The 144,179-nt window shown below is 41.3% G+C and overlaps 1 protein-coding gene across 2 annotated transcripts; it reads right to left on the bottom strand.

Moving 5' to 3' along the window:
• Nucleotides 1-39,640: 39,640 nt before the first annotated feature.
• Nucleotides 39,641-117,785, bottom strand: LOC126270162 (rRNA methyltransferase 3, mitochondrial). Of its 2 annotated transcripts, XM_049974049.1 has the most exons (4): nt 116,625-117,785; nt 84,233-84,474; nt 63,803-63,958; nt 39,641-40,360 (listed from the first exon to the last, which is right to left on the bottom strand). In XM_049974049.1, exons 1-4 carry the CDS (start codon nt 117,245-117,247, stop codon nt 39,981-39,983), a joined length of 1,401 nt encoding a protein of 466 aa, XP_049830006.1. In that variant the 5' UTR covers nt 117,248-117,785; the 3' UTR covers nt 39,641-39,980. The 2 variants fall into 2 exon arrangements, with proteins under 2 accessions (XP_049830006.1, XP_049830007.1); XM_049974050.1 differs by lacking the exon at nt 63,803-63,958 and having other exon boundaries at nt 116,625-117,540.
• Between the last annotated feature and the right edge of the window lie 26,394 nt (nt 117,786-144,179).

The raw sequence follows: 144,179 nt of genomic DNA on the forward strand, positions 1-144,179 counted from the left end.
TATCTACATCTACATTTATACTCCGCAAGCCACCCTACTGTGTGTGGCGGAGGGCACTTCACGTGCCACTATCATTACCTCCCTTTCCTGTTCCAGTCGCGTATGGTTCGCGGGAAGAACGACTGTCTGAAAGCCTCTGTGCGCGCTCGAATCTCTCTAATTTTACATTCGTGATCTCCTCGGGAGGTATAAGTAGGGGGAAGCAATATATTCGATACCTCATCCAGATACGCACCCTCTCGAAACCTGGCGAGCAAGCTACACCGCGATGCAGAGCGCCTCTCTTGCAGAGTCTGCCACTTGAGTTTGCTAAACATCTCCGTAACGCTATCACGGTTACCAAATAACCCTGTGACGAAACGCGCCGCTCTTCTTTGGACCTTCTCTATCTCTTCCGTCAACCCGATCTGGCACGGATCCCACACTGATGAGCAATACTCAAGTATAGGTCGAACGAGAGTTTTGCAAGCCACCTCCTTTGTTGATGGACTACAAAGGACTCTCCCAATGAATCTCAACCTGGTACCCGTCTTACCAACAATTAATTTTATATGATCATTCCACTTCAAATCGTTCCGCACGCATACTCCCAGATATTTTTCAGAAGTAACTGCTACCAATGTTTGTTCCGCTATCATATAATCATACAATAAAGGATCCTTCTTTCTATGTATTCGCATTACATTAGATTTGTCTATGTTAAGGGTCAGCTGCCACTCCCTGCACCAAGTGCCTATCCGCTGCAGATCTTCCTGCATTTCGCTACAATTTTCTAATGCTGCAACTTCTCTGTATACTACAGCATCATCCGCGAAAAGCTACATGGAACTTCCGACACTATCTACTAGGTCATTTATATATATTGTGAAAAGCAATGGTCCCATAACACTCCCCTGTGGCACGCCAGAGGTTACTTTAACGTCTGTAGACCTCTCTCGATTGATAACAACATGCTGTGTTCTGTTTGCTAAAAACTCTTCAATCCATCCACACAGCTGGTCTGATATTCCGTAGGCTCTTACTTTGTTTATCAGGCGACAGTGCGGAACATTATCGAACGCCTTCCGGAAGTCAAGGAAAATGGCATCTACCTGGGAGCCTGTATCTAATATTTTCTGGGTCTCATGAACAAATAAAGCGAGTTGGGTCTCACACGATCACTGTTGCCGGAATCCATGTTGATTCCTACAGAGTAGATTTTGGGTTTCCAAAAACAACATGATACGTGAGCAAAAAATATGTTCTAAAATTCTACAACAGATCGACGTCAGAGGTATAGGTCTATAGTTTTGCGCATCTGCTCGACGACCCTTCTTGAAGACTGGGACTACCTGTGCTCTTTTCCAATCATTTGGAACCTTCCGTTCCTCTAGAGACTTGCGGTACACGGCTGTTAGAAGGGGGGCAAGTTCTTTCGCGTACTCTGTGTAGAATTGAATTGGTATCTCGTCAGGTCCAGTGGACTTTCCTCTGTTGAGTGATTCCAGTTGCTTTTCTGTTCCTTGGACACTTATTTCGATGTCAGCCATTTTTTCGTTTGTTCGAGGATTTAGAGAAGGAACTGCAGTGCGGTCTTCCTCTGTGAAACAGCTTTGAAAAAAAAGGTGTTTAGTATTTCATCTTTACGCGTGTCATGCTCTGTTTCAATGCCATCATCATCCCGGAGTGTCTGGATATGGTGTCTCGAGTCACTTGCTGATTTAACGTAAGACCAGAACTTCCTAGGATTTTCTGTCAAGTCGGTACATAGAATTTTACTTTGGAATTCACTGAACGCTTCACGCATAGCCCTCCTTACGCTAACTTTGACATCGTTTAGCTTCTGTTTGTCTGAGAGGTTTTGGCTGCCTTTAAACTTGGAGTGAAGCTCTCTTTGCTAACGCGGTAGTTTCCTAACTTTGTTGTTGAACCACGGTGGGTTTTTCCCGTCCCTCACAGTTTTATTCGGCACGTACCTGTCTAAAACGTATTTTACAATTGCCTTGAACTTTTTCCATAAACACTCAACATGATCAGAGTCGGAACAGAAATTTTCGTTTTGATCTGTTAGGTAGTCTGAAATCTGCCTTCTATTACTCTTGCTAAACAGGTAAACCTTCCTCCCTTTTTTTATATTCCTATTAACTTCCATATTCAGGGATGCTGCAACGGTCTTATGATCACTGATTCCCTGTTCTGCACATACAGAGTCGAAAAGTTCGGGTCTGTTTGTTATCAGTAGGTCCAAGATGTTACCTCCACGGGTCGGTTCTCTGTTTAATTGCTCGAGGTAATTTCGGATAGTGCACTCAGTATAATGTCACTTGAGCTCTGACCCTACCACCCATCCTATACATCTGAGTGTCCCAGTCTATATCTGGTAAATTGAAATCTCCACCTAAGACTATAACATGCTGAGAAAATTTATGTGAAATGTATTCAAAATTTTCTCTCGGCTGTTCTGCCACTAATGCTGCCGAGTCGGGAGGTCAGTAAAATGAGCCAATTATTAACCTAGCTCGGTTGTTGAGTGTAACCTCCACCCATAATAATTCACAGGAACTATCCACTTCTACTTCACTACAGGATAAACTACTACTACTCGTAACAGCGACAAACACGCCACCACCGGTTGCATGCAATCTATCCTTTCTAAACACCGTCTGTGCCTTTGTAAAAATTTCGGCTGAATTTATCTCTGGTTTCAGCCAGATTTCTGTGCCTATAACGATTTCAGTTTCGGTGATTTCTATCTGCGCTTGAAGTTCCGGTACTTTACCAATGCAGCTTCGACAGTTTACAATTACAATACCGATTGCTGCTTGGTCCCCGCATGTCCTGACTTTGCCCCGCACCCTTTGAGGCTGCTGCCCTTTCTGTACTTGCCCGAGGCCATCTAACCTAAAATACCGCCCAGTCCACGCCACGCAACCCCTGCTACCCGTGTAGCCGCTTGCTGCGTGTAGTGGACTCCTGACCTATCCAGCGGAACCCGAAACCCCACCACCCTATGGCGCAAGTCGAGGAATCTGCAGCCCACACAGTCGCAGAACCGTCTCAGCCTCTGATTCAGACCCTCCACTCGGCTCTGTACCAAAGGTCCGCAGTCAGTCCTGTCGACGGTGCTGCAGATGGTGAGCTCTGCTTTCATCCCACTAGCGAGACTGGCAATCAGATAGCCGCCGGAAGCCAGAGAGGATTTCCTCCGATCCATAGCGATACACATCATTGGTGCCGACATGAGCGACCACCTGCAGATGGGTGCATCCTGAACCCTTCAAGGCATCCGGAAGGACCCTTTCCACATCTGGAATGACTCCCCCCGGTATGCACACGGAGTGCACATTGGTTTTCTTCCCCTCTCTTGCTGCCATATCCCTAAGGGGTCCCATTATGCGCCTGACGTTGGAGCTCCCAACTACCAGTAAGCCCACCCTCTGCGACCGCCCGGATCTTGCAGACTGAGGGGCAACCTCTGGAACAGGACAAGCAGCCATGTCTGGCCGAAGATCAGTATCAGCCTGAGACAGAGCCTGAAAACGGTTCGTCAGACAATCTGAAGAGGCCTTCCGTTCAGCCCTCCGGAATGTCTTTCGCCCCCTGCCACACCTCGAGACGACCTCCCACTCTACCACAGGTGAGGGGTCAGCCTCAATGTGGGCAGTATCAAGGGCAGCCACAGTCGTAGTCCGATCGGGGGATGCGTGGGACGAGCTGGCCGTCCCCGACAAACCCCCATCCGGACCCCCACAGTGATGCCCATTGGCAACAGCCTCAAGCTGTGTGACCGAAGCCAACACTGCCTGAAGCTGGGAGCGAAGGGATGCCAACTCAGCCTGCATCCGACCACAACAGTTACAGTCCCTACCCATGCTAAAAACTGTTGTGCCAAGAACGTCTGAACTAATCTACAGAGAGCACAAACAATTCGACACAAAATTTAAACGGGTATTAAAATACAAGATTGCCTAGTAAATGCAGTAATGCTGCTACCTGCACACTGCTGACACACTGCTTGGCGGCGGAAGGAGTCTACGCGATTTTACACTATTCAGGTACTAAAACGCGATGCTACAACTCTCAAATACTATAATACGCCCGAAATTTATGAATTAAACAAAGCATGTACCAAAAACACGCAAAGAAATTAAGAATTAAAGTATGTAACAAATAAGTGAGCTAGGAGTATACGACTTGCTGCTGCTGGCAGCTGCTATACTTGATTTCTGTTGACTAATTAAAACACTGTTTGCCTAGATAAAATTCAATGTCATTACCGTAATTCTCTCAGCATGCATAATCGTTTGATATACGTCACAATAGCATACTGTTTGGTATTTATTTTGGTACTGTGGTATCCACCACTGCCAAATCTCCGCACCGAGCAGCGGCCGTGAAACTCGTTGTTGGCCGCCTTTTAGCATGCGCGGCCCGCTACTAGCATCTCAGGCCGCCTTCACGGGCATGCGTACTTCATGTCACGGCGATTGGCCACCCAGAATATGCAACTACCCCAGCCGCCGGCTCCATTAACTATGGTGCATTCTTTAACGTCGCCTCCGTTATCGTGCTATATTCTTTTCCACAACTCGGAAGAGCTACGCTGCGGTGGACTGTTTCGTCGCTTGGACTGCTGTAGCTGCTGCTCCATGTTGAGTTGGCGGCGCTCTGGACTTACAATCAAGCTGCCATACTGGAACCTGGACTTCAACGTTCACTAGGCTTAGTCTGTCAACGGAATTGCGATTTACACCGGAATTTCACATTCCACTTGCACTTCCTCGACATTGATATAGCCATCTTAATTTTATATTATTTCCATAAAGGGTTCGCCTACCACTTGGCGCTTGGTGACAGAATTATTTGTATAAGTGTTGTGTTAATAAACCGTGTAGCTGTGATGTATTAATTGTGCTATTACTGGTTATAACGCAGTAAAATGGCGACGAGCCAGCAACTGTCTACATTGGAAACGCTACTCATGCAACTTATTCATCAGCTTGACGAGAACCAGAGGCTGCTACTGACCACGCTCCAACCACTTCTTCAAGGCCTACTGCAGGAGCAAGCAACGCAGCAAGTGTCGGCTTTCCTTTCTTTTGATGAGGCGTTGGAGAATAGGGAAGCCTAAAAATCGAGATTACTGGAGCATTTCCACACTTTCAAGATAACTGACGCCAGCCTCATAAAATCTTCGTTTTTGTCTCGGTCAAAACCTGAGTTTTACCGGCTTCTGTGCAAACTGCCCCCCTTGTCTAAGCCTTCGGAGCTCACCTTGCTAAGTACTACAAGTGGCATACCCATGTTATTCCATCCTGGGCAGCCTTTTACCAATGCAAGAAACAGCCAAAGATAGAGAATAGGCCGCGGAGCTACAAGGCTAGGATCGAAAATCTCATTTTATTACCCCTAAATGTAAGAAGTCTTATGCAAAAGAAATGATCAAGGTACGTGATCAGCCGGGGTACTCCAGCCAGATTTTCAGCACGAGACCCTTCAACTCTAAGACCCGTCATTAGACAAAGTTTTGGACTTAGCACAAACCTTCGAAGTGACCTGAGCAGCAGGCAAGAAACTAAAAGTCGTGGGTAGACGTAGCAGCCGTTAATGTAAACATATCAGAGCAAGCAACCAATGGCCACGCCAGTGGCGATCTGCACGTAGCAACAGTACAGGCGTGACGCTGTACCATTAACCAACAATTTCTGTTGGTCCACCATGGCCAGGGGATATCTGCTGGTAATGGCCAGGGGATATCTGCTGGTAAGTACTTTTCAACGTCAATAAACTTCACCAACGATGTCCTCCACCCCGATCCAGCCGATCAAACCGGTCTTGGGTACCGGAAAGATTGCCGTCATGTCTGGGCTGTTTTAAGAAACATCAGCGCTAAGACTGTACTTACAAATGGCCGTATTGCCAAAAATGTTCCTCCGACGGCCATTTAACTTCTGCGTGTCGCAAGTTCCGTCAGGCGAGACAGCCTCCTGCCCAACAGATGGATGCTACTCTGTTAGTCGCTATAGAACATCAAGAGACTTCCAATAAGCTTTTCATAGAAGAGCAAATTGCAGAGAAATCAGTTCGCTTAAAAGTAGACACCGGCGCAGCCATGAGCATCCTGAATTACGCTATTTGAGACTTTGAGCTCCTCCCTTGCAAGAAACAAAAAGACGACTAATACGTATAATAAAGATACGATTCCATTACGTGGTCAAGTCGAGCTGCCAAAGGCATATCAGAACGCCACACGCCACCTTACGTTCTACCGAGAACTTGTTTGGTCTTCACCTATTGCACAAATTTGGATTTTCGATAGACGATTTCGAGAACTTGGTATCCGAAGATGTTCCGTACTCGGCCCTAGGGACACTTTGCCTGGATTATGAGAACCTGTTCACCCCGGAACACGGCACCGCAAAGGACTTTGAGGCGCTTTTCTCGCTGAAACATAATGCAATGCCTCTGTGCTTTCCAGCCAACGTCGTTCTGTTAGCTCTCAGAGACCAATCGCGTAACTGCACTTGGAGCTATAGAACCTATTCCTTCTAGTCAACGGGCTACCCCATTAGTCATAGTGCAAAAGCCATCGAGGAAGAGCCTCCTGTGCGGCGATTTTAAAGTAACCCTCAACACCCAATCACAGACTGAGACATACCCTATTTCGAAACAGGAAGAATTACTGTCCAAATTAAAATTGGAAACTTTTTCTCTAAGATAGACGTAGCAAATACATACCATCAACTTCCCCTCGCTGCAGAATTTCAACAGTTTCTTACACTTAACACGCCGCACGCGTTGTATCATCTGAAACGCCTAATCTTTGGTATAACAAATGCCTCGCTATACTTTAACGGTATTTGGAACAGTTAGTACTCAAGAGCGGATCGATGCGTCAACTATTTAGACGACAGCGTAGTAAGAGTGTTTAGACGACATCAGTGTAGGAGGGAGGCTCACGGAGGAACACACTCGTAATCTAAAATCTTTATTCAGCATCTTAAGGGAGGCTAGTCTAAAATGCAGAAAAGAAATATCTTGCTTTTTAAAACCTGAGACTGAGTACCTCGGCCACATAATTTCCATCTCTGGCATTCGTCGACTAGATAAATATGTCGAAGTCATAAACAAACTCTGCAGATCAACAACGCTTTCGTTGCTTTCTCGGGAAGAAGTTCTTACCCGCAGCACCAACAGAAGCCGCTCCCTTGTTCCAGTTACGAAAGAAAGGGTTGTCTTTCCAGTGGACACCAGATTGCGAGCGCGCCTTCCACAGGTTGAAATCCCAGTTGTTAACGGCCCCGTGCTCGCACTGTTTGATCCAACAAGCAGAGAGTTATTGCAACAAACGCGTCTGATACAGGCGTCGGAGTGGTCCTGGAGCACAGGGAGGCGGAAAGCTCTGAGCATCCTGTGGCCTGCACATCAGAAACATTGACTGACACAGAGCGCTGGTACACCCAAACATAAAAATAAGCGCTGGCCACCATCTTCACATTAAAAAAATTCCAAGTTTTTGCGTATGGCACAAAGTATCACCTTGTCACGGATCATAAACAGCAGATCCCTTATCCAATCCGGCAGCAAAGATTTCAGACAGGACGGCTCACCGCCTCCAGCTCTGGGCCTTATTTTTGGCACACCTCCAGTACGATATTCACTTCCGCAACACGTCTGAGCATGTCAACGCTAATGCCCTCTCCCGCCTTCCACAGGGATCCGATCCGGAGTTCGACAAAGAAGAAATACTGTGTTTTCACGTCGACGAAGGACCACAAGCCGCCGTCAATTGTTCGCCCATTACCAGCTTTCAGACGCAGAGGCAACAGGCAACGACGAGATACTCAAACAAGTCTGAGGTCAAGTACTTCATGGTTGACCTCCAGGGCTTCCGTGGCATTCCGTCATTTCTTTAGTGCTCGACGTCAGCTCATGTTGATCGAAGGAGTGATTCTGCTTGCTCCCCACGAAGGACACCCACGTGTAGTCGTTCCTCATTCTTTACGGCGCATGTTCTACAACTATTGCACCAATGTCACTGGGGAATATCCAGAAACTTAACTCCTGGCTCGCAGGTTCACGTATGTTGGGCTTGAACCAGAGGATTGAATGACTCGCCCTAACACGTTCATACTGTTAAAGCCAGCAGGCAGCCTCATGACATCCATTTGCTTTTTGTCCACTATGTTCTCACCCTTAGGAAACGGTACACATGGATTTTGCGTGGACAGTGTTAACCGCCATGTTCTCGATGGTGGTTGATGCTTACTCCAGATTTCCGTACATTGTCCCAAGCAACGCCACATCAACCGCTAACACCGTCACAGCCTTAGAAAAAATATTTGCGATTGGAGGTCCCCCAGAAGTGCTTTTAACTGACAATGGTCCACAATTTCGTAGCGAGAAGTTTCATGCTTTCTGTGGCATTCGTCTCACATTTCAACGCGCTTTTCCTTCTGCTGTCTAATGGAGAAGCCGAGAGGATGGTCCACACTTTCAATACTCAGATGAAGAAATATCTCCTGGATCACTCCACCAATGAAGCACTAACTTCTTTTTGAGCAGGTACAGGTCCTCACTGATTGGAGACAAAAGTGCAGCGGAATGTTTCCACATACCGCAGACCCAGTACCATTTGAACTGGTCATGCCGACACTACAGCCAGCTCTACCTCTGCCTACTTCCAAGTTCCACCCTGGGTCCCTGGTGGGAGGAAGGATTTGGCCAGCAATCAGCCTGGATTCCGGGACCATCGTTCAGTACCAGCGCCAGAAAGTCTTCTGGGTGCAGCTTCCAGACGGGGAGGTTTGTGACGCGCCAATCAGCTTCCTTCCTAACTAGTTTCTAAACAGTCTTCCCCTCCTCCCTCTCTGCACTATCATCACGAACCCTACCCCAAACCACCCAGCCTCTGTAACACCAGACTTATACATGCCTTTTCCCCTGAGTCAACTTCCAACGCCACACTCCAGCAAGAGTGATTTGTCCCAGACACTGGCCAGCCAAAGAGCCTGACCACCCCAGACCACAAAATGTCATCTGGTCACCAACCACGAGATATTACGCATGGCGATGAGGACATGCCGCTGCCTCCTCCAGATCCGCCTACTCCGCTGCCAAGGCACACCAAACAACCTTCGCCCCAAGATGGGGCGTTTTCGTCCATATGCTCCTGTGCCCTGAGATACCAACAACGCTAAGGACACGGAGGAGGACCCCATGGGTGTGGCCCTCGTTCGCAGCAGGTACTTACCCGCTTCCCCAAAGGAGGAAGGGGTGTGGTATCCACCACTATTAAATCTCCTCACCTAGTAGCGGCGAGCTGCAGTAAGGCACCCTTCCCCTGCGTGGCCCGCTACTGGCATAACAGGCCGCCTTCACGCTTAGAGCTGCAGCGATTGGCCACCCACAACACACAGCGATAGGCCGCCCAGAATATACAGTGACCCCATCCGTCGGCTCAGTTAACTTTGGAGCCTTATTTAACGTAGCGACCGACGACTACCAGCCAATTCTCATCGTGCTATCTTCTATTCCACAACCTGGAAGTGCCACGCTGTGGTGCTGCTGCTCAATGTTGAGTTGGCTCCGCTCGTGACCTGGAATCGGGCTACCATACTAGAACCTAGACTTTAAAGTTCTCTGGGCTAAGTATGTCAACGGATTAGTGATTTCCAGCGGAATTCCACATTCCACTCGCACTTTCTGGACATTGGTATAACTAATCTTAATTTTATATTATTTTCATAAAGTGGCGTTTGGTTACAGAATTATTTGTATTAGTGTTGTGTTAATAAACTGCATAGCTGTTATACAGGGTGGTCCATTGATAGTGACTGGGCCAAATATCTCACGAAATAAGCATCAAACGAAAAAACTACAAAGAACGAAACTCGTCTAACTTGAAGGGGGAAACCAAATGGCGCTATGGTTGCCCCGCTAGATGGCGCTGCTATAGGTCAAACGGATATCAACTGCGTTTTTTAAAATAGGAACCCCCATTTTTTATCACATATTCGTGTAGTGCGTAAAGAAATATGAATGTTTTAGTTGGACCACTTTTATCGATTTGTGATAGATGGCGCTGTAATAGTCACAAACGCGTAAGTACGTGGTGTCACGTAACATTCCGCCAGTGCGGACGGTATTTGCTTCGTGATACATTACCCGTGTTAAAATGGACCGTTTACCAATTGCGAAAAAGGTCTATATCGTGTTGATGTATAGCTATTGTGATCAAAATGCCCAACGGGCGTGTGCTCTGTATGCTGCTCGGTATCCTGGACGACATCATCCAAGTGTCCGGACGGTTCGCCGGATAGTTACGTTATTTAAGGAAACAAGAAGTGTTCAGCAACATGTGAAACGTTAACCACGACCTGCAACAAATGATGATGCGCAAATAGGTATTTTAGCTGCTGTCGTGGCTAATCGGCACATCAGTAGCAGACAAACTGTGCGAGAATCGGGAATCTCAAAAACGCCCGTGTTGCGAATGCTACCCTAACATCGATTGCACCCGTACCATATTTCTATGCACCAGGAATTGCATGGCGACGACTTTGAACGTCGTGTGCAGTTCTGTCACTGGGCACAAGAGAAATTATGGGATGATGACAGACTTTTTGCACGCGTTCTATTTAGCGACGAAGCGTCATTTACCAACAGCGGTAACGTAAACCAGCATAATATGCACTATTGGGCAACGAAAAATCCACGATGGCTGCGACAAGTGGAACATCAGCGACCCTGGCGGGTTAATGTATGGTGTGTCATTATGGGAGGAAGGATAACTGGTCCCCATTTTATCGAAGGCAATCTAAATGGTGCAATGTATGCTGATTTCTTACGTAATGTTCTACCTATGTTACTAAAAGATGTTTTACTGCATGACAGAATGGCGATGTACTTCCAACATGATGGATGTCTGGCACATAGCTCGCGTGCGATTGAAGCGGTATTGAATAGCATATTTCATGACAGGTGAATTGGTCGTCGAAGCACCATACCATGACCCGCACGTTCACCGGATCTGACGTCCCCGGATTTCTTTCTGTGGGGAAAGTTGAAGGATATTTGCTATCGTGATCCACCGACCGCGCCTGACAACATGCGTCAGCGCATTGTCAATACATGTGTGAACATTACGGAAGGCGAATTACTCGCTGTTGAGAGGAGTGTCGTTACACGTATTGCCAAATGCATTGAGGTTGAGGGACATCATTTTGAGCATTTATTGCATCGATGTGGTATTTACAGGTAATCACGCTGTAATAGCATGCGTTCTCAGAAATGATAAGTTCACGAAGGTACATGTATCACATTGGAACAACCGAGATAAAATGTTCCCACGTGTCTACGTTCGGTATTTTAATTTAAAAAACCTACCTGTTACCAACTGTTCATCTAAGATTGTGAGCCGTATGTTTATGACTATTGCAGCGCAATCTATGACAAAGCGAAAAAAGTGGTCCAACTAAAACATTCATATTTCTTTACGCACTACACGAATATGTAATAAAAATGGGGGTTCCTATTTAAAAAACGCAGTTGATATCCGTTTGACCTATGGCAGCGCCATGTAGTGTGCCAACCATAGCGCCATCTGGTTTCTCCCTTCAAGCTAGATGAGTTTCGTTCTTTGCAGTTTTTTCGTTTGACGCTTATTTCATGAGAAATTTGGCCCGGTCACGATCAGTTGACCACCCTGTATATTTATTGTGTTATTCCTGGCTATAATCGGTATTTTGTGATTTCCGTTTTAGCGTACTTTTAGCTTTTTTCAACACAGTTCAAACACTATATTTTACACACTATTTGCATGTGATCTGAGCTGGCAATTTGTTAGGGACCCAAGTATAATGGAATGCACAGAACTGTCTTTATAATGAGCCATCAACATAACGATACTTACTTTGATTTATAACACACGTCGTAATTTTGACGTGGAGCTTGTCTGAAGCCATGATAACGATCGTCACTAATCACTAGAATAAAAGCAGCATCCTCAGCTGAAGGGGTGGCAGCATCACTGGTGTGGGGGTGCTCTAGCGAATGAGACAGTGACTGAAATTGAGGGTAGTAGAGCAAAAGATGGAATACTTAGCTCCGTTTTCAAATAGTCTTTTACAAAGAAAAATCCAGGAGAGTTGCCCAAATTTAATCCTCGCGCCACTGAAAAGATGAAATAGGTGTTAGCGTCCGTGGTGTTCCGAAACAACAGAAATTATTAAAACTGACCAAAATTCTAGGGCCCAATGGAATCCTTATCAGATACTATACTGAATTTGTGGTTGAGTTAGCCCCTCTGTTAACTATAATCTATCGTATATCCCTCGAACAACAATCTGCGCCCAGTCGTTGGGAGAGAGCACAGGTCACACCCATTTACAAGAAGGTCAGTAGAAGTGAGCCACAAAACTACCGTCCCATGTCCTTGAGATCGATCTGTTGTAGAGTCTTACAACATATTCTGTGCTCAAACTTAATTAAGTGTATCGAAGAGAATGACCTCCTCCATGTCGACCAGAATGGAATCAGAAAACATCGATCATGTGAACCCAACTCGCACTTTTCTCACATGACATACTGAAAGCTTTGGATGAAGGTAGTCACGAACATGTAGTATTTCTTGATTTCTGAAAAGCATTTGACTCTGTACAGAATCTTCCCCTGTTATCAAAAGTACGCTCGTACTGGTGTATCAAGCGAAACTGGTGAGTGGATTGAGGCTTTTTTGGTAGGAAGGTTGCAGAAAATTATCTTGGATGGAGAGTCGTCAGCAGATGTAGAAGTAACTTTGGGGGTGCTCCAAGGAAGTGTGTTGGGAATTTTGTTGTCATGTAGTATATTAATGACCTTGCAGACAATATTAATAGCAACCTCAGACTTTCTACAGATGATGTAGCTATCTATTATGAAGCACAGTGTGAAAGAAGTTGCGTAAATATCCAGTCAGATCTTGATACATCTTGGCACTTAAAAAAGAACGGATCAAAACCTAGTATCCTATGGCTACAATAACAGTGAGTCACAGTTGGAATCAATTAACTCATACAAATATGTGTGTGTAACACTTCTTAGGGATAAGAAATGGAATGAGCACAGAGGCTCAGTCGTAGGTAAAGCAAGTGGCAGACTTCGGTTTATTGGTAGAATACTGAGGAATTTCAGTGAGTCTACAAAGGATATTGCTTACAACCCATCCTAGACTACAGCTCAAGTGTGTGGGACCCATACCAAATGTGACTAGCAGGGGATATTGAACGTGTAAAAAGATGGTCAGCACGAATGGTCATAGGTTTGTTTGATCCATGGGGGAGTGTCATACAGGTGCTCAAGAAACTAAACTGGCAAACTCTTGAAGAAAGACGCAAACCATTCCGAGAAAGCCTACTTACCAAGTTTCAAAAACCGGCTTTAAACGACGATTCTAGAAATATACAGAGTGACCCAAAAGTTCATCAACATTTGAAAACGCATTAATTCGCCGAATAATGTCGGCAGAGATGTAAACTTGACACACGTGCCTGAAATGACATGAGTTTTTATTGAAACCAGAAACGATTGCCGAACTCGGCCAACAGGTGACGTTGGACACTAAGACGTCAGTGGCGCCGCGTGAGAACTGCCAGCGCGACGGGTGTGAGGTACCCCGATAAGTTACAGAGTAGCATACTCCATAGCCAGACCGGTAAGCACCTGCTGAAAGGTATGACTTTTATGCAGGATGTCGCTCCACCCCATGTTTCTACACGTGTGAAAGATTTCTCATACACATCATTTGGTGAGAATCGCCTGCTGAGCCGTCACTGCCGACATGATTGGTCCTCGAGGTCCCCAGACTACAGTCCGTGTGATTATTAGTTGAGGGGTAACCTGAAGTTGTAAGGCTACCGCGCTCGTCCGACTTCGTTAGATATGCTAAAAGACAACATCCGACGGCAGTTTCTCACCATAACTTTTGATATGCTGTACATTGCTGTTCAAAACATTGTCCCTCGACTGCAGGCACTGTTAAATGATGGTCGACATGTTGAGCATGTCTCGCTAAAAATCAGTTGGTATGCAAATTATTTCTTTTGTGCCATATGAAGCGCTATCTGTTAGTCAAATTGCGCACTTTTTTGTTTCAATAAAACCCATTGTCATTTCTAACATGTGTGTCAATTTTTACCTCTCAACCTACATTACGCCAATGGCCTTGCCGCAGTAGTAACACCGGTTCCCGTCAGATCAACGAAGTTAAGCGCTGTCAGGCTGGGCTAGCACTTAGAAGGGTAACCATCCAGTCTGCCCAGCACTGTTGGCAAGCGGGGTGAGGCAAACTGAGGAGCTACTTGATTGAGAAGTAACGGCTCCGGTCTTGGAAGCTGGCATATGGCTGGCAGAGCAGTGTGCTGACCACATGCCCCTCAATATCCGCATCCAGTGTTGCCTGTGGGCTGAGGATGACACGGCTGCCGGTTGGTACCATTCTTCATGGCCTGTTCGGGAGGAGTTACCTTCATTACACGGCAGAGTATTAAATTTTCAAATATTGAGGACTTCTGGTCATCCTATGCCACAAACCTACATATCACTAGTAGTAGACCAAAGAGAAAGCTGGTCCATTTTGTTAGTGCAGGTTGCCTACATCAGGTGCAGGTACGCACTCAGAGGCAAACCTATTGTTCTACTTTGATTGACAGGTACTTAACCTATTGTTCTCCTTTGACTGACATGTTCTTAATTTGTGTTCTGCTAAAAGGATAATTCCTTTTGACTGACAGGCACTTAACTCACTATTCCCCTGCCCCCTCACCCTTCCCCTCACCCCTCAGAAACCTCTCCCCTCGCTACTACAGGTACACTTTCAGGTCTGAGTTATTGCAATAGCCCCTGTCACTCTTATCGATTTGATTGACTACTAAATTAAATTGATTAATTAATTAATCTCTCCCCCTCTGGCAACCCCCTCCCCACCCACCCTCCCTTCCAGAAACTGACAGGAAAAAGACTCAGTTGGTCGATCATTTGAAGGGAAATTGGTTGTAGTGTGTGTAATATTGTTTAAAACTTTAGACAATGTATAGAATATTATTTAATTATTTATGGCAGTGTATGGAATATAGTTTCTTTATTTCGTAACAGAATTTGTCCAGAAACAACTGCTGTATATGAAATATTGTTTAAACAATTTAGGGGATTCGTGGCAGTGTTTGGAATATATGGAAATTGGTAGCACTTTGGTGCAGAGAAAGGATCTTATATCAAGAAATTCAAGGGTATACTGTTTATTTATAAAAAAAATCTGTTTGTGGGGGTTGTATTTCTCTTGCTCATTATTCTCTGCTAATTGGATACACGTAGGTCTTGTAAGAAGTTATTACATCGGGCAAAAATGTTGCATAACCTAATGTACAGAACTGTACTCTGCGGTCCTCAACCTAATGTTTGGCCCTTTGTTGGCACTTAACCTATTGTCTGTTAAGTAGTTTTGCATGTCATCCCCATTTCCTTCAACTATTGCACCGCCTTTGACACCAAATTAAGAAAGTAGTTATATCCTCCCACCATTTCTGGTACTCCATTTCTGGCGCATTCTTCTTTGTCACCCAGTCCCTTAAACTATTAGACTACATGTTACATAAAAATTATGCAAATTAACCTAGTGTTCTGCATTTAACCTGCTGTTCTGCTCCATGTCATCCACTCATGCACACTCTCCCCTTAACTATTTTAGAACTATCACCATGTTGACATAAAAAATTATGCAAATTAATTAATTCGATATTCTTTACATGTATGGGGTAGCTTGTTTTAATTTGCAGCGTCGTATTGTCGGTGAAATCGATGGAACATAGTTTAAACAAAAGACCGCTAGTAAAAAATAACACCATACGATGTCCAGTGCCGAGGAGTCCACACATGCCCTCAGGACTTGGGATGCACCGGCAGTCCCTGCGAAGTAATGACATGGCCGACAGCTGCCAAGCCACATGCAGATGTCAGTTCGGGTCCTGCAAGGATGAGCTGGTGGCATCTCTTTCATACATGACATCCGAGAAATACCTGTCAAAACACTTGTTCACCTAGGCACCATTACTGGTGTGATGACGCATAGCTGCAATGCAGGTTCAGCGCCGAGCGAGATGTTCTAATGCTTCCCAGAATAACACAGGGGCCAGTATTCCTAGCAATCCTAATGGGACATGCAAGACGTGTCGACTGCACACATGTGTTTACCTGCCCAGCGACGTTGACACATCGCAATGAGATATGCGTATAGCATGGCTAGATTTTCGGTGTCTTACAGCTACTGGTCTGGAGATGTCCAAATACTACAATGTTGGATGAGGTACAGCATCATGCCAGAGATGTATCGTTTGCTTCAACTTGTCTTTGAACACATGAACAAAGAATGCATCACCTTACACTTAGAACATTCCGTAGATAAACACTGCAAAAATCATCAAATACGCTAGTGGCCATTAAAGTTGCTACACCAAGAAAAAATGCAGATGATAAACGGGTATTCATTGGACAGATAAATTACACTAGAACTGACATGTGATTACATTTTCACGCAATTTAGGTGCATAGATCCTGAGAACTCAGTACCCAGAACAACCACCTCTGGCCGTAATAACGGGCTTGATACGCCTGGGCATTGAGTCAAACAGAGCTTGGATGGCGTGTACAGGTACAACTGCCTATACAGCTTCAAAACGATACCACAGTTCATCGAGAGCAGTGACTGGCGTATTGTCACGAGCCATTTGCTCGGCCACCATTGCCAGACGTTTTCAATTGATGAGAGATTTGGAGAAATATGCTGGCCAGGGCAGCAGTCGAAGATTTTCTCTATCCAGAAAGGCCCGTACAGGACCTGCAACAAGCGGCCGTGCATTATCCTGCTGAAATGTAGGGTTTCGCAGGGATCAAATGAAGGGTAGAGCCACGGGTCGTAACACATCTGAAATGTAACGTCCACTGTTCAAAGTGCCATCAAGGCGAACAAGAGGTGACCAAACCATGTAACCAATGGCACCCCATACCATCACGCCGGGTGATACGCCAGTATGGCGATTACGTATACACGCTTCCAATGTGCGTTCACCGCGATGTCGCCAAACACGGATGCGACCATCATGATGCTGTAAACAGAACCTGGATTCATCCGAAAAAATGACGTTTTGCTATTCGTGCACCCAGGTTCGTCGTTGCGTACACCATCGCAGGCGCTCCTGCCTGTGATGCAGCGTCAAGGGTAACTGTAGCCATGGTCTCTGAGCTGATAGTCCGTGCTGCTGCAAACATCGTCGAACTGTTCATGCAGATGGTTGTTGTCTTGCAAAAGGTTCCCATCTGTTGACTCAGGGATCGAGATGTGGCTGCACGATCCATTATAGACATCTGGATAAGATGCCTGTCATCTCGACTGCTAGTGATACGAGGCCATTGGGATCCAGCAAGGTGTACCGTATTACCCTCCTGAACCCACCGATTCCATGTTCTGCTAACAGCCATTGGATCTCGACCAACGTGAGCAGCAATGTCACGATACGCCCGCAATCGCGATAGGCTACAATCCGACCTTTATCAAAGTCTGAAACGTGATGGTACGCATTTCTCCTCCTTACACGAGGCATCACAACAACGTTTCACCAGGCAACCCTGGTCAACTGCTGTTTGTGTATGAGAAATCGGTTGGAGACTTTTAGCATGTTGTAGGTGTCGCCACCGGTGTCAACCTTGTGTGAATGCTCTGAAAAGCTAATCTTTTGCATATCACAGCATTTTCTTCCTGTCGGTTAAATTTCGCGTCTGTAGCACGTTATCTCCGTGGTGTAGCCATTTTAATGGCCAGTAGTATGCATACAAGACTCACAAAAATGTTGGGAACCAGGAACGTATTTACCAGTATAACTACAATTAAATATTACTATTGCTGCCGCAGTCTGACACCTATCTTGAGTACTGTGGTTCTGGAAAGAATCGCAGTATCTATAGCAAATGTAATTTCCGACATAAAAATCTCTCTCATACGCTCAGGGTTATCGAATCGCTGTATCTATACAACCCTCACGATAGGGCGCACTCACTTTCTCTGGTCATGCCACAACATACACCACAGTAACATTACACTGCAATATATATACACATTTTACAAAATTGGAAATTTGTGGTAAGGTCTTAGGGCACCAAATTGCTAAGGTCATCGGTCCCTGAGCTTATGCACTACTAAATCTAACTTAGACGAACTTACGGTAAGGACAACACACACACCCATGCCAGAGTGAGGGCTCGAACTTCCAACAGGGGGGGGGGGGGGGGGGGGGGGAGGGGGGGGTACGATCGGACAATGACAAGAAGCGTCAGACTGCATGGCTTCCCACGGGGCACACATTTTACACAAATTGTGAGTTTAACCTTTATATCTGTGCAGTGACCCAAAAATTAAGGTATGCCTGCACTCACAACGGCTATATGTCTCGATTCTCCTCAGTCCTAGGAAATTAACTGACAAAGTCTTTGAATCAGCCCTTCTGGAAGTTGCTGCATTCTGCCAAGATTCTCTCAAACAAGTGGTATGAAGGACAGGCGTCCGGCAATATGTTACAATGAATACCGCACCCGCAAACGTAATGCTTGGAAAGACATCGCTGACATGGGTTGGTGTACTGTAAGCAACATCACTATCGATAGAACAACAAGGAAAATGCGAGGGTACGTTTAGGGGGGCCTGTCCTGTCTGTACACTATAGCAGGTCCAGTTGAACACTTGCAATGCTTTATTGTGCAGCTGTTTACGAAATGAATCTATCACCACTTACATTCGAATATACTCCTCAGTGCGCTGAAATCACAATTCACCATGTCCAATCTATCCTTCCATTACGACTAGACACATGTATTTTTTGTTTTTATGTGAATAGTAGTTTGATGATTTACCACAAACATATGTCGTAACATCAGCCACAGTATACATTCAAGCAGCATCAAAACATTTCTGACTATCAATTATAGGTGTATAAAAAAAATGATATGTCCACACTTGCATCAGCTGGGTGTCATTTTCGAATTGTAAAAGAGCCTTCCGCCATTACATATTTGTTGAGGAATAAAGGAAGTAATCACAATTTAAAAAAGCCCTAGAGTCTTTTCGGTTTTATATATATATATATTAGACCACCAAGTCGGGGTTTGTGTCAGTGCATTTAATGTTTCCACCACCCAGAAAACAAAATTTTTCCCTGACAAGGAAATAATTGTGAGCCATTGAGCAACTAGAAACTTATCCCGTCTGCGAAGACCTATCAGTGAGAACTCGAAAAAACAAATAGAGGAAACTGATATTTCCACTCGCGAATAGCAAGGTCGGTGATATAACAGATTCCAAATCATCCCTATAATTTACAAAGCCACTAAGGTGTTTCTCATGTCTAGAGAACCAGCAAACATATCTTCCACCTGTCTTTCACCTGCTAGATGCACACACCACAATCGATGTTCCCTCAACTAAATAAAGGCGCGAAATGTGCAGAAGCAGTCAACCGAACAATTTGCGTGGGAGGAATAATGGTCCAGCGCAAACACACGTCCATACTGAATCTTCTCACATTTCCACGTGATGACGAATGCTGTCTAACACATACTAAATATTAGTTCGCTATTCGGTCGTCTACAGGACGACACGTTTAAGTTACGGCATTCATACACACCAACAGGCCTCTCCATTCGGACAGTTCCTCCGTTAGCCGGAAACTTGAATCATTCCCGCCACAGATCATTGGCACTGCACACCAAGCGCACATATACAGCATCAGACTAGGAAAAAATCGGCCACGTATATATTTTATCCCTGTACTTACAATTAAGTATTATGATCGAGCTCTCAATTGGACGACATTCGACGATGAGTGAAGTATCGGAAATACACCCTGCTGACAGCTGTGGCTCTGGAAATAAAAATATCTGTACCATTCTTATGACTTCACATGCTCTTCCCTTTGCTATACAGTATTCCACGTAAAATTCATACGTTCCTTACACTGGACAAAGCCACTTCCTTTGCACATGTCGGAGCACACACAAACTTTACAAGCATGATGCTCATGCCAAATCTATCACGCACCCCCTACTACTAAGTATAAAACTTGGCCAATAACTGATTACCGGCGATACGAAATAGTACTGACCGAAAATCAGCGATGGGTGGACATGTCTCATAAGTTTTCTTGTGAGTGGTACCACTGTATCTTAGAAAGAGAGATGTAATCGTCTTACAGACCGCCAGATGTTAAAAATCGCGGCCGTATTACTATAACAAACGATCTTGGTTCTATAGTTGCACACAAGTATCCATGTTAAAAGCTATACAGGCTTTATAAATCGAGGTATGGCATTACCTCCGAATGAATGGTTTTTCCAGACAAATACCGTGACACTGAATATAGACAGTGACCGCTGGAGTGTATATTATCAGACCAGCAGTGCGGTTACACGTCACCGACGGTGTACCCTCGTGATAAAATTACCGAACTTAGAAAGTGATTTGGCTAAGGAACATGGTATGAAGCTGGTATTTGCAACTCCTACGTATATCTCGCGAAGAGACCACGAGGATAAAATCAGAGAGATTAGAGCCCACACAGAAGCATACCGACAATCCTTCTTTCCACGAACTATACGAGACTGGAATAGAAGGGAGAACCGATAGAGGTACTCAGGGTACCCTCTGCCACACACCGTCAGGTAGCTTGCGGAGTATGGATGTAGATGTAGATGTAGATCCCACAGACTACACTGTAAGTTGCAAGAGAAGCCCCCTGTGATCCTGTGTCTGTGTTTGAAACTTTGCTTTTTCGTTTCTACTGTAACACGCTGTTTACACTGCCAAACATTTTGTTTTTCTGTCAAGACTTCGAGGTCTGTGTCAAGTTCTAAACTGACATTAACCCGTTTTGATTCATTGCCTCTCGCAGAAAACTAGACGTCCCATGGTGTAAATCATGTTGTTACTGCTGCTACTATAACACACCCCACGTACTGGATGATTTTAAATAAAAGACAGTTACAACATAAGGAAACTGGAAGAGTTCTGTTGTGTTGTGGAGCGTTTCCAAACTGCTGTCTGAAGGTGACTGACAACTTCTACATTTAAACTCATCTCTCACAGTGATGGATAACTGATGGCCCTGTGTTCCGTTTCGACTGATTCCTCATATTGCAATCATGTACACGATCACTGTTTCAGTTCTAGCTGTCCCCAGAAGGTGTTGCCTCTCCACCAAAACTATTTCTCCATCTCAGATGAGCATAGTTTCAAACACCAACACAGAAGCACAGGGAGCATCTCTTGCAACTTACAGTATAGTCTGTGTGATACTGTCATCCTCCTACAGTACAGGTGATGAAACTTTAAACTGGTCTGTGATGTTGAGCAATACCTGTATATTTAACAGGATCAGCACATGTGCTCGGTACCAGCATGCGTACGGTGCTTTTTTCGATATATGGGAGGAGAGAGATGCAGTTAAACTCTTATCGAGTTCTGTATTGGATGAAGTTAGTGGAGCTTTCATAACTCGTAATTTTATCTGTTGGATTGTGCAGAAAAACGATGATAGAATGTTGGGATCATAGACATGAATGGGCCCTAAGGGACACAAATCTGCTTCAGAGTGCAATACCTCTACACAGTTTGGAGACGAACCACAGCGCAGCAGCAAAATCCTTGTCTTTCTACCGACTCCCGTACTGTCTTTCATACTACCTCGTGTTGCAGGACCCGGCTTCGTTTGGCGTTAACCTAAACACGTCATCCACAGTTGCCTGGACTACTAAAACATGTTCCCGTTTCCACCGAATAGTCAAAACACAGTCCTGTTGCACTAACTCAGCTTAGCCTATTCCTACACGAGTTGCAGAAGGTGGTAGATATAGGTTTTTTCTACTTCTACTCAGTTCCGATCTATATTGGAATGAAAGGTGCTGGAATGGTAGTGCGGTGTCTGAGGGGTGGTTGCAAGATGCATAGGGACTATTTAAAATTTTACTTTAGCAGATAGGTTCGAAATAGGTGACTCGTTTCGAGATAAGTGAGTGCCAGAAATATGATTCACTAGTAGCTGTAATCATTAAAGAATTTCTCCATCGGATACAATGCAGGTATGTGATTGAATGGAAAGACTTGATTCCAAATCAGACACCATTTCTACCGAAAGCGTTGCACTAGAGATCTGAAACCTCAATCAGTACACCATTTACTACCGTTTGCGATCATTCTCAATAACCGCCCCATATAACCCAGTCAGTATATCACTGAACGTACGATGTGGCATCGAGACAGAATACGTTACAAATACTGGAGAAATATCTAGTGGCAGCATGAAGGAGTTGCAAATACCAGCTTCATACCATGTTCCTTAGCCAAATCACTTTCTAAGTTCGGTAATTTTATCACGAGGGTACACCGTCGGTGACGTGTAACCGCACTGCTGGTCTGATAATATACACTCCGGGGATGACTGTCTAAATTCAGTGTCACAGTATCTGTCTGGAAAAACTTCATTTGGACGTAATGCCATACCTCGATTTATAAAACCTGTATAGCTTTTAACATGGATACTTGTGTGCAACTATAGAACCAAGATCGTTTGTTATAGTAATACGGTCGCGATTTTTAACATCTAGCGGTCTGTAAGACGATTACATCTCTCTTTCTAAGATACAATGGTACCACTCACAAGAAAAACTTATGAGACATGTCCACCCATCGCTGATTTTCGGTCAGTATTATTTCGTAACGCGAACAATCAGATATTGGCGAAGTTTTATACTTAGTAGTAGGGGGGTGCACGATAGGTGTGGCATGAGCATCAGTCGTGTAAGGTTTGCGTGTGTGCTCCGACATGTGCAAAGGAAGTGGCTATGGCCAATCGTAAGGAAGGTATGACTTTGATGTGGAATACTGTGATAGCAAAGGGACGATATGTCAAGTCATAAGAATGGTTCAGATATTTCTATTCCAGAACCACAGCCGTCAGCAGGGTGTATTTCCGATACTTCACTCATCTTCGAATGTCGTCCAATTGAGACCTCGATCATAGTGTTTAATCGTAAGTACAGGGATAAAATATGTATGTGGCCAGTTTTTATCCTAGGCTGATTCTGTATATGTGCGCTTGGTGTGCAGTGCCAGTGATCTGTGGCGGGAATCATTCAAGTTTCGGGCTAACAGAAGGAGCTGTCTGAATGGAGAGGCTTGTTGAGGTGTATGAATGCCTAACTTAACCGTGTCGTCCTGTAGATGACCGAATAGCGAACTAATACATAGTATGTGTTAGACAGAATTCATGCTAGCGTGGAAATTTGAGAAGGTTCAATATGGATGTGTGTTTGTGCTGGACCGCTATTCGGTTGACTGCTTCTGCACATTTCGCGCCTTTATTTAGTTGAGTGGAAATATCAATTCCCTCTATTTTTTTCGAGTTCTCGCGTAAAGGTCTTCGCAGAAGGGATAAATTTCTAGTTACTCAATGTCTCACAATACCATGAAGTAGCTGTAATCATTAAAGAATTTCTCCATCGGATACAATGCAGGTATGTGATTGAATGGAAAGACTTGATTCCAAATCACAGACACCATTTCTAGCGAAAGCGTTGCACTAGAGATCTGAAACATCAATAAGCACACCATCTACTAAAATCTACAGAAATCGATAAACCGAAGAGACTCTAGGGCTTTTTAAAATTGTAATTACTTTCTTTATTCATCAACAAACATATAAGGGCGAGAGGTTTTTTTGCAGTGCGAAATGACACCCAGCTGTTCCTGTTATTCTGCTGCTTGAACTTAAAGGTACCGTGGCTTACGTTCCAACAAAAATTTGTGGGAAGTCCCCAAACTACCGTTCACTATAAAAAAAAAAATTACATGTGTCTTGGAAGGATAGACTTGAATGGTGAATTGTGATTTCAGCGCACTGAGGGTTATATCCGAATGTAAGTGACGATAGATTCATTTCGTAAACAGCTCCACAATAAAGCAATGCAAGTGTTCAACTGGACCTGCTTTAATGTACAGACATGATGGGCAATAGGGCTGTAACAATACGTCCCCTCATCGGCACCCCTAAGCCTACCCTCGCATTTTCCTTGTTGTTCTGTCGATAGTGATGTTGATTACAGTACACCATTCCACGTCAGTGATGTCTTTCCAAGCATTACATCCGTGGGTGCGGTATTCATTATCACATAGTGCCAGACGGCTGACCTTTATAACAATTATTTGAGAGAAACCTGGCAGGATGCAGCACCTTGCAGAAGCGCTGATTCGAAGACTTTGTCAGATAATTTCCTAGGACTGAGGAGAATAAAGACATATAGCCAGTGTGAGTGCAGGCACACCATAATTTTTTCAGGCGCTGTACAGATGTAAAAGATAACTGAACTGTTTGCGTAAAGTGTGTATATATTGCAGTGTAAGGTTACTGTGGCTTATGTTGTGGCATGACCAGAGAAAGTGAATGTGTGTTCTATCATGAGGGACGTATAGATTCAGTGCTTCTATAACCGTGAGGGTACGGGAGATTTTTATATGGAAAATTATTTGCGCTATAGATACTGAGATTTATTCCAGAACCACAGCCATCAAGAGGAGACATTACCTGTACATCGATCAGTGTTGGACTGCAGCAGCAATTCTACTACTTAATTGTAGTTGCACTGGTAAATGTGTTCCTGGTTCCCAATATTTTTGTGAGTCTTGTATGTGTTTGACGATTTGTAGACAACTTCTTTTGAGTTTATCTGTGGAAAGTTCTTAGTGGAAAGTTATGTATTCATTGTTCATGTGTTCAAAAACAAGTTGAAGCAGACGATCCATCTCTGATGTGATGCTGTCCCTTATTTGACATTGTGGTATTAGGACATCTCCAGACCAGTAGCTGTAGGACACCAAAAATTCCAGCCATGCTACGTACACATCTTGTGGTGATGCGCCAGCCTCAGTGGGCAGGTAAACACATGTGCAAGGCCGATGCGTCTCGCGTGTCCAGTTAGGATCGCTAGAAACAATGCTCCCGGCGCTGGACCTGCACCTCAGCTGTAGCCATCGCGCCAGCATGTGTCTAGGTGAACATGTGTTTCGACAGGTATTTCTTGGGTGTCATGTATGAAAGGGATGCCCTTGAGGGGTCCCAAACTGACACCAGTGAGTGGCTCAGCAGCTGACGGCTGTGTCGTCACTTTGTGAGGACCACCGGTGCATCTCAACTCCTGGAGGCATGTGTGGAGTCTTCGGCATCGGCGTTGGGTGTCGAGTGGTGGGATGTGTTTTTTATTAGCAGTCTTGTGTTTAAACTATATTTCATCTATTACACCAGTGAATAGGATGCTGTGAATTAAATAATCTAGCCCATACATGAGAAGAATATCGAATTAATTAATTTGCATAATTTTTATATTAATGTGGTGTTAGTGGTATAATAGTTAAGGGGAGGGTGTGCATGAGTGGGTTACATGGAGCAGAACAACAGGTTAAGTGCAGAACACTAGGCTAATTCGCATAATTTTTGTGTAAAACGCAGTACAATAGTTTAAGGGGAGTGGGTAACAAAGAAGAATGCAGCAGAAATGGCGTTCAAAAGCATGTAAAGTTCGAAAAGTGTAGCAGAAAATGGTGGGAGGACATAACTAATTACTTAATTTGGTATCAAAGGTGGTGCAATAGTTTAAGGAAATGGGGATGACATGAAATACCACTTAACAGAACAATAGGTTAAGTGCTGACAAAGGGCCAAACATTAGGTTAAGACACTCATAGTACATTTCTGAACATTAGGATATGCAATATCTTTGCGCCAAGTAATTACTTCTCACATTACCTACAGGTTTCCAAGCAGCAGAAAATGATTAGCAAGAGAAATCCAACCCCCACAAACTGAGTGTTCTATAAATAAACAATATACCCTTGAATTTCCTGTTATAAGATCCTTCCTCTCCACCAAAGAGCCACCAATTTCTATATATTCCACACCCTGCTTTGATCCCCTGAATTGTTTAAACAATATTCCGTATACAGCAGTTAATTTCCAGACGAATTCTGTAACTAAGTAAATAAACTACATTCCATACACTGCCATAAATAATTAAATAATATGCTATACATTGTCTAAAGTGTATAAACAATATTCCACACATTACAACCGAATTCCCTCCAAATGAACGATCAATAGAGTCTTTTTCCTGTCAATTTCTGGGAGGGGAGGGGGTTTACCAGAGGAGAGGTTAATTAATTGACCACTTTAATTAATTAGTCAATCAAATTGATAAGAGTGAGAGGGGCTATTCCAATAACTCAGACCTGAAAGTGTACCTGTAGTAGCGAGGGGGAAGTTTTCGTGAGGGTTGGGGGAAGGGGGAGGGGTGAGGGGATCAATAGGTTGAGTGCCTATCAATCAAAAGGAATTATCTTTTTAGCAGAAGAATTGGTTAAGGACCTGTAAATCAAAGGAGAACAATATGTTTGCCCATAAGTGCATACCTCTCCCTGATGTAGGCAAATTGCACTAACAAAATGGGCTAATTTTCTCTTTGATCTACTACTATCGCTTCCCATGCTCCATACATGAATGGAACGGGAAAAAACTCTAATAATTGGTACAATGGGACATATCCTCTGCCATGTACTTCACAGTGGTTTTTAGAGTATAGATGTAGATGTAGACATAAACTATAAGTAGATTTAACTATATTATTTCCCTTGTAAGATTGTTCACCATCGGCGGCTCCGTCGTTTCCTTGTCTTTTTCAAAGACAGCATCAACATGAGGAAGACTGATGCAGTAGCTGGAGGTATGGCAGAGCACGCAGACATTATTGTCTCGCCCAGACTGAATGCTCAGCCTTTCCGTGTCTGTATAGCGCAAACGTTTCGCTCTTTGAAAATGAAAGGGCGAGACAGCCGTCTTGAAGAATCCCTTAGCACAAGTGTTTCATGAGGCATGTTCGCGTAGTATTAACGCATCTTAACGGCATCTTTTAATCATCGTGATTGTCGATAGCATTTCCGGACGCCAAAGGCATCATCGACTACACATCGCAAATGATCCATCTTCGATAAAATAGCTCTATCAGCTGTTATACCTACTATCAGAAAATGGACGGCATAAAACCAGGATGTACAAGTTTGCATTACATCACACAACTTGTATTCCGTGGATCCCAGGAAGAGCGGTCACTGGGATGTAGAAAGAGGTCAAACATCCATATTTTATGTAATTTGAGCGCAATATAGTTATTACAGTGCTAATTCTAATTGCAAAACAGACTATAGCATTAAATTTAAGAATTTTTGTTAAGATAGTCTTCAGTGGAGTAGGAGAAGTTGTCCAACTGAAAAGTATTTAATTCAATCGTAAATTTGACCGCATTGCCTACGTGACATTTAATGTGCTGTAGCAAGCTCCTGAATATATGCATACCCATGTATCTAACTCTTTTTTGTACTAATGTCAAAACCTTGACGTCTCTGTAGAGATTGTGTATGGCCGTAGTGTCATATTCACGCTTTTTACAAATTTTCGAAAAAAGAGAAGTATTGGCACTGAATACTATATTGTAAAGGAGTTATCAAAACAAGTTTGTTTGAAGAGGTCTTCGCAGGATGTTCCGGAATTAAAACCAGGTCCAGTTCCTGTAATACCTTCCTGTATTCTTAAAACACTGACACTGAAAAATAAATATCAAGACGATCAGTTTTCTCAGCTGGATGAAAGAAATTGTATCAATTCTCTCACTTTTCTCAGTAGTCAAATAACACTGAAACGAATGGTTGAAATTGGGAAGAAAATTATAACAGTTCGTCTTTAGAAATACATGAAAAATTAATGGATTACTTCATTATATGAAATTATCATTTTATTGATCATGAAGTCCCGTGAGTGTTCTGAGAATCGACCTTTTTTCCTATATATGTCCCCTTGTATCAATATCGACTTGGGCTTACATCTATCTACTATCTGACAAATTACTTTACTTATTCTCAACTCTGTGGCCGGATGCCCTCCGAGTCGCTACAATCGTCAGTTTAGCAGGGGTCTCGCACGCATCTAAAGTGGCGCCACAGCTTGTGGTATATAGCAGTAACACTGTGAGCTGCCGTTCACATAGGACATCAGAAATTCTACCCAGTCCTGAATATGGCATCAGCTGAAATGATTCGGGCAGATATTAATGCTATAGTGCAGGTTATGGCATAAGACCTGAGGCAAGAGTTACACACAAAGAAAATTGAACCCAAATTCTTGATCTAAAAGTATATTTCGCGTAAGGATAAAATAGGGGCAATGAATATTCACAAAAGATAAACACTTGAAGATGAAAACTGATTTCTAATACTTTCTCAGTTGTGTATCAGATTCCATTCCAATATCGGAGACTGGTTTTAGGGATGTAGTCCCAATTCGTGTAAAGCTGTACGTGACACGTAGTTACTTGGCAACTGGTGAGTCACTATGTTACACAAAACTATCCTACGGTGGAATGTAAAAATCGCCTGCAGACGTTCCATTCTTCCAGCATTTTGGAATTTTATGTTATTTCTTAATGCAGGCATTCGAATATTTCAAATTTTTGCTTCCCTGACTGTCACATCATGCTCGGAGGAGCTATTTCCTGTTTTCCAGCAATGTTTAGTCTCACAAACCATGGTCTTTATGCAACTCGCTTTTTTGGTTCCACAAGCAAGATCGCTATTGGTATATTTTCTAAAAACAGCTAAATTGTCCCTATCGACAACTTTGCTTTTTTCGGTACAAAAAAGAAAAATATCCTGAAATCGAACGCAGCGTCGGAGAAATTGTTCTGAAAAAGCTGGGGCAGAAGCTGGTGTTTCGAAACACAACATCCAGGGAGCTGTCAATGATGAGGGAAGGCTACAATTGTCGGTAAGTACAAACGACTTTAACTTTTAGTGGCCTGGCAGAAAGTGGCACCTTCCCAGTGACACCACCAACAATTGCAACTACGGTGCAACGTCAGCATATCGGGAGCTGTGGTGTCTCTTTAGTTGCGTCTGTGAGCGGCCCTTTACCCTAAGAGAATAAAGTCGTGTGTTCCATTTCTGTGTGAAGCGTGTAAACTTTGTTCTTTGTATATTTGTAGTTTAACAGATTGTTTGTAGGCATAGGTGGAGAATTAGACCAGCCTACACAAATGATGAAACCCACGTAAAATCATAGCCTGTCGGTGCATCTGGTAATCGAGCAAGTCATTTATTATTCTCAGAATACCGGGAGAACGTCTAACGTCTTTACAAATTTCCTCTCCTCGTTTGTAGAACTCTTTAAAGAGTCACTAAAATTAAGGAGGAGGAATATAATAAATGGCTCATCCTTGAAAGACACGGCGAGGGGCTGCAAAGCGCGGTGCCACAACGAAGCTTTAGCTTTATTTTCAGATGAGACACGCGAAACTCAAATGCAAGTTCACAATACGTTTGGAAACAGGTAACTCACTAGTTACTATTTTCCTTTTCTATGTGTATGGGGAATACAGACAGCTCGATCTGTGATCCAGAAATATTTGGCTGTTTGCCACAGTGGCTGATAAAGTAGCCTAAGAAATGAGAAATATTGAAGTCACCGGGCGGCATTTTGAAAGCGCCTTGTAAACCCTACAGAGATTTGTACGCTATATGAGTACCTTGCGGAGAAAGTTTTTTAATTTACCTGTTCAGTGAACGGGGTACAATTGTTTACAACACAAACAACACAGAAATGTAATGTTTCATGGCAACACAACCGGAAATTTAGTCTAAACGAATTTCGCGTGCGCTGAATTTCCTACCTTTGTGTGGAAGCAGAGCGAATGCAAACAACATGCCAAACATTGTAAATAAAGCAGGAGCGGCTGGTGTAGCTTTGCGTGCTGTCGCACACTGCGATGGTAGTTAATCCCTCTCCGCAGCCGACTCTGCATCCACTTTACAGTTTTTGGAAAAAGACCTCATCCTCACTCCTAGCAGAGAAATAACTCGCCTTGCTGATCGCAAATAAAAATCAATGTTATACACATTAATGCTTATGAAGCAACCGTCACCCGCGTTACCACGACTTCTGGTAACTGATTTGTGGCGAAATAACGATTGAATAAACTTTTAGGAACGTTCGCTCGCTGTGTTTTTCTAGATTTTTCTGTGCTTTGAAGTCGTTTAGTAAATTTATGCCTTAGTTTTCAGCCGACATTTCTTGTTGTTTCTAGTGAAATATTTCACTAAAATTTTCATTCCCTGTTTTAACTTCGTTGAGTGTTCCAACGGCCGCTTGAATTTTTGGTTTTAGCAAATTATTTTGTGAAGTTTTGGTGGTATTGGTATTAGCTATGGTGTAGTAGTATTAATACAAGTACTTACTTGCTTAGTAGGAATTTCGAGACCGCTATTGTTACTACAAATAGTACTACTGGTGTAAATGAAGTTAGGTAAAGTACACGTATAGTTTTTTTTTCAGTAACAGTAAAATTTTACCCTGAGTGAGAAGTGTGGTTCTGTCGTAGGTTTGTGAGTAGTGGGTTACGGTGTGAGGCTCTTCAGAGTATTTTCATTTGGGGGAATGTAGCGGGAAAGCCAGTAGGCATTCTAGCGAGATCCTCTCCTATGAATGCAGAATCCTGCCGTGTGCGCATCTACTGACCATGGTATTCTACATGCACTGGACATGCGCTTTCCAGAACGCGTGCAAATTGAACGATGGGCAGAGAGTGATCCTCACCGTTGTGCCATGCAGGTGCTAGTGATTCTCACTACTGGCCATTCTGTTCTAGCGTGTTACAAACATGAGTCAGAAAATAGTTTGGCAGCTTATACTTTAAAGGCTTTTCCGTCACACAGACCGCTGCTACTCTGGTTGCTGTCTCCACTGTGGTGCTTGGGGACCACAGAGGTTTGCCAAGTTGAGATTTTTTTTTCGAACATGACACTTTCAAAATGAATAAAATCGGATTTTTTTATGTGGGTCTTTAATGCAAGCCCTGCCCCCACATCAGTGCCACTGTGCAGGATGAACAAGCCACAGCAGCTTCTGTGACCCAAAGTCGGAGATCAAACTTATTAAATAATGTTCACAATTGAAACTGAAACTGTCATATTTATTGATATTTTTAATAAAGATCATAACTGAAACAATTATGTATTCTCATCATGAAGAATGGAAAGAGAGAGAAGTACAGCTCACAGTAACAAAGCAGTTATATACCTTACACATCACTGTCAACTGAAGCCTATCATCTTCTATTGATTGAGGATGTTTTTTTCCTAAATTGGCATTTGGTCGTGATCACCAGCCAATGAAGTATTGAGTTCCTGAATGGCTGTTGAGTGCGAGTCTTTTACGACTAAGAACCCTATTTTTAAGTTTTTACAAGAGTGCCTCTTAGCTTGTATAATGAACAGACTATATCATATGAAATATATTATCCATTCCGATGTCATCAGGATTTTTATGTACTCCAAGAAGGGTTTTCAGCAGAAAAATTGGGACAATCCTGCTCAAATCAGGGTACCTGGCAGCCCTGCATTCAGTGCCACCATGTCTGCTGCTGGCTCTTTGGTCATACCCCTGCTTCATTTTGCAACTGAAAAGGTGATCTCATTTGTGCCTGGGTGTAGTGCATGAACCAACAGAAGTCGGTTTCTTGTGTAAATGGGATGAGTCAAAACATCCAGCTGCTACACCTCAGTATTGTTTTAAAAGAAAAATTAAATTATGAGAATTCACCACAAACTTGTTATACCCTGCTTAACTAAACAGCAGTATTTCATGCCATTTCCCTGGGCCACAATGCATCAATTTGTAATGTATTACAAATTCCCACATGTGATTCAATTTAATTTGACTTAGCATTTTTATGCTAATTAGAATAAGAGAGGACTAATAAGGGTCTGTGGCTGAGTGATGACACAGACTTATCTTCTGATGCTGCTCATTCGAAGTCCAGTCACACATACTTGACTTGTTAATATTAACCTTACATGACTTAACCTGTTTTGCAGTTATCCTTACATTATGCTCCCCATATGTGAAATCTGCTTATACTTTACTTCAAGACAACAATATTGTTGGACAGGTTGCTACACCATCAAAGAAAGAATAAACTAATCTGGTAAAATCGTAATATACGAGGGTCGGTCAAAAAGTAATGCCTCCCATTTTTTTTCTACTTAAAAAAATTAAGTTAAGCGAAAAATTTGAATTTGGTGCCATTCCTCAAACCTTCTTCTGCAATCCACTGCAGTAGTAACTTTCTGTGTCAACAGGTGGCAGCACAGCAGAAGTTTGTAAGATGGCCGACATCGATGTTCGTTTGAGACAGCGTTGTGTGATTGAATTCTTGAATGCAGAAGGTGAAACGCCCATACGCATTCATGAAAGACTGAAGAAGGTGTATGGTGTTGTGATAGTGGATGTCAGCACTGTTAGACGATGGGTTCGTCATTGTAAGGAAGCTGAAGGGCAAACACCGTTGACTGACGAAAAGCGGAGCGGCAGGCCGGTGAGTGCAGTGACTCCACACAACATTCAGCAAGTTGATGACATCATTCGTGGTGACCGTCGGGTGACTGCAGATGAAGTGTGTCGCATTATTTCTCTTAGTAAAGGCAGTGTGATCACGATTATTAAACAATTGGGGTACTCAAAAGTTTGTGCACGGTGGGTTCCAAGAATGTTAACCGATCAGAATAAAGAGGCAAGGAAAACAATAGCCTCCCAACACTTGCAGCGCTTCCGTTCGGAGGGAGATGAGTTTCTGAAAAAAATTGTGACCGGGGACGAAACATGGGTGCATTTTTATGAACCCGAATCAAAGAGGCAGTCAATGGAGTGGAGTCACACAAGCTCGCCGAGGAAGAAAAAATTCAAAACTGTGCGATCGGCAGGGAAAGTTATGGCAACAGTTTTCTGGGATACAGAGGGTGTGATTCTGGTTGATTTTTTGGAGCAGGGATGCACAATAAATTCTGTTCAATACGTCACAACCCTCAAAAAACTTAAAGCACGTCTTCAGCGAGTTCGCCCAACAAAATCAATGGCAGATGTTCTTCTTTTGCATGACAATGCAAGACCACACACCAGTCGTCACACCTCTGACGAGATTGTCAAAATTGGATGGGAAGTTTTGCCTCATCCCCCATACAGCCCTGACCTGGCACCATCAGACTTCCATCTGTGTGGGCCACTAAAAGAAGCTCATCGTGGGATTCATTTTGAAGACGAGGAGGCCGTCAAAACATCTGTGCGTCAATGGCTTAGGAAGCAGAGCTGTGATTTTTACCGTGCTGGGATACATGCCCTTGTTCAAAGATGGACCAAAACTGTAGAGATGGGCGGAGATTACATTGAAAAATGACAAAATGATCCTCAATGTTGTGGTTTTCAACCTATGTAATTGCATTTAAATTTCCTGACAATTAAACGTAGAAAAAAAATAGGAGGCATTACTTTTTGACTGACCCTCGTATTGTTGAGAACCTGGATCCCACAATATGGTTGGTGTATGTGCCTTACAAAAATAATGCAAACTTACATGTGTGCTTATCAGAACTCAGAGCTTACATGACAGAAAATCACAAGCTATTGCACAGGCTCTTCCGCGTCAAATGGAATAGTTGCAAATGTAGGTATAAAACATTGTCTGCCACACCATTTATGCTCTCTGTCACACAGGACTTAGAAATGAAACATCAGTACAGTTTGAATCTGCTGGCAATAAGTCACATGACATTCTCCACTATACAAAAAAAATCTGAAGCCACGTATGTGACCAGAAGGCCATCAGTGACAATCTATCAACAAAACTGAAATAGTATAGAACTAGATAATCAACATTGTCCAACTTACCAAATAGTTATAGTTCTTTCAGTGATGGCACATTACACGACATAGGCTTTGTACAGTATACTACTTTCAGCTACATCTACAAAGTACTTTATCAGCACCAATTAAAAGCACTTCCTACATTAAAGCACTTAATCAGATATTGTCAACTTAATATGAACAGAGATGATGGTAGGTGGAACTGGCACTTGACACACATCCTACCTCAGCCGGATGCATTCTCCCAAACAATGGTCTATCATTCACAGTTTTTATTTACTTTTTTGCAAGTGATGTTAGCCAATCCATTTTACTAATATTTTCCCTTTGTGTAAAAACATTTACATAGCCATACATCGCTTCCTCCCATGGAGACACTTGCATAACAATACTTGAAACAGTTTTCTATTCATTTTAACTTTTCCACAACATAATTTTCTGATGAGCTATTTTTCCTTCCTTGAGTTGCACATCCTGGTACAGGTCCACCTACTTGTCATGAAGCAGTGTCTGCCCCTGCAAACTACATCACACCTTTATCTCTTCCTTTTGTATTCTCACACCAGACTTTCAATGAAATACTCTAAATCCTCATCACAATAATTTGACATTTTCATGCATTCCATCACCCCACCAAGTGACAATGGCTGCTTGAGGCCATAGCTTGCTTTTATCAGTTCTAATTTTAGTACTCTATCAAAATTCAAATATCTCGTGATCCTAAGCTCAGATCAGATACAGTGTGCCCCACTCTCTCTTAAATAAAAATCTGCACCCAAACAGTATATATTTCCACCTGTATTCTTATCTTAAATAACTGTTGTAATTCCAGATCTTTGAAATGAGTGAGGACAACGAGAGGACGTATCCCTGCCATGTCTTAACATCACAGTCAGGTCTGATTTGAAATAGATATTCACACACATCACACACACACACACACACACACACACACACACACACACACACACAATTGGCACACACAGGGAACATTCTACAATAGCAAGTGGGTCTCAGTGTTTGTGGAATGCAACAATATTTGATAAAAAGTTTCCTTAAATGGAAAGCGCAATTTCATAAGAAGAAAGAATGCATTTGAGATAATATTCATAAGTGGAATTTCAAAAAAAATTACACTTATTTCTAGAGTCATTCAAACTGGGGAGCATGAAACTGAATCAGATAGTCCAGGATGGATGGTAGTGATACACACTAGTCCAAGGGGGTGAGGCATATCCTAGACCCTCTTACCAACAAGTGATACTCAAAACAAAAGTAATTCTTTTTGTAAGAAAATAAAGACACAGAATAATATGTCTAATGGAAAAGGGCAGATACTATGCATTGATTACATTCTTATTGTGAATGTAATGAGCTATATCGAAAGACAGCATAGATCTTCAGCACAGGACGGCAGTCGTAGTGACTTAGTGATGTGAAATAAAAGCTCAGACACATCAAGTATTTCATGGGTCGCCACTCCACCCTGGAGATGCGATGACTTTCAAAGAACTATTTTATCACCGATAGAAAAATGGTGCAATGGAAGAGTGATGAATACTTGAGATTGTTTATGGTGACTGAACATGTCAAATTATATAAATAATTTCAATATAACATTCAACCAGTCACTTTTTTTATAAATTTTTGATTTAATTTACTTGTTGTAACATTAACTAATTTTCAAGCCACAGCAGGCTTACAATCAGTGGAAGTGTGTTATACCCGAATAAATCACCATCACCATCCACAACCGATATAGTGAATTGCTGATGTATTTAGAAGAAAATATACCACATCTTCAATTGTAAATGGTGTGGAAAGTTCATGTCTAAAATCTGGTGTAAATACGACAACATTTTTTTGGATTTATAGTCAATTTATTATTATTATTATTGTACAAATATAGCAACCACTTCACATCTGAAGAAACAGTTACACTGCATTTGTGGTTCCCCAGTGCACTCTTTCAGTGACAAAATATAAGATAAATGTAAACAGGAGAAAAAAATATTTGCTATTAATTAATATATAATGGAGTGCAAAACTTGACCATGAAAGTAATTTTCCCACGATATGTCACTGCTAAGTAACACAGCTCAATGAAACTTGGACCACACATAGAAAGACCTGCTACAGCATATTACAAACAGTAACTGAAACATATATGCAACAAGACGAACAGAAATGACACGTGTTCAGAGACAATAATTACACTGAAGTCACTGTGATTTATGATGGTCCCTTGGACATCACAAAATGGGAGACATCGTTCTTAATAGGGTGTGTGTGCTCTGCAATGTGCTTCCAAGCTGGTCACAAGGCTGGTAACAAGTCATGCTAGGGCATTTCATTTCTCCACTAGGGCAGTTGACAACTGTTTGGTTGTAAATAGACTTCACGGGTCACAACTGTTTGATTGTCATTGGTACATGTGAACCTGCTGTAATCCATCTCCTCAATACTCCTCACAGGTGCTCAATTGGATTCAAGTTGGAGGAGGGGGACAGAATGAGCAAGCCAGTCCATTCACCAAATATCCTCTCGCTCCAACAATTCATCCACCTACACAGTTTAAAGCGGTTGTGCAGTTGTCAGCCATAAAAATGAAATCCGAGGCAAATAAACCCCTGACAAGATGCACTCTGAGAAGAAGTAAACAGAATAATGCTGAATTGTGAGTGCAACATGTTCAAAGATTTGGAGGCCAGTACGCCCATGCCACATTATGCCTCCCCACACCATAACACATTGACCACCGAAGTTTGACTACATGGAATAAAGCTATCTACAAATGGGATGCTGTGATGTGGAAAATCCTAATTTTACTTATAATGTATTTCTACATTGTTTTCTATTTATCTGTCATAGTAGTCATATGTACAACCCTGCCATCGTACAAATATGTATTAACTTCTTGCCATTCTCTCTTCAATTGTAATATGTTTAGTGCTTTTTCATCATGCTCCTGATAACTGTCAATTTCTGTGATTCTATGAGCTTCCATAGTTTGCCATTCCACTTGCAGCTCATTTACTAAAATTATTAAAATAATGTTTCCCATTACATATGTTTCAGGACAATACAGTTATCATCATGATTTAATTATCTATTATACATGGTACATTACAATGTTTGTTACTGAACAAGACAAATTACTCATGTAATTCTTTAATGGTAGAATAATTGTTGAACACAAACCTCTAATATGAAATACATGTTTGCAAGTAGGTTTCTCACAAACCAATTGTTCGGCTTGGTGGATTATGGCGACCTCCCTTAAACATTCCAAAAAGTACGTGACATGATCAAGCCATCAAATTGCCAGTAGACATTTTTATGAAATTTGTAATAATTATTAGAAAGAACAAATTCCAGGAAATAATTTAATTCTCTAGTTTCTGTGGAGAACATGTTTTTTATCTTTGCCCAGATGATCATTCATTATTACTGTGACCAACAGCTGCTCTTGCATATCAGTAGTTTTGTTGTGATGAGTGCTGGTGACTATGTAAGCTACTGTACATGCAACAACATCACCCAACCCTCATGTGTCCGCCTGTTCAGATGAGCATAGCTCATGACGTGCATACTGCTCTCCCCCTTCCAAACCATCCCAACACAAGATGCACAGCATTGCTGCCGAGCATTGTATACAGAGGGGAAGCTTGCATCTATGCATCATGCTACTGAAGTATCAATACATTATACAAAGTGTACATTACACAACAAATAGTGTGGAAGTATGGAATAAACGCATTGAAGATTGTATGCGCATTGTATTCATTGTTTTGGATCACATCACATGGCATGTATCAACTAATATAAGCATTTTCACAGATACGATAAAGATCAAAAATCAGAGCAAACAGCTTTTTCAAACAGTACATATTTTCCCCTAATTCACATAATATTCTTCAAGTCAGTATCTTGTACTACACACTCTTTAAAGCAGCCTCTATTCTTCCTCAGCGTTCAAGCTATCGCCATACCAAATTTCATCGAATCGGTTCAGCAGGTTAGTGATGAAAATGTAACAGACAGAGCTACTTTCACATTTATAATATTAGTATTGACAAAATTTTCAATTATGATATCTTTTCTTCCATGATTTGATTTTGATGAAATAAAGCCTACTATGGTGTCCCAAGCTATGCTCTAGTTACCTGCAAAAACCCCCGTGAAAATTCATCAAGAAGTTTTGGAGAAAGCATATTCAAACAGGCACAACAGTTTTACAGGTTTATTATTAGTATAGATTTGTAGTGATTGGTTCACAGAATTATTAGTGTAAAGATTTAAAAAGTCAAAACTCATACAGAGTTGCCTACTTCCATTAAAGTATGAAATTGTCAATGGTTGTAATGGCGTTCTTGATAATCTGACTCCTCTCCAGGCACAAAAGACCTGCAGAACTGTCTGAAGCAGTGTTGTTTACAATTGGTCTTATCTGTGGACTTTGCATCATAAACTGTTACATGGTGCTTGAAGATTTGTGTTAACTATGTTTCCCACACTGTGAAAGGTTAGCAGCTGCCAACCCCCCCCCCCCCCCCCCCAAAAAAAAAATAAATATATATATATATATATCTTACCTGTACCCTTTGGTACAGTGGTAAAACACTAAACTTGCATTCATGAGGAATGGAGTTTAAATCCTTACTGTGCCCATCCCAGTTAGATTTTCTGAAAATTCCCTATTCCCTAAATCTTAAAACTGCTCAGATGGCTGTTTTGAAACTAAAGTGGCTGAATTCCTCCCCATCCCCTTTTTTTCAAAATCCTTTCTCAGTCCCAGCTTAGGCTCCACCTCTAATGACTATCTTATTGAAGTTATTTTCAACTCTAATCTTCCTTCTTTGGACCAGATCTTTCAGAAAGAAATTATCAATAATGTGGAGGGGGCTAGTAGTTTTTTAAGGGCATAGTGACACACCTATTTTATGTAGTTTGGATGTGCAGAAGAATATGACTTTAGAGGGGTGGGATGAATGGTAGGGAGGATATTTTTAATTTCAGTGAATCAGAAGAGTTAGTCAATACCATGGCCGAGAACATAAAATAGTTACCCAGTCCTGGCTGATACTTTGAAACACTCACATTCAAAGATTCACTATTATAACCATACCTTCATCTTGAAGGTTCGCAGAAGAGCTTCTATAAAGTTTGGAAGGTAGGAGACGGATACTGGCAGAAGTAAAGCTGTGAGTACCGGGCGTGAGTCGCCAGGAAGTTTCATACCTTCATCTTATCTGCACTACAAAGGCATACCACTTACCCACATTTTAATTATTTTATATCCACACAGACCACTCAAGTACTTCCAATATTATTGCTTTGTAACAAGTAATCCTAAATGGTCAACTTTTTCAATCACATGCAAAGACATGTCGAGATCAGTTTGTTCCTTTTTTTATGAGACACCTTGACACACTCATTGCTTCAAACTGCTAGTGTGTCATGAAACAATCAGCAATATTTCCATGAAAGTCCACAATGAATTGCCCACTGAAGCAGAGCTGAATAGTAATTATGACTTCAGTTTTAACCAAAGTTTTGGGAGAGAGATTAAATACTCCACGAAAGCAAACAGAAACACAAAGAAGTCCCTTTACCCTATCTTGTTCAACAATATCACCCAAACGTATTGGCAATTTTATTTACAGTGGTACACATATACCACACTTTTTCGAAAACATTCCAAACAGCACAAATAAAGGTTGTTCTACTCTCAAATTTATTTCAGTGTTTGGAAGTCATTTCAGGTAAGAGAAAACATTCACTGAATAATTCCGATATTTTCGTGATGAAACAGGATCAATGTTGTTTATTTTCTCTGAGTTACATCAGTAGTTACAACTACACTTTCCTGCAGCACAAAGACAAGAAATAACACAAAAAAGCTTGCACAAAAACATCACACAACTCTGCTACCCAGATCTGATAACTTCATGCTACTATTTTTAATTGCATTGACACAATTAATAGCTAATCCAAAGTAAATGAAATAAAAAATGGAGTGTGACAAAAACATGATTCTAAAAACTATCTACAGCTGTTTAACAACTCAAAATCAGTAACTACCATATCACCTCTCTTCCTCAATTCATTATGTAACTCAAATAGTGTCCACAATATCTAAGTACCAGCAGTCAAATGCCGTCTTGCTTCAAACACAATAATAGCAAATGCAACAGCCGTGTTGAGACTATCAACGCCAGCACTTATTGGAACATGAAGACGAGCAGAAGCCAGTGCCAGGGCAGATGAGCTGAGCCCATGGGTCTCACCACCCACTATCAGAGCTATGTGTGAAGCCAAGTGAAAGTCAGCCTTGTTGTAATAGAGCAATGGTGTCACATGACTTTGAAGTTGAGAACTGTCTGCCGCAAATGTAACACAACCATCCGGTAGGTGCTCAGGAACAACTTCCCATGAAAGATCTTCTATTAACTGCAAGCGACCATGTGCACCTGCTGCAGTGCGTAACACTTTGCTGTCCCACAGATCTACACAACCTGTAACATTCTGGATGTTAACTGCATTGTACAAACATGTGGCACATTGGATAGAGAAAAGATATTACACAAAAATTAAATGATGTGAAGGTGACAAACCACTTTACTAAAGTTAAAAATATCTAATTAACAACACATAAAACACTATTTTTAAAATTCTTAATACCGAAGAACCTACTGCTAGTGATACAGGTTTTCTTTGAAATACACATCAGGCACAGAAATATTACATTTCATTAATACCACTGTAGGCCAAATGTAATTTATACAAAATGAACTTTTCTAAATACACGCAAGATTTCTATGCCACAGTTCCACTATTATAAAGAAACCTTCTGTACAAAGTATATGGCCGCCCATCACAGTTAAGTCATGGAAAGACATACATATGGTATAGGACATGATAATTCATTTTACAATGGCTTTCAAATATTTTCTACTGCTGTTTTCCTGAAATTTTTTCTGATCTATATTTTGTAATCATCAGTTTCAAGACAGATTCATTGTAGCTCTGCACTTTAGTCTACCTTGTGCAAATCTTCTCAGAGCTGCATAAATACTGCAGTCTGTTTTCATTTGAACCTGCTTACCGTTATGAAGCCTTTGTCTCCCTCTACAATTTTTAACCCTCCATTACAGAATCAAATATCCTTGATGCCTCAGGCTGTACCCTTTCAACCTATCTTTTTTTTTCCCTAGCCATATGGTGACACAAAGTACTTTTCTCCCCAAACTGATTCATTACCTCTGTGTTAGTTACTCAGTACACCCATTCAATATTCAGCATCCTCTGTAACACCACCTATTAAGAGCCTCTACTCTCTTTGCTATATACTGTGTATAATCCATGTTTCACTTCCATAAAAGGCACACTACACACAAATACTTAGTAAAAGCTTCCTAACACATAAATATATATTCAACTAATGACCCATCTCCTATTCCCACAGGTAGCACTAAGTATCTACGGCCAGATGACTTGTCTGGTGTAGCAATAATTTTGTTTAAGGGGCACTACATAGAGTTATCATTAAAAATCGGAGAACAATTGTAGGTAACCAAATATCACCACTTTCATATAAATTAAATGATTTAAGCACAGGTGCCACTTGCTGGTATACTGCAGCACTTGACAGTGTGAGTAGACAGCCCGACTGCTTCCCACGATTGCAGATTATCTGTACACTCACAACAGCATGTGCTACCAATATATTCTGAAACACCATGCATAAAAATGGGATTCTTCCAAAGCACACACCTCAGTTTCTATTGATGATAGAAAAGAAGGGTCAAGTGTTTTGGATAGCCCTTGAGCTAGGGACCATCTGTATACCATACAAAAGGATCATTTTACTACAACTATCCTACAGTATATGGTTAAGTTTTGAATATTACACACCTCCTCCAGATCAGGCAAATAGAGCAAACTGATTGGTTCTTTTTAGCATTAGATGTGGCCTACCATATGCCTTAAGTCACCATTTCCTTCATGGGCAGTTCCTGAGAAAAACTGAAATAAGCATTTCCACCATTTCTTCTCCATAAGAAGCATATATCTAAATAACTAACTGCAGCAAACTGCTCAAATTTAAATGATATATTCTCTAGGATTTCTCTGGAAGTGCCATCTTCTAATTTTCAAAAAGCCTTATTGGCTATCGAGAAACAGCCCTAAAACATGGTTTCTGGGTAACAAAACCAAGCCGCGCCCTCCAAGACGGCTTTGCACAGAAAATTGCTGTAATTTTCACAATATATTCCTAAGATGCTGATCTCGATCAATCTTGAAAATTTTTTCATTATCCAGTTTCGAAATACAGATGTTCAAAGTTACTCTGCTTGTACATGTAAAATCTGATGTCAGGCAAACACAATGCAAATTTTTTTTGCACATAAAATCTGGATTGAGGTGTACAATTATTTTTGCACTATTTCATTTTCACATAAGTATACTATCAAAATTTTACCGAACCATTAATTTCTATTCATATGAGTGACATGCTCTGCTGTAGCAGTAGGAAGAAGGCAACCAGTGGGAAAATGGTCCTATCGGAGCCCAAAGAAGGTGAATATGCTCCTACTTAAAAGACTCAGACTGAAAAGTGGAACCCAGCTGCCTCATTCTACCCTCCTCAGCGCCTTTAAAAATTTACCCAAAGTTTTCGTATGCAAAAATATTCACAGTTTTTTATGCTGAGAGAGAACGAGGCAGTAGCAATGACAAAGGAGGTGAAAAGTAATAATACTACAAGGGGATATATGATGGTTGTGTTATAGAAAGTGTGCAGGGTACAATGGCAGAGTGAGAGAAAGAGAGGGACACAGCACCAGGGTGAAGAAGTGGAAGAGCCAGTGATAATAAGAGACAGTCTTATGACAATGAGGAAGAGAGAGAAAGCCATAGTGAGGAGAGACAGCAGCATTGTGAAGGAATAAATGAGATAGCAGAAGTAAGAGAGAGGAAGGCAGGGACAGTGATAGTGAGAGGGGATAGTAGTGGCAGGATGGAACAAAGGAGACTGTGGCTGTGAGACGGGAGAAAGTGACAGAGAGAAACAAAAAGATAACGACAATGGGTTAGGCTGAATGAGTGAGTGAGAGTGGGCAAGTGGGGATGGATGAGTATGAGCAACTTGCACCAATAGACTAGTGGGTGAGAGCGAGTTACAGTTAGGGGAGATTGTGGGAATGAGAGGTGAGTTGCATGATAAAAAGAGCCAACTTTTTGGGAAAGTTTTAAAGGTGCTGAAGAAGGTAGAATGGGACAGCTGCTGCACCACTTTTCAATTTGAGTATTTTACACATGAGCACCACTTTCTTTTCCACTCCAATAGGGGCATTTTCAGCTGGTTTAATTCATTTAAGGCCCAATATATATTATACACAGGTCACATTGCGAAATTTGATGTACTATGTTGTGCCCACAAAAAAGTAAGGGGAATGAATCAAAAGAATGGGAAGCAGTGCATGAGCAATGGTATAACATATTCCAATCCTGAACAGGTGCAACGTATAAGGAACAAAGCATATGTCTGACCTAATTACCAATTTTGTTCTTTGTTATGGTGTTACCCTAATTTTTAACATTTACAAACAACCAAATTTACAGTGCATTCCATATTTTCACATCACATCGCATGCTTTCCAAACGTTAAATAGCTTAACGAACATGCAAGCAGGTATGCAACAGTTCTGGGCAAATTATAAGTTCATCACAGGCTTTGCAATCAAAAGTAATACAGACCTACAAGTATCTGTTTCAAGTGACATATTCCATACCTTCAATGACAAGTAATATAAAGTAGACTATTTACATTATAACTGATAAACAGTGTTTATATTAAAGAGAGAATATAGATAAAATGTACTGTTCATGTCCATCTAAAAGAACATACTGAAGGAAGAATAAATGTTTCCGTGGAAAATAAAGAAGGCCGAGTGATTCCACACACACATGGGTTCGTCCCGTGCTATATACTGCAATATGTGAACCTGAACACCTTTTGGCCAAAAGCTTAAATGCTTAGCAGTCTTGACTGTACCTGTGCGCAACTCTGCCTCTTCTGTTTGAAAAGTAGCAATTTCTTGTTTCGTGATATTGTTGTTATTCCAGACTGGGCTTTCCACAGTTAAGATTCAAAAGCAAGGGAGACACATAACTCATGATATCAACCATATGTCCACTATTCAATCCATAAAACAAATATTACTTAAGTTTGTCTTCTGTTCTGCCACCCACTGCCTACACAGTATGTTTTATATATTCAAAAATGATGCATGCCTGACATTACATTAAAATTGTTAACAAGCATAACAGCATGCTTGCAATACTCTGGGGGTGATATACAGTTTCACAAAGACATATTTAATGATATTATAATATAAGGGATTATGTGTGTGCATTAATTTTCTTTGTAAAATAATTACAGGTTATCCTATGTCTACTTTTGATCTGCAGTACCACACAAAAACTTCCTCTGACACAAGTACTGAATAAGTGTCAGGTTTTCTCCAAGTTAAATCTTTTTAAATAAAGAAGTCATTTTCATAAGACAACCTAAAGAACCTTCCATCCAATGAAGTTTATAGATATAGGAATACATATTTGAAGGTACATGTACATCATCTCATAGTCTGCTTAAACATTTGATATGTATCCTGAGGCTCCAATATTATGCTAAATGACAGTCATCATCATTTTGAACAAAAAATTCACATGGCAATGGCATTTGAAAGTTATGTATACAACAATGTACTGGCTACTTATAACTGTTCTGCTCAGTGGTGTGCAGAAGAATCTACGTACGGGAATAATGCAGATGACCACTTATTTATGTCTGATAATCTGTATAGAAGACAGTGTAATGATGCAATACTCCTGTTATATGACTCTTATATTTGCCTTTTGTAGCAGAAGAGGGGAGGTAATAATAATAATATGGCACTTAATCTCATTTGTGCTTGGTAACCCTTAGTCTAATTAAACAAATTAAAGACTGATTACATTTGATGAATGATACAGTGTAAATATCATGACTTATAATGGATTATGTCCACAAGTATTGAAGACTGTTGTGTGTGCAGTACATATGTATGACCCATATAACAAAATGCAGAGTAGAGAATTTCACTTGGCCTTAGCAGTGCTAATAGTGCTTTTCTGTACCGTAATGCTCTCTGAAGCCACTGTATTTCCTATTAAATTAAAGTTCCTTTTAAATAATGGTTTTTCCCTTATTTGGCTACTGCTACAAAACCTTTTAAAATCTTCTACTCACTTGCGTAATGGATAGTGTGCACCATGTGTACATTTTGCAACTGTAAACAAGCACATACACAGCACAGTGCTCCAACTCTTGACTCTATGGTATAGCACAGTGTACAAAGTTAACTGCATTTTGAAGGGGCCTTGCACAGTAACCGGTTAATAGCAAATTTACGTGGTGTCTCCCTAACTCAGAACCTGAAGAGGGTGCTTCTCTGAACAACACCTAAAGCAAGTATGTTTTACCCTAACCACAAGTTCTTAATCATCATTATGTACATTGTTGCTGCAGAGCCCAAAAGTGAGAAAAAACTGAAAATCAAACATAAATACAGACCCCTATCAACAGGAGTGATGGTTAACATGAAATGGTTTTTTAAGAGATAATTCTCTTGCACACCAGGCAGTATGTCGTCACCACTCAAAAGGTTGAAAGTGTTCTGGCATAAGAAGTGCAGCAGAAATTTAGGAAAACAATGGAAACTCCCACAGACAGTTGTATCAGTATGTTGTATCTCCATGTAGTGTTACATTCCTTCCCATATGAATGTGTGTATGAACTGATGTCTTAGTAGAAGAGCCCTGACATAAGATCAAGTTATCTAGGATCCCTTATAAGCTTACCAAAAGTTACTAAAAGACTTCTTGGTTTCCGAGATCTAAAACAGCAACAACTTTCACTAGCTAGGAATTGCAATGCACTTTAGTAAAAAGTATTAAGAGGGATTTTCTTATTCTCTGTTCTCAGTGTGCAGTAACAGCCTGGAACTTGTAGTAGTAGTAGTAGTAGTAGTAGTAGTAGTAGTAGTAGTAGTAAGAGAGGGGTTTTTGGGCACACGACAGCAAGGTCTTCAGTGCTCGTTCAGTAACATAGTGAGACGGGTGTCAAGAAAAATCCCAGAACAGGAATATAAAATGGATCATAAAACACCGGAAACAATCGTTGAAAAATATGTGCTCACCCACACCGATGTGTGGGATGAAGCAGGGTGTCAGCAGTAAAACATGGACAACACAGGAAGAAAATGAGAAAGGGAGCTAAAACAATGTAGCAGATGGAAGTGGCTGTCTGACAGCAAGGAAAAAAGGGGAGGAGTTAGCCACTCTGCAATACACTAAAACCTCCAGCCTAAAATTTTAGGCCAGAGTCCAGACACATCACAAAACTTAAAAACCCTAGTCACACATGTCTCATCATTAGCTAAAACCGAAGGCAGATCCCCATCAACTTGTGCTTCTACCCTGGCATCACGGTATAAAATGTAGTCTGTTAAAATGTGCCGGGCAGAGATGTGCACACCACAAGCATCACAAAACGGAGGATCCTCCCGCCGTAATAAAAAGCTATGTATGAGAGAACAGTGCCCGATCCGAAGACGTGTGAGGGACACCTCTTCCCACCTGAGCAACCGGCAGGACAAACACCACGGCCGAGTGGTTGACTTTACCAACCGCAGTTTATTGGCCGTCACCGCCAGCCATTCGTCGTCCCACAACTCCATGCACTTCCTGTGGAGTGCAGCGATGACTGACTGCAAGGGGATAGGACACTGGACCACATCCTGCTCTCTGCAGGCCTCCTTGGCAGCCCAATCGGCCTGTTCATTGCCCCATATGCCAACATGACAAGGCACCCAGCAAAAGGATACCTCTTTACCCTACCGTTGGAGCAAGTACAGTTGGTCATATATCAGCTGGACCATCTCCTCAGTAGGGTATAGGTTCTGCAGTGATTGTAAGGCACTAAGAGAATCGGAGCAGAGTAGAAATCGATCGCCCCGAACACGAAGCATCTTCTCCAGTGCCTTCAGGATCGCGTGGGGCTCCATGGTGAAAACTGTATATTCAGCAGGGAGTCGATCTGGGTAACATGATCAGGGAACACCACAGAACAGCCAAGGAAATTCTCCTGTTTTGAGCCATCAGTATAAACGACAGTGAAACCGTGATGCACATCTAAAATGTTAAAAAACAGAGATTGAATGTAAAATCTGATGTACCATCTTTCTTAAAATTAGTCAAATCTAAAATAAGTTTGGGTCTCCAGAGGAGCCAAGGTGGAGATCTGCTCCAACTGCGACGTAAAACACGAAGACCAGCCATAGACATCGCAGCGAGACAATCCTGTGCGTGAATCCCATAGGGCTGCGTCGCACATTGCCGGTTATGAAATAATCGTGCCAGAGGAGGCTGAGCAATGGTATGGTATGCAGGGGTGTATGGTGTGGACAAAGTTTTATATGCCTGGTGTACTGTAAGTAGCCGTCGCCACATATGAAGTGGCGGTTCACCAGCCTCTGCACAGAGGCTTGGTATGGGGCTAGTTCGGAATTCCCCAGTGGCCAACCGAAGCCCTTCATGGTGCACAACGTCCAACATCTTTAAGTAAGAAGCCCTCACAGACCCATACACCATGCACCCATAATCGAGCCGAGATCGCACAAACGCCCTATAAAACTGGAGCAGACAAGTCCTGTCAGCTCCCCATGTAGTGTGGCTAAGACATTTTAAAATACTTAAAGCCTTAAGTGAGCGTCATTTCAGGTCTTTAAGATGAGGTAACCATGTAAGCTGCGAGTCAAAAATGAGCCCCAGAAATCTCACCGTGTCTTTAAAAGTAAGAATAGTGTCCCTCATCTTCAACTCAGGAAAGGTTAAAATCGAACGAGAACAGTTAAAAAGAACACAAACAGACTTTTTGGTGGAAAACTTGAAATCACTCTTCTGCGCCCAGTCACCCAAACGTCGACGCGTTGTCGTTGCAAGGCTTGAAGATGAGCAAAACAAAGAGAAATCATCCACAAACAAGGAACACTGGACAGGACTTTTCACTATGGACGTAATGCTATTAATAGCGATGGCAAAGAGAGTCACACTTAAAACTCTACCCTGAGGGACACCGTTCTCCTGCTCAAAGCGATCAGACAGGACGTCACCAATTCGGTATCTAAAATATCGTAGCGAGAGGAAAGACTGAATAAAAAGAGGAAGACAACCACGACAACCCCATTCATGAAGCTGCTCCAGGATGAGACGCCTCCAAGTGGTATCGTAGGCCTTCTCGATGTCGAAAGATACACCTAGAACATGATGACGGTGTAAGAAAGCTTGTTGTATAGCCGCCTCCAGGAGGGCAAGGTTATTGAAGGTGGAATGAAACCTTCTGAAACCACACTGAAAGCAACTAAGGAGTTGTCGGGATTCCAACAACCAGACAAGGCGGCGGTTGACCATCCGCTCCAAGGTCTTCCCTATGCAACTAGTGAGGGCAACACTACGGTAGCTACTCGGGCTCCTGCGGACTTTCCCAGGTTTTAAAAAAGGAATTAATACACATCAGGAAAGTGACCCGACGCCCAAATGGCATTAAAAAGTGCAAGGAGGATTTCTTTGTTACGTAATGTGAGGTGCCATAGCATACTGCAATGGATCCTGTCGTGACCAGGGGATGTGTCACGAGCTCCAAACAATGCACAATCCAGTTCGCACATAGAAAATTGGCAGTTGTAAACTTCATGAGAGGTGGACTGAAAGTCCAGACTAAATCTCTCAGCAACGGCTCTATGGTGCTGGAAACCTGGATCCTGACTGGTTGTTGCAGTAACTGTCGCAAAATATGCTGCCATAGTCTGGGCAATGTCTCGCGGATGTGTGTGGAGAGTGCCGTTATTCATTACAGGAGCCATGGGGCACCTCCTCCTCTGCCAGAAATCCTCCTGATGGTCTCCCACACAATAGAACTTTTGGTGGAACGATTAATGGTGTTCAGGAACTGTTGCCATGAACTCTTCTTGCTCTCACGAATAATGCGGTGACATCTTGCCGTCGCCAACCGAAAGGCTGCAAGATTCTCAGCAGTCGGCGACACGAACCGGCGCACAGCTGCATGCCTGGTCCTGATTGCAGAGCGGCATTCGGCACTCCACCAAGGCACAGGTTGCCTCTTCCGGTGGCCTGTGGACTGTGGAATGGATGCTACAGCGGTGTGGTGGACCATTTTGGTAATATGATCCACCAATACCTCAACATTCGCACAGCGTTCGAATTGGGCCAACTGGCTATAAAGTGTCCAGTCAGCTCCACTGAGCACCCTTTGTGGTGGTCTCCTTTCGAGGCCCACGCCATCTGGCAGGTGAATCCAGATTGGGAAATTATCACTGCCGCGCAAGTCAGCAACCACTTCCCAGTGACCACTGGTGGCGAGAGATCAATGGCAGAGAATGACCCAGTCGCTGTGCAGAAATGAGTACTCTGTCCTCCATTGAGCAAGTAGGCACAGGATGACAGGAGAAGCCTCTCAATTGCTCTACCCCTGGAGCAGGTATGTGCAGAGCCCCAAAGCACATTGTGGGCATTAAAATTACCACAAATAATGAATGGCTGGGGGAGCTGTGTAAGAAGGTCAGTGAGGGCCACTTCATCAAGTGCGTCATGTGGGGGCAAGTAAAGTGAACAAACAGTCAATGGATGACGCACGTGCACGGACACAGCGACGGCCTGTAAAGCCATCGTAAGCAAGAGAGGCGAGGAGTGGTAGTCCGTCCTGACGAAAATACCTACGTCTCCTGTAGCTCTCTCTCCACGCAGATCGTCCTTTTTGTAGAAAGTATAGCCTCATAGCTCAGGGGAATATGAGGGATGGAAATAAGTTTCCTGGAGACAGACACAGTGGTCTACCCTGAGAGAGTAGACGAAGTTCCTCCACATGCGTCCTGAACCCTTGCAAGTTCCACTGAAGTATGGGAGCCATCTATGATGGGGATAGCACCTTCATCCTGTCTCTCCGACGGGGCGGGGAGACCGCAGCAGGTGGTGGGGCAGGCGTGGGGCGATATGATTTCCCCACACATATGTCGGATTCCATCAACTCTGGGGAAGAGTCAGATGAAGCCTCACGTAAAACAACATCCGTATGGTGAGACAGTTTACCATGGGATTTAGCCCACTGTTGCTGCTGTATGGGAGCTTTCTGCAGTTTGGTGGGCTTTGGGGGAGCCGATGTGGCAGTGGTAAAGGCCGTACTGAGCCTCGGAACCGCCTCAGCTGTTGGAGGCGTCAGAGACTGGCCCAAGTTCGCTACTGAACCCTTGTCAGCCGTTCGAGGAGGGGCCACCGGCTCTGAAACACTGGCTGCATTGCGAGTGCACTGACAGCTGCAGGTATTAGTACCAATACTCACCACCTCTGTCTGCATTGAAGCATCGGCTTTTGGAGAAGGCTTTCAAACCAGGGATGCAAAAGATGTAGCAAATGTGGGAGGTTGCATCGACTTATAAATCTTCTTGGCCTCACCATATGGGATACGCTGGGTTGCTTTTATTTCCTGGACTTTGCATTCCTCTAAAAATATTCGGCAGTCCCTACTCCAAACAGGGTGGTTTCCAGAGCAATTGATATATCTGGCTGGAGACGAGCAACCGACTCCTTCATAAGCAGCCTTACCACAGTTGCCACGAGTCGCTTCACCTGTACACCCTAAGGTGGTATGCCCAAAATGCTGGCATTTAAAACAGCGCATTGGGGATAGGAAATAAGGCCGCACACTAAGGCGAAGGAAGCCAGCTTTAATATGTTCTGGAAGTTATGTACTACTGAAGGTCAGAATAAAGGAGTTGGATTTCACAAGATTGCCATCAACCCTCTACATGATATGTTGGACATCAACGATACCTTCCGGAGCCCACTCACGTTGCACTTCGTCTTTGGGAATGTCGACTAGATCCCAGCATGTCACAACACTTTTGCTATAATTCAAGGTGCTGAGCAGTTCAGTATCTATGGCATACTCCCCAAGGCATTTAGCAGCTTGGAGGTTAGTTGCTTGCTGGGAAGTGGAAGTTTCCACAAGCAAGGTCCCATTATGCAAACACTTCACTGATTTTAATGAGCCACAGACGCTCTCCAAACTTTTTTGTATATAGAAGGGCGAAACATTCTCAAAACTATGCTCCTTCTGTTTTACAATGAGAAATAGATTCTGATTACCAAAATGCATTCTGTTACTAAAGACTTGACTGGTCAGAGATGTACTGCAGTCAGGGGGACTGACTGCACGAGCCCTCTTCAGAGACTGGGAGTTAGAACCTTCCAGCTGCCCACCCTTTCCACTGGGAGGAGGAAAAGAGGATTTCGAAGGATCCATCTCGGTCCCACGAGCAGCTAGGGAACTAGAAGTCCACTTAGACAGAGCCCCGCGTGCCTAGGTAAGCCTTATACAATTGGGGTGCGGCAGGTGCCCCAGAGGTCGCCCGCTTGCGACTGTTCCACCCCAACAGCCGTGCATCTTATAGGCGCACAGCACACCATAAGATTAAGGGGTTTTTATAGAGGTTTACCTCCCTCACAATCCAGCCAGCCAAGCCAAGATTACCATTTCCCACAGCACACAACATTCCACCGCCACACCATAAGGTGGTCGCTGAAGTGTGTCCAGGTGTTACGGTAACAGGAGACTGGCGGCAGTGACCAGTCCCCAGCTCAGGACCCCAAGCCCGTACTCAGCAAATGCATGCTGAGCCCCAGAGGGCAGCCTGGAACTGAATTTGGTCTTTGCTAGTGCATTGTTACAAGCCTTGTACCAAATTCACTTTCAGCACAGAGAATGTGAATTTGTAACTGTTGAAAAAGCAACCAGCATCCTCCACAGCTGAACAGTGCCAGTGAAATTTAACCTTTTGATGCAACAATCTAGGAAAAGACAGACTGATACTTATAATAAAGAAGACACATAAAGTCACAGCCATGCTCAATTAAAAAGACACTTGTATAAAGCTTTTTGCCACAGCCTTCATCAATAAAAAGAGAGACACACATCTTTGCACACACAAGCAAGAACACTTAATGTGCACACAACTGCCAACTCGATTGGAGTTTCCATTATTTGACTGATCTTTTGATGTTGTTAGTCAAAATTAATGTTCTACAATAATGTTCTTTCATGAGTAATGAATTAGACAACTTTTGATAAGATGGTGGTAGCAACACACAGAATACACTAAATACCAAAAGTATTAAGTGACCATACAGATCTATGATCACTTAACCACAAAGAACAATTCTCAACAACTGATCAAATTTAGCTCAAAGGAACCTGAAAATGTGCTCAATACCATTAAGATCAACTGAACAGGAAGGTAGGGACAGGTGCATACACATAAGCATCCTCATGTTCATGGACTGTTCTTCAAATCATTCTGTTAGTTCAGAAGTGTATAGAAGTGTATTCACTTAGTGAAAATACAAGCATTTAGGGGTGCTGCTTGTGAATAAATGGCTGCACAAGTTGGAGAGTAGGTTCCATTTCCACCACCTCATCAACAGTATTCAGTACATAAGTAATATGAATCCCCACATGTGGTATATGATAAACTTATGTGTGTATTAATGTGTACTGTGACTCATCAGTACAGATGACCTTTCTTCATACCTCCCACATGAAATGGTGGTGTTTATGCTCCATGTGCCATGTGATGTGTGATGAGCATAGCGACATAAGTTGGACAGTGGGCTCTGTATGCCATAGAAGATGGTACGGCTACTCCAGAAGGGAACAGGAGCAAATAGCATTAAGGGTAGATGACACATTAGTAACCGATGGACGTAGTGTGGCAAATCTATTTAACACGTACTTTATATCCGTTACTGATAAAATGGGATTGTCAGGATCAGTAAATAATACCCTTGAATATCTGAAAGTAGCCTTTACAAATAGCTTCAGGTACATGAATATGTCACTCACTTCACCACAAAAAATAACTTCCACAATTAAATCTTTGAAAACAAAGCTTTCTAGTGGTTACGATGAAATATCAACAAAGTTAATTAAGGCATGTTCTTGTGAGTTTAGTACAATTCTAAGTTACTTGTGTAACCAGTCAATTATAACTTGGACATTTCCTGACTGGCTAAAATATGCAGATGTTAAGCCTCTATTAAAGAAAGGGAATAAAGAGATACTACAGACCGATTTCACTTTTGACAGCATTCTCAAAAATTTTAGAAAAAGTAATGTACAGGCAGCTAATCAACCATCTGACCACAAATAACATATTATCAAGAACACGGTTTGGATTTCTGAAGGGTTCTGATATTGAGAAGGCTATTTACACCAACAGTGAAAATGTACTTAAATCATTAAATAACAAATTACAAGCATTTGATTGTGTGAACCACAACATCCTTTTAAATAAATTATAATCCTATGGTCACGCCGCACCCCCCCCCCCCCAACCCCCCATGAACCATGGACCTTGCCGTTGATGGGGAGGCTTGCATGCCTCAATGCCTCAGCGATACAGATGGCCGTACCGTAGGTGCAACCACAACGGAGGGGTATCTGTTGAGAGGCCACACAAACGTGTGGTTCCTGAAGAGGGGCAGCAGCCTTTCAGTTGTTGCAGGGGCAACAGTTTGGATGATTGACTGATCTGGCCTTGTAACATTAACCAAAACGACCTTGCTGTGCTGGTACTGCGAATGGCTGAAAGCAAGTGGAAACTACATCCGTAATTTTTCCCGAGGGCATGCAGCTTTACTGTATGATTAAATGATGATGGCGTCCTCTTGGGTAAAATATTCCGGAGGTAAAATAGTTCCCCATTCGGATCTCCGGATGGGGACTACACAAGAGGATGTCGTTATCAGGAGAAAGAAAACTGGCATTCTACGGATCGGAGCGTGGAATGTCAGATCCCTTAATCGGGCAGGTAGGTTAGAAAATTTAAAAAGGGAAATGGATAAGTTGAAGTTAGATATAGTGGGAATTAGTGAAGTTCGGTGGCAGTAGAAACAAGACTTTTGGTCAGGTGAATACAGGGTTATAAATACTAAATCAAATAGGGGTAATGTAGGAGTAGGTTTAATAATGAATAAAAAAATAAGAGTGCGGGTAAGCTACTACAAACAGCATAGTGAACGCATTATTGTGGCCAAGATAGATACGAAGCCCACGCCTACTACAGTAGTACAAGTTTATATGCCAACTAGCTCTGCAGATGATGAAGAAATTGAGGAAATGTATGATGAGATAAAAGAAATTATTCAGGTAGTGAAGGGAGACGAAAATTTAATAGTTATGGGTGACTGGAATTCGTCAGTAGGAAAAGGGAGAGAAGGAAACGTAGTAGATGAATATGGATTGGGGGGAAGAAATGAAAGAGGAAGCCGTCTGGTAGAATTTTGCACAGAGCATAACTTAATCATAGCTAATACTAGGTTCACGAATCATAAAAGAAGGTTGTATACATGGAAGAATGCTGGAGATACTAAAAGGTATCAGATAGAATATATATGGCAAGACAGAGATTTAGGAATCAGGTTTTAAATTGTAAGACATTTCAAGGGGCAGATGTGGACACTGACCACATTCTATTGGTTATGAACTGTAGATTAAAACTGAAGAAACTACAAAAAGGTGCTAATTTAAGGAGATGGGACCTGGATAAACGGACAGAACCAGAGGTTGTAGAGAGTTTCAGGGAGAGCATAAGGGAACAATTGACAAGAATGGAGGAAAGAAATACAGTAGAAGAAGAATGGGTAGCTCTGAGGGAAGTAGCGAAGGCAGCAGAAGATCAAGTAGGTAAAAAGACGAGGGCTAATAGAAATCCTTGGGTAACAGAAGAAATATTAAAATTAATTCATGAAAGGAGAAAATATAAAAATGCAGTAAATGAAGAAGGCAAATAGGAATACAAATGTCTCAAAAATGATATTGACAGGAAGTGCAAAATGGCTAAGCAGGGATGGCTAGAGGACAAATGTAAGGCTGTAGAAGCTTATCTCACTAGGGGTAAGATAGATACTGCCTACAGGAAAATTAAAGAGACCTTTGGAGAAAAGAGAGCCACTTGTATGAATATCAAGAGCTCAGATGGAAACCCAGTTCTAAGCAAAGAAGGGAAGGCGGAAAGGTGGAAGGAGTATATAGAGGGTTTACACAAGGGTGATGTACTTGAGGACAATATTATGGAAATGGAAGAGGATGTAGATAAAGACGAAATGGGAGATAAGATACTGCGTGAAGAGAACTGAAAAACCTGAGTCGAAACAAGGCCCCGGGAGTAGACAACATTCCATTAGAACTACTGACGGCCTTGGGAGATCCAGTCATGACAAAACTCTACCATCTGGTGAGCAAGATGTATGAGACAGGCAAAATACCCTCAGACTTCAAAAGAATATAATAATTCCAATCCCAAAGAAAGCAGGTGTTGACAGATGTGAAAATTACCGAACTATCAGTTTAATAAGTCACAGCTGCAAAATACTAACACAAATTCTTTACAGACGAATGGAAAAACTGGTAGAAGCAGACCTTGGGGAAGATCAGTTTGGATTCCGCAGGAATGTTGGAACATGTGAGGCAATACTAACCTTACGACTTATCTTAGAAGAAAGATTAAGAAAAGGCAAACCTACATTTCTAGCATTTATAGACTCAGAGAAAGCTTTTGACAATGTTAACTGGAATACTCTCTTTCAAATTCTGATGGTGGCAGGGGTAAAATACAGGGAGCGTAAGGCTATTTACAATTTGTACAGAAACCAGATGGCAGTTATAAGAGTCGAGGGGCATGAAAGGAAAGCAGTAGTTGGGAAGGGAGTGAGACAGGGTTGTAGCCTCTCCCCGATGTTATTCAATCTGTACATTGAGCAAGCATTAAAGGAAACAAAAGAAAAATTCGGAGTAGGTATTAAAATTCATGGAGAAAAAATAAAAACTTTGAGATTCGCTGATGACATTGTAATTCTGTCAGAGACAGCAAAGGAGTTGGAAGAGCAGTTGAACGGAATGGATAGTGTCTTGAAAGGAGGGTATAAGATGAACATCAACAAAAGCAAAACGAGGATAATGGAATGTAGTCAAATTAAATCAGGTGATGCTGAGGGAATTAGATTAAGAAATGAGACACTTAAAGTAGTAAAGGAGTTTTGCTATTTGGGGAGCAAAATAACTGATGATCGTCAAAGTAGAGAGGATACAAAATGTCGACTGGCAATGGCAAGGAAAGCGTTTCTGAAGAAGAGAAATTTGTTAACATCGAATATAGATTTAAGTGTCAGGAAGTCGTTTCTGAAAGTATTTGTATGGAGTGTAGCCATGTATGGAAGTGAAACATGGATGATAAATAGTTTAGACAAGAAGAGAATACAAGCTTTCGAAATGTGTTGCTACAGAAGAATGCTGAAGATTAGATGGGTAGATCACATAACTAATGAGGAGGTATTAATAGAATTGGGGAGAAGAGGAGTTTGTGGCACAACTTGACAAAAAGAAGGGAACAGTTGGTAGGACATGTTTTGAGGCACCAAGGGATCACAAATTTAGCATTGGAGGGCAGCGTGGAGGGTAAAAATCGTAGAGGGAGACCAAGAGATGAATACACTAAGCAGATTCAGAAGGATGTAGGTTGCAGTAAGTACTGGGAGATGAAGAAGCTTGCACAGGATAGAGTAGCATGGAGAGCTGCATCAAACCAGTCTCAGGACTGAAGACCACAACAACAACAATGGTGTCATGTGCAGTGCTGCAAAATGGTTCAAGTCATACCTCACTAACAGGAAACAAAAGGTGTCAGTGCAAGGGACTACTGAAATAAGTCATCAGTCATCATCAGAATGGGAAGAAATTACATGTGGTGTCCCACAAGGATCCATCTTAAGACCATTGCTTTTTCTTGTGTAGATTAATTATTTCTCATCAGTTACACTGCCAGAAGCAGAGTTCATTGTGTTTGCAGATGACCCAAGTATTGCAATAAATAGTACGCCGAGTGTAGTTCTAGAAAGATCTGCTAATGATATTTTCATGGATATTAATAAATGGTTTAAAGCCAACTCACTGACATTAAACTTTGAAAAGACTCACTATATGCAATTCAGAACCTGTAAGAGGTTTCCACCCAGCATATGCATAAAGTATGAAGAAGAGCAGACAGAAGAGGTTGACAGTCTTAAGTTCCTGGGATTACAACTTGATAATAAATTCAGTTGGGAGGAGCATACCACTGAACCGCAGAAACACCTTAACAAATCTGTATTTGCAATTCGAGTGTTAGCTGACATAAGTGTCATAAAAATGAAAAAGCTTGCATACTTTGCCTACTTTCATTCCATAATGTCATATGGTATAATATTTTGGGGTAACTCTTCAAGTCAAACAAAAGTTTTTGAGTCCAAAAGCGTGTAATACGCCTTATTTGTGGAGTAAATTCATGGGCGTCCTGTAGAAACCTGTTCAAAGAACTGGGCATACTAACTACTGCCTCTCAGTATATTTATTCCTTAATGAAATTTGTCCTAAATAATATATTTCTTTTTCCAACAAACAGCTCAGTTCATACATACAATACCAGGAACAAAAATTATCTGCACAAGGACTTAAAAGCACTTACTTTAGTTCAAAAAGAGGTCCACTACTCAGGAACACTCATCTTCAAATAATTTGCCAGCAAACAAAAAAAAATTAGTTACAAATAACGATCAGTTTAAAAGGAGCCTGAAAGACTTACTAGTGGCCAACTCCTCCTACTACATTGATGAATTTTTTAATAGAAACAAATGATGTATTGTGTATATTCATACTATTAGTATTCTTATTTCAGCTTTAAAAAAAAACTTGATATGTTCCACATCCACAAGGATGAGGCACGGATCTATGGAACGAAAAACTAATCTAATCTAATCTCACTGGTCATTGTTATCAATCAGCAGTCAATTGGCAGATGATTTGCTGCACTATCATCTATCCACTCCCCCGTCTACAGTAGTAGACAGTGAATTGTGATCAATATATTGGTGGCCATGGTAGTAGCCTGTGACAGCACTGACTGTCACTATCACTGTACATCAATGAAACAGTTGCATATGAAAAGCCTAGTACCACCAAAGGCTAGGAGTTTTGAGTGAGATGGGTACACACTACTTGCCCATGATCAAATACAATGATATTGTGAACATTACCCATCCTACACTCAACTGTCATACCAAACAGCAAGTTGATGATATTCCAGACCCATCATTAGTGGAACTATTACATTTGCTGTGGGAAGAGGAGCACTTCTACCAGCACAGCAACTAATATCTCTTATTCAATGGCTCAACGTGCATATTGTCACATACCTGAAATGAGCGTCCCCTGTTAAACAAAATATTTTTCCCATGAGCATGCACGAAGCCAAACTATGTACAAGAGACGCTGTCACCACCTGCCAAACAGAGGCAACCACCACCAAAATATTACCACTAGTAAACACTAACGCAATGAAGGAATGTGCTCATTCAGTTTTCTGTAGTTCAACAAGGAGAATAGTATCCCACACACAGTTTATGCAACACAACTCCACCCTGTTTATAATGTCACATGCTAACTTAATCTCAGTTGATTCCCTTAGAACATTGTCCTAATGGATAGAAGTGAAGGCTGAAATTTTCGTATTCAAGCACTCCGAGGGATGGCCAGTTTCAACGCAACATTCAGCAACAACTGATATGCATGGCTGTTCTATGCATGCCTGACACATATTCAATACTTTGGTCAGGACGATCTGACCAACACATGCGAAGCCACAACCACAGGGGACACAATAGACGTATGTCTTGTGTAGACATAACCACCTTGATGAAACATGGAAGAACTTTGATTTCAAAGAGAGACTAGAAAATATACTTCAGATTAGGTTTTTTTCAAAGTGAGATCACTTTTGTTTCAAATACTTCCTCCACATTCTACTGATGCAGGGTCCTTCTTCCAGTCTCATTGTCTTCCAAATATTATAGTGCAGAGTGAATCCAATCTGTTGCTCACTGTAAATGTTCTGCAAAGGATATACTTTATGTAAGATAATTTAGCTGGCTGACTTTCAGGATCCAAGACTGCATGGTCCCTGTGCACCAATGAACAAAGTGTATTTTTATGTTTGGGTAAATCACGAGACTTTCAGCACAGAGGTACAAAATTCTGCTGGTTGGATTGTGCAGAATAGAAAGTACAGTTTTCTTTAGTTTTTCTGCAAAAAAAAGGTTTTTTTGAGGAGGGCATTCTGATTTTCTATCCAACCTTTTGCCCAGATCAGTGGTGAGACTATAATAGAGAGTAGGAGAAACACAACACAGTCTTTATCAGAGGGCAACACAATTGTGTCAAGGTCCTCACAAAGAGAACCCAGAAACAATATCTCTGCCACAAAGATATTGTTTCAGACATATGCATCCTAGTCAGTATCCAGTATTTTCCTTCTAAGCTCCTCCACAATTTCCCAGAAAGATTTAAAAACTGTTGGCCTGACTAACACCTGGAAGCCAAAGCAAAATTTAGATCCTTCCAAATGCAGTATAGATGTGTTTCTTGGTAAGATTAGTTTCTTGTTTCTTAGTTTATCAGGTTCCAAAGCATTCAAATTTCACCGGTAGCCAAGCAGTAAAGCAATATTTCCAAAGAGACACGGTCCCAGAGGAACTATCTAGCCAATAGCAAGAAAATGCTGAGATATTTGAAGCAATCTGCAAATCATTGAAGAACAACTCTCTCAAGACAAACTTCTGGCAGTAAGTATCATGAATCCTACCCCAGATTGGGGTCTGGCTAACCCAACATTTAATGTGTTTGGTGGCAGAAGAATCAAACAAGCAGAATTCCTTTTCTGCATGCAGAGGTGTAGTAGTACAGGATTATCTGTTAGGTGCATCTATTAAAGTGATTTTGTATCAGTTGATGAGTCATCATCCAAGCAGAAACTCAGTTAGGGTGAGTGTGTGTTTTCATATACATTGTTTCATGTGTTCAGTTATTTTTGTTTCATCTCTTTTCTGTCAGGACAATGTTTATCTTTAGAGCCTCTTTTCACTGTGGAGAATACAGAAAAGCCACAGGCAGAAAAGCCACAGACAGAAAAGTCACAGACAGAAAAGACCATGAACTCTGTTTATTCTCCAACACTCCTAGACATCATGCTTTCTTAGGGGTAAGTAGTAGGAAAGAACAAGGCAGAGGGCCAAAATTTTAATTTAGCTTCATGTTGCTACATTCAAAAGCTAATGACAACATCTTGCACACAGACAGAAGGATCTTTGTTCATAATGTAGATGCATTTTTTTAAACAATGTTCAACCCTTGTCTCAACCTATGTTTAAGTGAGAACATGAATCAGTCACCAAAATCATTATTTATTCATATATGAAACAATAGCAAGTCCAGATTGGAATATCAACATATACGAGTGTGTATGCTTCATTCTTAAAATTTGTTGCAAATCAATGTATAAAGTTTATTATTCCAGTTTCACTGCTCACTATACGTGCCAAGACATCACAAAATTAGAATATTCCTTTCTTGCAGGCAGAAGGGACAGGAGTGATCAGTTTATCCGTTATGCGCCTCTATCACAGAGACTTTAAAAATTGCTGACCAAACAGGATCCATGCAGAAGGCTGGTTAGGTCAGACTACTTGCTATTGTAGATACTGATTTATGAGTTTGGCAATTTACCTTTCACCTATTCAGTGGTCTGAAATGTTTCTCTTTTCATTATGTGAACAAGCAAGTCACTGGGGTCACCTCCAGGGAGTACAGTGGGTTGCAAAACAAGTTTTATTTTAATTTTGGTCAAAAACATACCTGGCACTTAACCCTCGCAATAATAAGGGGGGGGGGGGGGGGGGGAGCAAGGGCATTACTTTATGCCAACCTTTAAAAATATATGAGTTCTTCTATCCAATTACACATTTTTTTTTTAAATTTTTAAGTTAAATTTAACTTTTTAAGTCTTAATAGTTGATGTCACTTTCCCAGTGAATGTGATATTCAGTAGTCAACAATGGATAATCAAGGATGGAATGTAACAATATTTTGAAAAGGCAGTATTTTCAGGTTCAGGACCGTACCCATTGCTATCTCTTTAAAAAGTATGTTGTGAGTAAAGTCAACAAAAAGTAACAAATTTTGTATTTATTTTACAGTGGGCAATAAAATGTCCCCCCTCCCCCCACACACAATCAGTGCAACACGATATTGCAAGTGCCATTGAAATCACTAAGGAGGCGATAAAAGATATTTTCAGGTTCTGGACCTTTCTTACACAACAGTATCTCTTTAAAACATATACTGTTACTACAACCCAACAACAATTAACAATTTATTTATTTATTTTTGGATTGGGTGTACAGTGCCCACATGCCATCACACCCCTTGGTAATAAGCATTATGGAAAATATGTTAATATGGCTATGGTTAATGCTACATGACCAGTAGTATTGTTGAGTTGAACGATCCATCATTTGACTCCACAGTGTAGGACAGCTGTTCCACATGCCTCTTACATTCATTTTAGCATTTGAAAGAAGTAGTGTTGGTTAACTGTGGTAGCTTAAATTAATGGTAGATAATTTCCTTAATGTCAGATTCCTCTCATTAGCAAATGGATGTTAGACCCTCTCCCTTTCTTCCAGCCAGCTAGCCATCCTTTCCCCATTCCTTCCATCAGGTAAAAAAAAAAAAAATAAACATAAAGATAAAAAAAGAAACAATGCATATACTCCTGTTTGTTTTCATCCATCCTGCTTTTTTTTCAGTAGTGTAATGATGTAGTCTTCATCTAATTAAGTTGCTCCTCGGGTTATGTCTCATACTTGTAACATCAGAAAAAAGTATCTGTAATTAGTTGTTCATATTGCCTTGACTTTTTCACAACAGCAAAATTCTCAAACACATAAAACAGTGTTTATAAAAACAAACACTTCAACCTAACTGACATTTCCACACCGATGATGGATGGTCAACAGATTTAAACAGTGTGTTCTAGAGGTAGCTAGCAGAAGAACCCATTTTTATGGCCACTCCACCCACAGGAAAGGAATACTGTTCTATCTTTTGGCTCCCCATTGTATGACTGGTGCAAGAATTGATAACATCTGTAATTTCATTGGCAGATATCCTATAAGAAACTCATCTTTCTGTCACATTTGCCTCAATACAAATTAGCACATCAAACTACTGTGAGTGAGAGTCTACAAAAACTCTCTGTGGTCTTTGCAAGCACCTCTCCTGGTTTAATCTAGTGTTAGACTAATAGTATATCATTTCAAGAAAGTGTGCACAAGATGCCTCAGCTCTGAATCTAAGGAGAACACCTAGGTCAACTAAGGTTTCTGTGCTTCATAGGACTGTGTGGATAGTACATATGCTATTTGTGAATCATTCATACTATGCAACAATATTATTTCTTGCTACTATCCAGAATCCAGAAAATTATTTAACGTCCTTTTCATGGCATAAAAGTACAATAGGATCAGATGATGATAACATTACACAGAAGACGTTTGACAGAAGAAGGAAGAGTCCCGCAAACAGTTGTTGTTGTTGTTGTTGTTGTTGTGGTCTTCAGTCCTGAGACTGGTTTGATGCAGCTCTCCATGCCTAATCTATCCTGTGCAAGCTCCTTCATCTCCCAGTACCTACTGCAACCTACATCCTTCTGAATCTGCTTAGTGTATTCATCTCTTGGTCTCCCTCTACGATTTTTACCCTCCACACTGCCCTCAAATGCGAAATTTGTGATCCCTTGATGCCTCAGAACATGTCCTACCAACCGGTCCCTTCTTCTTGTCAAGTTGTGCCACAAACTCCTCTTCTCCCCAATTCTATTCAATACCTCCTCATTAGCTATGTGATCTACCCATCTAATTTTCAGCATTCTTCTGTAGCACCACATTTCGCAAGCTTCTATTCTCTTCTTGTCCAAACTATTTATCGTCCATGTTTCACTTCAATACATGGCTACACTCCATACAAATACTTTCAGAAACGACTTCCTGACACTTAAATCTATACCCGATGCTAACAACTTTCTCTTCTTCAGAAACGCTTTCCTTGCCATTGCCAGTCTACAATTTGTATCCCCTCTACTTCGACCATCATCAGTTATTTTGCTCCCCAAATAGCTAAACTCCTTTATTACTTTAAGTGTCTCATTTCCGAATCTAATTCCCTCAGCATCGCCTGACATAATTCGACTACATTCCATTATTCTTGGTTTGCTTTATTAAAGTAAAAAGTTTTCAGATATACAGCCAGTGGCTATAAATGAGAACATATACTGTTACAAGTGTTGTTCTGCGTGACCGTCTCTTTTTTTTTTACTTCACTCACTCATCACAACTCAAGGACTTCTTACAAATAATCCAAAATTACTCACTTATTTTCACTGTCTTTATTTTCATATAAAATGTGTGGTAATAGTATCATACTAGAATCAATTACATTCCAATTATACAATTTCTTAAAGTTAAAGGACTAAGTACTGTCTCTGGAAGCAAAGACAAATATAGCAATGAGCTTAACTCTTTATCAACAGCAATAATAAGCAATGTTAATTTTGCACACAATACAGGGGTGTGAATTATAGTCAGTGAGTCACCAATAACTCAACTGAGTGTTTGTAAAATTATTGTTTCACAGTAAAATAACTATGAGAACTGAAAAATTGACAAATCAAAATAACAATCTTTGAATGAAATTCCTCCAGCTCACAGAGTTTCAATATTCTTACTAATCTATGAATACTGTAACAGTCACATTACATTGCCAGCAATATGTAAAATGGAAGTTAACTACCTGACTGCATATTTTATATACCGGTATATCTGACTCACACGTGAACATTATGTAAAAGAATACATACCTTTTGTTAAAATGACCTTCTCACAACCAGCAGCAGCAGCAATTCTCAGCACAGAGCCCATGTTTCCAGGATCTCTGACATTATCACAGATTATTGTAATTGGCAATGAGTTCTCTGCTGGGGTCTGCCTTAATATATTCGATATCTCGAATAATCCTAAGTGAAAAATAAATAAAATTGAACATAAAACATAACAACTTTGGGAGTAACTGACTGTAATTTTTTTTCAATCTGAATGATGCAATGGATGAATCTTCCTATGACTCAAATTTCAGTTCTACAAAACCCTTTAAACAACCTACCTAAAAACACTGAACTTCAGTGAAATATCATTTTCCACAAGAACTGACTCATTCATCTATCAGCCTGTCACAAGAAAATGAAAATAAAGGAAGAAGAAGACACACAATATGACACATAGGGATAGTGTGGACAGTTAAAGAGCGTTTAAAATCAGGGAAGCATGGCATATTAACAATGATGTCCTGGCACGTTATGCAGTGTAGATGTTGTTTGTTGATATTTTCCTTAATCTGTTTGCCATATTTACTCGAATCTAAGCCGCACTTTTTTTCCGTTTTTTGTAATCCAAAAAACCGCCTGCAGCTTAGAATTGAGTAAGCGAACGTTCTGAAAAATGTTGGTAGGTGCCGCCACAACTAACTTCTGCCGTCGAATATATGTAGCGCTACACATGCATGCTTTGCAGGCACAAAGATAAATACTGGCACCAAAACCTCTGAGTCAGTAAAAAAAATTAAAAAAGAAAGTTGAAGACGAGCTTTTTTCGACCACTGCATTTTCATACATTATCTAACGAAGTAAATACAAATTCCGAATGTAGCAGCATTTCAATGAACTACGAAAATCCAACTGGCAAGACTGTTTGGGATGTTCGTCACTATGGCCAACTCTACGTTCTGAATTTTTTCCTACCTATAAGAAGAGATGGTTGCTAATAGGAACTTTTATGAATTGTGAATCACACGCAGTATTCTCTTCACCATAAGAATAATACTAATATAAACATTTTGCCATGTATTCTTTCGTGTTTGCTGCTATCTCATTTAAATCCTGTCTGTCTAATAAACTACGAACTAGAGTGAGACAACAGCAAACGCAGAAGAATATACATAACATGTCATGTTTATATTCGTATTATTCTTATGCCTAATAGTGATACAGTCAGAATTGAAGCACGGCAATTGACTAGATTTTTAATTCTAAGATCACTCTAATTTCTGTGCAGAACATAATGCACTAAAGAGGCGTCTCCAAAATTTTCAAACAGGGAAAAATTTTCGCTAAACTCTCATTCAGAACGTCTTCTATCATACACAGCCTATTATTTGTTGATCATTATCAAAGAAAGCAGCAGTGTAAGTAACAACAAATAGCAGTCTCTTGCCATTGTTTTGCTAATGAGACAATTCCTCTCTTTTTTTAAAAAAGTGGCGGTAGCACGCACAAAAGCAAGCCAAAGCCATGCCGCGAGCGGCGACAGGCCGTAAACACTCATTACCAGAATGTGACAAACAATTCATGACATAGTGCAGTAATGCATTTTCAGCTTAGATTGACGTAAACACCTATAACAAAGAGAGCGGCACTTATCAGATCAAAGAAAAATAAGCAGTCAATTCAATCCAGTCAAAGCACGTGAAAAATGAAGAGTACCCATATAAATACGGATGGAGCGCCTGACACATAGCGATGGCTACCTGGTAACTGCTAACCTTACGACTCGAACCAAACTACTGCAGCTGTATCGTCACTTATTCGACCTAAATTGTGTGTCATATTACAATGGTCCAACTTTGTTTCGATTTGGAGGTGTGGCCTAAAACTTATCCGTCCGCTTGAATCACAAGTCTCAAATTTCAGGTGTGGCTTAGATTCAGGAAAATTTTTTCCTTGATTTCGAGTCTCATTTTTCAGGTGCGGCTTAGATTCAAGTGCGGCTTAGATTCGAGTAAATATGGTACCTAAAATCTGCAGTCACCCTACAATACACTGAGAATTAAAATTAAATCCACAAATATACAAAGAATATGTACAATACACATGCAAATTGTGCACACATTTTTTCTCCATTAATATAAATAATGTTGTTATCGCAAAGATCATTCAGGCAGAAAAGCTACTGCTAAGAAGCTCTGCATTGACAAATCAATAACTTTATCATACTCTCATATTTTTCAGGCAGTGTATCAAAAACAAGAAACACAAATACAATGAAAGACTATGAATTCTATGAAAACAAAGGTACGAGTCTCAGAATAAAATTCTATCGTATCATACAAAAAGAAACAGTACATGTGGGTCATGTGTCTGGTGTTTTTTTTTTTTCTTTTTTTTTACATCTGATGAACCCTCTTGAATGAAGGATATGTGAAAATATAGACCAGCTTTGTAATTCTGTAGCTCTGAAAAAACTGTGCCCACTCATATGACCTAGATGTAATGGAACATTATGTAACAAGAGAAACAGCAACCCAAAACTGAAACATGAAAATTTCTTTCTGGGAACCAGAATCATTAATTAGTATGAAATATTTATACAACAGCCTATTTCTACATCTACATCTACATCTACACCTACATTTATACTAAGCAAACCACTGTGAAATTCATGTCAAGAGGGTACATCTCATTGTATAAGGTTTCTTCCCATTCCATTCATGTATGGGGTGCAGGAAGAATGAATGTTTGAATGTATCCATGCTTGCTGTAATTATTCTAATGTTGTGCTCACAATTCCTATGTGTGTGATGCATAGAGGTTGTGGTATATTCCAAGAGTCATCATATAAAGCCAGTTCTTAAATCTTTGTCAGTAGACTTTCTCAGGATAATTTACATCTATCATCAGGAGTCTGCCAGCTCAGTTTCTTCAGCATGTGAGTGATGCTTTTCTTTGAAACAAACAAACCTGTGACTATTCATGCCACCCTTCTCTGTATACACTCAATATCCTTTGTTAGTCCTATTTGTCACAGGTCCCACACACTTGAGCAGTATTCTAGAATGGGTCAAACGAGTGATCGGTAAGCAATATCCTTTGCAGATTGATTGTACCTCTCCAGTATTCCACCACTAAACCAAAGTGTACCACCTGCTTTATCCATGACTGAGCCTATGTGATCATTCCATTTCATATCCCTCCAAAGTGCTACAGCCAGGTACTTGTACGAGTTGGCTGATTCCAGCTGTAACTAACTGATATTATAGTCATAGTTTTGGGTTTGCTCCCCCACCCCCACCCCCACCCTCACCCCCACCCCCACCCCTCAATTTTGGAAGTCCACAATTTTGGATTTCTGAACATTTAAACCAAATTGCCAATCTTTGCACCACTTTGAAATCTTGTCAAGATCTGACTGGATATTTATGCAGCTTCTTTCAGACAGTACTTCATTATATAACTGCATCATCTGTATGAGGTCTGAGGTTGCTATTAATATTGTCCACAAGATCATTAATATACAACATGAACAGCAAGGGAACACCTGAAGTTACTTCTACACATGACGCTGATTCTCCATCCGAGATAAAATGTTGCATCCTCCCTATCAAAAAGTCTTCAACCCAGTCACTTGATACCCCATATGATCATACTTTCAATAAACATTTGACATTTAGAGAAATCGGCTGTTCAGTTAACCAGTAAGTAGAGTGCACTACGCATAGCAGCAGGGAATATACAGGGTGTCCCAGGAGGAATGGTCAGCATTCAGGGATATGAAAGAAATGATCATTTGAGAAAAAAAAAAAAACTTGATACTGATATGTGCCCTCTCCCAAATAGTTTCCAATTTAGAACACATTCAATGTACACAGAGATGACAAATGCCATGGGATAGCGATATGCACATACTCAGATTATGGTAGTATCGTGTAGACAAGGTGTAAAAGGGCAGTCCATTGGAGGAGCTATCATTTGTACTCATGTGAAAAGAATTCCAATGTGATTGTGGCTGCATGATAGGAATTAACAGACTTTGAATGCTGAATGGTAGTTGGCCCAAGAGTGTGCCTCTCTCCATGGGCACAGTGCCCGACAGCCGTAACCTAACGATAAACAGCAGTGTCGTTTGTGTAGAGTTGTAAGTGCTAACAGAAAAGCAACACTGTGTGAAAACACCACAGAAATCAACGTGGGATTACAACAAACACATTCATTGTGACAGTGCAGTGAAATCTCATGTTAATGGGTACAACAGCAGATGACTAACACGAGTGCCTTTCCTAACAGCACATCATCACCTGCAGTACCTCTCTTGGGCTCAAGGCCATATCAGTTGGAACCTAGATCACTGGAAAACTGTGGCTGGTCATATGAGTCCCAATTTCAGTTTGTAAGAGCTGATGGTAGGGATCAATTGTGGTGCAGACCCCACAAAGCCATGGGCCCAAGTTGTCAACAAGGCACTGTGCAAGCTGGTGATGGCTCCATAATAGTATGGGCTATGTTTACATACACTCCTGGAAATTGAAATAAGAACACCGTGAATTCATTGTCCAAGGAAGGGGAAACTTTATTGACACATTCCTGGGGTCAGATACATCACATGTTCACACTGACAGAACCACAGGCACATAGACACAGGCAACAGAGCATGCACAATGTCGGCATTAGTACAGTGTATATCCACCTTTCGCAGCAATGCAGGCTGCTATTCTCCCATGGAGACGATCGTAGAGATGCTGGATGTAGTCCTGTGGAACGGCTTGCCATGCCATTTCCACCTGTCACCTCAGTTGGACCAGCGTTCATGCTGGACGTGCAGACCGCGTGAGACGACGCTTCATCCAGTCCCAAACATGCTCAATGGGGGACAGATCCGGAGATCTTGCTGGCCAGGGTAGTTGACTTACATCTTCTAGAGCACGTTGGGTGGCACGGGATACATGCGGACGTGCATTGTCCTGTTGGAACAGCAAGTTCCCTTGCCGGTCTAGGAATGGTAGAACGATGGGTTCGATGACGGTTTGGATGTACTGTGCACTATTCAGTGTCCCCTCGACGATCACCAGAGGTGTACGGCCAGTGTAGGAGATCGCTCCCCACACCATGATGCCGGGTGTTGGCCCTGTGTGCCTCGGTCGTATGCAGTCCTGATTGTGGCGCTCACCTGCATGGCGCCAAACACGCATACGACCATCATTGGCACCAAGGCAGAAGCGACTCTCATCGCTGAAGACGACACATCTCCACTCGTCCCTCCATTCACGCCTGTCACGACACCACTGGAGGCGGGCTGCACGATGTTGGGGCGTGAGCGGAAGACAGCCTAACGGTGTGCGGGACCGTAGCCCAGCTTCATGGAGACGGTTGCGAATGGTCCTCACCGATACCCCAGGAGCAACAGTGTCCCTAATTTGCTGGGAAGTGGCGGTGCGGTCCCCTACGGCACTGCGTAGGATCCTACGGTCTTGGCGTGCATCCGTGCGTCGCTGCGGTCCGGTCCCAGGTCAACAGGCACGTGCACCTTCCGCCGACCACTGGCGACAACATCGATGTACTGTGGAGACCTCACGCCCCACGTGTTGAGCAATTCGGCGGTACGTCCACCCGGCCTCCCGCATGCCCACTATACGCCCTCGCTCAAAGTCCGTCAACTGCACATACGGTTCACGTCCACGCTGTCGCGGCATGCTACCAGTGTTAAAGACTGCGATGGAGCTCCGTATGCCACGGCAAACTGGCTGACACTGACGGCGGCGATGCACAAATGCTGCACAGCTAGCACCATTCGACGGCCAACACCGTGGTTCCTGGTGTGTCCGCTGTGCCGTGCGTGTGATCATTGCTTGTACAGCCCTCTCGCAGTGTCCGGAGCAAGTATGGTGGGTCTGACACACCGGTGTTAATGTGTTCTTTTTTGCATTTCCAGGAGTGTAGAATGGACTGAGTACTCTGGTCCCACTGAAAAAATCATTGACAGGAAATGTTATGTTTAGCTACTTGGACACCACTTGTCACTGTTCATGGACTTCATGCTCCCAAGCAACCATGTGCCATGTCACCAGGGCACAATTGTTTTGAAGAACTTTCTGGACAATTCAAGCAAACGATTTGGCCACCGTGATCTCCCAACATGAATCCCCTTAAACATTTATGGGACATACGTGACAGCTCAGTTCATAGACAAAATCCTAAACTGGCAACACTTTCGCAACTACGGACAGCTATAGGGCCAGCATGAATCAATATTTCTGCAGGAAACCCCCAATGACTTGCTGAGTCCATGCCACATCGAATTGCTGCACTACGTCAGGCAAAAGGAGGTCGGACATGGTATTAGGCGGTATCCCATAACTTTTGTCACCTCAGTATATATTGTTATTTATTTTCTGCATTATTAAATACAGTGTTAGGCTTGCACACATACACATGACAACAATTAGTAAACATTACAACAGGTGTTTTACAAAGTATCAACTGAAAAATTGGCATTGTAATGCATTTACATCTAAGCATCATCATACACTTCACATTACAGCTGTTATACAGTTCACAATAAGTGTTTGAATATCCCAGGGTCAACTTCATCCATTTGTGCACTCTTGGAAGAACATGTTGTATTGCTTGTCTGAGCACCTCTGCACACTTCCTAATTAGGACAGCAGCATTGTGCTACTTCACTCACAACACACTATGGACAACTACAAGCTCAACAGGCTAATTTAATGACAGAAAGATGTCCCAAAAAAGGAGGTTGTAAGCAATGAGGTAGATTGGGCTAGTATAAAATGTCAAGGAGGTTGGATAGGTAAAATCATAACTGTATGTGTGCCAATAGCCCAAAAAAACTACATCAAATTTGTTCTATCTTGGAAACCATTCAGAACAGGGCATATGTCAGATTTTTTGCTTCAAACGAGCATTCCTGTTATAGCCATGAGTAGTGGCCATTCCTCCTAGGACACCCTGTAGAAATGGATTTGGTACTACGATTATTAAGTTGTAGAAATGCAATTTATCTTTGATGACAGTGATGCAGAATGACTTACTATATTATTATTTTTACTGTTCATAATATAGGAGGAATGCCGCACAACAATTTTGTGTATCTTAAAGATGATGATTTCAGTCAAAACTGGTAGCAAATAAAGGCTTGCTTTATCAACAGCTCTTGATGTTATATATAAAACCATTACTGTGTAATTGGTGCAACAGCTATTAACACAATTAATGACACTACCTGAGAAGGAAATTTTTGGAGAGCAGGAACAACATGCTGTCAAAGGCAACAGTTGAATAACATCAGAGTCAATCAGTTAATTATGACCTATAAGATGCTAAACGGTAGTGGAAATTGTTTGTTCTCGACTTCCTTCAATTTTATACTGCCCAGTAAAACAAACTGTGAATATCTTTATCTTTAAAAGCCACATTATGAAAAATGTGTTAAAAAGAATGGTTTTCTTGGGATAAATTTTCTACTGCACCACAACAACATTGGTATTGCTCAATGTCTCTTTCTATTAGGGTGTAGTAAAATAAGACATTACTGAACTGGACTATCATTTTGGACATCTCTAAATATGAGCGACCCCCCACAATTTCACACAACAATACCATCTCAACAGTGGCATGGCAGAAGGTGAAGATTTGTGCAGCGCGACAAATGACCCTCTTGACAATACCATTAGCCCGAATGCAGCAAACTCTTCTGCTGGAGCTTGGCTGCAAGCATGTTAACATGGCATAATCTATCAACTCCCATGCCAAATTAGTATTATATAGTGTTGTTAGAGTCTAGCAAAGGGCAATACCAATTTACCATAAGATGCTATCACACTGTAACCAAAAGCGAGTCCAAATCCGAATCTGATAGCACGATCATCAACGAAGAAAACAACTACCACCAAAAGGACACCTGGATGGAGAATGTTGGTGTTTACACAAACATTGAAATGATCAATACTAAACAACTGATCTTTACTGGTGATGCAACCCACAGCATGCCAGCCAGGGATTCCAACTGCTACTCCACACTGCATGCTGTGACCCACTGTTCCAGTAGTTCTCACCGGAGCCACCTACAGCATCCTCTATCTAGTGGTCCTCTATATGGTAGCACTGTAGGATCCTCACATTTGAACTGTGCTGTCACATCATCTTCACTAATGAGCATAAAAAGTAGCCCTTCCCATCAGATTCACCAACACTGAGCAGGCCTCCAGTCTGCTTAACAGAGAAGTCCCGTAGTCAACCTGTGCCTCAGGACTGTAGCAGGGCTTCATAAGGAGGACACAGACAATATCTCTGCATTCCTGTCTCTTTGATGAAGGGCCACAATCCTTCACTTCATATGTGACCAATGACAAATGGTATGATATGGTGCAGAGCATCATTTTAAGTTATTTTTCTGATACTCCCACTTTCTGCACAGGCATATAAATCCATACCAAGTTTCACAGGTTGTTTCTCAAAGGCCCATAATTGGTGTTAGAGCATTCTCAGTCATTTTTCTGGATGTCCAGGGACCATATATGAGGCAGCTATCTTGCTTCTTCTGTCTTGGTGAAGGCATATTTAACATAATCATCCTGTGTATCATCTGGCTGAAACGAGAACAGTGCATCCATTATCATTTTAGCCTCACGACCATGGTGCAGAAGAAACAGTATCTATCCTGTACTGTCTTGCCTCAATGCATTATGTGTAAATGTCATATCGGCCAATGTTTTGTTAAAATGATTAGTGAACTATGGTTGGTACGCAGTTGTAATCCCATGATGGTCGAAGTTCCCTATCACTTGGCAATCTCAAATGTATCATAGAAATTTATAAATAAAAGATCACAATAAACAAAACCCGCAGGTACTATATTAATGACTCTATGATAGTAGAAGTACTTTTGAGAATGTGATATATTTCTGCAAAATACTTAATGGTGTCGCTGGTCCAGCAATTAAATAGAAATAAGCTGAATAACAGGAAAACAATAGATTCCTACGGCACATAATTACATTACTGGCCATTAAAATTGCTACAGATGACAAACGGTATTCATTGGACAAATATATTATACTAGAACTGACATGTGATTACCTTTTCACGCAATTTGGGTGCACAGATCCTGAGAAATCAGTAGCCAGAACAACCACCTCTGGCTGTAATAACGGCCTTGATACGCCTGGGCATTCAGTCAAACAGAGCTTGGATGGCGTGTACAGGTACAGCTGCCCATGCAGCTTCAACACGATACCACAGTTCATCAAGAGTAGTGACTGACATATTGTGACGAGCCACTTGCTCGGCCACCATTGACCAGACGTTTTCAATTGGTGATAGATCTGGAGAATGTGCTCGCCAAGGCAGCAGTCGAACATCTTTTGTATCCAGAAAGTCCTGTACAGGACCTGCAACATGCGGCCGTGCATTATCCTGCTGAAATGTAGGTCTTTGCAGGGATCAAATGAAGGGTAGAGCCACGGGTCGTAAGACATCTGAAATGGAACGTCCACTGTTCAAAGAGCCGTCAATGCGAACAAGAGGTGACCGAGACATGCAACCAATGGCACCCCATACCAACACGATGGGTGATACGCCAGTATGGCGATGACGAATACACGTTTCCAATGTGCGTTCACGGATGCAGCCATCATAATGTTGTAAACAGAACCTGGATTCATCTGAAAAAATGACGTTTTGCCATTCGTGCACCCAGGTTCGTCGTTGAGCAATGGTCTCCGAGCTGATAGACCATGCTGCTGCAAAAGTCGTCGAACTGTTTGTGCAGATGGTTGTTGTCTTTCAAACGTCCCAATCTGTTGACTCAGGGATCGAGACATGGCTGCACGATCCGTTACAGCCATGCGGATAAGATGCCTGTCATCTCGACTGCTAGTGATACGAGGCCGTTGGGATCCAGCATGGCGTTCCGTATTAACCCTCCTGAACCCACCGATTCCATATTCTGCTAACAGTCATTGGATCTCGACCAATACGAGCAGCAATGTCACAAAAGGATAAACCGCAATGGCGATAGGCTACAATCCGACCTTTATCAAAGTCAGAAACGTGATGATACACATTTCTCCTCCTCACACGATGCATCACAACAACCTTTCACCAGGCAACGCTGGTCAACTGCTGTTTGTGTATGAGAAATCAGTTGGAAACTTTCTTCATGTCAGCACATTGTAGGTGTCGCAAACGGCACCAGCCTTGTGTGAATGCTCTGAAAAGCTATTCATTTGCACCTTCTTCCTGTCGGTTAAATTTCGCAACTGTAGCACGAAATCTCCGTGGTGTAGGAATTTTAATGGCCAGTAGTGTAGTTACGAACGACAACATAGCTTGCGAGATATTCAGTTCTAAATGCATACTATGTCTTCACTATAGAAACCTCGGAAATCTCACAAGTTCACAAGTCCACACTCCAAAGTATTTTATCTCTCACTACCATGCACAAACTGCTCCACACTCCAAATCTCTCTCTCATGACCATGTGTCCCTCATGCCGTACCATCCCAAACTCTCTGCCCATCCTGCCCAGAACTCTTCGCCTGCTTTCGTCCAGTCTCCCCATTCATGAACGCTTTGACTGGCTAGAGTGCTCGTGCCATGTCTTCAAGCCAACGCCCCCACACAAACATAATGAAACACATTTGAAATACTGGATTTACATTTAAATAACTTGAAATTAAATAAATATTCCTATGGTTGGACTATAAACATGCTGTAACACACATTATTAGATACATAAACAAATTAAATAAACATATATCAAAGGAACAGAACAAGAGGTAGGCCAGTAGCCTAATGTCTCGGTGCTTTCTAAAACACAGTAAATATTTAACCAATTTCTTCATGAATAGTATATATCAGATATAAGCAAAGACACAGACAAATAAATATACTTATAAGCATGCTGCTACTGTTTATCCATGTAACTGTGGAATACTTATGGCCTGTTGTGATCGATAGTAATCGGCCACTTTGACCTCCAATAACTCATGTACTATTCAAGTTACATGCCTGTAATGTATACCAATTTAAGTTTAGACAAATAGCTTTCTAAAGACATGGCGATCGACAAAATCCGATGAACTGTTTAGATCAGGCTCATCCAAGAACTGCACCCGGCGAGCGCGCCCGTGCCCCGCGGGGGCATGACCGTGTAGTTCAGCACCCCGTCCGCAACCGTGTGTCGCTAGTGTCGCCACAGGAAAGAGAGAGAGAGAGAGAGAGAGAGAGAGAGAGAGAGAGAGAGAGAGAGACCGCACAGCACTGTTCTACGCTGGACTGTCCCTCGGTCAGATCTAACGTAAACAAAATATTATATTTTAGAATTAATTTTATGTAAGGGACATAGAGTCGCATTCTTACTGTTAGTAGTTACAAGTAAGTATTTTTTGTTATAGTTCGTGCTACAATTTTTTGTATCCCTTTCCAGAGTTTAGAAACTGGATCCTTAGTTTGCTGTTTTGTACGTAATAATTTTAACTGACAAAGTTTGAAAACGTATTAAAACAGAATTAAGGTTATGAAACACTTTTATTCTTACAGTCAACATTGTTAAAGAAGACAATTAACATTTTACACGTTCCCAGAATGAGATTTTCACTCTGCAGCAGAGTCTGCGCTGATAGAAGTAAAGCTGTGAGGGCCGGGCGTGAGTCATGCTTCGGTAGCTCAGATGGTAGAGCACTTGCCTGCTAAAGGCAAAGGTCCCGAGTTCGAGTCTCGGTTGGGCACACAGTTTTAATCTGCCAGGAAGTTTCATTTTACATGTTTTTCTTTTTCTAGGAAACGATTTTGTCTAGGCTTGGTACATTACTTCATGAGACTGCTAACCTCAAACAATTGGTCAAATTTTTATCGCCAAGGAATGAACAGTTCTTTGTTTTAGGAAGTTACACATAAGAAAGCGGTCCTTCAGGCGGATATGGCACTGTAGGTCAATCAGCTCTAGTTGAAGCACTTGTGAGACATCCTCTGCCCGAAGGGAAAACGGCGAACAAATATATCTATCGGCTGGCGTTCGGGCGGTCCGCACGGCCAGCTAAGCAACACGGCTCGGCTACTGCAGCAACATACGAATTCGCCCAGCGCGCTGGCCGGGGGGGGGTTGCGGGCGCTGGTGCCCCAGGGGCACAGTTTGGACGAGCCTGGTTTAGATTTTGAAAATTCATTGCTGGGTGTTCCTTGTATAGTTCACAGTCAGATACTAAACTTTAAACTAATAAAGATATTGAAAATCTGATTGCACCATCAGAATCGTCATGCAAATAATGGTAATGTACATGTTTCTTTTTGAGGTATCATGGTTCATCTTGCTACTATTAATTTCTATACGAACTGTGAAATGTCTGCCATGATGGTTTCACAAAGTCCACAATCTTTGGCACTCTTGGCATACAAAAGTCTCTTTCATTGACACAGCACCACCATGGAATTTCCAGCCACTCGGCCTCTGAACCCCTGCTAACGTTCGGCACCACGTGGCTGCAGCCCGCTGAGTGGCACCACAGGTCACCCATTATCTCACACTGTCATCCTAAATAGAGAATTTTCATCTGTAGCAGCCTCACCTTCGTAGATAGTTGTCTCAAGTAGTTTTCAGGAATTTAACAGCTGGGTGAGCAGTTGGTACTTCTGTACAACAATGGGGTATGGCTACAGCATGTCAGGAAGTGACCTCATCCAGGCTGCAGCAATGAGCTTCATCACACACGTCAACTACAATCATCTGCAGTTCACTGGCATGAACAGGACTGTTCTATGGTTTATACCTTACAGCAAAGTAGTTGTGGAACACTCCTCCTCTTTCTCTGCAGTAGCATAAAATGCGTCTAGGGCATCCACAGCAGAAATGTAGCTGTGTTTGTCCTCTGTTCTCCAAATGTTCCTCTGCAAGGTGTTATACTTAGTGCAGGAGTTATTGTACCTGTGTTGGTCAGATGCTGGGTTGTCATTTGAAAGCTGTAGCTGTAACATATGTTCGTGTTTGACAGGTGGTGCAGACCTGATGTTAGAGATTGATACACCTCTTCTTCAACATTCTGTATTTCCTCCTGCCATACGAGGTTGACATTCATGGCTGCTACTTCTCGTGTACTCAGTCTAACATATCTGGCTGTAATAAACCCTAAAATCATTTCTCTTATTACCTGACATATCAGAGAGGTAAGGTCATGTTGGGCTTAAACAACTTACACAGGGACCACATTCAGGAGTTCATACTTCATTCACCCAACATTTTTCAGTTGCATTTCCCCAGTGCACTGACACCACTAGATGACCCTTTATTATATGATTACAAAATTGTTGAACAATCATTGGAAGCAGTCACTTCCACAAACTATCTAAGAGCATGCATACACAGCAATCTCAAGTGGAACGATCACATAAAATTAATCATGAGTAAAGCAGATGCCACAATGATATTCATTGGAAGAATCCTCAGGAAATGTAATTTATCAACAAAGGAGGTAATCCACAAAACTCTCGTTTGACCAGTACCTGTATAAGGCTCATCAGTAAGCAAATCTGCACCAGATAGCACTGATAGAGTAAATAGAGAGGATCCAAAGGTGAACAACACATTTTATTACAGGTTCATTTAATAAGTGCAAAAGTATCATGGAGATGCTCAGCAAACTACAGTGACAGACACAGCAAAGAGGCACTTTGCATCATGTTGTGGTCTACTGTTACAGTTCCACGGACGTACGTTCCTAAAGGAGTCAACCAATATATTGCTTCCTCCTACAGCTATCTCATGAAAAGACCTTGAAGATAAAATTATAGAGATTTGAGCCCACACAGAGACTTACCAGCAATTGTTATTCCCACAAATCCTACACAACCGCAACAGGAAAAAGAGAGAAGTGACAGTGGTGTACAAAGTACTCTCCACCACACACCCTACAGTGGCTTGTGGAGTATAAAAAGGAGGAGGATATTAGTGTTTAACGTCCCGTCGACAACGAGGTCATTAGAGACGGAGCACAAGCTCGAGTGAGGGAAGGATGGGGAAGGAAATTGGCCGTGCCCTTTCAAAGGAACCATCCCGGCATTTGCCTGAAGCGATTTAGGGAAATCACGGAAAACCTAAATCAAGATGGCCGAAGACGGGACTGCACCGTCGTCCTCCCGAATGCGAGTCCAGTGTGCTAACCACTGCGCCACCTCGCTCGGTTCGTTGTGGAGTATAAATGGAGATGTAGATTTCTTGGCTGTTGTGACATCCTTTACCAGAAAAGCTTGGTACATGTCTTTTACAATTCCTTTCATCATATGTGAGATTTTGTTGTCTTCTGATATTCAGAGTCACAATGTGGCCCAGAGCCAAAACATTCTTTGTGTGGACTGTCATTTCTCCACGACATTGAGTCCCACTCAATTGTTCTTCCACTAAGCTGACTTGTTGCTGATTGCTGCCAAATGTTTTCTTGAATTCAGAGGAGGAGGAGGAGGAGATCAGTGTTTAATGTCTCATGAACGACAAGGTCATTAGAGGGAACGCAAGTTCGAATTAGGGAAGAATGAGGAAGGAAATCAGCTGTGTCCTTTCAAAGGAACCATCCTGTAATTTGACTGAAGTGATTTAGGAAACTCACAGAAAACCAAAATCAGGATGGCTAGATGCAGGTCTGAACCATCTCCAGAATGCGAGTCCAGTGTGCTAACATCCGCACCATCTTGACCGGTTTTTCTTCAGTTCATCCTGGAATTTGTTCCAGCTATCCTGCTCCCCTCTGTTGTCCTTGAAACACTACTGGACTGTGCCATGCAAGTAAAAGTACACGTTTGCAAACACGTCATGTCATCTCATCCATTGTATTTGGTGACTCGGTCAAATTCTTTCAGCCATTTCATTAGGTCCTGACCAGTATCTCCAAAAAAACACTGATGGATGCCTGATGTGCACATGTCTCACTGTTTTTTTTTTTTTAAATTCGTTGGTCACCTAAATAAAGGGACCTCGGGATAATCAACTGGTTGCATTCCAGTCCCTGTCCATGCTGGCAACAATTTTTATGTTGCCTAATTGGAGCCATAGCTTGTATATGTTTTGAAGTACCCATAGTCTTCACCAAAACATGTCGTCATGTCATAACCACACTTAAGCCTAAGTCTGAAAGCGGAGTCATCAGTGAAATACAACTCTTAGCACTGAAAGTTCATTTACTACAGACGCCAATGTACAGACAGTACGGAACTCCTTAGTGGGTGAAGAATGCTACTACTTACACACACAGAAAATATTCCAAAATATGCAGGTAGGTTAGAAAATTTAAAAAGGGAAATGGATAGGTTAAAGTTAGATACAGTCGGAATTAGTGAAGTTCAGTGGCAGGAGGAACAAGACTTCTGATCAGGCGAATACAGGGTCATAAGTACAAAATCAAATAGGGGTCATGCAGGAGTAGCTTTAATAATGAACAGGAAAATAGGAATGTAGGTAAGCTACTACAAACAGCATAGTGAATGCCTTATTGTGGCCAAGATAGACACGAAGCCCACACCTACTACAGTAGTACAAGTTTACATGCCAACTAGCTCTGCAGATGACAAAGAAATTGATGAAATGTATGCTGAGATAAAAGAAATTATTCAGGTAGTGAAGGGAGATGAAAATTTAATAGTCATGGGTGACTGGAATTCGATAGTAGGAAAAGGAAGAGAAAGAAATGTAGTAGGTGAATATGGAATGGGATTAAGGAATGAAAGAGGAAACCGCCTGGTAAAATTTTGCACAGAGCATAACTTACTCATAGCTAACACTTGGTTCAAGAATCATAAAAGAAGGTTGTATACTTGGAATAATCCTGGAGATACTAAAAGGTGTCAGATAGATTATATAATGGTAAGACAAAGATTTAGGAACCAGGTTTTAAATTGTAAGACATTTCCAGGGGCAGATGTGGACTCTGACCACAATCTATTGATTATGAACTGTAGATTAAAACTGAAGAAAATGCAAAAAGGTGGCAATTTAAGGAGATGGGACCTGGATAAACTGAAAGAACCAGAGGTTGTACAGAGTTTCATGGAGAGCATAAGGGAACAATTGACAGGAATGGGGGAAAGAAATACAGTAGAAGAAGAATGGGTAGCTTTGAGAGATGAAATAGTGAAGGCAGCAGAGGATCAAGTAGGTAAAAAGACGAGGGCTAGTAGAAATCCTTGGGTAACAGAAGAGATACTGAATTTAATTGATGAAAGGAGAAAATACAAAAATGCAGTAAATGAAGCAGACAAAATGGAATACAAACGTTTAAAAAATGAGATCGACAGGAAGTGCAAAATGGCTAAACAGGGATGGCTAGAGGACAAATGTAAGGATGTAGAGGCGCATATCACTAGGGGTAAGACAGATACTGCTTACAGGAAAATTAAACAGACCTTTGGAGAAAAGAGAACCACTTGCATGAATACCAAGAGCTCAGATGGAAACCCAGTTCTAAGCAAAGAAGGGAAAGCACAAAGGTGGAAGAAGTATATAGAGGGTCTATACAAGGCTGGTTGGTTGCTTGGGGAAGGAGACCAGACAGCGTGGTCATCAGTCTCATCAGATAGGAAAGGATGGGGAAGGAAGTCGGCCGTGCCCTTTCAGAGGAACTATCCTGGCATTTGCCTGGAGTGAAACCTAAATCAGGATGGCCGGACGTGGGATTGAACCGTCGTCCTCCCGAATGCGAGTCCAGTGTCTAACCACTGCGCCACCTCGCTCGGTCTATACAAGGGCAATGTTCTTGATGACAACATTTTGGAAATGGAAGAGGATGTAGATGAAGATGAAATGAGTGATATGATACTGCGCAAAGAGCTTGACAGAGCAATGAAAGACCTAAGTCGAAACAAGGCCCTGGGTAGACAACACTCCATAAAACTACTGATACCCTTGTTAGACCCAGCTCTGACAAAACTTTACCATCTGGTAAGCAAGATGTATGAGACAGCCGAAATACCCTCAGACTTCAAGAAGAATATAATAATTTCAATCCCAAAGAAGTTGACAGATGTGAAAATTACTGAATTATCAGTTTAATAAGCCACAGCTGCAAACTACTAACATGAATTCTTTACAGATGAATGGAAAAACTGGTAGAAGCCGACCTTGGAGAATATCAGTTTGGATTCCGTAGAAATGTTGGAACATGTGAGGCAATATTGACCCTACAACTTATCTTAGAAAATAGATTATGGAAAGGCAGACCTACATTTCTAGCAATTGTAGACTTAGAGAAAGCTTTGGACAATGTTGACGGGAATACTCTCTTTCACATTCTAAATGTGGCAGGGGTAACATACAGGGAGCGAAAGGCTATTTACAATTTGTACAGAAACCAGATGACAGTTATAAGAGTCAAGGGGCATGAAAGGGAAGCAGTGGTTGGGAAGAGAGTGAGACAGGGCTGTAGCCTCTCCCTGATGTTATTCAATCTGTATATTGAGCAAAAAGTAAAGGAAACAAAAATTTGGAGTAAGAATTAAAATCCATGGAGAAGAACTAAAAACTTTGAGGTTTGCCGAAGACATTGTAATTCTGTCAGGATATAAGATGAACATCAACAAAAGGAAAACTAGGATAATGGAAAGTAGTAGAATTAAATCTGGTGATGCTGAGGGTATTAGATTAGGAATTGAGATGCTGAAAGTAGTAAAAGTGTTTTGCCGTTTGGAGAATAAAATAACTGATGATGGTCGAAGTAGAGAGGATATAAAATGTAGACTGGCAATGGCAAGGGAAGCGTTTCTGATGAAGAGAAATTTGTTAATGCTGAGTATAGATTTAAAAGTCAGGACGTCTTTTCTGAAAGTATTTGTATGGAATCTAGAAATGTATGGAAGTGAAACATGGATGATGAACAGTGTAGACAAGAAGAGAATAGAAGCTTTCGAAATGTGGTGCTACAGAAGAATGATGAAAATTAGATGGGTAGATCGCATAACTAATGAGGAGGTACAGAATAGAGTTGGGGAGAACAGAAATTTGTGTCGACTAGAAGAAGGGATTGATTGGTAGGACATATTCTGAGGCATGAAGGGATCACCAAATTAGTATTGTAGGGCAGTGCAGAGGGTAAAAATCGTAGAGGGAGACCAAGAGATGAATACACTAAACAGATTCAGAAGGATGTAGGGTGCAGTAGGTACTGGGAGATGAAGACGCTTGCACAGGATAGAGTTGCACGGAGAGCTGCATCAAACCAGTCTCTGGACTGAAGACCATAACAACAAGAAAAACAACAACAACAACAATGCAAATATTAAAAACATGAAAAAAATTTTAGATCCTTCTTGAAATGATAAATAGTTAATAATAATGTAAATAAAATAGAAAGAAACTTCCACATGGGATAAATATATTAAAAACAAAGATTCCAAGACTTACCAAGCAGGAAAACGCCGGTAGATAGGCACAATGAATAAAACACACAAACACGCACACAGAATTTTGAGCTTTCGCAACCGGTGGCTGCTTCGTCAGGAAAGAGGGAAGGAAAAGGAAAGATGAAAGGATGTGGGTTTTAAGGGAGAGGGTAAGGAGTCATTCCAATCCCGGGAGCGGAAAGACATACCTTAGGGGGAAAAAAGGATAGGTATACACTCGTGCACGCACACACACACACACACACACACACACACACACACACACACCCATCCATACATACATACACAGACTCAAGCAGACATATTTAAAGGCAAAGAGTAAGGGCAGAGATGTAAGTTGAGGCGGAAGTGTGGAGGCAAAGATGTTGTTGAAAGACAGGTGAGGTATGAGTGGCGGCAACTTGAAATTAGCGGAGATTGAGGCCTGGTGGATAACGAGAAGAGAGGATATATTGAAGGGCAAGTTCCCATCTCCGGAGTTCGGATAGGTTGGTGTTGGTAGGAAGTATCCAGATAACTCTGACGGTGTAACACTGTGCCAAGATGTGCTGGCCGTGCACCAAGGCATGTTTAGCCACAGGGTGATCCTCATTACCAACAAACACTGTCTGCCTGTGACCATTCATGCGAATGGTCAGTTTGTTGCTGGTCATTCCCACATAGAAAGCGTCACTGTGTAGGCAGGTCAGTTGGTAAATCACGTGGGTGCTTTCACACGTGGCTCTGCCTTTGATCGTGTACACCTTCCGGGTTACAGGACTGGAGTAGGTGGTGGTGGGAGGGTGCATAGGACAGGTTTTACACCGGGGGGTGGTTGCAAGGATAGGAGCCAGAGGGTAGGGAAGGTGGTTTGGGGATTTCATAGATGGGAACTTGCCCTTCAATATATGCTCTCTTCTCATTATCCACCAGGCCTCAATCTCCGCTAATTTCAAGTTGCCGCCACTCATACCTCACCTGTCTTTCAACAACATCTTTGCCTCCACACTGCCACCTTGACTTACATCTCTGCCCTTACTCTTTGCCTTTACATATGTCTGCTTGTGTCTGTGTATGTATGGAAGGATATGTGTGTGTGTGTGTGTGTGTGTGTGTGTGTGTGTGTATGTGTGTGTGTGTGTGTGTGTGTGTGTGTGTGCGTGCGTGCGCGAGTGTATACCTATCCTTTTTTCCCCCTAAGGTAAGTCTTTCCGCTCCCGGGATTGGAATGACTCCTTACCCTCTCCCTTAAAACCCACATCCTTTCATCTTTCCTTTTCCTTCCCTCTTTCCTGACGAAGCAGCCGCCGGTTGCGAAAGCTCAAAATTCTGTGTGTGTGTTTGTGTGTTTTATTCATTGTGCCTATCTACCGGCGTTTTCTCGCTTGGTAAGTCTTGGAATCTTAGTTTTTAATATAAATAGTTAATAACAAATATTTGTTGGTGATTGGATCTCAACTAGCAAACAGCAGCATGCCAGCCTGGTTTGCTAAGCGCTAGTTCACTTTACATTCAGCTCAACTCGCGGCAATACGACCAGTTAATGACCACAACCTGTGACATCATCCTAAATGAATTCTTGCAGGAAGAGGTATGTACAGGTCTGTTACCATTATCATTGTGAACTGTCATGTACTTAATTTGTGGTATGAAGTTCTTCTCAGGCACATTAATCACTCTTGATTTTGCAATTTTCAATGTATGTTTGCGGTGTAATTCCTTATTTTCTGTATGTCCTGACAAAAGGATTCTTGCATATTTAAAAAAAGGGTAAAATGTATGTCTGTGTGTGTGTGTGTGTGTGTGTGTGTGTGTGTGTGTGTGTGTGTGTGTGTGTTTCTTTTTCTGATGAAGCCTGTAGTCAAAAGATAATACGCAAGAGTCTTGTAACTGTGTCTGTCTGCAACTTAATGTATCATTTATTGCAATGATTTGATGAAGATGATCTATATACAGCTGTCTGTGGATATTTATCCTAAGCTATCTAGTCTGATCAACACCAAGAAAGCTGTGTGCATGAAACTCTAACACACATACTATCAAATCTTAAATGTCTCAAAAGATTTTGTAAAGAGTAATAAAACTCACCTATAACGCCCTGAGAAGTTGCAACATCTGTCCACAGAGACAGTTGTTTATATGGAACCCTATGGAACTCAATATGGTTTTGAACTGTACAGATGCTCTTAATATCCTGCTGTCTGCTGAAGAAAATCATTTTTGGAGTTGCTCCAGCATCTATGAAATCTTGTATCAATCTTTTTCCTTCAACAGCAACAAGATTATGCTTCTCTCTCATTTTCTTTGATTTTGTTAGGAGCATTATCTTCCTGAAAGAATGTGTTCAATCAACATATTTGCAAACTGAAAAAAGGAATACATGTTGAACAAACAGGAAAATTCTCTTTTAAAAACTATAAAATTACAGAGACACAGATTAAATGACCAGGACTTGCATTCAGGAGATGAAGATCCAGTGCTGCTAATACACACATTTAGAAATGAAATAGCTACTCCTAGCTTTAGGAACCATTAGGACCTTCCAAAAGGAGAAAAGATGCATGGGTTGGGGAAGAACAGAAAGGAGGGACAGGTCATTCAGACCCCAGGATGAGGGACCCATCTGTTGTGAAGATGAGGAAAAACACTACATACTAAGAACTGCATCTTTGTGGGAATTAATAGAACTGATCAGACATTCATACTATACAACAGCTGCTAGTACCTAAATGACAACAAACATGAAAGGACAGCATTGTGGGAAACAAATATGGATGGGCTGCACACAAAACCACCCTGCTGTCAGCATGGTGAGTCTGTGTGTGAAACCATATGCATTATAATACTTCACAAGTCACACAACGGCTCACATCTGTTAAATGGATACACAGCCTCGAGACTTAGGGTTCTTCTTGCACACGATCAGAATGTCAACTGGTTATGTTGATCCCACGATCTGAGTCTTCCAGGTGATCAGGCTTGGCTGAAACTGTTACAAGCATAGCTTCGTTGAGAAGACTTACCACTGTTCACGTGCCTCATCAAACCCTTCAGACCCAGGCAAGCTAGAGTATCACAAGTACATTTTTTCAGTGGCCCTACTGCCACACGCATGTTATTGGAACACGGGTATTCCAGCCCGAGTGAAAAAGTACTGACAGTAGAGGACTGAGAGAACTGAGGCGACAGCTTTAGACCACAGGGTATGGCTAGTTAAGAGTTCAAACACAACATCCTACGTTTGACTAAATCAACAATGATATGGACCTTATAAGCAATGCTGTTTCTACTACTTTCTATTTAGTAACAACACATTGCAGAAGTTTATGGTCTAAAGACAGATTAACGGAATTTTAAGAAGAATTTAAAAACATCAAACTGGGTATAGCAGTATTATCAGAAGCAAAGTTTTAAAAAATGATGAGGAAGAATAGAATTAAAATCAGAACATTGGCTTCATTACAGTTAACAGTGCATTAAGGAAATTCAGGTGTAAGTTTTATGATAAACAAGAAAATTAAAAACAATATACTATATACTGGAGGAATCTCAGAGAGAAAAGTAAGGTGTATTTTTAAAATGTACAAAATAAAATGGCAGAAAAAAATTACAACTCCAAGAAGGAGTTGCGTGACATAAATGAAAGTTGGTAGGGGTGTTTCTACATCTCAAAGACAGTGTCTACTCAAATTTCATGCCAGTCACATAGGAGTGGCACTAATATTGCCACTATGAGAATGCAAATCAGGTTTCCTTTAAATACATGTTGTATAGTCATTAGAGACGAAGCAAGGTGGGATATTTTTACTTTCCCTCTTGTTTTTCTATCTGCCTCCTTAAAATTCATTCTTTCGTGTCTGACTAATTAGAATTAACATAATACGTGAGTATAATGTGCATTTTCGTAAAAGAGAATGGTTGGCCCTCAGTTTTAAAGAATGTAACACCAGATCTAATTTTGTGCTTAGTTTATGTATGCAATTGATTTTATAATTTAGTTTGACTATTCCTAGTTAGTATCTTTTGTTATAGGGTGAAATCAGTAATTGTTTCGTAACTTAAATTCTATTGTTGACTTGTAAACAAATATCAATTCTGTACTAATTATAAACATCTGGAAGACGAAATACTAGTAATCTTAAAGTATTTATTTGGCTCTCTTCGAAAACATGTTGATGATACATGTTAATTTCATGATTTAAACAAATATTTCGGCTAAACCCTTGTAGTAGAAGAAACTGTTAAAAAGAACCAATTTTTCAATATATTCAGTTAATTTAATGAGTTGAGTTTTAATTGTAATTTCTATAAATTTAACTTCGAACAATGTGTAGTTTCAGCCCCTATTATTGTGAGGATACATAAGGGCATGAGTTTTGGTCCTGAGACAGTCAGTCCACGGCTGAGTTTCATATGAGAAACCTGTGCTGGTTGGAACAAAAACAATGCTTCAACTTTACTGTGAAATAACTGTTACACAATTAGGCCGTGTGTTAAAACAACAACTAACTCTGTTCCACACGTACCTTTCTACTCTTCAAGAACTGTGAACTCTGTGGTTAGGTTTCTACTGCTCGTAGATGTTCAATAGTAAATTGTTGTAGCAGTATGTGGAAGTTCACCTGAAAACTATTAATGAGGTTTATCAAAAGTTAGAACAATAGTTCACTGGCCATATAAAACTGTGTATTGTTGAGGGTTGATAACAAAGAAAGTAAAGTACTGTGAAACGCAAATGTGCACCTGTCAGCTGCATAATTTAAAGTAGTCACTGTTGTACTAACAGCCAGTGTAGCAATGCAGTACATCATCACCGAGGACAACAAGCACAGAAACAAAGAAGGCAGACCGTCACATCGTAAGTGACAGTTACCTTTGAGATTGGACATGGTGTGTTGATGTTTGTCCAGAATGGCTTTAAAGCAACAAAGATGCCATTATCAACACCTCACAGTGTTTGAACAAGGTTGTGTAATAGGGCTTTGAGAACCTGGATGTTACTTATCAAAACTGTATGAAGACTTGGCAGGACTGTAGCCACTGTGTGTAATTACTGGCAGCCTCGGTCACAAGTATGCATAGTCGCAACAAGACTGGGCTTCAGATGGCCACATTGCCCTACCAAGAGGAAAGGTTGCACTAATCCGCGAATGGCTCTGGCGCATTGTACTGCATCTGAAGAACAGCTCTGAGCCAGACACCCTGTAGCATGCATTCCACTGACCCCTTACTATCGCCATTTGTGCCTTCAGTGTCTCGAGAAAGATCTCATTGGAAGGGAGAGTAGGGGTCTGTTGTGTTTTCTATGGAAAGCGGTTCTGCGTCTGTGCCAGTCATGGCCAAGTATTGGTTAGAAGAAGGCCAGTTATGGTCCTGCAACCAACCTGTCTGTGTGCTACACACACTGGACCTACACCTGGAGTTATGTCTGGGGTGTGATTTCATACAACAGGAGAACTCTCTTGGTTATCCCATGCTCCATGACCAAAAATTTGTACATGAATATGGTGACTCAACCTGCTGTGCTGCCATTCCTGAACAGTATTCCAGGGGGTGTTTTCCAACAGGATAATGCTCGCCCACATACTGCTGTTGGAACCCAATGTGCTCTACATGTCGACATGTCACTGTGGCCTGCTCGATCACCGGACTTCTGTCTCCAATTGAGCACATATGGCACATCATCAGACGACAACTCCAGCATCATCCACAAACAGTATTAACCATCCCTGTGCTGACCAACCAAGTGCAACAGGCATTGAACTCTATCCCACAAACTGACATCTAGTACCTGTACAACACAATGCATTCACGTTTACACACTTGCATTCAATATTCTGGCAGTTACACCAATTATTAATATACCAGCATTTCACAATTGCAACAGCCTATCTCATAACTAACTCTAACTAACTAACTTACTGGTCATACCGGACTCGAGGGTCCATTACTGCAGCAACGTATTTTCGCCATATGTCCCTATCTTGGGCTATTTCCTTCAATTCTCCTTCAATACCTAGGCTCCTCAAGTCAGCCTTCACATTGTCCTCCCATCTACGCCTCAGTCTCCCCACAGGACGTTTTCCCTCAAGTGCCCTACCAGTACTCTGCATGCTGCCCTGCCCTCATCCATTCGAGCTACGTGACCCACCCATCGCAGCCTACATGATTTAATAATACTGATTATGTCAGGGCTCGAATAAGAGTTCGTGAACCTCTTCGTTATGCAGTTTTTGCCACTCTCTGCTCATGTCATCCCTTTTTGCTCTGAAAATTTTTCTCAAATACTCGAAATGGCTTTTCATTTTACACAGTGAAAGACCAAGTCCCACACCCATACAGCATAACTGGTAGAATAATAGTTTTGTATATTCTAATCTTTAAATTCCTAGACAGTATCTGTGATGAAAGTAATCTATTCAGTAAGAAGTAGCATGCATTTCCCGCCTGTAATCTCTTCTTCAGTTTGGATTCAATCTCATTTCTCGTAGTGATGTCCACGCCTAGATACTTAAATGTGTTCACTTTTTCAAACTGCATGTCTCCAACTCTTAACATTTCCTGATCTACTGCTGTTGGCATTCTAGTAGTAACCAGATATTAAGTTTTGTCTTCACCAGCCTTGATTAACGCATTTATATTTGCTGGTTACAGATTCTTTCCTATCGCTAATGATGTTTAGATCATCTGCATGCCCTAATATCTTAACATTTACTTTTAATTCCACACCCTCTGAATTATCTGCTGCAATTCGTACAATATATTCTAGGACTAAATTAAAAAGTAGCGGAGACAGGACATCTCCCTGCTCAAGTCCGTTCGTTATTACAAATTCATCTGATGCCAATTCCCCCATGCATACTCTACCTTTTGTGTTTTTCAAACTCGCTTCAATAAGCCTAACATACTTTAACATACTTCTTTGGTATTCCAAGATCCAAAAGAATTTTGTACAATTTTGATTGCAATACTGAATCATATGCTTTTGTAAAATCTATGAAAAGATTATGAAATGGTTTATTGTATTTCCATTTCTTTTCCAAAATTTGATGCAGGGTGAATATTTGGTCTATAGTTGATCTGTTCCTCCGAAAGCCACCTTGGTAATCCCCCACAATTTCATCTGCATATGGTGTAAGCCTGCTTATCAGAATATTTGAGAAAATTTTGGAACATACTGGTAATAGCGATAGCCCTCTATAATTACTAAAATCCATTTTGCCGCCCTTCTTAAAAATTGGGATCAGAATCAACTCCTGCCACTCTTCAGGTATCATCTCTGAGTTCCATACTTTGGTTATCACTTTGTGAACTACTTCCACCAATTTCTGTCCCCCATTTTTAACTAATTCTGCAGTTATGCAATCTGATCCTGGTGCTTTAAGGTTTTTCAAATTGTCGATTGCATCTCTTACTTCCTTTAACATTGGCGTAGGTATCTGGGGATTCTGCTGTATGTATTTCGTATGCCTACTCATTTCCTGCTTCCTGGTATACATTTAATAGATGCTCAAAATACGCCCTCCATTTACTTAATATAGCACTGGGGTCTGTCAGTATTCCCCTGACATTCCCTCGAAGTGCATGTGTTCTAGCCTTGAACCCCTTCCTATACCCATTTATGTCTAGGTAAAGTTCCCTAATGTTTTTTTGTTTTACTGTTTGTTTCCATTTTTTTTAATTTGATTGTTCAAATAATCCCTCTTCTTTGCCCGTAGCCTATGACCAAATTCCCTTCTCATGTTCAAGAACTCCTCTCGTTTTCTGTCTCCCATTATATCCCAATCTAATCGCGCTTTTCTCCTTTCCTCTACCAATTTCTTGATTTCCTCATCAAACCACAGTTTCCTCCAGTTCTTCTTAATTGTACCTATTGTGACCTTCGCTGCTTCTTTGATGTTATTCCTCACAGTGATCCACTATTTACTTACATCCTCATCTTGATCTTCGTGTGCCCTGAGAGCATCAAACCTATTTGAAATTTCTATCATGTACCTTCTTCTAAAGTTTTCATCATTTAGCTTGTCAGTGTCGAACCTGCTGTAGATAGCCGTTGGTGAACTTTGGCAACTACAAGAAAATGATCAGATCTGCACCCCTGAAAGCCTAACCTTTTCTATATTAGTGTGGCATCTCCGATCTACAAGAACATGATCAATTTCGTTTCGGGTGTGTCCATTCGGAGAGACCCAAGTTGCTTTATGAATGTCCTTCCTTTTGAAATATGTGCTCTCAACAATCATGTCTTTTGAAACAGCAAAATTAACCACCCTTGTGCCATTATCATTTGAAATGTTATGCAAACTTTCTTTCCCAATTGTAGGCCAGAATGCTTCCTCCTTCCCTATCTTCGCATTAAAATCACCTACGATTAATTTCGTATCGTATGAGGAGAACTCATCCCACAGTTGTGTCTGTGTATGTATGGATGGAAATGTGTATATGTGTGTGTGTGTGTGTGTGTGTGTGTGTGTGTGTGTGTGTGTGTGCATGTGTGCGCGCGCGCGCGCGTATATACCTATCCTTTTTTCCCCCTAAGGTAAGTCTTTCCGCTCCCGGGATTGGAATGACTCCTTACCCTCTCCCTTAAAACCCACATCCTTTCATCTTTCCTTTTCCTTCCCTCTTTCCTGACGAAGCAGCCGCCAGTTGCGAAAGCTCAAAATTCTGTGTTTGTGTTTGTGTGTTTTATTTATTGTGCCTATCTACCGGCACTTTCCCGCTTGGTAAGTCTTGGAATCTTTGTTTTTTAATTACTACTAGTCTATTCCACCTGCCAGACAACACTGTAACTGATAGTCGGTCACTAATGAACCTTATATCTCTGATTGCATGAAGCACTTTTCTCTGTACTGTGAAACCTGTTCCGAAACTGTGAACTTCTGCACCGCCATAGAAAAATGTATAGTAACCCCTCTTTATGCTAACCTCCCCCTGCCACCAACTTTCTTGAACAGCTGTAATGTCTACATTGTATCTATCTAATTCGTCTTATAATATCTGGAGCATTCCTGGCCTGTTTAAACTTTTAACATTCCATGTTCCCAACCTGAAAGTTCCTTTCGGCCTGAATCTCTTCGAAGTAGGTTCCGCCCGGAGATCTGAATGGTAACCTAGTTTACCTCCGGAATAGTTTACTTCAAAGGGACCCATGCCTATTAATGTTGTTGATTCTTGATGAATAGATTTGATAGTAAGAGAAGAAGAAACAGGGATGGTTCACCACAACATTGCCTGCTCCCCACCGGCTGTCCGCGCCTGCTTATTTTTTGTATTCGCAACTACCCTTCATATCTGAAGGCCGTATCCCCTATCCGGAACCTGTGGACGCACTGTGCCATGGTGGTAGGGGCCCACGAGACAGAACAGCCTATCTCATGTTTACATTAATCTGTGATCTTGCAATGTCAATCACTGAAATATTACCTACACAAATGTATCACCGAAACTTCGCTGCTATACATTAATTATTTTTTGGTAGTGTGATTTTTTTTACCATAAGTGTACATTCCACAAAACTATAAAAAGTCCCTGCGCTAACAAGCCCACATTCTAACAAGAAGTTACAAGATTTCCGCAAAGAGTTACAGAAACTGATAAATAATACACATCTCACTACTCAGTGCAGACAACTAAGAAAAGATCAGTTCTGTGGTGGAAAACTATGGATGTGATAGAAATGACACAGGTTATAATTGGCAGAATTTCCTTTGCAGCCAGTAAATGATAACCTACTTGTGGAAAATGCACAAGATCACAATCATATATAATCACCACATTCTACTTAACATTAGTGTGTTAACTACTGAGGAAATCATGATATGAAGACCTAGTAATTAATTTTGTACTAAGAGGAAAATAAAATTTGAGAATTTAATGAACCCATTAAAAAAATTCTTACCGGAAAATGAGGATACATTCAAGGTAATGACAGTTTAGAGATTCGTGACTGAGGCAGTCTTGACAAAACTGATTCCACAAACTAAAACTGCAGCATCAAACCAAAATCCACCAAGACTGAGACACACCTTTCTGCTAACAAACACATTGGCTGGAAAGATGAGTAATACTGTGCACATATTTCCATCTAGCCTGACCAAGACTTCTTTTCAACTTGCTCCTCAGTCTAGCCTGACCAACACAATTTTTCAACTTGCCCCCCCATTAGCATCACAGAAATATAATACAAACAATACACAGAAGCAAGCCTGTCATCATTCAGTCACAAAACTCTCTACAGAAACTACAGAAATTAGGAACAATGATTGGCACTTACTCGTTGGCTCAGATTATGACACTTGCAGAAAAATCGAATTTGAAAGTAACTTAAAGAGCTGTTCTAGTACACTAACAAATCTCCTACAATCACAGATGGTCAACATTTTAAGGGCAAAAATGGTACAATGAGGAGACAAATCTTGCCAATCATTGTACACCATAGTCCAATAAAATATAAATGAGTTTATGACTCGTGCAAAGAAACTGAGCCCTTGAGCACAGATGATGTCAATCACTTTAAATAATATGACATTTCTGTACTAAGCCTTTGCAGGAGGGTGATCTCAGCAGGGAGAAATGGTAGTTTGAGTGGCCATATTTGCCAAAATGTTCCCTATACTTTCCCCCTAATGAATTTCTCTGAAAGACTTCCCTGTACAGCTCCCTCCTTTTTGGGGACTTTAATGACATAATATACTACAGCATTTTGTCATTGCCCCTCTCTAATGTCAAGTTTTTGAGTCAGCTCATCAGAAGGTCTATACCTTCTAAAAATAGCAAGAGCACTTGCATCATCACTGCTGCAGTATCATTCTGCATCTTCACTCTCTCAGTATGCTGTCTCACAATCAGAGATACTAATTTCCATCTGGTATACATCTCACAGATAGAACAATCCCCAAGAATGAATGGCGGTTAAAGCTTTCTGGACACAGTTGTTCACTCTTCTTATGACAATGAGGACTGAGTGGAACACATCACATCCACCATGTCCATGATGTGTCCATTCCAGTATAATGCAGCAATATATTACAAGTTGTCACCTTGCATTGAAAACATAGTTTGCTGTGAACCCAGGGGGAGAGGAGATTTCGGTTCTCATGCTCACATGGCTGACACTATCTATTGGGCCGGGCAAGTGGTATACCTGCCTAACGCTGCGTGCAATATGCTACACATACTCTCTATGAATCTGAAGAAGTACTATTAAATATTAATCGATCTTTTTCATACTGGGTATTCAACATTCTATGGATAACAGAACCACACTGCTAAAATTTCAAGTCAATAACTTCAATACTTCCGGAATAACTGTGCTGGCATTGTCAAATTGAGTTAGGGATTATAACGCATTCATCTATAGTATTAATTGAAACTACAACCAAGAGGACACATTAATATAAACTAATTTTCTACAATTTTCTTCAGTTTCATTGCCACATATTTCTGACATAATTACAGTACATTGGAGAAATATCATTTCATTGTGTTACTGTTGTGTGACTGTTTTGGGGAGAGTGAATAGAGGACAAACAAAGTGAGAATGTGATATTTTGTTTACGTAAATGTAAGCATGAGAAAGTTGTTTACTAAGGGAATTTGTGTATGTCCAAGTGAGCTTGACTTTGTAAAGGAAGCCAGAAGAGGTGTTGAGTATAAAATTTATTAGTAATTTATTTTGTGGAAAGGAATCATATTTTGTTTTCATTAAATTTTATCTACTTTCAGAATTAAGAGATTTCTAGTCTAAATTGTGTGTAGTAATATGACTGGCTGTCATTAGAAATACCATAAGCATAGAAGTGCTCTAGATAATCTGATTGACTACTTAACACATTAGCCAAAGGAATTCAGCATTTCCTATGCATCTGAGTAGGGCTTTGTGCCTCAGATCTATGAGTCGAGATAGTCACTTAGGAACCGTGTTCTGGTAAACACGTTTGTTAAATCACACTGATCAAATCTGTACCAAAAAGAAGATATCTGTGTGTTTGGTCAGTTCTCATGTAGTTGAAAAAACAACTACAGTGCTGAGTATTTTGAGAAAGTTCGAGCTTTGTGAGAGATTTATTTTAGGAGATTTTGCATGTGAACATTTCAAAGTGTGTTTCGTGCAAATTACGAGACATTATGGCGAGCACTTCTGTGCAAGAAGACTGCTGAATGACTGTGTTAACTCACAAGCAGTTGTGGGTCAGTGATGGTTTGGGACATTTAAAATGTCAGGTAAGACTAAACTTCTTCTGGCTGCTTTTGGGTTTGAACTTATTACAAAGACAGTCAGCAACATAGCATAATTAGTGTCAGGATATTAAATAAGGACTTAATAGCCATTTTCTGTGTTTGAAAGACAATAAACCGGCTGACAGGAAAATTTAGACACTTTTCAAATGAGTTCTGCAAGAGTCCCGAACGCCCAATGGTTTAGCTGCCCATGGCCTGGCGTTATGTGGCCTTAGCGTGGTAGGTATTTAGTCAAATTTTGTCAATGCTGTTTTTGTCATCTAAGCCAGTTTCTACCATCACAGTGTCAAGGGACAGACAACCTGAAACCTATACAGGTAGGTGGACGGATAGTTTAAAGAATAGTGAGTGACCGACCCACTACACCGCAGCAGGAACTTGACGTCTCTTACAGAGACAGCCTGTCCTATGGTGGTGTGAAGAGAGTTGCTCTGCAATCAGAACTACATTTGTGGCTGCTAGGCTTCAAATAGCAACTGATTATAAAAAACCTCACAATTATTTTAGGAAGGAGTGTAAAATATCACTGAGCTATTACAAAACACAAGAAATTGTGGCTTTGATTCTTAACAAGACTGGACACTATGTCATCCTGTCCCACCACATTTGGAGGATTTGAGATGCCCTGACTCCTGGAGGAATGCAGTCCTAACAATTGATCTGAAAGCACGGAAGGGCTGTACATATTGAAATGGTTATCATAGAGTTGATCATTAGAGTGACTCACGGACTCTCATGTTGTTTCGAGGCTCAAATCTATACAAATCCTTAGTCAATTTTGGCTTACATTCAGAGAGATAGTTACACTACTGTAAAGCTGACACTAGTCAATGTAGCTCTACAACAATCAACACATAGTGGACACCTCTTTTTAAGGTGTCTCCAACACTAGGGATTCCAGAGACATCTTACCAACTTTATTCAGTCATTCCTACCATACTGCTATTTCAGGTATCATGTTTGGGATAACAGCCACAAAAAGAAAACATAAAATTGTTTCTTACTCAAGAACGAGTGCTAAAATTTATGTTTCATCCATCTGTGTAACACTAACATCAACATCTACATACATACTCCATAAGGCACCATATTGTACCATTGCACCATATACGGTACCTTATACTACTACTAATCATTCCCTTTCTCCTTCCACTCACAAACAGAGTGACAGAAAAACATATATTTATATGTCTGCATTACACCCCTAATTTCTACCTTATCTTCATGGCCTTTACACAAAATGTATGTTGGCGGCAGTAGCATCATTCTGTAGTCAGCTTCAAATGCTGATTATCTAAATTTTCTCAGTAGTGTTCCTCAAAAAGAATTCGACTTTCTCTGTAAACTTGCACATTGGTCAACTGGTAATAAGACTAGCAGCCCTCATCTGCATTCCTTCAATGCCTTCCTTTAATCTGAACTGGTGAAGATTCCAAACACTTAAGCAGTACCCAAGAATGGATCTCCTTTACAGAAGAAACACACTTTCCTAAACACACTTCCCCGAAGTTGACCATTCGCTTCCTCTACTACAATCTTCACACATCCTTTCCATTTCATACATTTCATATAGCTTTACAATATTTTCACCAACATACTTAATTAGCCTGACTATGCCAAGAAGTACACTACTAATATTGTACATGAACATTACACAACAATGCTTCCTACTCATCTACATTAACTTACATTTTTCTACATTTAGAGCTACTTACCATTCATCATACCAACTAGAAATTTTGTGTAAGTCATCTTGTATCCTCCTAGTCATTCAACAATGAAACGTTCCCGTAAAAGACAGCATCATCAGCAAACAACCACAGATTGCTGCTCATCCTGTCCATCAGATTATTTAGGTGTATATAAAGGATAACAGTGGTCCTATCACACCTCCCTGGGATACTCCTGATGTTTCCCCTTGCCTCTGATGAACACTCACCATTAAGGACGATGTACTGGGTTCTATTATTTAAGAAGTCTTCTAGCCACTCAAGTACGATACTACCTTTGTTAACAGCCCTGCGTGAAATGCTTTTTGGAAATCTAGGAATACCAAATCTGCCTGTTCAAATGGCTCTGAGCACTATGGGACTTAACATCTGAGGTCATCAGTCCCCTAGAACTTAGAACTACTTAAACCTAACTGACCTGAGAACATTGCACACATCCATGCCCGAGGCAGGATTCAAACCTGTAACCGTAGCGGTCAATCTGCTGTTGCCCTTCATCAATGGTTCATAGGATATCATGTGAGAAAAGAGCAAGCTGAGTTCTACATAAGTGATGTTTTTTAAAACTGTGCTGATTTATGCAAGGAAGCTTTTCTGTCTCAAGGAAATTTATTATATTAGAACAAAGAGTACGTTCAAGAATTCTGCAGCAAACCAATGTTACGGCTACTGCTCTATAATTTCATGGGTCCGTTCTTTTGCCTTTCTTATACTCAGGAGCAGGAGCACCTGCACTTTTTCCAGCTACTTGGAACTTTAAGCTGTAGAAGAGATTCATGATCAATGAAAGCTAAGTAAGGAGCCTATTACATGGAGCACTCTTTGAAACACTGAATTTGGATTCCATCCGGGCATGGACCTGATGACTTATTTGTTTTCAATTCTTTCAACTGCTTCTCTATGGCAGGAATGTCTATTACTATGTCTTCCATGCGAGATGGTGATATGATGGTATGTTTGTATGATCCTCCACAGTAAACAATTTCTTAAATTTTGAAACTTAAAACTTTATCTTTTCTTTCGCTGTCTTCTACGGACATACCAGACTGGTTAATGAGTAACTTGACAGAAGCCTTCAACCCGCTTAGCGATTTTACATATGACCAGAATTTTGGTTCTCAGCAATATCTTTTGCTAGTGTATGATGCTGGCAGTTGGTGTAAGCTCCATGCATCCACCTTCATAAAGATGCATGAATCTCTACTATCTATTGTCTGTCACTGTGCATTCTCTTTCAAACCAAGAGTCCAACAGTCTTAGATTCCTCAGCATTATTTAAATTTATTAAACCACAGTGAGTCTTTTACACCCTTAATCCACTTAATCAGCACATACCTCTTCAGAGCATGATTCAGAATCTATTTAAACTTTGTACACAATTCCTTTGTGTCCATCATACTGGAACTAAATGATGTCCATTCATTGTCTAAGTGGGATGCTAACAATTGCTTACCAGTTCTTTCTAGCAAAAATTCTCTCCTAAACTTTTTGATTGGTATATTGTCACTATGATGACATCATTATCAATAATCCCTATCTCAACACTGAAACTGAGTTGGTTGGTTGGGTGTAGAAGGGACCAAACTAAATGGTCATCAGTCCCTCTGACCTCAGATTAACTAAAACCGATAAAATCCCACATTAAGAGAGGGAACTACAATGTCCATAAAATGATAAACTAATGGCAGGGAAGGAAGGACAATGGCGGAAGAAGAGGTGAGGGAAAGAAAGTGCTAATGACAGAGGTGGGAAGGAAGCAGCACAGGAGACAAGAGAGACGCTCAAGACATAACAGACCCCGTAAGGAAAGGAGTGGGAAGGCAGAGGGCCGGGCTGAACCACCAAGCCCAGTTGAAGCCAATCTAGTTGGGGCGAAGGGGGAGCAAGAGGGCCTGCCATCCCCTCCACTCACTGATAATGTGGAAGGTCCCTCCCATAAATAAAGCAATGAAAACCCCCATCAAGAATCAAATGTAAAACGAGACCTGCCGCTGAAGCATTGTCAGCCAACACCAGGAGTAGCAAGTCTGGAAAGCTAAAAGTCCATCGTAGGGTAGCTAAGTTGGGGCAGTCCAATAAGATGTGAGCCACAGTCAACATCGATCCACAATGACAGAGAGGGGGGGGGGGTTTCTCATGATGGAGGAAATAACCATGAGACAAAAAAAGTATGGCCGATGCGGAGCCGGTGTAAGACGACAGAGGTCTTACAAGAGGCCCATAAGGAGGACCACCATGGAGTTGTAGAATCTTTAATTGCCCCGAGCTTGTTCGGCAAAGAAAGAGTGATCCATTCTGCATCCCAAAGGCCCAAAACCTGATGACATAATGCCAGGTGAAGGTCTATTTCCGGAATGCCAATAGCAAGAGGTGGCCTAGAGTAGCTAATTTAGCCAGTCGATCAGCAGGTTCATTGCCAGGAATCCCAACATGGCCTGAGGTCCAAATGAAAACCACCGAGCATCCACATTGAGCGAGGAGAGAAACGGAGTCCTGGATAGCGATGACAAACGGGCGACAAGGGAAGCACTGGCTGATAGCGTGCAAACTGCTCAGTGAGTCACTATAGATAGTGAAGGACAGTCCTGAGCAGGGGCGGATATGGTCCAGTGCGCACAAGATGGCTACCAGTTCTGTAGTAAAAGCACTAAAGCCATCTGGCAAGGAACGAAGTTCTGCAAGTCACGAATAGGTGTAAGCAAAACCAGTGCAGCCGGCAACCATCAAGCCATCAGTATAGATCATTTCTGAATCCTGAAAAGAACTGAGGAGACAAGAGAACTGGTGGCGAAGAGCCATCGAAGGGACAGAATCCTTTGAATCGATTGAGAGATCAAGACAGAGCTGCGGACGAGAGACGCACCATGGAGGGGTACGTGCGTGAGCGGAGAAGAGAGGCGGTAAAGGCAATTGCTGAAGCTCAGAAAAGAGCGACTGAATGTGGACAGCCATAGTAAGTCCACATCATGGCCGCTGCTGCATCAGGTTGATCTCCATGTCTGGATAAAGGAGACCATAACTAGGGTGCTTTGGGGTGCAGCAAATGCAGAGCACATAGGATATCAGCTGTTGCTGGCGCAAAACTCGCAGTGGTGGAATCCCTACCTCTGCGAAAAGGCTAAGTACGGGGCTAGTCCGGAAGGCACGAGTCACACGTCGGACCCCACAGTGGTGGATGTGGTATGATACCTGCAATGTCGAAGGTGGCGCAGAACCATAGACAGGACTTCCATAGTCTAAATAAGACTGACCAATGCTTGATATAATTGCACGAGAAAAGAGCGGTCCACACCCCAGGAGGTATTGCAGATACACCTAAGAACATTGAGATGGGACCAGTACGTCCTCTTCAGCCAGCGAAGACGAGGGAGCCATGTCAACCGGGCATCGAAGACCAGACCCAAGAAGCGATGGGTGTCTACCACCTCAAGGGGCTGGCCATCAAGGAACAGTTCTGGATGGGGATGGACTGTATGGCGATGGCATAAATGCATGACACATGTCTTGGGCGCCGAAAACGGAGAGCCATGGGAGAGAGCCCATGAGTACACCCGACAGATTGCCCCCTGTAGACAGAGTTCTGCAGCACCCTTTACGGAAGAGGCGAGGTAGATACAAAAATCGTCAGTATACAAAGAGGGGGACACTGTCAACCCAACAGCTCTCACCAGACCATTAATGGCTATGAGAAAGAGAAGGACACTCGGCTCGGAACCCTGTGGAACCCCATTTTCTTGCTGATGGGGAGAGCTGTAGGAGTAGCCAACTTGGACCCAAAAAGAGCAACAAGAAAGGAAATTACAGATAAAAAAAGGCAGAGCACGATAAAGGCCCCATTCGTGAAGGGTGGTGAGGATGTGGTGGCACCAGGTGGTGTCATAGGCTTTATGAAGATCAAAGAGATTTCAAGGAGGTGTTGCCGATGGGCAAAAGCCGACTAGATAGCAGACTCCAGGTGGACCAAGTTATCCACCGTATAGCGGCCACACCAAAAACCACTTTGAATCGATGACAAAAGGTCCTGGGATTCAAGGAACCAATACAGCCGCCGATTCACCATGCGTTCAAGGAGCTTGCAGAGGGTGTTAGTAAGGCTAATTGGATGGTAGCTATCCAACTGAAGAGGCAGCTTCTCTGGCTTCAGCACCGGAACAACAATGCTTTCCTGCCACTGGGTAAAAAAGACTCCCTCACTCCACAGAGGGTCATTATACAATGGTGGCCAACCACCAATAAGTGCTGGAGCATTTGGTTATGTATCCGACCCTGTCCAGGAGTCGGGTCAGGAGAAAGGGAGAGGACACTGGCAAATTCCCACCTGCTGAATGGGGCATTATATGGCTCCGAGCAGCGAGAAACTAAAGACAAAGGCAGTAATTCTGAATGCTCCTTCAGGAGAAGGAATATGGGCAGATACTGAGCCAATGCCGAAGCCTGAGCAAAGTGACAAGCAAAATTTTCTGCTGCAAAGTCCGGATTGGTAAGGATAACACCATGTACAGAAATTCCTGCAATCCTGGTGGGAGGACAGTGGCTAAAAATTCGCCTGAGTTTCGCCCAGGCTTGTAAAGAGGGGGTGTGGGGGTCAATGGCAGCTACATATCATTCCCAGCACATCCGTTTCTGAAATTTGATTAGGTAGCGGGCCCGGGTGCAGAGTCATTTAAAGACCAGAAGGAGAGCAGTAGAAGGGTACTGCTTGAAGTGTTGACAAGCACGATGGTGGTCTTTTATGGCTGCAGCAAGTTCCAGAGTCCACCAAGGGACCATCTTCCAGCGGGGAGAACCTGAAGAGGAGATTGCTGAAACAGCTGCTGAAAGGATGGCGGCAGTCAAAGTCTGATTAGATTCATCAACACTGTCATGTAGCAATACAGGGGGGATGGGAGCAGAGGAGAGGGCATTCCAATCAGCCTTAAATATGGCATATCAGGGAGGGTGATGGAGTGAGAGACACTAAAGGAAGGTCAAAACAATGGGGTAATGGTCGCTGTCACATAAGTCACCGTGAACGCCCCACTGAATGGAGGGTAGAAGGCCGGGACTGCAGATGGAGAGGTCAGTGGTGGAGAAAGTGCCGTGCGCCACACTCAAGTGTGTGGGAGCACCTGTGTTTAGTATACAGCGGTCAAGCTCTGCCGGAACAGCTTCAACTGTCCTGCCCAGGGAAGTAGTCATACGACTACCCCAAAGAGGGTTGTGGGCATTTAAGTCCCCTAATAACAGGAAGGGAGAAGGGAGTTATTGAAGAAGGGTGGTGAGGGCATGGGATGTGGGCAGCCTGTCAGGTGGGAGGTAGAGATTGCAGATTGTGATTGGAGTGGCCAGATGGACCGTGACAGCAACGGCTTCCAGAGTGGTATGGGGGGGGAACCCACTTACTAACAATGCTCTTGCGGACCAAGATGCAAACACCACCAGTAGCCCGCAAGGGGCCAATTCGGTTCCGACAGAGTGTGGAACCCACGAAGGACGAGTGAGTAAGAACTGACTAAATGGGTCTCCTGGAGCGCAAGACAAGTGGCAGATTAGAAGGAAAGAAAGGGCTGCAAATATCCATTACAATGCCACTGGAGGATTCTCAATCCAGAGTCTAAAGTGGAAGCAAATGGACCTGAGTCGGTCACATCACTGAGTTGAAATCCGTCACCGATAAGAATGAGGTAATATCCATATAGATGGGGTCAGACTGTTGGTTCACTGACTGTAGGAGGGGAAGGCTGCACCTCAGGGGGTACCAGAGAGGCCTTGCCCTGTTCCTGCATTTCTGCTTCTTCTCTCAGGAAGGAAGAGAAGGGCACACTGCAGTGAGGGCAGGCACGGAATTACACCGGGCAATCTTGGCGCCCACTGCCCGCAGATCACGCTGCCAATGTGGAACAGTATATCCCCTTTCAGGGGGGTGCCGGGAAGAGGAGTCCTGGAAGGGAGCTCCAGTATCAGCGGCCGCCGAAGGAGAGAAGCCTTCTCTGGCGGAGGAGGGGGAGCAGCACCTGAAGGGGTGAGTAGGGGTACTGAGGGTGAAGGGGAGTGGGAGTGGGAGTGGGAGAGGGAGAGGGGGGAGGAGGAGGAGTCTGAAGGCATGGGGCGAAGGGGATGAGGCTGGGAAGAGGAGGTGGCAGGAGAGGGAATGGACATAATTGAAGCAAAAGTAGAAGTCATAGACATGGGATGGAGCAGGTCATATATTTGACAAGCCACAGTGTAGGTGAGCCGATCTAAGGTTTTGTATTTTGTTTCACAAACACCAGGCATGTAGACGAGCGTGGAGAATACTCTCCATTACAATTTACACACATTGGTGGGAGAACACAGGCACTCCCCTCATGAACGGGGCGCCCACAGTCACCACAGAGGGTGCAGCAGGAAGACATGTCCAAACCATAAGCATTTAAAGCACCTCATCCGTGGTGTAATGTAAGGTTTTACATCAAACCGATACACCATTACCTTCACCTTCTCTGGGAGGACATCCCCCTCTAAGGCCAGGATAAAGGCACCCATAGCGATGCAATTGTTTTGAGGGCCTCACTGCACACGGCAGATACAACGAACCCCTCGCCGCTCAAGGTTAGCACAGAGCTCCTCGTCAGTCCGTAGAAGAAGATCTTGGTGGAAAATAATGCCCTGTACTGAGTTCAAAGATTGGTGGGGTGTGATGGAGACTGGGACGTCACCAAGACAGTCACAAGCATGCAGGGTGTCAGATTGGGCAGCAGAAAATGTCTTTACGAGCAAAGCACCGGCCCACATTTTACTCATTGATTCAAATTTCCCAAACTTATCTTCAATCATCTCCATGAAAAACAAAGGATCAGTTGTGGCAATACTACTGCCACCCATCCTGGTACAAACCAGGTACCGAGGGAAAGGTTTCAACCCAAGCCGGCGAGCTTCACCCTCCTCCCATGGGATGGCCAGGGAGGGGAAGGCTGAAGGAGTGTCACGTCTGCTACCACTCTTAGAGGCAGCCACAGAATGGCCAGGATGGTGAAGCTTTTGTCACTTCATGTACAAGGCGTCCGCCCTAGTACCACACATTCCAATCAGGGGCTCGCCCCGTGGGTGCCACCCAACCACAGCAAGGCCCGTCTGGCACGGCGGCCACTGCTGAGAGTTCTGGTGCCCCAAAATGATGAGCATCGACTCCTGGGCATGCACGAGGCATTAACAGCCCAGGTACTAGTAGTGTGATCCTGTGGTGTCAGGGGGCTCAGCCAAGTGGGTACTTAACAGCCCCACCACACGGACTGGCTACCGTGCTAGTGACCTAGGAGGAGGGGGGCCAGGGAGCAAAGGGAAAGGGGAGGAGAGGGGGAGAGGAACCTGCACCATGGAAGCTGGGTAGGGAGTTCATCCCAAAATGGCTCACAATGAATGGAAAATTTTGGAAATGGAGGTCAAACCTGAAAAGGAGATGGAAACAGCAAACTAAACAATAGCACAGACCAAAACAAAGCCAGGAGGATAGCCAGGTCTACATAAAGAAGTCCACTAAGAGGGAAAAGAGTGGGCAGGGACAAAGAAGCAAGGATAAGGAGGGAGACAAACAGGGATGGTAATGCAGGCAAGAAAGGAAAGGAAAGGAAAGGAGATTGCAATAGCTCGGGGCCCCGTGCACGCCACACACGTACCCATAAAAGGACTGTGGGCTCCCTGGGGGGACTGACAATGAGGTCTGCCTCAAACTAATATTGCATGATCTGGGTATTCCCACACTGAATGACTCTAAAACTGTCATGATGGAATTGGATGGCCAGTAAAAAATTCCAACACGTACCTCATCTCACTCAGACCTGTTATACAGATCTAGAAGACTTCACAGTCACATTCAAATTCAATCTCAATAGAGAGAGTATATTTTTCAACTGTAATGAACACCCCCTCTCCTGTAGCATCTGATTTGTCCTTCTCATTTAAGTTCCATGACTCGCCAAGTATTTTAGAGCCTTCTAATTCAGGTTTTGCCCAGCTCTCAGTCCTGAGAATAATTTGAGTGCGACCAGTTTCTTGGAAGGCAGTAAATTTTGTAATTTTGCTATGAACACTTTGACAATTTACTGTTAAAATTTTGACAGTCGAAGTTTCTCTACTATGGATACCGTTTGATATCGCTATCTTCATGGCTGACTGGTTAGTGTTCATCAGAATACCTCAAATTATGGCCTAGCCTATAAAACTGCTATGTGGATTGCACAAGTATTCTGCTACCCAAAGGGCTGCTTCCTTTGTGTAGTACATTCCTGACCTATCAAGGGGAGTCTAACAATTCTCTACTTGATAATACAGGTCCACAAAATCTGCAGCCAAAACCGTCGCACAGTGAATGAAGCCCTTGGTTGAGACCGTCCACTCGGTTTCAAATCAAAGGATGCTCATCAAACCTGTACACAATACAACAAAATGCATGCTCTGGATGCACCTGACACACAAGCCATCAGTCTTCACCACTTTTGCCAGCCGCTTACTCGAACTGAGGATGGCCTCAGAACCTAAGTGATACGCATCATGCTGGTGACATGTGGCACACCTTGCAGATGACTGTACACACAATCGACAGCCACAGGCAAGGCTACCTCCAAATCTCAGAGAAGGCCCCCTGGCATAAATATCAAGGGCATATTGGCTTTCTTTCTGGATATGAATTCTCTCTCCCTAAGGGGCTCCATAACGCACCTAACACTAAAGTTCCTGATAACAAACAAACCCCTCCTCATGTGTGCCTGCTCGGACCCTGCTAAAGGAGTAGCTACCTGTCCTCTCAGAGGCTGAAGAGGTGAGGCCAGATGGCCAGCCTCCACACTGAATATGATTACACATTCCTGATTCACTAATGTGTACCATCTGCCACACTGGTAGGGAACAACAATTTTCTCCGTGTTTGTAAAATACTTTCAATATGCCAGTTTCTATTGTTTTAAGAATGAACTGTAGTCACAGTGATTCGAGCAGAACAAATAGCTTATGTGTTCTAAAATGTTCCATAATCACCACTGGTAAAAAAAAAAGGCATAGTAAGCACTATGATAATACTGCAAGTGATCAGACTGATGTTCCAGTTTAGGATTTTACATTTATGTCCAAATTTCACCAGTAATTTTTAATGTCATTCTTCTCACAATCAGAATTGTACAAATGAATATGGCATCTTCTCATAGATTCACTTCTGTATTTCCATTTATTGTAAGAGTAAGTACCACCAAGCACACACATGATAAAATCTGAAATACAATCAACTGAAAAACTGCTAAGCATAGTGATAATTTCTGCATAGCCCATTGCATTTACTCCATCAAATTCTTTTCAGTGACACCAGCTGAAAGACTAAAGGGAGTATACACGAGATGTTCGTCGTCTTTAAAAGTTGCTATGCATTTAGGCTTAAAAATTTCCTCGCTATGCATTTAGACTTAAAAATTTCAGTCAATTATGCCACAGCTTGGCACTGTATGACAATTCTGATCAACCAGAGGCAGATCCAAGGGGAGGTGGGAGGGATGAGTGCTCATGGACATTATGATGATTAGGGAGATGGAATGTGAATAAGTTCAAACTACACGAAGTTCTTGAGATTACAAAAATAATTATTACATATCTTTGCTACTTGTGACTCATCATTACTTCTCTGAATATTTTACAAGATGTGCCCCTGGGATGAATAATGGACAAAATGCTAAGATAAATGTAATCTGTTTCATGGTAAATGTATACCATTACTTAAAATAGCTTTCTGTGTGAGCTAGTCCAAAACGACATTATAAACAACCATGTAAAGAAAAAGAAAAGAACAAGAAAACCATGAGTTAACAGAGTATTTAAAGCATCTTGTGAAAGGAAAAGGGGCATGTATTTGCTGCAAGAACAAATAAAGAACCTGCAGTAGTTGCCTCCTACAAAACTACTATGAATACTAAGAAAGTTTATTAAAAAATCAAGGAACATGCATGTAACATCAGAAATCAGTAATTCTTACAACGGACTTAAGTCTATATGGTAAGCAGTGAAGCAAGAGACAGGGCACCCAGCCACAGAGCAGGATAATATCACAACTGAATTGAAGGGCTATTCAAAAAGAATGACTGAAACAATGAAAAGGAAAACATTAGAAAATGGATGGGTAACTGTGTGAGATGAAGGCAAAAATACAAGATTCAGAAGAAATACTTGCAATATCCACAAGATATTGAATTTAACAGGTCAAAGGAGAAAATATAAAAATGCAGCAGCCAAAAGGGAATACACCTGTCTAAAAAATAAGATTGACAGGACATGCAAACTGGCAAAGCAGGAAGACCTATGTGAGTAATGCAATGTTGTACAAGGCACGTCCGGAAACTAAGTACCACTGTGAAAAAAACTCAAAAACACATTTTTTTTTCCAAATCAAAATTTATTTTTGCAAGAAGGAGCATGTCTTAAATAATTTTTGTACATAGCTGCCACCACTGTTCAGAAATTTGCTATAGTGAACTTTCTTTTCTGTTCCCTCTTCATAGAAAGATGTCGCCAGTGCAGACAGCCACTGCTGAACACTTTGTTTGGGACGTCATAAGTGCTTTCAAAGCACTTTCCTCCAAAATCACACATCAAGTTCAAGAATGAGTAGTAGTCAGGAGGTATGAGAGTGGGACTGTACAGAGGGTGATCAAACTGCTTTCAACTGAACAGTTGAATAAGGTTTTGAGTGACACTAACAGAACAGGGAAACACATTGTCATGAAGCAACACAATGCCTTGACTGGGCATTCCACACTTTTTATTCTCAATTGCACACCAAAGTATTATCAGTATTTCACAGTATCATGCAACATTGACAGTTTCACCTCTGGGAAGGAACTCAACGAGCAGTATGTCCTGCCTGTCTCAGAACACAGTGCACATGATTTTTTGTGCTGAAAATGATGTTTTGAATTTTTGTTCTTTGGGCAATCGTGAGTGCCTCCACTGCATCAACTGTTGCTTCGACACGACAAATCCAAGTTTCATCACTGGTCACAATTCTGTTTCAGAGTTATCTCCCTCATCAATATATTGGGTACGAAATGTCCAAGCACTGCCAAGTTGCTTCCTTTTGTGGAAACCAGTAAATATTTTCAGAACCCAATGGGAACACAATATGCGAAAATTTAAGGAATTTGTGACACGCGCAATACAGTTCTTGAGATTTCTGGAAACTCACCACAAAGCATTCTTATTGTGAACCATCTGTTTTCATTCACTTTCTATGCTAAACCATTAACATTGGCTCGTCCATCATTAAAACGTCTCACGCACTTTCTCACCATTCCACCAGTCATTACATTTTCACCACAAATCTCTGCAAGTTGACAACAAATTTCAGCTGGTTTAACATACTTTGTGTTCAACAACTGTACTACAAAATGCACTTCAAAGTTCGGCAGGCTCAGAGATTGTCTTAAACAATTTGAATGATCACTAACAAATATAAACACAGCACAATCTGTCTGTAACGGAGTCAGTGGAAAGCCAATGAACCAGATAGACTGGTGTGAATGTGTGGAACTGCAACACTAGCAGAGCAGTGGCGGTAGAATGAAACATTAATGTGTATGGGAAAGTGAGATGCTGTGTATGCTTACAGAGACAAAAGAATCACCTGTTTGAATATTAAGAGCTCAGATGGCCAGCCCATACCAAGTAAAAAAGGGGGAGAGGAAAGCCAAAAAGGCAGACTGAATAAATAGATCTTTACAAGCGAGACAATATTACAGACAGAGAGGAGGACATAAATGAAGAAGAGATGGGAGACACAATAATGCCAGAAGAATTTGACACAGCTGAACTGAAGAAATTCCCCAGAAGTAGATAACATTCCCTTAGAATTACTGAGATCATTGGGAGAACCAGCAATGACAAAACTATTTCACCATGTATGCCAGATATATCAGGTGAGTAAAATACCCTCAGATTTCAAAAATAATGCAGTAATTCCTAGTCCAAAGACTGCAAGTGCCAACAAGTGTGAATGTACTAAGCCACCAGTTATGGCTGCAAGGAACTGACATGAATTACTTATAGAAAAATGGAAATATTGGTGGCGGCCAAGCTTGGGAATGATAATTTATAGTTCAAGAGAAATGTAGTAAGATGTGAGGCAATAACGGCACTATGACTTATCTTCGAAGACAAACTGAAGAAAGACAAACCTATATTTATAGAATTTGTAGAATTACAGAAAGAAAGCTTTTTAACAACATAAAATGGAAAACACTATTTGAAATAATGTAGATAGCAGTAATAAAACATATGTAGTTAAAGTTTATTTACAACTTGTACAGAAACAAGATTGCAGTTATAAGAGTTGAAGGACAAGAAAGGGAAGTAGTAGTCGAGAAGGGGGGTGAAACTAGCTGCAGCGTGTCCCTAATGTTATTCAATCTGTGCACTGAGCAAACAGCAGAGGAAATCAACAAGAAATTTGGAAAGGAAATAAATGTTCACAGGGAAGAAATAAAAATTTTGTAGTTCCAATCACATCGAAATTCTGTCAGAGACACAAAAGGAGTAGCAAGAACAGTTGAACAGAATAGATACTGTCCTGAAAAGAGGTGATAGGGTGAATAACCTTGCCGTTGGTGGGAAGGCTTGCATGCCTCAGCGAAACAGATAGCTGTACCATAGGTGCAACCACAATAGAGGGGTATCTGTGGAGAGACCTGACAAACATGTGGTTCCTGAAGAGGGGCAGCAGCCTTTGCAGTAGTTGCAGAGGCAACAGTCTGCATGATTGACTGAATTAGCATTGTAACACCAACCAAAACAGCATCGCTAAGCTGGTACTGTGAACAGCTGAAAGAAAGGGGAAACTACAGCTGTAATTTCTCCCGAGGGCATGCAGCTTTACTGTAAGGTCAAATGATGATGGCATTCTCTTGGAAAAAATAGAGATAAAATAGTTCCCCAGTCTGATCTCTGGGTGGGGGCTACTCATGAGGATGTCCTTATCAGAAGAAACAAAACTGGTGTTTTATGCATTGGCGTGTGGAATGTCAGATCACTTAATCAGGCAGGTAGGGTAGAAAATTTAAAAAAGGAAATGGATAGGTTAAAGTTAGATATTGTGGGAATTAGTGAAGTTTGGTGGCACAAGTAACAGGACTTCTGGTCAGGTGAATACAGGGTTATAAATACAAAATCAAATAGAGGTAATGTGGGAGAAAGTATAATAATGAATAAAAGATAGAAATGAGGGTAAGCTACTACAAACAGCATAATGAATGGATGATTGTAGCCAAGACAGGCATGAAGCCCACACCTACCACAGTAGTACAAGTTTGTATGCCAACCAGATCTGCACATGACGAAATGTATGATGAGGTAAAAGAAATTATTCAGATAGTGAAGGGAGACAAAAATTTAATAGTCACAGTGAACTGGAATTAGACAGTAGGAAAAGGAAGAGAAGGAAAAGCAATATGTGAATATGGACTGGGGGTAAGGAATGAAAGAGGTAACCGCTTGGTAGAATTTTGCTCAAAGCATAACTTAATCATTGCTAACACTTGGTTTAAGAATCATGACAGAAGATGATATACGTGGAAGAGACCTGTAGACACCAGAGGGTTTCAGATTGCTCATATAATGGTAAGACAGTGACTTAGGTACCAGGTTTTAAATTGTAAGACAATTCCAGGGGCACATGTGGACTCTGACCACAATTTATTGCTTATGAACCGTGGATTAAAATCGAACAAACTGCAAAAAGCTAGTAATTTAAGGAGATGCAACCCAGATACACTGAAAAAACCAGAAGTTTTATGGAGAGTTCCAGGGGGAGCATTGGGGAACGACTGACAAGAACTAGGGAAAGGAATACAGTAGAAGGAGAATGGGTAGCTTTGAAAGATGAAATAGTGAAGGCAACGGAGGATCAAGTAGGTAAAAAGATGAGGGATAGTAGAAATCCTTGAGTAACACAAGACCCACTGAATTTGACTGATGAAAGGAGAACATACAAAAATGCAGTAAATGAAGCAGTCAAAAAGGAATACAAATGTCTCAAAAATGATATTGGCAAGAGGTGCAAAATGGCAAAGCGGTAATGGCTACAGGACAAATGTAAGGATGTAGAAGCATATATCATAAGGGGTACGATAGACGCTGCCTACAGGAAAATTAAGACCAACTTTTGAAGAAAAGTGAACCACCTGTATGAATATCAGGAGTTCAAATGAAATACCAATGCTGAGCAAAGAAGGAAGAGCACAAAGATGGAAGGAGTATATAGAGGCCCTACACAAGGGTGATGTATTTGAGGGCAGTATTATGGAAATGGAACAGGACACAGATGAACACGAGATGGGAAACATGATAGTACCTGAAGAATTTAGCAGAGCACAGAAAGACCTAAGGTGAAACAATGCTCCGGTAGTAAAAAAAATTCCATTAGGACTACTACTGATAGCCTTGGGAGAGCCAGCCATGACAAAACTCTTCCATCTGGTGAGCAGCAGGTATGAGAGATGCGAAATACCCTCACACTTCATAAAGAATATAATAATTCCAATTCCGGAGAACGCAGGGCTGACAGGTGTGAGAATTACTGAACTACCAATCTAATAAATCACAGTTGTAAAATACTAACACAAATTCTTTGCAGACAAATGGAAAAACTGGTAGAAGCTGACCTCGGGCAAAAACTGTTTGGATTCTGCAGAAAAGTTGGAACACGTGAGGCAATACTGACCCTACGACTTCTCGTTCAGGAAAGGCAAACCCACTTTATAGCATTTGTAGACTTGGAGACCCTTTTGACAATGTTGACTGGAATGGTCTCTCTCAAATTCTGGAAGCAGCCGGGGTAAAATACAGGGAGTGAAAGGCCATTTATAATTTGTACAGAAACCAAGTGGCTGTTATAAGAGTTAAGGGGCACAGAAGGGAAGTAGTGGTTGAGGAGGTTGTAGCCTATCCTCTATTTATTCAATCTGTATATTGAGCAAGCAGTAAAGGAGACAAAAGAAAAATTTGTAGTATGAATTAAAATCCCAGGAGAAGGAATAAAAACCTTGAGGTTTGCCGATGACATTGTAATTCTGTCAGAGATATCGAAGGACTTGGAAGAACAGTCGAGCGGAATGAACAGTGTCCTGAACACAGGATATAAGATGAACATCAACAGAAGTAAAATAAGGATAATGGAATGTAGTCTAATTAAATCTGGAGACACTGAGGACATTACATCAGGAAACGAGACACTTAAAGTAGTAGATGAGTGTTTCTGTTTGGGCAGCAAAATAACTGATGATGGTCGAACTAGAGAGGATATAAAATGTAGACTGGCGATGGCAAGGAAAGCGTTTCTGAAGAAGAGAAATTTGTTAATGTTGAGTATAGATTTAAAAGTCAGGACATCTTTTCTGAAAGTATTTGTATGGAATCTAGCAATGTATGGAAGTGAAACATGGATGATGAACAGTGTAGACAAGAAGAGAATAGAAGTTTTTGAAATGTGGTGCTATAGAAGAATCCTAGAGGTTAGATACATAGATCATATAACTAATGACGAGATACTGAACAGATTGGGGAGAAGAGGGATTTGTGACACAACTTGACAAGAAGAAGGGATCGGTTGGTAGGAAACATCCTGAGGCATCAAGGGATCACCAATTTAGTGTTGGAGGGAAGAACTGAGAGTACAAATTGTAGAGAGACACCAAGAGATGATGATGATGTTTGGTTTGTGGGGCGCTCAACTGCACAGTCATCAGCACCCATGCACATTCCCAATCTGAACGCAGTCCATAAACTGCCCAAATCGATGAAAATATTGAAAAACTTTGACAGCTTGTGCTCAAACTGTTTATTTGGTAGTTTTAAGAAGATTGTGCAAACAGTGTGTGCCAGATAGGAGACTGGTTCTCCTACCACTACAATGCATCTGCACACACAGCCATCTCTGTTAGACAGTTTTTGGCTAAAAATGGCATGGGTCCACTGCCCTATGCACCTTACTTGCCTGACCTGGCTCCATGTGACTTTTTCTTATTTCCATGCATGAAAAGGAGCATGGAAGGACAACGATGTGGCAACACTGAAGAAGTAAAGAACCTAATGAGGAAGGAGCTGTCAGCCAATTGTAAAGATGACAACAAAATATGTTTTGAACAGTGTAAGCACTGGTGGGGCAAATGTATTAGTGGTAATGGAAACTTTTTGGAGGGGATAAGGTTGTTTTGTAAACAATTTGAAAATGTATAACTTTTAAAAAATAATGCCAATTTTGTTTGTGTGTGTGTGGGGGGGGGGGGGGGGGGGCACCCCCTCTTATTTCTGCTTCAGCCCCTACAGCATCATGAAGTTACGATATGTGGCAGCACTAGATGTACCCTTCAAAATGGCATCTGTAATGGAGGTGCATTCAAAGCAGAGAGCTGTGATTGAATTTCTTTTGGCAGTAAACCAGAGCATCACAGACACTTGCAGAATGTCTATAAAGACCTGGGTATGAACAAAAGCAAGGTAAGTTGTTGGGGAATGTGTCTGTTCAAAAAATGGTTCAAATGGCTCTGAGCACTATGGGACTCAACTGCTGTGGTCATCAGTCCCCTAGAACTTAGAACTACTTAAACCTAACTAACCTAAGGACATCACACACACCCATGCCCGAGGCAGGATTCGAATCTGCGACCGTAGCAGCAGCGCGGCTCCGGACTGGAGCGTCTAGGGAATGTGTCTGTGATCACCACAACAAGGTCGTGTAAACCTGTCTGATCTTCGGCATACCGGCTGGCTGCACGGAAACTCCACTGGTTAACGTTATGAGAGGGGCATTGTGCATCATGGAGAGGTTTTCAAGAGAGCACTTCCCAGGAAAAGTTGGACAACCTATTACTTCCCCCCCACATACACCTTGCATAATGACCATGATGAGGAAGTTTGAGAAATTAGAGCCAATGCAGAGACTTACTGACAATCATTCTTCCCAAGAGCCACTCGCAAGAGGAACAGCGTAGGGAGAATCAGATAAAGGTACCATAAGTACTCGCCACCACACACCACTAGGTGGCTTCTGAAGTATGATGTAGATGCAATGAATGTCCAGAATGCTCAATCCTTCAACAGATGTCTACAAGAAAATCATAGGTGAGCACCACATATTACTCTTACAGCACATTTATGAGCTATGGAGACTTTCTTTCTTAAAGATGGGTTAGCCCAGAATATATTCTATATGACATTATTGAATGAAAATATACAAAAAATGTCAACTTACTGATGCGTCTCTACCCAAGATTTGCAATGATCTAATTGCAATTGTGGCTGAATTAAGTTGTTTTAGGAGTTCCAAAATGTGCTTTTTCCAGGTTTTAAATTCTCATCAATATGGATACCCCATTTATTATTTCCTCATCATGTGTTACAATTATCATTGGTGCAATACCTCTACATGTGCAGAACTGAACATGTTGTGTGTTTTAAAACTGAGATTGAGACCATTTGCAGAAAACTCGTCAATGATACATACAAGAACATTGTTTACCATTTCTTCTGTTTGTGTGCTTGGAGTGAGGAGAGTACTAATTCTTCTTGTTGTGTATTACATGGGCGATCATTTACTTACCAGTATGAGGAACAATAGTGGACATAAGTTTGAGTCCTGGGGAACCCCATATGTGATTTCTCCCTGTTCAAAATAATGGCCCTGGACTAAGTTGGTTTCTAAGTACAACTTTTTGCAATGTTTTGATTACATATGATATTGTCCATTGGTTGGCTAAGCCATCAATCCCATAAAACTTTAACAATATAATGAAACGGATAGTTGCTACTCACTATATAGTGGAGATGCTGAGTCACGGAAAGGCACAACAAAATGACTGTCGGGAAGTTAGCTTTCAGCCAATAAGGCCTTTCTCAAAAGAAGACAACATACACACATGCACACTCTCACGCAAATGCAACTCACACACCCATGACCACAGTCTCTGGCAGCTCGCAGTCTCACTCTATCTACCAGAGACTGTGGTCGTATGTGTGAGTTGCATTTGTGTGTGTGTGTGTGTGTGTGTGTGTGTGTGGTGTTTGTTTTGCCTACTTTTGACAAAGGTCTTGTTGGAAGAAAGCTAACTTTGGAACAGACTTTTTGTAGTGCCTTTCTGCAACTCAGCACCTCTGCTGTATGGTGAGCAGCAACTACCCTTTTTCATTATATTGTTACATTCCATCCTGGATTTTCAATAAAATTTTAATTTATCTAGGAGAATACTGTGATTCACACAGTCAAATGCCTTATAAAGGTCACACTATTTTATTATTTAATGCTTGTAAAATTCAGTGAGTGTACATATAAATGGCATTCTCAGTAGACCAACTCTTCTGAAACCCAAGCTGTGATTTGCTGAGGACATTATTGCTCCTCAGGTGAGATACTGTTCCAGAATACATCACCTCAAACATTTTGGAGCATGATGTCAGCAGTAAAAGAGGTCAGTAGTTATTGACATTTCTCATATTACCTTTCATAAATAGTGGTTTGACAGTGGCTTGTATCAGTCTTTCTGCAAAATACCTGGAGTTTGTGATGCATTATATATTTCAGATAAGGCCAGACTTACTGTATGGCAACAAACATCTATGATTCTATTGAAAACACCATCAAAACCAATGAGCTTTTATTCTGAAGAGAATATATAATTTTCTTAATTTCACAAGGAGAGGTTGGTGACGCATTCATGTGATTGAATTTTATGAGAGTTACTTTTTCAACACACTGCTGTGATTTTTCTCTTGAACTGTTTGTCTCTACACTATTATATTTAAGAAATGATTATTACATATCTTTGCTACTTGTGACTCATCATTCATAGCCCTTCAATTCAGTTGTGATATTATCCTGCTCTGTGGCTGGGTGCCCTGTCTCTTGCTTCACTGCTTACCATATAGACTTAAGTCCGTTGTAAGAATTACTGATTTCTGATGTTACATCCATGTTCCTTGATTTTTTAATAACCTTTCTTAGTATTCATAGTAGTTTTGTAGGAGGCAACTACTGCAGGTTCTTTATTTGTTTTTGCAGCAAATACATGTCCCTTTTCCTTTCACAAGATGCTTTAAATCCTCTGGTAACTCATGGGTTTCTTTTTTTACATGGTTGTTTATAATGTCGTTTTCGACTAGCTCACACAGAAAGCTATTTTCAAGTAATGACATACATTTACCATGAAACAGATTACATCTTATCTCAGCATTTTGTCCATTATTCATCCCAGGGGCACATCTTGTAAAATATTCAGAGAAATAATTTTCCTGGAGTCATTAATTAATCTAACTGATTTACACTGAGGACTATGCTTACTGTAAGGCATTATGTTATTTATCTTAACTAACTGTGCATTGTGATCAGAGAGAGCACCTGTTAATGGGTAATTAGTTATTTAGTATATTCCATCAGGAAATGAAACTGTATTATAATTATTCAAATGTTATAACTACAAAAAATACATTTATTTTAAACAGCAGTCAAAATGTATATCTTTAATGATGAATACTACACAATTAAATATTACTTAGAGAACACAAGGTAGAAGTTAATAATAGCAATGAAGTTCCATTAGTGCATAATACTAATGTCTTACCATTTTTCTGATTTCACCATCTAATTCACTATGAAGAGATACTGGTACTGACTTTTAAGACGGGCAGAAAGAAGACAAGATGGCTTGGCTGTACAGTTGTGATCCTAAAGGCATGCACATGTTTGTGGTGCATGCAGAAAAAGAGAAACTACACAAACAGTGTGTAATTACTTTTATGTCATTAAGCCAACTTGTTTGTCTACACAAACATAAGACAATTGTATGTTACTATGTATAACTGAATGAAGCAGTCTGCGAAAGGCAAAGGTCCTGAGTTTGAGTCTCAGTCCGACACACAGTTTTAATCTGCCAGCAAGTTTCATATCAGCGAACACTCCACTGCAGAATGATAATCTCATTCTCAATACCGATTTTTATTTTCTGTAATTTTTCTAAATCATTACAGGCAAATGCCAAGGTGATTCCTTCAACAAGAGCATGGACAAACCTATCGGTCAACTTAATGCCTACTGATAGTGGGTGTTGGTTTTGTACTGTTATGTAATGATGGTGATGTATGTGACATCATACATGAAAAAAGCATGAGAGACGGGACACTGAAAAAAAATTATGTCTAAATTATTTTTTAAAATACAGGCTGCGCTAACATACTGAACTGTAGTGTAATCTGATGTACAGGATAGGCTGAAACGTGACAACTTGGTTGGAAGTTTGCAAAGCCAACAAATTTAATTGCAAAATCTTTGTTCTGGTGATATACTGGCCTGTAGTGTTGCCTAAAGGTCGAAACATGAGAATGTGGTTGTGAATTGATAAAACAGGCAGCAATTAGTCCACTTCCTCTCCTATACTCACTAAACAGATACTTACTTGCTAAACATTTTTACATATACAGCAATGTGCATTAACTAATTTTGTGAATACTTGGTTAAAAAATTTGGGACCTACCTCAACTTTTCATCTCCCCCTTTTCGTCCAACGGGTTTAGGCGCACAAGTTTCTACAGGATCGTGCTCAGTTTTATTTCTTATAGGTTTCTCATTTCTGTCCAAAGCCTGAACTTGACCTCTCATAGAGTTCTTAGTTACAGTACTATTTGAGTTATAAGACACTGTGCAGTTTCCGTCTGCATGCGATCCTGGGAAAGTGTGCATGACAATCTCCGGATGTTTCTCGGGAACACTTTCATCTTCTGTAATCAAATTTGATAACCCGAACGGGTCAGTTCGGCGTGAATTTTGTTCTTCTTTTACTAACTGTCCAAGCTCTCTTTCAAGTCTATTCTCACTAGCCTTTTGTTTTTGTAAACGTTCCGCAGCTACATTAGACAGTTTATTCCGTTTTGTGTCTGTCTGTTTACTAACAACTTCATGTATTTGTGCCTGGCTACCCGCTTTCAAAATCTGGGTTTCAATGTTTAACTTATTTTTGATTCCATCCTGCACATCTGAAGCGTTTTCACTCAAAACCTTAACGGGGTTTCTGCTCAACCATCTGGTGCGGAATCTTTTTTGTGAGATGAAATTAATTTCACTTGTAAGGCGAACTAGAAGGTTAATCCTACTACCCATTTATACCAATAGATTACGCTGTCGCTGTGTGCACTTCTGTTGTAGCACACTTATTTACAGTTCCTTGTTCCGAAGGATCAAACCAAAACAAACATGCTTATTGCTTAATGCTTATGTTTAACACAAACAGGATTGCCAACGGGGGAGATGGTGAATAGCAGCACTACAGTTATGTTAGACTTTGGTAGTAGCACAGTATTAGAGTCGACACAGATGAATAAGTAATAGTGAGTAAAACACAGTTAGTGCCAGTAACTAGATTTGCACTTCCAGGTAAAATACATCGAACACAACAACCAACGAACATTTAATTAATTACACACGTAGAACTCAAAGCTTACAATAGCATCAGAGAGGCCTATTATATTCCGCATGATGCATTTTGCCGCCGTTTCATCCGAAACATATTGTTCATCCAAAACATATTGTTCACACAATTCCAACACCCCCTTTTAAACATATATTTTGTCCCACAATCTTTTCAAACTTCTCTTTGTCCAAGGGTTTTTTCAGGTCAGATAACATGTCTTCTGTTAATAGGTAGTCCATGGTGATGTTCTGTCGCTCTATGTGGTCCCAAATAAAACGGTGCCTTACGTCAATACGTTTTGTTCTATCACTAGTGACATAATTTTTAGCTAGGGTAATGGCTCCTTTATTGTCACAGAAGATCGCTATGGGTTCCACTATTAAATTGGGTTCTATTTCACATATTAACATTCTTAGCCAAAATGCTTCCAGTGTTGTGTAAGATAGCTCTGTATACTCGGCCTCCATGGTACTCAATGTAACAGTTTTTTGCTTTTGACAGGACCATGAAATGTGCCCCCCGCCCCCATTAATTTAAGACAGAAGCCAGTAATGGAGCGCCTATCTCCCAATTCACTCTCGAGTGTGCATCGCTGTAGCCTTCTAGTTTTACATTACCTTCTCTACGGTATCTTAATTCGTTGTTTGAAGTTCCTCTTAGGCATCGGAATATCCTTTTCACAGCTATCCAGTGCTTTTCCTTAGGGTCTCTGCAATATCTGCCCACTGCATTCGTGGCAAAAGCAATTTCGGACTGTGACGTTTGAAACAAATATAACAGACTCCCTACTGCTTCTAAATATGGGACATACTTGTCACATTCCACATCTGTCTCAGTTACATTTAACGTCACTCCTACTTCCATTGGAGTAGTTACGGGTTTACAATCACTCGTGCCAAATTTCTTTAAGTTTTTTTTTGTTAATATGATGATTGATTTATTCTTAATTCTTGTCTCTCTTTCTCCTTAGTGATCTGCATACCTAAATAACGTTCAACTTCCCCCCAAATCGTGCACCTTAAACCTGGTTTGCAGCTGCTGTTTCTTAAAAATTCTCATTTGAATTCCGTTTTCAGCCAGGATAAATAAGTCATCCACCCATATTATCATTATTCCTTCTCTTTCGTGTGTGTGTGTGTGTGTGTGTGTGTGTGTGTGTGTGTGTGTGTGTGTGTGTGTTTGTGGGATCTGCCTTAGATTGCTTCATATTTATTAGTCTTATGTAGACATCGATTCTGGCAATGTCCACTCTGTTTAAATCCATAAATACTTTTACTTTCCGATCTGCTTTTAATAGCTTCTCTTGGCTGAATGACATATATATCCTCCTCCAATTTGCCATTTAAATATGCTATTTTTACATCCATATGATGATTTGTTAAATTTCGTTTTGCTGCCAAGGCTAAAAGACATCTCAATGAGACATACTTGACTACAGGTAAAAAAGTTTCTTTGTAATGTGCCCCTTGTTTTTTAGAATATCCTTTTACTACAAGTCGTGCTTTATAGCTTGGTGGTGAATTTTCAGAGCTCTTCAAAGTGAATAACCATCTTGCCTGTAATGGCTTCTTATCTGCCGGCATATTTACCCATTCGAAGGTTTCGTTCTGAGATAAAGATTCCAATTCTCTCTCCATTGCTTCTTTCCATTCTTGATACCACCTCTGCCCAAAAACCTTTTGACAATCCTGCATCAGTTATCATGCACCTTGCTTTTTCGACAATGGTCCTATTTGCCCTCTCAGCAACCCCATTTTGAGATGGGCTGTACCATATGTTAGTTTGATGCCTGATTCCCATTTTTGCCAGAATTTTCTTCAATTTCTGGTTAATATATTCTTTCCCTTATCAGACCTGATGATCTTAATCTTCTTTCCCATCCACCTTTCAGCTATATTACAATATTCCTCAAAAATGTCACTCACTTGGTCTTTGGAACTAAGAAAATAAACGTGAGTATATTGTGAATAATCATCAATAAACGTAAGAAAATATTGGCTTCCACCTATGGATTCACACTGCATTGGTCCACATACATCTGTATGGATTAACTGTAAGATCTCTGTATATTTACTTTTCCTGGACTTAAAAGGTAGCCTCACTTGTATTCCTTTTATGCATATCTCACAAGGATCCTTGATTACACTATAATTCTGTATTCCCTTTACCATATCCCTCATTAAAGACATACTCTTTCTATTTAGGTGTCCAAGTTTGCAGTACCATAAAAAACCTTCTGCTGAGTATACTGAATGACTAACAACTCTATGTTTACTATCAATGGTAACCATACCCCTTTCCTTACTTGCTGTAGTTATAAATTTACCATTTTCGTCGATTACTCTTGCTCTGTGCATGTCAAAAATGACTGTATTTCCCTTCTTGACAATTTCCCCTACAGACAGTAGGTTAGTCGCAACATTTCTTACATAATGAACGTCATGTGCTGTAACCATATCAGGTTCACCATTTACATGTACATGTAGGTCTAGTTTCCCAGCCAAAGGACACTGGAGCTTGCTGCCATCAACAGTAGATATTCCCATATGAGGCTTATCTTCAACATCTTAAAGAAGAGATTTGTCGTTAACAATATGCACACATGCATCTGAGTCTAAAATCCATTCCAGTTGACGATTACCCACATCTCCAAAAGAATAAAAACATGAGATTGCCTAATTTATATTATTGGTCCCTTTGTCTGGGATATCAGCAAACATACCTTTTTTGCTGCTTGTCTGACCTGTGGTCTACATTTTCTCTGCACTCAGATGCAATATGTCCCTTCTTCTGACATCTATTGCACCTCACTGATTTCTTATTTTTGTGTTTCGAATAAAGGGTAAATGCAATTTCTTTCTCCAATACACGACAGCTTGAAGCACTCTTTACATCCTGCAGGATTTTCACTTTAACACTGTCATCCATGGTAAGTATACCTGAGCTTTCCGCCCCATAATCGTAAGTGCTTAGCTTTCAGGCAGTATTGCCAACAGTAATGTCCCCATCCATTCGTCAGCGATCTCAAACCCATTGTTTCTCAGTCGGTTCGACGTGGCTACTATTTTGTTGACATATTCATCTACACTCTTGCATTTGTCCAGCTGAGTAGTAATTAACTCATGTAATAATCCTATTTGCTTCAAAAGACCTCCATCATCAAATGCACTTCGTAATTTGTCCCAGACTTCTTTCGCTGTTGCAGCTTTTTCAACGTGAACATAATTCACTGGGTCAACTAGTAATATCAACTTTGATTTCGCTTTCCTATCCTTACTTGAATAATTCTGATCTGTGGATTTCATTGTCCCATCCACCACATCCCATAGGTTGTCTAAGTGTAAATAAGCTTCTACTGCAAATGTCCATGATGCATAGTTTTCGCGACCCATAAGTCTTTTAATCTGTGGAATTTGTGTCGTGCTCATTTTAAAGGTAACATTGATCTTTCTTGACGAGAAGAATAATACCAAAGAATAATACATAAGAGTTGTGTTCGTATTTTAACGATAACTCGTACTTCACGCAAGCATACTACTTGGAACTTTTCCAATACTTTCTCACTACTATCTTATGTATATACTTATTCCAAATGCATCACTGGGCCCATAACCTATTAGAGTCAACACAGGCGAATAAGTAATAGTGAATAAAACACATTTATTGCCAGTAATTATACTTGTACTTCCAGGTAAAATACATCGAACACAACAACCAAGGAAGATTTAATTACATACATAAAACACAGAGTGTACAATAGAACCAGAGAGATCTCTTATATTCCACATGATGTATTTTGCTGCCGTTTCAAATGAAATATATTGTTCGCTCAAAACCTTAACTGGGTTTCTGCCCAGACACCTGATGCAGAATCTTTTTTGCTGGAAAAAATTAATTTCACTTCTAAGCCGAACTAGAAGGTTAATCCTACTACCCATTTATACCAATAGATTATGATGTGTGCACTTCTGTTGTAGCACACTTATTTACAGTTCCCTGTTCCAAAGGATCAAACCAAAACAATCATGCTTATGTTTAACACAAACAGGATTGCCAACAGGGAAGATGGTGAATAGCAGTACCACAGTTATGTTAGACTGTGGTAGTACCCCAGTCTAACATAACAGTCCCGACATTTGTTGCCTACTGCACCAGCCGCGCAGCAAGCGGCCAATAAGTTAAACTGTTAAGTTCGATCCTGAAAGCGAAAGCGAATAGTAGTAGTTTATTTTTCTTATACAACGGTTTTTACAAATGGGAGCGTAGTGTGGCGCAATAAATTGCAGCAACAACAAGAAGAGAATACCACATCTGCCTTGCTTTAGGTTTCGTAAGGACGCTTAGAGGTATATACAATCCTGTTACTAAACCGTATCGTCAGGATTCGCTTGCCAATTACATTATATTGATGATTAATGTTTCCTTTTAAGAGTAGAAAATAGCTAGTGAATAGCAGACGAGATCTTATGAAAAAAGACCCTGTTTACCTAATAATAATGTTCAGTTTTGTCCGCCACACGTCGAACAAAACCAGTTCATAAATACAGACAATAATAAACTCGTGTGGAAAGCTGTTAATCACATTGTTTGACATTCCAAATACGCCACTTCAACTGATGATGAAGAGGACATTGCCACAAAGATTCGACAATCCATTTAAAGCTGTAAAACACTCCAATAGCACAGAAGCAGGCAGTTCAACTCTCCACATATCAGTGCCAGATTCGTCTTAATCGTCAACGCAGACCTACTTTGACGATGAAGTGGTAAAATTAAGTGCAGTTATTTGCGTTTAGAAAAAGCGTTTGGCGTATCAGAATGTACATATCTCTAGACTTCGTGCACGACTGTTATGGGACAAGGAAAGTCCCTATCATTTTAAGTACAGAAGCAACAGAAACTGTATCAGAAGGATCAGGTGAAGAAGGACAAACAAATTTTGAGTACCATAGATTCCCAATATCGAAAAAAGGATGCCCTTGGCTTGTTAAACCAGTTTAGCATGTCATCTGCAAGATGAAAAGACAAAAAAAAACCTGTTTGCTCTAAATTTATTGTGCTCGTATTACAGCACTCAGGCATACAGGTTTTGTCAGAATGCCTTCTGTTTCCATCAACGTGTACATCACAAAGGTATGTTAAAGGCATACACATAAAATGTGTGATAAGTGACAATATGTTCCACCTTTTAAAGCGGAGGGTACAGCATTTCTCCGATACTCATAAACTAGTGCATATGTCATTGGATGAAAAGTCTCTAATGGCGAAGTTAACATATGACATCACTCCTGACAGTAGATTGGCGACTCCATAGAGTGCTGTGTGCACAAAGACCGTATGATTAAAAAAAATTAGAAGGAAGGCAGCGTTGGCCGTAATTTTGATGATTTATTAACAGCAAATCGATTTTCGACCACATAATGATCATCTTCAGTGCTTTAGCATACAAATTAAAGCTCGTAGGCACTGGTGTCCAGTTATTAGCAGTAACAGAAGCTATGAAACGATCACGATAACTGGTCCAGTATCGTGATCATTTAATAGTTTCTGTTACTGCTAATAACTAGACACCAGAGCCTACGAGCTTTAATTTGTAAGCTAAAGCACTGAAGACGGTCATTATACGACCTAAAACCGATTTTTTAAAATAAATCATCAAAATTACGTCCAACGATGACCTTCCTTCTCATTTTTCTTCTGACAGTGTTATTGGCTTTGAGGACTTCGGGTTTACACTCACAGTATATTTCTCCCACTATTTGGCAGTTGTTTGTCCCACTAAGAATAATATAAGGATGAAGGTCGTACTTGAGACAGAGAGAAAAAATGACTAAAACACAATAGGCCTATGAAACGACAAATGGTGCATCGATCCCTATTGCATGTAGAGGTACATGTCTGTGCTTCTTATGTGTGAATGTTTGTGTTTATATTCCGCTGATATCAACGTGATAAGCTGCAGTTCTATCCAACATCACAAGTGGTTCTTCACGAATGTATTGTAACTTGCCAGTGGATTCATGAATTTTATTCCCACTTTTAGAACCATTTTTAGAAATATCTATGTCTTGTGATGTTACACAAACTCCTCGAGCCAAAAAGTAATTCAAATTTCTCGTAAATCACGTAGGAAATGGGTGCATAACAAACACTGTGCTACGAAGTTCTCCTTTCTCACCGCTTGGAGTGTTAGTGTCGCTCCAGCTGCCAAACGGTAAAATTTTTTTACAGCGGTGAGCGTCGCAACTGTTATGTTAGACTGTGGTAGTACGTAATGTTTCGAATTGTAGTTTGTTATGTACATAGTTTTCTATAAAATGTTTCAGGAAACTCTTTTCTGTGATGTAAAAATTTATTTTACTTGATTATTAAGCTATTTCTTACTCCGGCCATTAGCTGTGTGTCCCTTGTGTGTTGCAGGTTTTGTAATTGATGCAGCGTACTGCAGGCAACAGAATGGTCCACATTCATGTCGGGAAGAAGCAGAGATGGTGTTATGTGTATAGCCAAGCAGATGTAAACGGTCGAGAGGCAGCACGGCTATACCAAAACAAGCACCCTCGCAGACACCGCTTTGTAGCCAGGCGGACGCGCGTGTACGAAGCTCTCACTAAGTTAAGCGATTAATATTGAAGTAAGAGCTAATTTAGTTAATATTACATTTTAGACTAACGCAATTACTTCTTATCTAATCTATCTATTGAAGGTTTCGCTATTCTAAACGTAATTACGTCGCAAAGGAAGTATTTCGTAAAGGCCGGCGGTTCTGAGTTTGTTTACATACTTAAGCGTAAATTTCGTACGACCATAGATATTTGTTTTTGACTAGACTTAGCGCTTCAAAGTTAAATTAATTCGTGTCTCTCATCCATAATTTGTGTGGTTAATTAAAAGTTTCTGACGCAAGTTTGTAAGTTTGTTTGCATTAGCGTTACTATCAGTACAGGTTACGAAACTATTGTGTTGTAGAAGTTATTTTCTACTTTTATGTTACGTTTTACTATCAAACCATGTGTGACAAGTGAGGTGGTTGCAGTAGAAATTTGAAAGAGGGGGTGTTCTGTATAGACTTTAGGTTGTGGTTTTACTGGACGAGTGCAGCGAAGAATAAACGAGGGTAGATAATGAGGCTCTTCCATGGCAGTGTAGGTTATGTAGAAAGGACAGAAAAATCGCGGAACATAAGGCAAAGATTTGTGCCCTTAAGGCTGAATTAGAAATCGCGAATTTGGAATTATGTAAACTAAGGGAGGAAAAAGGTAGAAAAGGAAAAGGTAGAAAGCAAAGGGCCAAAAAGGGAAACAATTGATAAAACTTCTGAAATGTAGTTAGCAAATCAGTTTGGCTTGCTATCTGAAGTAGTGGAGGAAGGGCCTCATTCAGATGTAGCTGAAGTCGGTTGAAGCAGAATACTAGCTTAAAGAAAAAAGACAGATCGTGATCAAACCAGAATAGGAAAAGAAAAATTCTGCTTATAGGTAGCAGTCATGGGAGGGGTGTGGGCCAGCAGCTTCAGGAGAAATTAGGGACAGAGTACCAGGTCACAATTTTTGTGAAACCAAGTGCTAGCCTTATCCAGGTGACAGAAAACTTAGGTGATCTGTGCAAGGACTTTGAGAAGAAAGATCGGGTAATTATAGTTGGGGGAGCACAAAACAGCCTGGCTATGAATCCATGATATAGTATTAGGAGTGACCTGGACAAAATAGAAGCAGAAACTGGGCACAAGAATGTGGGGTTTGTGGAGGTCTTTCAGCACCATGATCAGCCCTGGATAAACACTGCTGTAAGGCATGTTAACATTGAGCTGCACGGGATGCTCCAGAGAGCGGCAAAGTCTCACATGAATGTTGTTCCAGTTGATGCTATTGGTAGGTGGGGTTACACTACACATGGCCTGCACCTTAATAGGAAGGGGAAAGTTAAGTTAGCTTCTCTATTAGTAGATACTGTAAGGGCCACAGTTACACAAGGGGTGAACCCTGTGGTTATTAGGACCAGGCAGACAGGTTTTTTAGATTAAAGCCAAATTCTAGACAGACAGCAACCAAGGAAAAGAGAAAAAAAGAAACTTCATGCACAGCAAATAGGGGTAAAGCTAAGGGTGGTATCAACTTACTTCACCAAAATATAAGGAGAATAAAAAATAAAATAGATGAGCTGATAGTGTGTTTAGATGATCTCAAATATAAGAATTAGATTGATATACTTGGTCTGTCTGAGCACCATGTAACTATGGAGATGGAAAATGCCAATATAAATGGGTATAATGATTAACTTACAAAACCTAACAGGGTGTACACTTCAGAAACCATTAAGTGAAAGTGAGAGGGTGCTCAACCCGGTATCTATAGATCACTTCAGAGAAAGTTTAGAAAATGTAAACTGGGAAGATGTGTAATATAATTAGCCAAATGCTAATGATAAATGCAGCATATTTCTTGATAAATTTATATCCCTTTTTGAACATTGTTTTCCAAAGAAAATTACTAAATGTAACACCAAAAACTTTTTAAAGAAACCTTGGATTACTACAGGTATTAAAGTGTCTTCAGAAAGAAAAAGAAAACTGTATGAGACAGCAAGAACTAGTAAAGGTCCAGAAGTAGTTTTACACTATAAAAATTATTGCAACATCCTGAGAAAAGTTGTAAGGAAATCAAGAAATATGTATGTTAGAGAAGAAATTAACAACTCCAGCAATAAAATCAAATCAATATGAAATATTGTTAGAAGAGAGACAGGAAAAGTAACCACTGGGGTATCACTGTTAAAGAGAATGACACCATTTTAACCAACAGTGCACAGGTAGCCAATGTATTTAACAATCACTTCTTAAGAGTAGGAGAAAAAATAGGTGCGAATAGTTCAAAAGAAAAAGCCAGGCAATACATGGAAGAGTCAGCTTTGAAAAATTTTAGTCAGATTAAGTTTCATTGTGAAATAAGGAAAATTAATAAATATTTGAAAAATAAATGTTCTATGGAAGTAGATGACATCTCAAACAAGTTATTAAAACAATGTGGAGCAATTACAGCTGATGTTTTGAGTCACATATGTAATGAATAACTGACTCAGGGTATGTTTCCAGATAGGCTAAAATATGTCACTGTCAGGCCTCTCTACAAAAAGGGGGAAACCACAGAAGTCAGTAATTACTGGCCAGTATCCTTGCTTACATCATTTTCAAAACTCTTTGAGAAAGTATTGTACTCAAGGGTGGTTAGCCATCTTAACAGTAATGGAATACTTAGTAAATCACAGTTCGGATTTCAGAAATGCTGTTCCACTAAGACAGCAATATACAACTTCACTGTACACATAATAGAGTCTTTAAATAGTAAAATGTCACCTGTAGGAATATTCTGTGACTTATCCAAAGCATTTGATCGTGTGAACCATGACATTATGTTAGAGAAATTACAATTCTATGGTATAAATGGAACAGCATATGAGTGGTTTAAGTGAAATCTACAGAACAGGAAGCAAAAAGTCTCTTTACATGCTTCAAGCGATTCAAAGGAGTTTGCCACTTCATCTAACTGGAGTGAAGTTACATTAGGTGTTCCACCATGTTCGATCATGGGTCCCCTCCTGTTCTTGATATGTGTGAATGACCTCACTTCTTATGTGAAACAAGATGCTGAACTGATAATGTTTTCTGATGATATAAGCATAGTTATTAATCCAGTAAAAGAATGTCCAATAGAATGTGATAAAGTAAGGTCTCTGGAAAAGTTATTAATTGGTTTTCTGCGAATAGGTTTGCTCTGAACTTTGAAACAACACAACACATCCAATTTTCTACTGCAAAAAGTATAATCCCTTCGATAAACATAACACATCAAAAGAAGTCAGTAGCCAGGGTAGAGCATACTAAGTTTTTGGGTCTACATATAGATGTGAATCTTAATTGGAAAATTCATATTTTGGATATCCTAAAGCGACTAGGTTCAGCAAATTTTGCAATCAGAATAATTGCCAATTCTGGGGATGTAGAAATTAGTAAGCTAACATACTTTGCATACTTCCACTCTCTGAGTCATAAGGAATAATATTCTGGGGCAATTCAAGACATAGGCAAAAGATATTCATTGTTCAAAAGAAAGTAGTTAGAACAATGTGTGAGGTTCATAGTCGCACATCTTGTAGGCATCTGTTTCAAAGGTTAGGAATTCTTACAACTGCTTCACAGTACATTTACTTAGTAATAAATTGTTTCGCAATGACGTGGACCAGTTTAAAACCAGCTGTTAAATTCATGATTACAATACCAGAAAAAAGAAAGACCTACACTGTCCTTTACTTAACCTATCTTTGGCACAGAAAGGGGTAAAGTGTCTTGCTATAAAACATTTTGATAAATTACCAGATGAAATAAAATATCTGACAGATAGCAGTAACAGTTTCAAAAACAAATTGAAATCATACCTCCTTGACAACTGCTTCTATACCATAGATGAATTCTTGAATATGAGTAAATAAATCTGCAGATATAATATATGCATTTTGTGCCATTTAAGGGAATGGGATAGATAATAGAAATGTTTAGGTATAATACTGTAATGTAAACAAAAAAGGAAAAAAACCTTGTTTCCTGTGCACATTTCTTGTGCATTTGACATATTCCATATCATAACGTTTTTTCCTTGCTACTGATCAATGGAACACGTAACTAACTAACCAACTAACATCACACAAGATTTCAAGCAACTATGATTACAAAAGTTAATAAATAGGTCAAGAAGGCTAGGAAACTGTTCTACATCTACATCTACATCCGTACTCCGCAAGCCACCTGACGGTGTGTGGCGGAGGGTACCCTGAGTACCTCTATCGGTTCTCCCTTCTATTCCAGTCTCGTATTGTACGTGGAAAGAAGGACTGTCGGTATGCTTCTGTGTGGGCTCTAATCTCTCTGATTTTATCCTCATGGTCTCTTCGCGAGATATACGTAGGAGGGAGCAATATACTGCTTGACTCTTCGGTGAAGGTATGTTCTCGAAACTTCAACAAAAGCCCGTACCGAGCTACTGAGCGTCTCTCCTGCAGAGTCTTCCACTGGAGTTTATCTATCATCTCCGTAACGCTTTCGCAATTACTAAATGATCCTGTAACGAAGCGCGCTGCTCTCCGTTGGATCTTCTCTATCTCTTCTATCAACCCTACCTGGTGCGGATCCCACACTGCTGAGCAGTATTCAAGCATTGGGCGAACAAGCGTACTGTAACCTACTTCCTTTGTTGTCGGATTGCATTTCCTTAGGATTCTTCCAATGAATCTCAGTCTGGCATCTGCTTTACCGACGATCAACTTTATATGATCATTCCATTTTAAATCACTCCTAATGCGTACTCCGAGATAATTTATGGAATTAACTGCTTCCAGTTGCTGACCTGCTATTTTGTAGCTAAATGATAAGGGACCTATCTTTCTATGTATTCGCGTCACATTACACTTCGCTACATTGAGATTCAATTGCCATTCCGTGCACCATGCGTCAATTCGCTGCAGATCCTCCTGCATTTCAGTACAATTTTCCATTGTTGCAACCTCTCGATACACCACAGCATCATCTGCAAAAAGCCTCAGTGAACTTCCGATGTCATCCACCAGGTCATTTATGTATATTGTGAATAGCAACGGTCCTATGACACTCCCCTGCGGCACACCTGAAATCACTCCTACTTCGGAAGACTTCTCTCCATTGAGAATGACGTGCTGCGTCCTGTTATCTAGGAACTCCTCAATCCAATCACACAATTGATCTGATAGTCCGTATGCTCTTACTTTGTTCATTAAACGACTATGGGGAACTGTGTCAAACGCCTTGCGGAAGTCAAGAAACACGGCATCTACCTGTGAACCCGTGTCTAAGGCCCTCTGAGTCTCGTGGACGAATAGCGCGAGCTGGGTTTCACACAATCGTCTTTTTCGAAACCCATGCTGATTCCTACAGAGTAGATTTCTAGTCTCCAGAAAAGACATTATACTCGAACATAATACGTGTTCCAAAATTCTACAACTGATCGACGTTAGAGATATAGGTCTATAGTTCTGCACATCTGTTCGACGTCCCTTCTTGAGAACGGGGATGACCTGTGCCCTTTTCCAATCCTTTGGAACGCTTCGCTCTTCTAGAGACCTACGGTACACCGCTGCAAGAAGGGGGGCAAGTTCCTTCGAGTACTCTGTGTTTCTGCTAAATAGAACAGGGAAGCAGGTATTAAAATCTCACTTAGACAGTGAACTGACATCACATACTTTCAGGGAGATGGATGTGGAGAATTATGAGCAAAGTCTACATAATTGTAAATCGTGGTCTGGAGAGTTATTTGCCTAGTAAGTGGATAAGGGATGGAAAAGACTTACCATGGTTTAATAACCTGAGAAAATTCTGGTCGTATGTAAAATCGCTAAGAATGTCTAAGGCTTCGTTTCAGTTTCTTGTTGACCAGTCTGGTGTGGCAGTTGAAGATAGCAAAGTAAAGCCGAAGTTTTAAAGTTATGTGCAAGAAATCATTCACACAGGAGGATCACACAAGCATACCGTCATCTCACCATCAGAAAGACTCCTGAATGGACGGCATAGTAATAAGCATACTTGGCACAGAGAAACAACTGAAAGCTTAGAAAGCAAATAAATCACCAGATCCGGCTGGAATCCCAGTTCGACTTTACAAAGAGTACTCTAAGTCATTGGCCCTTTACCTAGCTTGCATTTATCATGAATCTCTCGCCCAGCACAAAGTCCCAAGCGATTGAAAAAAAGCACAGGTGATCCCAGTACATAATAAAGGTAAAGGAACACATCCGCAAAATTCCAGACCAATATCCCTAACTTATGTTTTATGCAGAATCCTTGAACATATTCTCAGTTTGAATGTAATAAACTTTCTTGAGACTGAGAAGCTTATGTCCACAGTTTTAGACAGCATCGTTTGTGCGAAATTCAGCTTACCTTTTTCTCACATGATATACTGAGAACTAGGGATGAAGGGCAACAGAAAGATTCCATATGTCTAGATTTCTGGAAAGCATTTGATATGGTGCCCCACTGGAGGCTGTCGACAAAGGTACAAACATATGGTAAAAGTTCACAGATATGTGAAGACTTCTTAAATCATAGAAGCTAGTATGTTGTTCTCAATATGGAGTGTTCATTGGAGACAAGGATATTGTCAGGAGTGCCCCAGGGAAGTATGATAGGACCACTGTTGTTCTCTGTACATATAATACGTGACGAACAGGGTGGGCATCAATCTGTGGTTGTTTGCTGATGATACTGTGGTGTACGGTAAGGTGCCAAAGTTGACTGACTGTAGGAAGATCCATGACAAATTAGACAAAATTTCGAGTTGGTGTGATGAATGACAGCTAGCCCTAAATGTGGAAAAATGCAGATTAATGTGGATGAGTAGGAAGATTAAACATGTAATGTTTGGATACAGTTTTACTAGTGTCCTGCTTGACACAGTCAAATCATTTAAATAACTGGCCATAATGTTGCAAAGTGATATGAAGTAGAAAGAGCATGTGATAACTGTGGTAGGGAAGGCAAATGGTCGACTTCAGTTTATTGGGAGAATTTTAGGAAAGAATGGTGCGCCTATAAGGGAGTCTGCATATAGGACACTGTTGCAACCTATTCTTGAGTACTGTTTGTGTGTTTGGGGTTCATAGCAGGTCAGATTGAGGAAAGATATCGAAGCAATTCAAAGCCGGGCTGCTGAATTTGTTACTGATAGGTTCGAACAACAGGTAAGTGTTACAGAGATTCTTTGGTAACTCAAATGGGAATCCCTGGGGGGAAGGCAACGCTCTTTTTGAGAAACGCTATTGAAAAAATATGAAGAACCGACATTTGAAGCTGACTGACAAACAATTCTACTGCCGCCAATGTACATTGTGCATAAGGATTATGAAGATTAGATACAAGAAACTAGGGCTTATATGCAGGTGTACAGTTGCTTTTCCGTCGCTCTATTTGAGAGTAGAACAGGAGTGGAAATAACAAGTACAGGGTACCCTGCAACAAGCACTGTACCATGGATTATGGAGACTCCATCTACATTTATATAATGGGTTCTTTCAGACAGAGAATGTGCAAGGTGGTGGCAGACTGTGCCTACACCGGATTTGGAGACTGGATCACACATCATATTGAATCAAACCTTAGTACAAGCTTCAGACAAGTGATCCACCAACATGGTGTAAGTCAGAATCTGATTATGTGTAACCTGCATGACAACTGCTACTATCCCTATCACCTACAACACAGGACAAATGCACAGCACATGGTCACAAGAACTGTCAGACATCAGCACCATGTACTGAGGCAATGATGCATTTCCAGACACATGTTCATAGGACCTTTTTTCCTCTAATTTCAGCCAAGAATCTGCCCCTGCAGTTTTTAGTTTTTAATTAATGTTCGTCTTTTAAAGGACCCAAATTGAAGATATATACAGGTGGAACAAGAAGAACAGTGAGTTTAATATATAAAAGAATAAAACAAGGGTGCTCCATATCACCCACTCTTTTAATATCCATGTTAAAACATTATCCTAAATTGGAGACAACACAAACGAAAGAGTGTTAAAATAGCAAAAGACATCATGCTAAATGTCTTACTTTATGTAGACGATGTCTTGATATTGCTTAAGAAACGAGATGACCTACAACTTGAAATGAACCACTTTAATGACTTTTGTTAACAATATGATGTTGAGCTTTCTAAAACCAGGATTAAAGCGATTGTTTCCTGGGGCAAATAGCTGGTCTTATCCCAAATCATCATAGACAATATGATTTTGAAACAAGTATTGTCATTTATTTATTTCGGAAATCAAATTCTCTTAGACAGCAACGAAGATTAGAAATTAAGAATGTCTGGATTTGTAAATGTGTGTGGTACTATTCATAATGTATTTAAAAATGAGATAAGACATGAGAATAAAATTTTATGAGACTCTGACGCCTCCAGCTTTGTTGGATAATGTCGCTGAAGTCAAGTTTAGCAGGTACATCGTATTCTGTCTGCAAGATGCGTAAATTAGTCGTCCTTAAACAGTTTAATATCATATCTAATTTTCCGAAACTGTGATCACTGGAATTGACATGTATATTCCTGCTGTTTGGATAAACATCTCTTGACTCATACTTTGAAATAAGCTTCAGAATATCTAACTGGAAAGCCATGTCAATGCCCTTCATCAGTTCCTTCACCTACAACTCGAATGCAGCTATTTTGTTGACTCTGCAAGATTTAGCAGTAAATGAGGGTAAGTTTTAATTCAAGCCTGTGGCATTTCCTGGTCCAACAGCGAATCGTTCAGCAGAGGAGATCACAACACACAATTGAATGCAGGAAGGAAGCACTTTATTACCATAAATGAGACACACCAATACAAGCAAGTGCACCCAATGGACATTTATACCAGCATAAGTCAGAGACCGTAATACCATGAATCAAAGTAGTTTTTCTCAAAGTCGATAACAACATGTTCGATGATGGTGGTCAACACATAACCTAACATTGCGGGTTGCCTACATCAGGGTGGCAAGTTTACCTTCAGAGGCAAACCTGTTGTTTTCTTTTGATTGACAGGTCCGTAACCTATTGTTCTGCTAAGAAAATTATAACCCCCTGGGGATAATTCTTCCTTTTGAATGACAGATCCTTAACATATTGTCCCCCACCCCTCCCCCTCCCCATCCTCCTCTCAACCCTCAAGAAACATCCAACCCTCCCCCTTCCCCCTCACTGACATAGGTACACTTTCAGGCTGATTTATTCGAATAATCCCATCTCATTCTATCAATTCGATTGACTACTTAATTAAATTGATCAATTAATTAGCCCCTCCCCCTCTAGTAAACCCAAAACCCATCCCTCCCCTTTTCCCCTCCCCACCGAGAAATTGGTAGTTCTGTGCTGGAGAGGAAGGACCTCATAACATTAAATTCGATTACTTGACAGAAGGAATATTGTTTATTTATTTGAAAAATTCAGTTTTCAGGGATTGGCTCTCTCTTGCTCATCATTCTCTGCTCTTTGGGGACATACACATCTTGTAACATACATCGAAAATAAGTAACTAAATTGATTGCTTTTCTTATCCCGATCACGCAAAGAATACCTTCATGAAACAGTCATCACACGTAATTACACTGTTAAAAATCTTTCAGTCATGAAGCACATACCATCCACCATCTCGCACCGAGTGTTGGCTAACGCCACCTGCACCTGGAGTTGGGGTGCACCAGAGGCCCCATGAAGTGACTTGCATCCAAGAGGTGTCCGCTCGGGCCCTGCGACTGACAGACCAGATGCCACGTTAATCCCTGAACATAAGCATCAGGTGGCAGCAACCCTTTGGTACTTGACACTTTGCAATGGGATATCCTCCCCTAACATTACTTTTCCTCAACAGCGGTTGTTGATACCAGTATTATTTTACGAATTTTGGACATCTCAACATTATCTTAGTTGCTTTTCCTAAAGCTTTCATATACATTTATCCACCGTATATTTCAAGCGAAAATTTATGAAAAGAAAGTACTTTATAAAATATTTTAGTACAGTTAAAATTATTTTTGAGAAACATTTGAATTTACAAATTATTACCACACTTAAAAATTCTATTATTAATTATGAAATCTTGTACTGTTTACTATTTTTATTTCTGGATTCATTTATGAAATAATAATCGCAATTAATAATGTCACAAAAACTAGTAGGTATTCATTTGTTAAGAAAAATTGTTAACCGTATGGCAGTGTTTTTCAACCTTTTTGAATACGTGGCCCCTTTCCAAATAAAAATATTCTGGAGACCCTCAGAACCATAATATAAGTGTCAACGATTTCAAAGGCAACATACTTAATTTTCCTACTATTGATACAATACTGATTAACAAATCAAATGCAATGTGAAAAGAGGTTGCAGTGCTCTGTGGGCAGAGATATCATTATATTCTTTGCCATAGGCGTGGGGGTGAGAAGGGGTCAACAGGGACACAGTCCCGCGTTTTCGGTCATTACCATCAGTTGTTCGAGTACGCCAGCAAGTACAGACGTGATTTTTGTCTTCGCGCTTTGCTCTGAGCAAGCATAAAATGGTCAAGTTTTTAAAGATTTTTTTAAAGATCGTTCTGAGATCTCCTTCATTTACTTATCGATCGGTTCCTGAAAACAGTTTTCCAGTTTTCGTTTTTTTATCGTTAACATGGTGTGTTTATTATAAAACAATCTACATTATGCTCAATTCAGAATCAATGTTAAACAAGGAATTACGTTATTTTAATAGAAAATAAATACCATTTTCCATATGCCTATGTTTTTGTATTACAGAACTCCTAGCAGGATTGTTATTTCATTTACTTTCATTCAGTTTCAGAAGAAGCCAACATTTCTCTTTAATTAATTGCAAGAATATGTAGTATATATTTTTACAAGTGATGGTACTAGTTTTTTCTAGGATATTTATCAAACAAACAATGATTCACATCACACCAATCACCACAATTAACTACAGAAAAGAAGTGAGAAATTAACCATGTGAACTGCAATGCCGATTTTGTGGGAATCCCGATGAAGCCACAGAACTAGGAAAATAGAAACGTCAACATGCAGTGTATGAATTAAAGTCTGAACTGATCTCAGGCATCCTAGATCCTCTCGGTAGAAATTTCTGTACTCCATGCCTTGTCTCACTGCTGCCAATCCTGGAGGACTATTGCTTGGTTCGAAGTTTGTTCCTGAAATGCATTTTAGTAACGATTGTGCCAAATCTTGCACTTGACCTTAGCACGTGTTGTTGCAGCCATGTTGTATTACATCTGAACTGGAGTATATTTTAAATGTTCTTTCATAAATTGTTCTCGTTCCGTGTGATATGTTTATCACACCAAATGATTGGCACATAAATTAAGTTATCAGTAATACACAAGACGTAGTCACTGCACCGCCGTTCCAGCCCAGAAGTAGATCTGGTCCTTTCCCTCTCCCTGCAAACCTCTCAGTGGTAAATACTGTCTGTGCAAGACTTAGTGACTCTCACCGCCCTAGTTCCATTCCGCAGAAGTGGGAACAGATCGATAGACATCGTGTTCCTTCTCACTGCTGCAAGCGTTTCCATATTTGAACTCTTCAAATATGAACACGTTTAAATTAAATTCGTATTCATTATTATAAATAAGTACCAGATATGAACGAGAGCGAATTTGCAAGGTTCTTTCACAAAACCTTGTCACTTGTGTGTGACATTTATAACATAGCAGATGATTGTCATTAAACATCCATTACCAGCTATGATGTAACTGCTTTCTCCTGCGACAGAGAACCCCTGAGCGAGGCTTTGCGACCCCCAGGAGGTCGAAACCCACAGGCTGGAAAACACTGTCCTATGGAATATTGTTATTTCCGCAGAGTATGAGAATCCTAAGCTTGGCTCTGATGTGATCGGACATATTTTTGTATAATAGGTGAGACCAATGTAATTTCGGCTTTGTTAATATGAAAAATTAAACTACTGCATGATACACTAAAATGTGAGGATATCAATGGAAAATACATTTACGTAAAAAAATCTGCAACAACAATATTCCAGTTTATTTAGTTCAAACCGATCATGAGGACCTGATGCTAAATTTTCAGCTTCAAGAATCAGACCTCAAGACAAGAAGAGCTGGAGCCATCTCAACTTGACAATCTATGTAAACTTCAAAGTTTCTTGTAATATTCGCTGCACTCAAGTCTTCATAAAAGACTTTGCATGCCAGTTACTTGGACTGAGCATTGTTTAATGTGGTTGGACTGGGCATTGTTTAATGTGGACAACAGATGGAACAAGGAAGGAGGAAGGGAGGTTATAACCTGAGAAATTCTTGTCGAAACACCTTCTCTCTCTCTCTCTCTCTCTCTCTCTCTCTCTCTCTCTCTCTCTCTGTCTCGTAGAATGCCACTACTGGTCCTGCACACACCGTCGTTTGTGACCGGACTGAACCACAAACAAAGCAGCGTTCACCCAGTAAACCCCTGTGGAGTACCGATGCAAGCAAGACACCTTCCTTCCAAGACAAATGCCTGACTGAGAATCGATCCTGAAATGCTGCTGAAGTTAATAAATAATTACTTTCTGGTCACATGAGCGTGATGTAGGGGATATAAAGTGGACGTGGTAAATTAAAACACACAAATTGATGATGTCACAAAAATAGTAGCTTTATAAAAAGATCGTTGCATACAAAGAGAGAGAGAGAGAGAGAGAGAGAGAGAGAGAGAGAGAGAGAGAGAGAGAGAGCTGTAGTTGGCTTTGCAGATGATATAGTAGCTATGGTGAGAATTTTCATTCCACCATGGGCTCTAAACTGTCCCAGCCTTCCTGGCGCACTTACTTTGTGGTGCCTTTCATGAACTGCTTCAGGAGTTGTTAAATACGGTGCGTAATATATCTCATCTCGAAGATGACACGAATGTTGCTTTAGAAGACGTGCGATGGAAAATATTAATTAAACCTTTAGTATGGCGTTTAAACAATTTGCTTCACACGGTTTAAAACTACTCGAAAAAAAAAAAGATCGCCACTGTACAGTAGTTTGCTGCATAAACACAAGTGTTACGTTTTTGACGAGAAATTTCATTAAATAATCCAAGCATATTATTATTTGACGTCGCGATGGGAGTGGTGCTGTAATAAATGATAGTTGGAATATCAAGTTTCGACGTCAATTTATACCGCCATGGTTACAGTTTTCCACGTACTCACCTTCTGGACGTCCACACGCACCATGCTGCAGTGCAGTGCCAGTGCTCAGAGAACGGGGAAAACTACTGCCATAAACGTGGCCCATGGCTGCAGCCGCACAAGTGTGTGTCAGCCAGAGAGAGGTCCGCCGATCGTGGAGGGCCCCCACGTCTCGAGGACTTGAGTGGTAGAAGTTCGAATGCTGTCTACACTCCTGCGCAAACGCTCGTCATATGGAATCTTCTCAAATTTCAACGAATAATACACACGGCACACATGGTCCTGAAGGTGACTCAATGCCAACTTGGTATTAATTATCTATTCAACCGTCCAGGGTGGTCTGTGAGCCAAATCTTCAAAAGCCAGACTCTCTGAATTGGTGAACACAGGATGGGCAAGCCCCAGCCTGGAACAAAGGCGTCCATGTGGATGCTGGGTTCTAGCACCAACGTCCTTGCTTGCTGCTATACTTTCTACCAGGCACATATTTATCAGTGTAACTACAATTAAATATCACGATTACTGCTGAAGTCTAATACCGAGCCATGTACTGGAAATTTCTCCTCTTGACGGCTATGGTTCTGGAAAGAATCTGGCTTTGAAATTTCAGTATCTATAGCGCACATAATCCTCCACGTAAAATCTCTCTCATACCCTTACGGCTACCGATGTGTTGAATTTATATATCTCTCATGATAGGATACACAGTCATTTTCTCTGGAGATGCCGGAGTATAGGCCACAGTAACGTTACACTGCAACATATACACGTTTCAAACAAGCAGTGCAGTTATCGTTTATAAGTGTACAGTACCCAAAAAAAATTATGATAAGCCCACACTCACATCGGCTGTGTCCCGACCTGACGTTTAAGTTTCTGAGTTCAGTGCTTCTGGAAGACGCTGCATCCTGCCAAGATTCTCTCAAACAAGTGTTGTAAAACCACAAGCGTACGGCACTATGTGATAATCAACAGCGCTCCAACGGACGAAAGGGTTGGAAAGACATCACCGATACGGGTCGGTGTACTGAAATCAACATCGCAGTCGATAGTGCAACAAGGAAAACGTGGGGATATGCTTAGGAGAGGCCATGAGGGAACGTTTTTTTACAGCTGTATTTGCCCATCCTGATTGTATACTATAGCAGATCCATTTGAATCCTCGCATTGCTATGTTGTGCAGCTGTTTACGAAATGCATTTACGTTGGGACATAGTCCTCAATGCGTTGAAATCACAATTCACCATGTCAAACCTATCCTTCCCTTACAACCAAACACATGTAATTTTTTTTTAGATGAATAGTAGTCTGACTACTTCACACAAACGTCTGGTGATATATCGCTATATAAGCCACAGTACATTTACGTTCAAGCAGCAGCATAACATTTCTGACTATCAATTATATGTGTACCAAAAAAAAAAAAAATACGATACGTCCACACTCGCACCAGCTGGGTGTCCTTTTCACACTTCCCAGTAGAAAAAAAGCCTTCGCCATCACATATTTATCGATGAATAAAGGATTTAATTACAATTTTAAAAAGCCCTAGCATCTCTTTTTATTTGATCAATTTCAACACTTCCACGAAACCTTTTCGTAATTTGTGATACTTGTAAAGCCAGCCAACATACAGTAGCATCTTATATACATTCAGACAACCAAGTCGGGGTTTGTGTCAGTACAATCCATGCATAGCTACCGTAGACCTCCCTACCACCAAACAGATCATACCAATTTCCCCGACTAAGAAATCATTGTGAGTGCAGTACAGACTAGAGTAGTCCATTCAGAGTGGAGAAACGGCAAAACTGTTCTAGTCTAAGCACATGTTTAAGTTCCTAGTGCTAAGCACTGTACCTTTTCAACACTTTGGGCCAGGAGGAGCGTCACTGCTAGAAGGATCTATTGCAGCTGGCAAAATTGAGTTTATTACGAAAAAACAAAAGAGTCTGTTACAGCATCATACAAAGATTTAGTTTGCAAAGGAAAAGAGCTTCATCGACTTTATCGTACTGGAAGTGTTTCAAAGTCTGCCGAATTTCGAGTGTTTTTCCCGACGACGCTGCACAGGACTGTTCAAGCTTCACTCGGTTTTTCTTCCAATCACAAATGGTTGATTCACCAACACCCAGTTCCGTTACCAGTTTAAATACATTCTCACCATTGTCTATCTGCTTCAAAGCATTCAGTTTTTCTTTGAGAGTTAATGTTGTATGTTCCCGTTTACTCATGACGAAAATACGTACACCACTATACCTGAACGAATGCAATACAACTGTTACGCGTGCCAGCGATCGATAAGAAACATAGCCAAGCGGACTGACCACAGACACTACAAAGGTCCCAACAATGCACATCAACAAGGGCAGGGAGTGAGAGTGAGCCATTGTTCCCACACTTGTTCCAATTTGTTACCATGGTGTACCTACTTCTCTGCTTGGTATGCTTCATTCTGGAACAATCCCTGTTACGCTGTCCATTGGATACCAGGGGCGGCAAAGCCTGTAACATCGAGACGGAGTCCTGTGCGACATGCTTCGCCGGCAAGGGCGCCTGCCACTAGTTGCTATGCGGATAGTCGCCGCCGCCCCAGCACCGCTCTGGCGTACGTGGACCACCCACCCTCAGCCTAGCGGATCAGGGCTGCAACCGCAGGACTGCTCGCACTGGCCCGATTCTGTGTCATCTCCTCCTCCTCCGCCATCATGTCCACGCCGATCTATTGAGGTACAGCTCATACCCTTCAACACATCACCACAAGCAGCTCTGTCATCTAGTTGCAGTTATAGTAATTAGCAATAGAGATGATTCTGTGGCTAGTGGCAGTTCCCTCTCCTGTCCTTTTAGTGAAGGCATGATATCAGTGAAATCATACGGCAGTTAAAATACTCGGTGATTGCAGACGCCTTTGAGGAGAAAATGCGTTCACAAAGACCGAGAATGCAGCAGGAGGGTACTGGCACTCCGTTGGTTTTCTAATGGTGTGCCTTCCTATCGTGGAAACAGAGCTCTTCAAGGTAGTCAAGGATACGCAGTATCCCACCATTAAATGCAGTGCGGTGCTCTGCATCAATCGCCGAGTGGTTTCGTAAATCCACCTTAAGTGCTGTAATGGACCGGTTTTTCCAAGATGGAAATTAGGGGGTCAGCTAAAGCACTCAGCTGAATACTACACCTGGACATCCACACCCACGTCTATGATCCAGTAAGTGGAGGGTCTAGGTATATAGAGGTACCTAAAAATGTAGCTAATGAGAGGGCCTGCATTAATGTCGAAAATAGAAAGGATCAGGCTTAGTTTTCGTGATCAATCCTGGCTTGCGAGAGAAATTACGACCGTAGGGAACATCCTGAGCGTCCCAGTACATACCACATACCTAAGATACTATCCCTGGAGGGTATAGCTTCGACGATGTCTAGTCCCCTTTCAAGATCCAGGACACACCTAAATTTGAGGCGCACAATAACAGAATACCGGTTCATGTTTATGACCTGGAGTTGTAAAGCAAGTTAGAAGAACAGGACAAGCATATTGTTGTCGGTCCCCTCCATTTCTCAAATTTTGCTGGTGAGCATGAGATGCATGTAAACATACTTCTCTTCTCAGAAGGTGATAATTATCATTATATTTGGATCAAAGGCATGTCTCGACTCCATCCTGCCCAGCAGAGTAAGCATAAAGGTAAACAGCATAATTGCTTAAGGTACCTAATGTATTTTCCTGAGACAAATTATTAGCAGCAAATCTAATAGATTGCACTTCCACGGACCCAGTATGTGTTATTACGCCTACTGAGGTAAACAAATTCAAAAAGTTTAAGAATGTCACCGCCAGGAGGGATGTCTATCTGTAGTGTACGCCGACTTTCAATGCCCCCTTTCTCCTGTGACCTGCTGTGAAGGTGACCCTACGACATCGCTTACCATCTTTACAGAAAAACATACCATATGCAGCAGTGTACCAAATTTTATCGTCCTATGATTCGAGTCTTAACCAGGGATAATCCTGCAGTTTGGCTGCTCACTGAGATCGAAAAACTTTCACAGGAGATTGATAAGCTTTACAGCGACAAAGTTCCTTGACCGAATCGAAGGAGAATGAAGATTTGTACAATAATGCACTTTACTGTCATATTTGTGGACTGCCGTTAGACAGAAATGCAGAAACTCCTCGTAGGGACCACTGTCATCTTATGAAGAAGCTCTGTGGTGCAGCTCACAATATGTGCAATTTTAAATACAAGCTACCAAGGCGCATACCCGTTTTCTTCCACAATTTAAGTGGTAATGATGCTCGCTTTCTAGTTGAGCTCTTGGCTGATTTCGGTATGGAGAAAGAATAGGTCAATATCCTACCTGAAAGTGTCGAGAAATAGATCTCACAGAAACTCCTCGTAGGGACCACTGTCATCTTATGAAGAAGCTCTGTGGTGCAGCTCACAATATGTGCAATTTTAAATACAAGCTACCAAGGCGCATACCCGTTTTCTTCCACAATTTAAGTGGTAATGATGCTCGCTTTCTAGTTGAGCTCTTGGCTGATTTCGGTATGGAGAAAGAATAGGTCAATATCCTACCTGAAAGTGTCGAGAAATAGATCTCACTCACAAAACATATGATACCGAGAATTACGCACCACTTCCTTGACATGCTACGTTTTATGCAGACTCCACTCCAGAAACTTATTGAAACTCTACCTCAGGGGGATAAGCATATCTTCCGATGAGGAAAAGTTTCAACTTGTGACTAGGAAGAGGGGGTTTCCCATATGAGAACATGGATAGTATGGCAAAGCTCAATGAAACTGTGCTACCCGACATAACTGAATTGTCCAGCAACCTCACAAGTGATCCCATAATGGATGCAGAGTGTCGGGGAATGAAGACTCCTACGCCATCTGTTGGTGTTCTGTTAAGTTTGTACATTGTGCTGCCCTCTGTAGCGGATATATTTCAACGGTAACTGTAAAATGGACGTGTGAGAATAAAGGTGTGTGTGAGCAGAAGTTTTACTGTGTCCTTGATTTCACTAGTGTGTAGCAACACAGAGTACGGGCATATCGTGAATGTCTGGTGGCAGTTCAACATCTCCACTTTGGGACAGTATGCACAGCTTTACATGAACACAGACGTGTGCTTGCTTGCAGATATTTTCGAGAAATTCCGGAGTCCATGCATGACCACATGTTCTCTGGATCCCACCTTCTATTACATGGCACCTGGGTTGCCTCGAGAAAATGAAGTGCAGCATCAAATTATTGACCGATGCTGATTTTCTCCTATTCTTTGAGTGAGGGATCCACGGTGGACTTTGCCAATCTGTTCATAGGCATGCCAAGACAAATAACCCACGGATGGGTGACAGGTTCAAAGCATCCCTTGATTCAAGTTACATAAAGTACTTAGATGCAAACAACTCATACAGGAACACCATGCAGGAATCACTGCCGATTGTTGTATTCGATGGGTGCCCGAAGACGAATGCAAGGGATTAAGTGGAAAAATCATGGGAGGTATGGCAGCTGATCCTGATATAAGGTATGTGGTGGAGACAGAACTCACACATCCTATTAATTTGCACAATGCACACGCCTATTTTCTGCTGTGTCCAGAGCAACGAGTTCTATGAGGATGCTCCACCCTAAAACTGATGACAATGCTGGGGAATAAGGGGAGGTACATTTTTCATTATCGTAAGCTCCAGTAGTGTCTTAGATTGGAGATGGATAGAATCACCCAGGCTATCTTCTTCAAATAGTCCCCCTCGTTGAAGGACTATACTGATTTGAATGCCACACAGTGAGCTTCTGCGATGTGTGACTTTGAGAAAGACTTTCATAAATTAATGAATAATTCAGTTTTCAGTAAAACAGTGGAGAATTTGAGAGAACGGCGTGAAATTTTGTTTAGAACCGTTTGGGATGGGCGTTGAGGCGTAATATAATGTTCTTCCAGACCAAATTTTAAGCAGGTCACCATATTCAATAAGAACTTTGTTGCTGTGGAGATGGCGAAGACTGCAGTTGAGTTTACGGAATCTGTTTATGTGGAGATGTGCACACTAGACCTGTCCAAATTCCACATATACCGCTTTCATTAGGAATTTGCCAAAATTCATTTCACAGATACTAAATTACTTTATATGGATACAGACAGCTTCATCTGTCGGGTGAAGGACAACAATCCATATGAAGTAATGAGATACCATGGTAATGAATTCGACGCATTCTCATGCAAGGCTGATAATCCTTATTGTATTGTTCCACAGAACAAGAAAGGTTATCAGCCTTATGAAAGATAAGGCGAATAGATTGCTGATTCTGAAGTTTGAAGGTCTGCGATCAAATATGTATGCATATCGCACACTGGAAGGTGCCACCCAGAGGCAGAATAAGGGTGTGTGTCATATGGCATCGAGAGCCATCTCTATTGAAGACTATATGCAGTACCTGTACAGTGGCGTTCACAGTACGCAGGTGCCACATATGGTACAGCAAACTAGTATTTGATCAAGAGAACATGATATGTATATTGTGCTGCAGTTTAAAATCGTCCTGTCGCCTCAAGACGATAAAAGGGTCGTTTGTGATGATTGGATTGAAACTCTCCTGTGCTCACACTACTCACTTGTAGTGAGAGAAGAGATGGGGGACTCTGAGTGAGAGGGAGAGAAGGACCGAGCGAGCGAGAGAGAGAGAGAGAGAGAGAGAGAGAGAGAGCGTGTGTATGTGTGTGTGTGTGTGTGTGTGTGTGTGTGTGTGTGTGTGTATCGGTTTGTGTATGAATGTGAGTGTGTGTGTATGTGTGTGTGTGTGTGTGTGTGTGTGTATGTGTGTGTGTATCGCTCACAGTCCATCAGAATTGTTATTG

This window comes from Schistocerca gregaria, chromosome 1 (genome assembly GCF_023897955.1).
Source record: "Schistocerca gregaria isolate iqSchGreg1 chromosome 1, iqSchGreg1.2, whole genome shotgun sequence".
Lineage (NCBI taxonomy): Eukaryota > Metazoa > Arthropoda > Insecta > Orthoptera > Acrididae > Schistocerca > Schistocerca gregaria.

What these genes read in the sequence shown, in the direction of transcription:
- LOC126270162 (XM_049974049.1), bottom strand. Translation starts at nt 117,247, where the DNA reads ATGGGTAGTAGGATTAACCTTCTAGTTCGCCTTACAAGTGAAATTAAT. An exon ending in GGGGGAGATGAAAAGTTGAG is followed by an intron (nt 84,475 to 116,624) that starts GTAGGTCCCAAA and finishes ACATTCTTTCAG; the next exon opens with GAAGATAATGCTCCTAACAA. An exon ending in AACTTCTCAGGGCGTTATAG is followed by an intron (nt 63,959 to 84,232) that starts GTGAGTTTTATT and finishes TTTTTCACTTAG; the next exon opens with GATTATTCGAGATATCGAAT.